Source organism: Haliotis asinina, chromosome 8 (genome assembly GCF_037392515.1).
Source record: "Haliotis asinina isolate JCU_RB_2024 chromosome 8, JCU_Hal_asi_v2, whole genome shotgun sequence".
Lineage (NCBI taxonomy): Eukaryota > Metazoa > Mollusca > Gastropoda > Lepetellida > Haliotidae > Haliotis > Haliotis asinina.
The window spans coordinates 31,418,700-31,562,878 of NC_090287.1; the positions used below are offsets into that span (position 1 = coordinate 31,418,700).

At 39.6% G+C, this 144,179-nt stretch overlaps 1 protein-coding gene across 1 annotated transcript; it reads left to right on the forward strand.

The window, feature by feature from the left end:
- The first annotated feature begins 18,687 nt into the window (after nucleotides 1-18,687).
- LOC137295084 (uncharacterized) lies at nucleotides 18,688-84,555 on the forward strand. The gene is made up of 3 exons (XM_067826367.1): nucleotides 18,688-20,101; nucleotides 68,909-69,134; nucleotides 81,206-84,555. Exons 1-3 carry the CDS (start codon nucleotides 19,857-19,859, stop codon nucleotides 81,335-81,337), a joined length of 603 nt encoding a protein of 200 aa, XP_067682468.1. The 5' UTR covers nucleotides 18,688-19,856; the 3' UTR covers nucleotides 81,338-84,555.
- Nucleotides 84,556-144,179: the final 59,624 nt, after the last annotated feature.

Genomic DNA, 144,179 nt, shown 5'->3' on the forward strand with positions numbered 1-144,179 from the left:
TAATTCAAAATATTAAACAATATTTTAGCTACAAATAAATATCTCTCTCAGATGAAATATACTGGATTAACCATTGTGTGCCTTTTTGTGCTAAGGCACCTGAAACTGTGTTACAACTATCCTTTTAATTTGTGATTATGAACATCTCAAAGGAATTTGAGAGAACATGACTGTTTGGCTCGATGTAATGGACAGTATAATTGTTTGATGTAGGGGGAAATAATAACCTTTAAATGCGTATATGCTTGATTGTAAAACAATCAGTTTACAGATGTTGCACAAAACAATCAAAACCAAATTTTCAGCGCATACATAGATAAATTGTAAATTATTCGGATGTGGTGAAGTTTCTTGACTTTTCAAAATGCCAATTTTTAGTATTTATAAATATTGGTCATCTTTCCATACTCTCCATGCAACTTTTGACAGGTAACATTTTACATTGAATGTTTGTGACGAATTCTTCAGTTTTGAATCACAAGTGTAATAACTGCTGCATTAGACTGCATACAAAAGTAATATTCTGCGATAAGAACGGTGCCATGTGATGTATTTCATACTGTGAGACCTGCGTACATTGCTATGCCATGGGATGCATTCCATACTGTAAGAACTGTGTACGTTGCTGTGCCATGTGTGTATTCCATACTGTGAGAACTGTGTACATTGCTGTGCCATGTGTGTATTCCATACTGTAAGAACTGCGTACATTGCTGTGCCACGTGATGTATTCCATACTCTAAGAAACGTTTTCATTGCTATGCCATGTGATGTATTCCATACTGTAAGAACTGCCTACATTGCTGTGCCATGTGATGTAATCAGTACTGTACACCTTACTTATGAGGAAATAAAAAAACATAAAAAGACTGTCCCAGAAACACTTGTTGTTTTGAATATTTACCAATCATATAGCTTTTTGCTTTCACATGTACCAAACGTATCACATTTATTCACTCATAAGCCACAGTTGCATAGGGTTTACGCTGATTCCGGTGTCGACTTCCCTTGTGTAATAAATGCAGGACTTCATGTCTGTCAACGTGTCTTTTTTTGTCTAACTGGCCATAAAGGATACATATCATTGTTTGAAATAATGCCGTTATCTTTACGTTTTCAAATTACCTATTGCCAGTTGCCATAATTGAAGTTTTATGAAAGTAGGCTAGTTATTCGCGAGAAAGGATTGCATCGTCAAGGTTATGTTTGGGGTGTCTTTCAGTATATTAAAGAGCTAGTAATATGCCTTAGCTTCAGCTGTGAAAATAGAGCTGTCATCCGGTAATCTGGAAGAGATTGTTTTGGACCCAATGGCTGTGGCACAAGCCAGTGCACCCCCATCCTCGGATCCATCTGTGAATAAGGATTTATATGTATTGTATTTACTATTTAATTCATTAAAATCTTGTTTATAGTGTAATTCATTAGTTTCTGATTTTTTACATGTTGTCAGTGTAAGGTCAACTCGTGGCCTAACCAATTGACAAGGAGGAGAAGAAAGCAAACGGGAAGGAGCTATATTTTCCAGCTCAATGCCAGCAGCAGAAAGGAAAGGTTTCACTCTTATGCCAAGAGGCGGAAGAAGAGAATACTTCTTGTTATATAAATCCTCATACAAAGGATTAAAGACACAATTATATGCAGGGTTTGATTTGTTGGAATATAATTTTGTTACATACTGTAAAGTTAATTTTATACGGCGTTGATTAAGAGATGGCTCATCAGCTTCGACATAGAGGCTGTCGACAGGTGATGTTCGGAAAAAGCCAAGGCAAAATCTGAGATGTTGGTGGTGAGCAGAATCTAAAAGCTTTAGGTTGCATTTGCAGGCTCCAAGATATTATGGAACCACAATCAAGTTTTGAACGGATCAATGCTCGATAAAGTTGTAGGAGGGTACTTGATCCCCTCTCCACTTAGAATTTGAAACAATTTTCAACGAGTCAAGTGCCTTCAGGCCTTCAGGTTTGCGGGATTTGATATGCGATAGAAACGTTAAATGTGAGTCAAACATTAAAGCCAAGAACTTGGCCTCTTTTACAACTTTGATGGTTCAGGGTCTTTATGCGGTTTTTATCTTCTACAAAAATGTATACAAATTAGTCTTGGTTTTAGACCGTTTTCAAGACACCATTTTTTTATTTTATTTGAACACAAATGCACTTGCCGGTCAATAGTATGCATATGTTTTGCACCACAAGAAATATTAAAGAGCTCCATCAATTGAATCATTTAAAACCTTTGACAAACTGTTGATCTTAACACTAAGCAATGTGACAGACATAATTCTGCCTTGTGGGACACCGTGATCCTGACTGTAATGATTAGACAGGGTAGACCCCACTTGAAATTGTCTGTCTTCTAAAAACTGTGATTTAGAAAGGGGTAAACGACCCATCAAATCAAAATCATGGGTTCTTTCAAAATGCCATGCAGAATGGCATGCAAAAATCGATACAGCATGTTGTTTATTTAGCATGGAATGTTTGATGAAAGACTCTAAGCGTACCAAATGATCAATGGTACTACGATATTTCCGGAAACTACATGTCAGTGATGAGGTTGTTGGTTTCCAGGTACCAAGCTAGACGATTACTAACCATACGTTCCATTGTCTTGCCAACACAGCTAGTTAAAGAAATTGATCTGTAATTAGATGGATCGGTATGATCCCGGCCAGGTTTAGGAATAGGAATGATTATGGTATTGCGCCATGATGGTGGGAAAATACCAGACGTCCAGATGCTGCCAAAGGTATTAAGTAATGTTACTTAACATGATTCAGGTAGATGTTTAAGAAGCTGATACCAAGATCGACGAGAGTTTGGAGAAACCAAGTGTTAGAATGATTGTCAGACTGCGCGTATTTTGGCCAATCATTTTAAAATCAATGTTAGGACAATCTATCAGCTGCCGGAGCAATATCAGGCCACTAACGGCATCCAAGACCATCCACGCCATCGCAGTGGACAACCTTCAGTAACATCACAACGACAGACACATTGTACTCAACCATCTGCAGGACGCTTCTCCAGAGCAACTGTAGGAGCACGTCAAACCACTTGGACTCATAGTAGACCAATCAGTGCCGATACATTGCGTCGACGTTTGCGCGGAAGAAACCTCTGTTGTCAGAGACCTTATAGTGGTGCTGTACTCACCGCTCGTCACCGCCCAATTCGACAGCAATAGACACATGGGGTGTTCATAGGTCAGTTGTATTCCAGAATCTCGGCCCATGATGAGAAAATGGGCTGACAACTGCTCGCTACAACGGCCAAGTCATAGGGCAGCACATTGTTCCATTTTTGAAGTTACGGAAATCACAAGAGCAGCATTGCACTTTCTTAGACTACATGGCATCCAAACTCTACAATGCCATCCACTCAGTTTGGATTCAAGTCGAAAAGAACACCTTTGGAACGAGATTCAGAGAAGAGTAACTGACCTCCAACCAAGGTCGACAACTGCAAATGAACTCCATAAGGCATTTGTCAGAGTATGCACCCAAGCGCCTAACCGGCTAATTCGGATGTACAGATGATGCAACGCCGTCATCGATGTCCATTGAGGCCACACACAGTACTGAAATTGAAGTATCTTAATGATACCGTTATTGGGGATTTTGTCTTTGTTAACTCCAAATGTGATTCCCGAAAATGTGTTAACATATTTGTCAATTTTGTAACTCAATCCTCCATTTTGATCGTTAATTAGAGGGAGTTAACGTGTGTGCTATAAGAAACCTCTATCGATGTGGCGTTTCGTATGGGTTTAGTATGTATAAAACTATAAGCCTTTACCGACTAATACTGAATCAACACGGGATTTTCAATCGTATCTGGAAATGAATATTAATGCATGTCACCTTTTCGGTATAGATGTTCATTGTAAGCGAACCATTCCATTGCAGTGAAGTACTTCTACAGTATTTTCCGGCGAAAATCTCCTCATGGTCTACACTTGTATCATCAAAGGTGCCTGTATAGATACAACAGCATCACATCTACTGAAGTACAATGGTATTGTTCTCCGACTTAAAAAAGACACATTACTCAATGTGAAGTTATTTTTCCACTACTCTCAGCATAACTTAAATTAAACTTACATTATAATTGTTCGAGTCCAGTTTGGCTCGGAAGGTTAAAAGCACCTGTAAAAATCACAGACGTATCACGATCTCGAGAACAGTAGCATAACTATGTATCATAATGTCTTATCTAAAACAAGGACATGACACAAAGTGAAACCTTTCTTCCGCTGAATTCTCCGATGCCTTCATCAGACGTTTTGACCTGCTTCCGGTTCTACTGACTGGTCTCCTGTGAGTCCAAGTGGTTTGACGTGCTCCTACAGTTGCTCTGGAGAAGCGTCCTACAGATGGTTGAGTACAATGTGTCTGTCTTGACGTTGTGGTGTTACTGAAAGTTGCCCACTGCGATGGTGTGGATGGTCTTGGATGCCGTTAGTGGCCTGATATTGCTCCTGGAGTTGGTAGATTGTCCTAACATTGAGTGATTGATATCAGTTGTCATATCATAAATTATCACTGACAGCAAATATATCTGCGGTAGTCATTGCAACTTCTTCCAGCTTACACGTCACAGAATTATAATGAAGTACAAATCTACGGTTTTATCATTACAAGTCGTTTCCATGAAATGTGTTTCGTCATTAAGTCTCCATGACACACGTCCGACTCAATGTTGTTCTATACCATGTGTTGGTTCATCCCCTACCTAGCAATTAATGATATTCATTGTATTCCTTTGTGAAAATGGATTTAGGTACGTTATTGACAAAACCATTTAAAAGAAATTATGCATGAAGATATTGATCTCTTTCGTCATGCTGATTATATATATCACTTTGCTGTAGTAGTTTATAGTGTTATAGAAATGATACACTTGATAAATAAACCCGTGAAGGTGCGGGCTAGAATATTGATTTTCAGTAATCCACGCTTAGTCGTAAGAGGCGACTAACGGGATCAGGTGGTCAGGCTCGCAGACTTGGTTAACAAATGTCATCGGTTCCCAGTTGCGCATAACGATACTCATGTTGTTGTCTAGTCCGCGCGAGTATTTACAGACCATATAGTTGGAATACTGTCGAGTAGAACGAAACTCACTCACTCACACCCTTACGTGATGGATAACTGATTAAAGCTGTCAAGGTGTTTACAATTTACCACATCTGTGACAGATATGATGCAACTAAAATTCTTCATTTTGGATGATGTCAGTGGTTGCCACATATGAACAGTTGCCATGCCCCTGCAGGTGTTTATGACGAGTTCAACAAATGGGGTAGGATACTCTAACCTCTTCGCGTAAATCACCTTCACTAGATGATAGTCAGTCATAACCACCTGCTCATAATGAGGTAAACATGGTTCATATGACTACGCCTTCACTTGATAGTCTCACAGATATGGAAAGTGTTGTTGCCATATATGTTTGATTAATCGTTTGTTAAGCGTCATACACACCTCATGATCCATACTTAAGATGGTCTGGGACGATGCGAGATAAAGCTGACTTCCAGAAAAAGGTTTTAGATATTGCTGACAGCCCATGTTTTAACTAACGTGTTTGCTATAAATACGACGAGCAGTGGCAGAACAACTTCACCTTAGCGCTCCGAAAACGGATCAAACACTTCTAACAGCGACTATTTTGGGAATGTAGAAGAAAATGGGCTTTACTTTAACTGGGTTGTTATCTTTAAATGCGATGTTCTGTGACATTATACAGTGGCATTTAGGTGGATATGACACATTTCATGAATCAGATATATTTCTGTCGAAGTTGATTTAATGCGCCTGATGTGCCTGATAGACACATTGATGATACAGAGCCACGTAGGGCATCCCTTGTGCGCACTGGTTATATTGTGATCAATGTCCTTTAACAAACCAAAGTAATCTTTGGTCTTAATTAGACATAATTCTGTTCTAAATATAGCCATGGTATATCTGAACCGTTTTAGGATTTAGAAAGTTCGAACCTAGAAAAATGGGATCCAGTCTTTGGACAACGTCATTGCATGAGCGCTGTGGGGCACTACGAAGCGTTATTTAAGTGGATGCAATGCTATTCTGTATAATCAGTAATTGGTTAGATGCTTGAAAGATAAAATTATAATCGAACACTTGTGATAGGTTAAGGAAAACAAATTGGCTTCACATCTGTCTCTCTTTGTTTTTTGTGAATGACAGAACGCTTGTGATATTGAGACCATTGTGAAAATATGGGAAAGAGTTTCACTTTGCATATCAGTATTAGTGATATCACGTATGGTTCCTAGACATAATTTTCATAGACATAACGTAAATGTCGTGAGTTGATTAATTGCACATGGATTGTAAAAGTCGATATGTCGTGAAATAGATCCAAGACAATTCCAAGAATAGAGCTAATTCAAAGGGCAGTACGTTATTATACATGTAATTTGTATATCAACAAAAGATTATTTGTTAACATGAAGAGAGAAATGGTGAACCGCAGAACAGAAATTTGCGTGGAGTTGTCACTTTCTTATGCTTGGTCTTGGATGCCTCACTGAATCTTATGAACACACTGAATATGATGCGATGGTGAGTTTATTTCTTTGCTTACATATATTCCAGCTCAGTGGGTTTATCAGTGGAAGGACAGCGAAACGTGTGAATTATTTGTTATACTCGTTTTAGGTGAATATTATAAAGTCCAGGTACATGCAATGATATAATGTTTCAAGTATAAACGATTGACAATTGATAAATATGCGTCTGATATCCTCTTGGTTGACATGTATACTAAAGCACATACCAATAATCCTGCACTTAACTGTGTCTTTCACCCTTTCACCCTGGTCAGCGAGGTCCACAGCACCCCTTTGCTGGTCGCAAAGCGACCTACTTGGGCAACCTGCATGATATCAATAAATTACGTGAAATAATATTATGAATTGGTTACACCTACTTGGGTAGTCAGTTCAGATTTGAAGAGGTCATCATGCGACGATGTTGTATTGGCTACATAAGGTATACTCATTGAAAGGTGAGGATCCTCCGGTATGCATCCCTTGTGATGAAAGAATCACAGTTAAGCATGTCTTGCTTGGCTGTGTTGAATACTCCATCATTTAAATTACGAACGATGAAGGGTTGTTTTAGTAATTTAATTATTGCATATTTAAAAGCATTAGATTTGCTGACTGATTTGTAAATAGATAAATACTTTATGATTGAAAGTTTAAATTAATAACTCAGAATTTGGTGTCGGTATCCTCAACGGAAGTTGAAGTACCGTAAAAGTATTGTCTTCCTGAGAGGATACGTAAGTCCCAAAATATTCGAAATCAAATTTAATCTTCCGCTTTCTTAGTTGTGGAGTTTTAATTTGTTGCTAAACCTGAATACAATCGCCAGCAGCTGAAGGGATGGTGTAAATCCAATTAAGACCCATGCAAGTAGCAATGGCACTGAAGGTCCCCATGATCCCTAGTATGGGTGATCTACCCTTAGTTGATAGCGATCTATAGTCCATTTTTACACTGTGGTGTCCAAAGATGCTTTTCTAGTTTTAAAAATACCTTTTAGCTAATTTAAACCCAACCTGTGATAATCTAGTAGTTTTACTGTCCTTCGTCGACAGGGTTTTATATATTAGATGTATGTAATATAAATTTAGAAACAGTTTTAGTCGCAATTCGGCTGAAATATTGCCGATGTGACTTAACTCAGGGTTAAGAGTTAAAGTTAAATCTCAGTCAAATCTTAACTCACTCACTCACCTTTGAGGACAATGGCGATCAGGAGGATGACGATCGTATGAATGTCAACTTCGTTATCATGAGGATCACAACGTTTGGAATATAATATTATACTTACTCCTTAGCATTCCTTCCTTATATGTATCACTTCTGAATGACATCCAAAGAACTCCTGGAGATGTGTTTGGCAATGGTCCTCAGCAACCTGTGACTGGTATGAGAGAAGGATGGTCAAGTTCGCTAAGTATACCCAACGCTCGCATCTATGCGAGTGATCTTGCCTAAGGAACAGTCATTACCATGAAACTCAAACCATTTTACTTTCAGATTTTTTTCTGAAAGACAGATGCAGATGCTAATATAAAGAGCATTGTTGTCAATGAAATAATAGTCTTGTAAGTGTTCACGGTGAAATCGGTGAGAACAATAGTAATCCCTGTTTAGGGAATTATCGAGGAACGTTGCCTCTTCGTATAAACAGTCACCCGTTTTTCAATGTACACGTGCTATATCAGCCCTGAAGAAATTCTGTTTGGTGGGGTTGCTGATAAACGGAACTGAAGTAGTAATGATCCGTTCCTGAGTGACTTTGTTTCGCACATTGCTTTTGTTATACAAAAGGAAGGTGTTAAAAAACAGCCAAATCAAATTAGTTACCCTATATACAACCAAACCCGGAAATGTTACAGAGGCATTATGCGGTGAACAACGACTGTTAAAATGGAATAACTTTTGCATCGTTTTCTCTTTGAATTTTGCGCAGATGAGAAAACTATTGGACCGTTGACATATAAATATCGGTGATGCGTAGAATGCACTCTTGCAATATTAAAGGACCGTTAACATTGAAACATCAAACATATATTGAATGCAAACTTGCAATATTATAGGACCGATGGCATGTGAACGTTAAAGACATGTAGAATGCAAACTGGGAAATATCATAGGACCGTCGGTATGTAAACAATAAACGTATGCATAGAATGCACACTTGTATAGGACCGTTCGCATGTACAAATTAATGATATGTAGAATACAAACTGGGAATATTATAGGTCCATTGGCATGTGGACAGTAAAGATACGTTGAATACAAACCGGGAGTATTACAGGACCGTAGGCAAGTAAACATTAAATATACATAAAATGCATAATGGGAAAATAAGACCGTCGGCATGTAAACATTAAAGGTGTGTAAAATACACAATTAGCAAGGATAGAATTCGTTGGGATTAAATATTCGTTTCGGTAAACTACGTACTGCGCTATCAATGGGAACTCTGGAAACTGATAAAAAATATGTAATTATCAAATCAGGGAATGTCAGGGCCGCCAAGAATTCATTTCTCGTATCATCCGATTTGACAGATCTTTACAATGGGAGTCGTAAATGACAAGCATGTTTCAAGGTTATACAGATACTAAGCTTTGCTGAACCGAGAGCGGAAGCTGTTATCCTACTTCAAGATATGACATCTCAAACATGACATTCATGGATTATGTCTCCTAGTATGTTTGTGTTGGTCAGGTGCGTTGCTCCATTTTTACACTGTCTTCTCCACTCCAGCTAATCCTCTGTCTCCAGGGACTGACGATAAGTTCTTTCAGGGAGGGAGCTTTAGGTACTCATTATGACTTAAACAATACAGATATACAGAAAATGATTTCACGTATGCATTTATTTTACTTCCCTAACAATACATTTTGACCGATATTAATATTAGTTCAGCAATTTTATTTATTTTGTTCCACTGAACATTGTGATGAAAGATGACCATTGTGATGACAGGCACAGTTGTATTGCTGTCTTCATCGCACTTTGAGAAAACGCATTAGAATGAAATAAAAATGAAAAATACATTAAAATGTGTTTCGAACAGAGGATCTACAACGAACGACAACTGCTACATATATGTAACAATTGTGCTCATTGTTATTGTTCAACCATCATTCATACTAGAACATACCATACGCCTTTACAAACAGCACACGCAGAAAACATTCAAACATTCAATCAGGGAAAATGACCATCAATGGATAATACACCCAGTCACCTTTTGAATAGTTGAAACTCAAGGTCTAGATACACTAACATTGAAATTACCATTAATGCGTTTATGTATTTATTCTCCATTATCCCGCACCGAAGAGCCTGCGTATAGATCATGTCATTTGATATTAAGATATGGATACGTCCTTGGAATGTCTGAAATAGATTATCGAGCACTGGGGCCATTATCCTGCCACGCACAATTCATACTTGGCAACCAGACTTAAGTTCAGTAATACGAGGTCGTTGCCTTAAAAGAATGAGCAGGGACATTTGATTGAAGTCTACATTTCCAGAATAACGTTTGGTAAGCTGACTAATCATGAGTATTGTGCCCAAGAAGGCTGAACAGTGTTGGAGTCAGTATATGTAATGAGATTCTTTACTGCTTATACGATATTTATCGCCGAAGAAAGGTTCTCCGCTTCCAAAGTAAATTTGATAAAACATCTAGGATGACATCAGATTAATATAGATGCCATTGGATTTGAGCACATATTTTCTTGCACTCTTAACATGCATCACTGTAACTTGACAATTTGGAACACGTTTACGTCATTACAAGATTATTTACAAATTTGGGCTGGTTTTATGTAAAGGAAGATGTTACTTATGTTTGTGTAAAAAAACATTGTTTAGAAAGATGCGGAACTAGGGTGAAATCACAGATTTTATAGGCATAGATTATTTTTAAATGAGTGTTCCAACCAAACACACCGTTTATGTATGCTGTGGTTATGGTACAACTTGTTTACCGTCTATATGTTGCTACTAGGTGATGGTTTCCGGAACCACTGCATTGACTTCCAGTGCTTTGCTGATGACACACAGAGCTGTATCGCCTCCAGGATTGTATGACTTCAGGACAAGATAACAAAGCGTTTTCCATTACTGTCTGTACGTTTTCGACTGAAACATGCGTATTGTGTATCACACTTTAATGCAGAAGCTTGTTTCGTGAAAATGCTAGTACATAAAAAGCATGCATGCCCAGACCTCCACTCTATGTTCGCAATTCATGTATCCAAAAGTACCTGCACTTATGAAGGCCTCAGTTTGAATGATGTTCGTAATAACTATTATCTTAAAGGCACACGTGAACGGCCACCTCCTTGTGGTGGATGGTGGGTAACGCTGAGAGCCGTTCACCCCCGTTGTGGACCCGGGGGGATATTTGGTCCACCAAACCGTTTGCCGTGGGTTACGACCCTGTGTCGGCGGAGACAGGGATCCTGGTGGATGAGGGCAATAGGGACCTGTAACCGTGTTCCTGTCGTTCAATACACCACTTTGGCCCTGACTTCACTTAGACGGGTGAATGAATGGGCCCGGTTCAACCAATCGGCTGGTCATGTCAAGCCCTGAGCATATGATTTTGAATTTGCACAAATCTATTTCTGAATGACTTGTCTTGGTCCTGTTTGTTAATCATAGAGATCTTGTTTTGGAATTATTGTTATTATACATTTGCCTAGAGTCTTTATTTGCCCAGAGGGCGATGGCTCATGTGCCAATCCGATAGACTATAAGTACATTTTATTCAAAGTATGGAGTATACTCTCTTGGTACCTTCTGCTGGAGACCCACATGCATATGGCATTGTCCTTGTTGACACTCCATGGTGGGTGGGGAGCCAGGAGAGTGAACTACAAACTATATAATCATGGCTTCACACACACACACACACACACACACACACACCCAAAAAAAACCCCAAAAAAACCAAAACGTTATCATGCTGATGATACTGATGAGGAGGAAGATGCAATTACCAGACCATGTTATTTAGAACGTGAAACCTGACCTCGATTCATTGTTGCCGAGTCGAGTGAGAAAAAGTGGTGACAATGATCATGATAGTGGTACTTGTACGTCAGAACCCAAATGTGTGAATTGTTCGGGTTCACACATATCTTCCTCTAAGGTGTGTATGTTTTGGAAATTTGAAATGGCCACCCAACGCATCAAAACAGAAAAGAATGTCACTTTTTCAGAAGCAAAGGAAGTTAACTGCTTCAGTTACACCATCTGGCAACACTCCACTACGGGGTAAGTCAACATATGCTGAAGCGTTGAAACCCTCTACACATTCCGTTGATTGTCAAACTGACTTAACCTGGGTGACTACACAGACACCTGTGTGTGTTCATGATCTCACTTCTGGTGCAATTGCTCAGTCATCATCACAAAAAGTATCAAAATAATTAAACATCTGCACCACTTGTTAAAAAGAAAAATGCAAACGTTGATTATTAAAAAAGGTCAAACAGAAGTGAACGTGTTGCAAAAGGACAAAGAGACCTTGTGCCAATTTTAAACTGGTTCGATCTTTTTGATGACATGGAAGTGTCATCCCAACTGAGCACCCGCTCCAAGAGCCACTCTCCAAAGAAGATAGGCCGGGAGCTTTCTCCAATATCAAACCCTAAATGAATGCTCAAAATATAATCGAGTGGAACTGTAGAGGAATGAGGAATAATTTGAGTGATTTACAGCTTTTAGTTCAAGTTGTTTCTCCCCTTCATGTCGTAAGGCGACTGGAGGATCTTCAATTATTGTACGGCAGGGTTTAATCCATAGCCCTGTCCCACTTAATACCCCACTTCAAGCCGTTGCTGTTAGGCTTGCATGTTATCTTCACTTTATGTTCTCTTTACTTTCCACCCTCATCCTGTTTCGGCAATCAGATCTGCAAGAGTTACATGATCAACTACCTAAACCTTGTGTTATCACCGTTGACTTGCACGGCAACAATCCACTTTGGGGTGGTACAGTTACAGACACGGAAGGACAAAATCCTTGAGGATTTCATCTCGAATAATGATTTATGTATATTCAGTGATAATTCTCCTACTTACCTCCATCCTGGAACTGGAAGTTATTCTTCAATAGATGTTTCGGTTACAGACTCAAACTTATTACATGAATTTGAATGGTCGGTTCATGATGACCTTTGTGGAAGTGATCATTTTCCTACTGTTATATCAACTGTACATCCAAGTGATGCTCCACCTTCCTCAAGATGGAATTTTACAAAAGCCAACTGGTCTCTATTCCATGCATTATGCACTGAAAGAATGCAACCTTATTTATTTCTTAGGGTTACCGATCCAATTCAAACATTTTCTGATGAACTTAATACTATTGCTGACGAATGTATTCCCAAATCCTTGACAGCCCCACACATTCGTAAACCATGGTTTGAGTGACCGCCAACAAGCTAGAAAGCAGAAAAGTCCATAATTTGAACCAGTTTAAAATATCAAATGCCAAGGCCGTTCGCACTTTTAAGCAACATAAACGACAGTCATGGCAAAATTATGTTTCTAAGATCAACTCACGAACACCAATTTCTAAGGTTTGGAATATGGTGAAGAAAATTAAAGGCAAAGGAACCAAATGTAGTGTTCACCATCTAAAGGAGGTTGACACTCTTCTAAACTTCTGTTATCGCCAATAAAATTGGTGAAACGTTTGCTAAGAATCGCATCCATAGGCCACGAAATGTAACCACACAAAAGACCAATCAAATATATGACATTTCCTTACTATTTGATTGCGATTCGTAAAGACATGGCGATAGATCGTTGGAATAGTAAGAGATTTCTTGAGGTCATGATTAAGGTTTTGTCCTTTACATTTTGTGCAGCAATAAACTAAAACTTTAATGTGGAATTTAGGATTCAAACCACGATGATACGATAATTTAATGATACATCGCAATGATCCACCATATGGACCAGATATAGCCTTCATTGCCTCGAACGGCACACATTAAACTGACGTAAATGACAGTTCTGTGTCAATTTTGAATTAAAGAGCTATAAAATGGACCAAATAGCATGGTAATAAAATGAACCAAGTGACGAGGACGTCACAGGCGAAAGCGTAGTGTTTGATATTCCTGTGACAAGATGCCCTCTATATTACTGGGCCCCGCGTTAGACAACAAAGCAAACAGCACAGATAGAACGATGTGACAAAAGTAAATTGTGTAATATTGTTATTTCAATAAGGACAAACTAGTGTAATCTGTTACGTGTGTCTGAAATAATTACGTGATAATCAAGAACTTCAGTGCAATGAATTACCTTTTTCTTTGTTTGTGTTTGTTCATCATGATGTGATCAAATTGACCTTCTCAAGCTGTAGCAGTTGACAATATCCATACAGAGACATGCTCTTAATTGCAGAAAGACCGAAAGAGGCTGTCAGCAGGACGTTAAGCCTCATCAATTATATTTCTGTCAGGGACTAAGAGAGGGAAGCTGTTGTATGTATACTCACTGTGCAACTAGTCTTGTGTGATGGAAGACACGAGCTCACTGTGCAACACGTCATGTTTGGTGGAAGACATGCACTCACTGTACAAATTGTGTTGGATGGAAGACACGTACTCACCGCACCGCACATGTTTGGTGGAAGACATGCACTCACTGTCCAACATGTTGTGTGTAATTGAAGACACGCGCTCACCGTCCAACACGTCATGTGTGACGAAAGACACGCACTCATCGCACAACACATCATGTTTGGTGGAAGACATGCACTCACTGTACAAATTGTGTTGGATGGAAGACACGTACTCACCGCACAACACTTCATGTTTGGTGGAAGACATGCACTCACTGTACAACATGTTGTGTGTAAAGGAAGACACGCACTCACCGCACAACACGTCATGTGTGGTGGAAGACATGCACTCACTGTACAACATGTTGTGTGTAAAGGAAGACATGTACTTACTGTACAACATGTTGTGTTTAAAGAGAGACACGCACTCATCGTCCAACACGTCATGTGTGGTGGAAGACATGCACTCACTGTACAACATGTTGTGTGTAAAGGAAGACACACACTTATCGTACAATACGTCATGTTTGGTGGAAGACATGCACTCACTGTACAACATGTTGTGTGTAAAGGAAGATACGCACTCATCGTACAGCACGTCATCTTTGATGGAAAATACGTATAACATGTCGTGTATGATGGAAAACTCGTTCCAGTAATGAGATGGCAGGTGTTATTGGATCATCGGATAAAACAAACCCATTAAATGAAGTAAAAGTTGATATTTCAATATTGGTATTCTGGAGGGTGTCACCACGTGCACTCCTCTAGGTTCTGTACTTTATTGAATATACTGCTTCCACACTGTAAACATCACCTGCACAGAAACCACAAGTTAACATTCTTAATTTATTCTCACAACGTCAAACAACTACCGACTTACCTACTTACCTGTCTACCTACCTACCTGTCTACGCTGCCTGTCTGCCTGCGAGCCTTCAAGCCCACAAGCCCACCCACTGTCCACCTAACCACCTGCTTGCCTACCTACCTACATACCTTCGTACCAACCTGCCTGCCTGCCTGCCTGGCTACTTGCCCCCAAGCCCACACACTGCCCACCTAACCACCTGTCTGCCTACACACCTGCGTGCTTACCTGCCTGCCCAACCCCCTACCCATCTAACTACCCACCCACTTGCCTACCTACCTAGCTGCCTACCTAGCTGTCCACCTACCCACCTACCAACCTTTACATGCAGTGATAAGGGGACAAATGTTTACTTGAAACAGATTTCCCCAGAGTGCACAGCACGAAGATTCCGAACGTACATGATAAAAAGTATTGCATTGTCCAAACCAAAACAACTACCAGCATGATTCATTTGGAAGTCCATTGTGACGTCTTGAGTTCATCAATCGGATGGGAAACAATGGGAGGATTTTACAGCCAACCTAATATCCGGTCGTTAAAATATCTGAATAAATATGGGATTGAAGTAGCTCGTGCATTAGATTGTATAAATACGCACGTGCCACTGTCCATGAAAAGTACGCGAATGTGATTACACCCGAAGTAGTTGATGAAAACATGCACATCACATTACCAACACCTCGCAAACACGTGCTTGTGTACAGTCAGGATCGTAAAACTGACTTTGCCTTTAGCGGAAATATCTTGCGATTATGGAAATCTATAGAGTGAAATGTGTCGCATTTATGAGAATGGATTCGAATTGCGTGGATGCGCAACCAAGACTATTCCGTAAAAGGTCATGGAGATGTTGCTACTTTTCCAGGTTTGTTTGTCAGCTTCCAACCTGCCGAATAGAGCCATGTATGCTGAAAACAATACTGACTAATCGTTGTGCCTATTCTCCTGAAATTTAACGGTATGGCCATTCTTCGAGCATTAGTTCCGAATGATACACATATTATTTCTGATCATTTGCTAGGAGTGCTTGTCGATGCAGTTCTGAGCTTGATTAAATAGAGGATTTGCCTATCTGGAAATGTCAGCAAGCTTTTCAATATGACAACGTTTCACTTTACAGCCTTAGGACGCCAGTTAGATGGTCGATCTGACACAGATTTTCAGTACAAATGTCAGTTTTATTTTTGAATAGTTGGCATAGGTTTCTTTAATAAATAGCGGTTAAACGTCATGTTTACAATCAAGACTGTACATGAACGCGTTCTTAGTGAGTGAATGGGCTCCATTTTACGCCGCATTCCGCAATATTCAAGCTATGTGACAGTGGCCTGTAAATAATAGGGCATGGGGAAGACAATTCAGTGATGAACAGCATGAACATCGTACTACTCAACTGGAACACGATGATATGCTAAAAACTAGACTCGTCTGACTACGCGATCCATTCAGTCGTGGCTTTCGACAAACTTGAGTTGCTGAAGATCAATTCTAACCCGGGTCTTCACGGGTCGAACACGTTCTAAGCTGACGTTGGGGCGTTGGACAATGTGCATGTTAGTTCATCTATAATAATAGCTTTTATCCCTAAAACAAATCATTTATGCAGATTTGAGCTGCAGCATCGGACTATTTGTAAGTTTACGTCTTCTTAGCGAATGTAGTTGGATCAGTCATTAGTCTCCTAAACGATTGATTATTCCGCCTGGGCGTAGGTCGGTATCGGAAACATCAGTGTAAGAAGATTAAAGTCCGTCCCATTTCAGTGGTTGAGGAGATGATTTGACACGTGTTATAGTATCTGGGTCAAGTGTGTCGAAATGATCCAATTATGTCTCTACGCGTTAACATGCAATCGAAATAATTCGACAAGAAGATATTAGACGTTTTTCCCACGAATATGTTGTTTTTCAGGAATGAAATAGTGGATTACATTTTTCACGGGGTTACTTACGCTATGATATGAGACATATACCTGCCAAAATGGCCCCAGTAATCTGAAGTGATGACGTGAGAGTAGGAGTGTAGCACTGTTCCAGCAAGATCACGGTGGAGGACACCAGATATCGGCTTCACACATTGTGCCCATGTAGGAAATCCAACTGTACTCTTTCCTCGTGCCCAGCGAACGCTTTAACCATAACACTACCAGTTGTCCCAATTTCAAATGTGTTCAGTGTATACTTTCTGCGACGTCGTGTCATATTGGAAATAAAACGAAACAAATAGAAAGAGGTCATAGATATTACCAATTTTGTGAAACTAAAGGAACGGTGGAAATGTTCACTAAGCCTTCTGGTCTAATTCATTTCCCAGTAGTCTGTCGTTTTTCAACAAAACAAAAACGTCACGGTAAACACATATTCCATTATAAATCCCTTGTCTCCATGTAGTCTTCACAGATAATTCTGTATTTGGGAACATTTCATTAAAGTCTATCTCAAAGACCGGACGTTAAGATGAATCAGTGAATCGTTCTCATAAAATTATTGTGATTTCTTTTAATGGTCAAAATAGGTTACCGATAATATCAGGTCACGTTCATAGTTCGTGATAGGCTCGAACAACTCCCGCTATGTAAGTGAGAAAGCTTTTGAATTCGTAATACTGCTAATTATCACGTTCACCTCCTACGTGAGGTTATGAATAATCAACAGTTTGATGGTGATAAGGTTTCGTGCGGAATTAACGGTGAAAAACACCCGAACCTATCTCTACAAAATCCCTACTCCAACGCTCTCCCGTCCTGTTTGGATTTCATGGCCTCATTCAGTCTCTTACATAATAACTATGTAGAGATTCCTCCTTTCCGGAACAAATAGAACAATGGTATCATACAGCGCAATTCGTTGAGCACCAAATTTCGTTGATTAGGATATCTGCATGGCTCTGATCAAGCCTTTGAGCACCAAACTCTGCGTCTGTTGGCTTCAAGATTCGAATGACGTACCCGTAACGCCTTCAAAAATGAAAGCATTAGGGGCTAATTTCAATACATCTATTCACGCATACTATCCGTCATGATGTTAAACGCAATTCCTTTAAAAAGTGCAGAAAATAGTATTGAAAGTCTAATGACTGAACAGAATCTGAACAGAATCACTGAACAGAGTGGATAGGAGTGTTAAAAATGACGGTGTGTACTAAACTTGTGACCGTTTACTGTTCCGTGTAAAGGTGACCCCAATGAATGTTTTGAAAGCTGTCCCTCTCAAATATAATGTAACGAATTTGAACGTGCGATGCTCAACTGCTCTTAGCTCTCAACGCTATTACATGTTTTTTTATATTCCATCATTCCTTAAGAGCAATATGTATGACCGCTTTGAGGGACGCCCAAACTCAATAATAAACCTGGGCATTAAACACAGTAGTTGTCCCTCAACCTCTAAATGTTGATATTGATCGAATGTAGAGGTGCCAGTACCGAGGACAAGCACCGAAGCCGCATTTGTCAATATCAGTAATATGTACAGAGGAAAGTAAGACTGTGTATTGAGATATGTTGATTCAACCGTTATGATATTCATAAATTTGCCACTATGTTTTCAGTCTGTACTCAGCACCAGAACCTACCAGAACACGACCACCATTGCTCCACACAGCTGGGATTGCAGAGACGTAAGTGGGTCTGTGGAAAGAAGCATCACGTGGACATGTAAAACCTTAGCTGGTTACCAGGGACACGTTTCGGATACTTTCTAAGGGTTCTTCCATCTTGAACATAATTGCGAGTAGCCATGTGGCGTGCGTCCTGTTGATTCCAGCCGTGCAGTAGACATGGGTGCTGCAGCGTTAACGCCACGCCTTGTGTAAATTGATTCACACTTTGGTTAAGTTTATCAATTTCCCTATCTTCGTTCAAAGTACGTCTAGAAGAATTTCAAGGCTTGGAACAGATCCGTACGTGCCTGCAACCACCGCCCAGGTTTATTACGAATGGGTCAGTGCATTAAATGATGGCCTTATCCACAGGTGGGATATGGACCTTGCGTGCACAGCAACAGGTAAACAAGTCGGTGTTGCCCAAGGCAATCTGAAGGCCGGGTGACCTGGCGGATGCCAGGACTGGGTATTAACAACAGCGGGCAGGCAGGGGCTGGTTTCCGCAACCACGTTCTTCAGCTGGAATTGCCGCGTGAAGTAAGAACGACATCATTTGATAGCGTTGCCAGAGTAATGGAACCGAGTCTCGTTCAGTGCCACAGGTATGCAACCAACCGCTAGGAGAAAGCCTTGCCTGGCACTTGAAGGATAGTGGTCTCCGTGGACCATGATGCTGCATGTGAACTTGAAACAAAAGAAGCTGTCGTTTTCTTTGAACATACCTCTCTGATCGCTGGATTTATATACCGGATGTTCAACTTTTCATGGAGAGTCTGTTTTGTTGAAAAACGGCTTAAGTTACCCAGCAACGGCAAACAGTAGGTCCGAGTTTATTATGTCGTGGTCGAGTTAATGCGGTAATGGGATGACGCTGAACATGTTTATTACTCTGCGAAGGTTTGAAGGACCAACGAAATAGCAAATCATATCGCATTGTGTTGGTGTCAAGTGTATCCATTTTACACATAACGTGGAGCCGGTAAGGGAGATCGCTTTATTATTGCCGTGAGAAGACAGCGACGACACAGTGTGTTTCTGTGCGAGCCTGACGTAGGAACCGCGTGCTTTGATCAATACCGGTGTTTGTTCAATGGTGGTGTTTGAAGATTAATTGTTACTATGATGTGACTGCGAACCTGACATCGGACGTTGTGGTGTACACCACGTGGATACACGTCACTGATACAGTATTCCGTCCAGCGGACAACCTGCCTTGAAAATGATGGGATGTTTTAATTCAAAGAAACTCAAATCTATGACAATACGTTCAGATAGCAAACGGTCAAGGGGGAGCGGTAAGAAATACCTCCCCCAGGATACTGGGGAGGGGCAGGCTGTGCCATCCCCTCGTGGTTTACCTGAAGAGCGACCCGAGTTCACAGAGAGACAGAAAGAGATTGTGCTTGACACTTGGCAGATCATTCAAAAAGACATTGCCAGGGTCGGTGTGGTAATGTTTATGAGGTGAGTTCAAAACGACGTATTTCATTGTGTGCTGTTGTTTGCATTACACACATGTCATGAGGAATCTTGGTCAAACGGCTAATTATCGGGATCGCTGAAAGCACGCGAACAGATGAGCTATATTTACCAAGCAGAATATCGACTGTTGCAATGAAGCTACTTCTGATAACAAGTACAGAAATAACACTGTTGCAAGGCACAAGTATCAACTCAACCAACTTTCATGTTTTCTTGATATTGCTTAATTCAGGTACGGTATCGAATTGTCCTGTTTCTAGGTCCTTTTAATCTTCACATTAATTAGACTCTGAGATATTGAAATGAAGCAATCCGGTTATCAAAGGCAGTCGTTAAGGAAGACATCATTTTCAATATGCTGCAGATAATAAAGGGGGTATTTGCAAACTCTGTGAAGAAGGGGACACACTGAGGTTTATGTTCATCATAGATGAATTGGTAAACGATTTTGTGTGACCCTAGTGTTTGGGAAACGATTATTCATGTTCCATCTCATGCAAGTTACATTTGTTAAACAGACAGACAAGCAGAATTTTATGTTACGAGTTCGTTATTAGGAATAAGTGTGTGGCTTTACACTTATGTGTCTTGTAAAAGTAAACCGTCATCATGAAAGTAAAAGGAAGGTCAAAAGAATGTGGGTCGTGATTAAAGAATTGTCCACACTGATTAAAGATTGAATTACATATCAAGTCATTCTATCGTTGAAGTTACTAACTGCTGGGCACCATCACGGATGTAACGTCAAACCATTAATTAATTTCAAATTTGCTATAGGTCGCGAGGTGCTAATTGTAAAATGATTAAATAGCACTGAACGCCTTTGAACGAAGACCTCTCTGCGTCATGACCTCGTTTCTGGAGGCTGTATTAGGTCATCGATGGGTTGTCAAGGCACGTAAGTGAGATGCGAGTGCCTAGCGTATCGGGGCATTATGATGGTGCCGGAGGTATGAACGTCTCCACCTGGATTGGTATTGCAAATGTTATATACGCTATTCTATTACTGTATTCTATACTTCTATTTAATGCAAATGTGAAAAAATAATGACTCATTACTGGAAACTTATTATTTGGCACTGGTGACAATACGTACAGACAGCTCAAGAGTATGCTCACGGATCCTATTCTCTTTTCTAACGGAAAGCTAATTAATGTTTGATTGTAAAACTACCTATCTCAGAATAAAATAATAAATAATATGCGCACAGGCCGGTGGTTATTCATAACCCAGAAGCTGTCACATCTGGAGTGGTAATTGGGAATCGGACAAAAAGAACCCATGGATACTGATGACTAAGGCAACAATTCTGTAGAGCAAGTCATGAGTGAACGATTCACCGGTTTATCATAACACAAGAGATACAGTTCCAGCGTGAGGACAATATGTAAAGAAGAAACACAATTCTTCAAGGTGTTTGATCTTTGCCTGTGAAAAACATAGCTAGCGCCTCCAGCACATGGTTGTTGTACCTGAACTGATGTTTCTTCGTCTCGGTATTGATTTGTAATACCTTTGCAAGACAGAGCAAAACAATATTTCTCATTCTTCACATAGTTGTATCATACACTGAATGGTATTTCACGTTGTCACCGCAGTCTATTTTTTCAATACCCCATTTATTCGTTTTGTGTCGTGTGTGATATACATATGACGTGTTTGGTTGAGCGTGTGTGTATGTGTGTGTGTGTGTGTGTGAGAGAGAGAGAGAGAGAGAGAGAGAGAGAGAGAGCGGGCGAAAGTGTGTGTTAGGTTGATTTGCTTGTTTCTTGTAAATTAGATCAGACTGTATAATCTTCCGTCCTCCGAACCATTCTGAATGCATCATTTGCGCTAGGAAGATACCATGTACACATATAAATATAAATAAATCCTGAGTATTTTTATGTAATTAACGGCTTATTCACCGGTCTTAAAATGTGCATAGGAACCTATTATGCCTCGTTCCCATATTTCAATATAGAGTCAGCTTTGCAGCGTATAAACCAACTGTTGAAAAATAACTTACTGCAGAAAAAAGACAAAAAGGAATCGATTTTTCAATAAAGTGTTTTGTAACTGCATCATAGAACCATTTCAGCCACAACCATTGCTTCCCTATACCACATACTCTGGCTGAGTACCTGCGGCCATCTCTATTTGATATGATTCATTGTTCTGGTAGAATTGTACTCCATGTATATGAAAATAGAATGGCAACGCTCATTTATGCCTTATCTCACGAAGTAATGTAGATAGACTACATATGTACAGGGAACGAGATTTAACTACATAAGGAAATGATCTGCCTAAGCCTTTTCTAAAGATACATAGCGAGGGTAGTCCAGTATAACAGTATAACGTCTCTTTGAATACATATGATTCAAAACATAGGTTACTTTGCAAGTAATGTATGACCTTTCAATGTGACATGGTGCCCGGACTCATTTATTCAAATTAATTGATTCTACGACTTCTGGTTCTTAAGGGGTAGAATAGGCCTTCAGCAACCATGCGTGCCATAAAAGGCGACTATACTTGACGTAAGAGGCAACGGGATCGGGTGGTCAGCCTGGCTGACTTGGTTGACACATGCCATTGGTTCCCAATTGCGTAGATCGATGTTCATGTTGTTGATCACTCTATTGTCTGGTCCAGACTCGATTATTTACAGACCGCCGCCATATAGCTGGAATATTGCTGACTGCGGCGTAAATCTAAACTCACTCACTCACTGGTTCTCATGGTCATTAAATAACCATGTAATATGTATTACGATACATGTGATCATTCAGTCGTAACTGTCTCAAAAAGAAAAGCAAAGATGCTGGCGATGACATTCAGAGGGCATACACATCTGAAGTCATACTTTCATGGTAAGGCGTAACCAATATTTGCTCATACATTATTGGTTGTAGGATATTGTAATAGCTTATGATGGAAAAGAGCCCGATTTGATGCACGTCCCGGGCCTTCACCACTTTCTTGAAACACGTGAAACCAGCTTGTTTGGTGCTAGCAGCTGTAGACGCATGGACCAGGGTGGGCCCAAATGTCACTGTATATGGCCCGCTCATGAAATTACACCTTCTGGTTCCTTGAACAGTAGATCACTGGCATTAGTGAATGAGTTGGTTTTTACATCGAATTGGGCAGTGTTTCACCAACGTGCTCCGTTATATAGTCTGTACTTAATCGATAACGTTGTAACGTGTTCAGTAGTACTCCCTCTGCACATCCGAATAAGCATCTTTACTTAATTGTTCACGTCACGATATGACTGAAATGTTGGCGATGTGACGTATATTTTAATTCAGTCACCCACTCCGAATACACACGATACGGTTGGAGATAGTTATATCGCACAAAGTGTGTTAAGGACCAAAAGGTTACAAGTTTTAGAGGTGATGAATCATCTTGCGCTGAGTCGTTTATGTCATTTTCCCATGAAAGTATGACTTAAGGTGCGTATGCATCTGATGACTGTCATCTCCAGCATCTTTGCTTTTCGTTTTGAGATAGTTACGATTGAGTCAAGGAATGATCACATGTTTCGTAATGCACATTACATGGCTATTTAATGATCATAAGAACCAATTAATGTGAATGAAATGAGTTCGGGTGCCATTTCACATTGAAAGCGGCATGCCTCTGAGTCATACATTGCTCGTAAAGTACTCTATGTTTTGAAGCATATGCATTTCATATTGTCGAACTCACTACCATGCTCAAATCATCTGGTCAGTGGTTGTAAAGGAAGCCACTACCGAGAAATCAGAAATGCTTCTGATTTTATTAGACACTTAGGTGATTATTAAGAACAATATCCATAATGACACTTGGATTATCTGTCCAATTCGATAACTCTTAAATACACGCATGTATTCATACGCAGAGCTTGCAAACATTCTTGCTGTTACGAGCAGTTGGTACTCATGGATTCAAACATGTCACGAACTTATCATGGGCGGTTTCCTACCCTAGAGAAGTGTGCATTGTAATCATTGTGTGCTCTCACTCATAAAATATAAGGTCTTGGCGTCGTATTCTTTGAACAGAACATCACTGCGGTTAGGGCTTGTGCGATTTAGCTTCCCTCTACTTGTCCATACACTTGATGCATTTATGCCCGAAGTGATGGGAAGGTTATCAATTTCCTATAACCAATATTGTATGAGCAAATATTGGTTGAGCCTCACAGTTGATTCTTCGCCCTGGCTGGTGGTACCTGCGGGGCAGTGTGGTGACGCAAGTGACAGTGTACGATTTAATTCCAGCTTGTACAATCAGTTTAGACACAAATGACATGTCTGAATAAGCCATGGAGGTGCATGTTCAGTAGTTTATTTAAGAATTAACTACAATGTGTCCTTAAGTTGTATTTATGGAGGTGTAAGCGTCAAAACTGGAGTGCATGCTGTGACAAATCGTATAGCTAATTTACGCAAGGTGTACACACATCAAACGTTCTAAACACGATAAATACAGACCGGTTCTTGTAACGATATACATCGTCATTTATCCGTAACGTCATTCGTTTACAGACTACTTGTTTAATCATTAAAACCGAAACAGCACATTGTTCCATACGTTTAACAGCACACAGTGCAACAATGCCTTGAAAGCCACAATCATTTCAATATCAGCCGTTCATGAACTAGTACTGTGTTATTGGTCAAAACCTACCTTTTTCTGTTTTTTTTTCAAGTCATTTGACTTGATTTGCAACGGTTTCAGAGCGAAAATATTTATATTAGTCATGAAGTACTATTGATAGCGCAATGTGATTAGCCTGTCAACATGAGGGGATTTCTATGTGACCATCAGTATATGTTCTGATCCAAATCTTATACAAAAAGAAAAATGTAGACGTGTCTATTATTCTGGCAAGTCCCGTTATCAATAGTATTTCTTTTAGGGAGAATGAAACGTTGCAACTTTAGGCGCAAACAGGATTAGTCATCAGTAGATCTGAAAGCACAGGGGAGGTACCTGGTAGATAATGTATATCTGGGCAATCAAAAGATCTGTAGGTATACTGGTTAAACAAATACAGTGATACACCGAATGACTGTCCATACGTGAGAAGACGGTGGGGTTAAAGGTTAAAGCGTTCGCTCGCTCCACCGAAGAACCGGATTGAATTCCTATATGAGCACAACGGGTGAAGCGGGATATCTCTAACATCGGCGTAAAGCTAAACACACACACTCACTCGTCATATGAGTGATCATGATGATGACGGTGAAGGAGGGGCAGAATAACGGTATACACCGTGCATACTATGTGCAGTTCCGTTGACGAGTAATGTTAGCGCTGACATTTACTCTTTGTACTGATATGTTCATTTTTCCCCCCAGGAATACCATCCGTATTCCCATTTCGGCTTTTAACAGAAAATTAAACCGATCACACACATGTCTTATCGTGTGAGGTTTCAACGCCGATGGCAATCCAGAGAGCTGATGTTGTAACGTGAAAATGCAGGAACTATTATGGAACTAACATTTCCTACTGTCCTAATGCGTGCCTGGGGGCCTAGGAAAGACGTTTCACGCCATGGCCACACAGGCGATATTCTTACCCAAACATCATCGGGTAATCAAGTTGCCACTCGTGTCTCATCTAAACCACTGCAAGGTGATACGTGTCTTAAGCCTATTTTCTTAACACGTCACGGCCGTGAGTATATGTCTTAATACACACGCCCTTGCTGTCACAGATAGCGCCATTGGCCACGGTCCTCTGTAATGTAGTGTCTGATCCTACTAACTAACGGGATAGACATGTTCCATACTTCGGCTTGGCTGTCTGGAATGAACCACCCTGTGGCTTGGCGAATGCTGAGAGGCAGCCAACCTGAAGAGTTCCTGAGATGCCAGGAAGGAGAAGCTGCATGCTGGTTAATCATCTTGTGAAATAAAAAAATATCAATAGTCTTGTTTAAGAGTATAGAGGATTTTTCTTAGAGTACTCATGGTGCAACGCCTGTTCAGGTCGGTTAATTAAATCCCAAATCGTTGCTTGCTTGCAACGCATGTCCGCCATGTTGAATCTATAGTGCGCGTACTGTGTAGAAATGACCTGCTTCACCTGAGGCTTACATGACAATTGTTTCCAAGCATAAAAACATAGACACGCTTTTAATAGCACGATGTCGTGTATAGCAAAAACAGTGACAGTTCCAACAACCCAAGAGGTTTGGGAATTTTTTCGTTGACTGTTCAACCTTGCTTTTTTATCACTTATATCTTGGATTAAACCACACCATAGTCTGGAGACGCAGACGCCTCATGGCTAAGGAAATTATTTCTCCAAAATAAGCTTAAACTTATAATTAGTTTGGGGAAAGTTAGATATTCGATGCCCTCCTTGCTAATGTGTGGGCTGTCTGTCTTATGGAGATAGTTAAAACACAGGTACAGATTACTGAGTTTGTGAAAGCCAAATCATCGACACATATGCAGCCAGAAAACATTTAGAAACTCTCAACATATCAATATCTGCGTCGTTCTAATACACATCAAATAGCTCACGCAGTCAAATTGAGAAGTAAGTCGAATGCACTAAACACAATAAAGTGCCTAAAATCATACATTCATATAGTCTATTCCTAAATATAGATACATATATCTTGGTTCGGTTGTGCTGCAATCTGCCTCAGACCTATGAATATCTGGAGAAGACTTCATCTTTGTCAAACCAATGATAATGACTGGTACATCATCAGACCACACGTTCCTGTCTATTTCGGAGTCATGACTATCTCATCCATCGACACATTTGCATCTAATGGTTATATTTATGCTGACGGCACGCTTTGGTATAGTTAACCGCTATTCTGGTGCTCCCAGAAGGACATGCATTGTTGGTCCGTCATGAAATGCAAGGTCATCACATGGGCACATTCGATATGATATTCGTTGATTTCAGATGAGGATTGAGAACAATGGGATATTTAAAATAAGTTTAATATGTGTTGTGTATTGTACGTTTACTGATGACACGTGTTTGTCTCACATTCACCATCTTATTGTCCATGTCATTCAGGAAAACGTTATTTCCGAAAAAGAAAATTGTGACAGATCGAGACCTCGTACAGCATATGTTATACTATGTGATCGAAATATGGACATTATGCCAAATGATTTCTGTGGGATTCTTTCAGTTACAATATCGTAAGAAAATCGGTTTAAATATCAGCACTGGTAACATCAATACGATTTATGTACTTTTCATTTACAAATACGGGTGAGTGTGCATCCTCTATCTTTTACTTTTACATTACCTTCAACGCGAAATAGTTTGAAGAATCATATCGTGAACACAAACTTATAGTTCAACTCAACATGGAATAACGTATTAGATATGGAAATCACTCCCAACAAACTGAATACATACTTTAGAGGAATGCAGTTTGTCACAGTAGCTTTGTCAGTAAAGTAGGAAAAATACGTCCAAAGTTAGAACTCTCATTGATGATTTCCCACCTGCATCCAGCTGCCTGTATGACATCTAAACACTTACACGACTAAGTTAGACGTTTGGAGTCTTGAATTAGATCAAACGTGAGAGAGTTTGTTAGGGCGATCTGAGTCGATTGGCCATCTAATGGTATTACGACACAGCGTGTCCTGGCTTTGTAACATTTTTGGTTGATGGTAGAGGCAGCATGAGTGCTCATCGTGACACCGAGAGTACTGCCCATCCCGTGTTCTTTCATATGCTGCAACTTTATTGTAAATCAAAGCTGAAATGAGTCACGCCAAGAACGATTAAAGTGACGGTTTTCTTCAAAAGAACTTTCAACATGCAGCACTTTATCTTAAGAACAAAGATAAACAGTCTTTCATCACTTTCGGTGATAAATTATGGCCAAAGACTTTTATTTGTACGTCTTTGTCACCACTTTCCGTTCCATTTACACTGTGATAATAAAACATGAATAAAACCTTTAGAACCAGCAGTTTATATTGATCTTCTAAAGGATGTATATTTAGGGCGGCGTACACAAGACTGCTAATACTGAAGTTAATAGAAATAGCCAAACTAAACACTGCAGTCGATCATCGGCTTATAAGATAAGGCGGAGACACCAAGAAACATCTGACATTTTCTACATCGCGGACAAGAAAGAAACCATGTTTGGATTAATCTGGCAAATAAACACTCTATTATCGACGTGAGCGAGCTATCATAAGTCTGGTTACGGCAGAATATTGTAATTCCTTTTGCATTGTAGACTTACCATAGTAACGCTCGGTTAATGAATGTCGTTCCCTGTCAACCACGATTCTTTCTCCCTCTGTTGATGTCACGCTAACTGCTTAGTGTAGATAATGTTTGCTTTCCCAAATTAGTATTGTCAAAAGACGGATGTGGTATGTTTGAGGTAGTGAATCAGACGGTTAATGTATATACATTCTGCTGTGTATAATGTTTGTGTACAAGGAAGACATTGGCATGTGTACTCATCGTCTACAAATGTGTTACCCTTTGCGTCACAGTCTTACCTGCACGCACGACGGGAATCGAACACTGGTCTAAGCGTAACGAGAGAACACTTTAGCAACTGAGCTACCATAATTCCTTCAAGTCCTGGCACTCAGCCTGCCTCCTCAATAAATATATATTTGTAAGCGATATTGCTGCACACGTGTTAACAACCTTATTGGTGTAATGAAGCAGGGTTATTACGCTTAATGGAGTAAACGAAGGGCACTAGATACTTAGACATGGAATAAGCATGAATAGAAAATACATTAGTGGAACATCCTAGTGATACTTGACCATACATCTCCGATATATTACTTTCTCAATGTATGGCGCAGCACGGCCATTGGTCATCGCCCGCCAATATCGCGATGTCCGCATATTTATTGCCTCTGTTTAGCTGATAATGTAATCAATCGTTATGGTAGTCGAATTAAAAACAAGCACAACCTCAGGGAATGTTCATTTCATCTTCAGCTCAGTGAGATGACACATAAAGTGTTTGCCACAGACACCTTATCGTCATTTTTCGGTCTCGCTGATATCCATGTCCGATTGCACACTTGGTTATTTTCATAAAAGGAGACAGAAAACATGTTTTGGAATCTTTCATCCTGCCACATCTTCGGAATGGCGTCGGACGCGCCTATCCACAGCCTCATATAATCTTGAAACAACTAGACAGGGCCAGGGAAGAGGGTCAAACGCTGCCACGATAATTCAAACCGTTATCAATATTCAGGAAAGAATTGTCTCTCTTATGTATAATTATGGCACATGTTTCCTGCCAGAATATTATCTTTGAAAGATACGTTACGTTTCTATTTATAATATTCACATGGGCAATGATCTATAAGTGAGATTTCATCTTCCCACGTTAATGCTTGTTTATGGGTTTAATGGGTAATTTACCTGCAAGCCAACGTTCAGTGTTCCTTAACGGTTCGATGACATGTATTGAACTAAGTACATTTACCTCGCCATTTATCATTGCCAATAAGGCAATAAGCTGTCCCACGCCAGCGATTTTTAAATCAAAGCGAAAAGTGAATTTAGTGTACCGACGTTCTGAACTAAATTTTTATAGTATCGGATGTTCTTGGGGAGGAAAGCCCGAAGTAATCCTTGTATTTGACGTTCACCTCTGTGATGAGTGAGTGAGTTAATAAAATCTCGTCGGCAATATTGCAGCCATATCGTGACGAGAACAATATCTCTGTGATTAAAAACCCGGATTCGAAGCCATGTTGCCAGAATGCATAAGTGTTATGCATTGCGGCCTGTCATCAATTAGTTTTCCGTAAGAGCTTTGCATCCATGTTAAATGTTTTCATGGGTATCTGGAATATTTCAACTTAAAGAATACATACGAAAAAGGGACGAACGAGCCGTTTTCCTCGGGAACATTTATAGAGCAGACTTAGCCCTTGGAAAACCCTTGGTCCCCAGCAGGCACATCCGAAATGTCTTGACACCAAGCAAGGGCATGTACAAAGAAACGCACGAGTGTTCAGTCATTAATTTAATCGTCAAAGGTCAAAGATTTATCTACCCATTGCATTCGAATTTCACAGTATCAGATGTTAGTTAACATGTGTAGGACTTAGCTGCGTTCTGGCCTATTTATCTGACAGTTCATCAAGCGTCAGGGCCAGCAGCTGACGTTCACGTACGCATCGGCCAGGTCATTCCGCAAATGTTAGGTGGGGTTGAAGTTTGGCGATTTGGAAGACATGGAAACGGTTTCGTCTCTGAACAGGCAGTTAAATTGCAGTGAAAGGTACACAAGATTAGATCACTGTGTGTATTCTTTGATTTAGCTAAAATTGACCATGGCCGTCTAAAAGCAAAATATTCATACGGGTAATCTCATTGTCAATGATTTCTGAGAACTGAATATAATAATAATGTTTTTCATAACATGTTCATGTAAAACTGATACTTTACAAAGGAAACATTAAAAAAAAATATATTTTTTAATATCCGTTTCCCCGATCTAATTTCATTTCAGGTACACTTAAGAGCACCATGAGGGCGAGGCTATATCACTCTAAGACTAATGGTATTTGAAATTCCGTATTCATGTTTCTTTTTCACATCATCACTTTAAGAGGGATGCCCGTCAGGAAAGTATTCCAGGTTGATAGTGACTCCTAACTCAAAGAAGCGATTTCAGAATATAAACTAACTCAAAGAGACGTCCAGAAATGGAAATGAACATATTATAGCTGTACAAAATATACATTCCGACATTATGTTGTTGTTTCGAAAACAATACAACTATTGAGACCCTCCAATGCCAAATAGTATAATGTTACACGCCAGCACAAAGAACACCAAGCCCTGACTGTCCTCAAGAACAGTTACCGGTCGGTGTGAAGGGCAAATTAGACACGTATATTATGGAACACTAAAAGCATTAATGACATCAGGTGTTCCATTAAAGTGTATATGAAAAATACCACACATTTTAATAGCTAACCAGGACAGGTAAACAAATGTAGCTTCGTGCTGCAGAATTTTTTTACTACTAGTAAGCTACAGGAATCGTATGAATGGAATGTCCGATAAGTTGTAATGTGGGATGTGTTTGTCATGCGTAAATCATTAATCGTTATTTTCAGTACAAGGCAGGTGATATTTTTCTCTTATTCTTCAGTGATCCGGATATGAAGTTTGTCATCGAGTCTTGTTTCAGGCAGCAAACCCATTAACGTAGATGTTCCCTTCCTTTCTGCCTCATACGCTTCACATATTACTCCCCCTCGCTGGGCCCGTCCCTCCCATCCCCTTTGGGTACAATCCCACCTTCGTGGAACCTTATCGATTAGGTATCAGATGCTCACCAAAACAGAATACACGCACCTTAGGCTGTCGATAAATAAACAATATCAAGGGCGTTTTTCATGCAAACTTCTAGGAGCCCAGGGGTAGGTTTGCGATAAAAGCAAACTACATCTAGCTCCTGCCGGACATTGACGACACAAGGGATGCATGAAATCTAATTAATTTCCAGCATTAAGCTGGATATTTTCTGACATTGAGGTTTCAATGTCTTTGTATTCAATGTATGCGGTTCAGTCATGAACAGTTTCATGGTGGGGGTGATCAGTATGGATATTTTGCCCAGTATAATGTGTTCGGAATAGAGAGCACCGTTAGTGTATAGAGATACAAATGAAATCAATTTAATCAATCCCTATGTCGATGTTCAGTACCAGGAACATATGCATTTCTTTCGTATGTTTCTTGATGACTGGGAAGTAGTGACATTAATGATTGATGCTCAATCAATACCTTACAGTTGTTAACGGACAATTTATATGAAAATGATCTGCATCGTCCATAGGCTGAAAACATAAATGCCACACTGCGTGGTTTAAATGCAATTTAAATTAGGTAGTTGTCAGATTTGTCAGCGAAACAAGCAAGTTGTAACGCGAGATAAAAGCGGGAATGACTGTTACCTCCAGGAGGAAAATGCAGAACCGTATAGTACTGACGGACCATGGTTCATAAAAGACTTTTCATATGAGTTGATATGTTAGAGCAATATCAACGAGGAGACAAATGCTGAACATCACGCATGTCTCGATCAGCACGAGTCCTTTCGGGTTGCCAGTCCAGTCCAAAGGTGCTCTGAGTACTGTTATGACACAAACATATTTTATTTTAGTCTCAATAGCAGAAAGTTGTCTCCTCTGGCACTTCAGTTCCCCTGACAGTGGTACAAAGCAAGGCCAGTGTCAGCCATTAACAGTGAACAATTCTTGTCGTCAGCTTCTTACCACAAGTACCAAGAAGCATACGCCAAGTGTGTCTCTAGTTCATGAGCCAAATCTCAGTTTTGTGGACACCGTTTTCATCATAGAAGAGGAAGGTACGGAAGCGGATTAGGACCACGGTGAAATTTTTTTTAACCTCATTATCTCCTACGTAGGACTTACTATCACCTACGTGAGAGTTACTATCTTCTACGTAGGACTTACTATCCCCTACGTGAGAGTTACTATCTTCTACGTAGGACTTATTATCTCCTACGTGAGAGTTACTTTCTTCTACGTAGGACTTTTTATCTCCTACGTGAGAGGTATTATCTCCTATGTAGGACTTACTATCTCCTACGTAGGACTTATTATCATCTACGTAAGAGTTATTATCACCTACGTAGGACTTTCTATCTCCCAGGTAGAACTTACTTTCACCTACGTAGGACTTATTATCTCCTACGTGAGAGTTACTATCTTCTACGTAGGACTTATTATCTCCTACGTGAGAGTTACTATCTTCTACGTAGGACTTATTATCTCCTACGTGAGAGGTATTATCTCCTATGTAGGACTTACTATCTCCTACGTGAGAGTTACTATCTTCTACGTAGGACTTACTATCCCCTACGTGAGAGTTACTATCTTCTACGTAGGACTTATTATCTCCTACGTGAGAGTTACTTTCTTCTACGTAGGACTTTTTATCTCCTACGTGAGAGTTACTATCTTCTACGTAGGACTTATTATCTCCTACGTGAGAGTTACTATCTTCTACGTAGGACTTATTATCTCCTACGTGAGAGGTATTATCTCCTATGTAGGACTTACTATCTCCTACGTGAGAGTTACTATCTTCTACGTAGGACTTTTTATCTCCTACGTGAGAGTTACTTTCTTCTACGTAGGACTTTTTATCTCCTACGTGAGAGTTACTTTCTTCTACGTAGGACTTATTATCTCCTACGTGAGAGTTACTATCTTCTACGTAGGACTTATTATCTCCTACGTGAGAGGTATTATCTCCTATGTAGGACTTACTATCTCCTACGTGAGAGTTACTATCTTCTACGTAGGACTTACTATCCCCTACGTGAGAGTTACTATCTTCTACGTAGGACTTATTATCTCCTACGTGAGAGTTACTATCTTCTACGTAGGACTTATTATCTCCTACGTGAGAGTTACTATCTTCTACGTAGGACTTATTATCTCCTACGTGAGAGGTATTATCTCCTATGTAGGACTTACTATCACCTACGTGAGAGTTACTATCTTCTACGTAGGACTTACTATCCCCTACGTGAGAGTTACTATCTTCTACGTAGGACTTATTATCTCCTACGTGAGAGTTACTTTCTTCTACGTAGGACTTTTTATCTCCTACGTGAGAGGTATTATCTCCTATGTAGGACTTACTATCTCCTACGTAGGACTTATTATCATCTACGTAAGAGTTATTATCACCTACGTAGGACTTTCTATCTCCCAGGTAGAACTTACTCTCACCTACGTAGGACTTACTATCCCCTACGTGAGAGTTACTATCTTCTACGTAGGACTTATTATCTCCTACGTGAGAGTTACTTTCTTCTACGTAGGACTTATTATCTCCTACGTGAGAGTTATTATCTCCTATGTAGGACTTACTATCTCCTACGTAGGACTTATTATCATCTACGTAAGAGTTATTATCACCTACGTAGGACTTTCTATCTCCCAGGTAGAACTTACTCTCACCTACGTAGGACTTATTATCATCTACGTAAGAGTTATTATCACCTACGTAGGACTTTCTATCTCCCAGGTAGAACTTACTCTCACCTACGTAGGACTTATTATCTCCTACGTGAGAGTTACTATCTTCTACGTAGGACTTACTATCCCCTACGTGAGAGTTACTACCTTCTACGTAGGACTTACTATCTCCTACGTGAGAGTTACTATCTTCTACGTAGGACTTACTATCTCCTACGTGAGAGTTACTATCTTCTACGTAGGACTTACTATCTCCTGCGTGAGAGTTACAATCTTCTACGTAGGACTTATTATCTCCTACGTGAGAGTTAGTATCTTCTACGTAGGACTTATTATCTCCTACGTGAGAGTTAGTATCTTCTACGTAGGACTTATTATCTCCTACGTGAGAGTTACTATCTTCTACGTAGGACTTACTATCTCCTACGTGAGAGTTACAATCTTCTACGTAGGACTTATTATCTCCTACGTGAGAGTTAGTATCTTCTACGTAGGACTTATTATCTCCTACGTGAGAGTTAGTATCTTCTACGTAGGACTTATTATCTCCTACGTGAGAGTTACTTTCTTCTACGTAGGACTTATTATCTCCTACGTGAGAGTTATTATCTCCTATGTAGGACTTACTATCTCCTACGTAGGAGTTATTATCACCTACGTAAGAGTTATTATCACCTACGTAGGACTTTCTATCTCCCAGGTAGAACTTACTCTCACCTACGTAGGACTTATTATCTCTTACGTGAGAGTTACTATCTTCTACGTAGGACTTACTATCTCCTACGTGAGAGTTACTATCTTCTACGTAGGACTTACTATCTCCTACGTGAGAGTTACTATCTTCTACGTAGGACTTACTATCCCCTACGTGAGAGTTACTATCTTCTACGTAGGACTTACTATCTCCTACGTGAGAGTTACTATCTTCTACGTAGGACTTATTATCTCTTACGTGAGAGTTAGTATCTTCTACGTAGGACTTATTATCTCCTACGTGAGAGTTACTATCTTCTACGTAGGACTTACTATCTCCTACGTGAGAGTTACAATCTTCTACGTAGGACTTATTATCATCTACGTGAGAGTTACTATCTTCTACGTAGGACTTACTATCTCCTACGTGAGAGTTACTATCTTCTACGTAGGACTTACTATCTCCTACGTGAGAGTTACTATCTTCTACGTAGGACTTACTATCCCCTACGTGAGAGTTACTATCTTCTACGTAGGACTTACTATCTCCTACGTGAGAGTTACTATCTTCTACGTAGGACTTATTATCTCCTACGTGAGAGTTAGTATCTTCTACGTAGGACTTATTATCTCCTACGTGAGAGTTACTATCTTCTACGTAGGACTTACTATCTCCTACGTGAGAGTTACAATCTTCTACGTAGGACTTATTATCTCCTACGTGAGAGTTAGTATCTTCTACGTAGGACTTATTATCTCCTACGTGAGAGTTAGTATCTTCTACGTAGGACTTATTATCTCCTACGTGAGAGTTACTTTCTTCTACGTAGGACTTATTATCTCCTACGTGAGAGTTATTATCTCCTATGTAGGACTTACTATCTCCTACGTAGGACTTATTATCACCTACGTAAGAGTTATTATCACCTACGTAGGACTTTCTATCTCCCAGGTAGAACTTACTCTCACCTACGTAGGACTTATTATCTCTTACGTGAGAGTTACTATCTTCTACGTAGGACTTACTATCTCCTACGTGAGAGTTACTATCTTCTACGTAGGACTTACTATCTCCTACGTGAGAGTTACTATCTTCTACGTAGGACTTACTATCCCCTACGTGAGAGTTACTATCTTCTACGTAGGACTTACTATCTCCTACGTGAGAGTTACTATCTTCTACGTAGGACTTACTATCTCCTACGTGAGAGTTATTATCTCCTATGTAGGACTTACTATCTCCTACGTAGGACTTATTTTCTCCTACGTGAGAGTTATTATCTCCTATGTAGGACTTACTCTCACCTACGTAGGACTTATTATCACATACGTAGGATCTCTTTTGTATCTCTTTTTGGAGATGCTCGATATTTGTTAATATATACACCTGGAAATTAATCAAGCAACACCCCAATTTTTTCTATTGGAGCAACTTTGAAGTGTTCTGACAATCAAAATATGCCGGGTTGATATAGTTTGACACTTTTTTATTCAACAGACGATCTCTGACAAACAACTTAAAGGGAAAAAGTATCAAGACTTTGCTTTATTGCAACGAAATCCAAATTCTTAAAACTGTCTTAAATTCATGAAAAAATGGACACAATTTACTATTCATCCACAGACGTTGTTGTCAGGTGTATTAACACAAATGTCACATGGAAAGAAAGAACAGTCATCTGAGAGTCTGCACACCGACTTTCATCAATATCTAGTGTGTCCTCCCTGCGCACGCACCACCGATTCCAGACGCCTCCTCATTCCTTGGATGAGTCTCCGGATCTGATTCTGGGGGATCCTGTTCCACTCCTCATGCAGGGCAGCCGTCAATTCGTTGAGATTATGGACTGGTGGGTCTCTCTGCCTCACACGACGGCCAATAAAGTCCCACAAATGTTCAATGGGGTTGAGGTCAGGGCTCATGGCAGGCCATGGAATTCTGTCAATTGCATTTTGCCGCAAAAAATCATTTACAGCATGCGCCCTGTGAGGTCTAGCATTGTCGTCCATAAATATGGGTCTCGTTGCCAGAGGATGGTTCTCAAAATGAGGTACCACAGCCCTGTCAAGAACCTCCTGTTGGTAACGAACACCGTTAAGGTTGCCACGGATGGTAATGATATCCAACTTGCAGTTCATGGAAATGCACCCCCATACCATAACGGAACCTCCCCCAAAGGCCACAGTCTCCTGGATGTTCCGTGGAGCCATTGCTGTGTTCCTCTGCCTCCAGACCCGAGTACGACCGTCCACCATGTGCAGCAAGAACCGGCTCTCATCTGAGAAATGGACCTTCCTCCAAGAGGCAATGTTCCAGTGCAAACGGTCATTACACCAGGCCAGTCGGGCTGCCTTATGGGCTGGAGACAGTCTGGGTCGCTTGATTGGCCTCCTTGCCCGGTATCCTGCAGCTTTCAGACGATTCCGAACAGTCCTGTTCGAGATGGGTCTCCCTGGAAGCCACTCCTGTCTCAACCGAGAGCTCGAGTCGAAGGACCTGCGCCGTACAAGTCTCAGTAAAGCTCTGTCCTCCCGGACTGTGGTCTTCCTGGGTCTTCCTGGTCTAGGCAGGTCTTTAACTTCATTAGTGGCCCGGTATTTTTTCAAAAGTTTTGAAATTATGGAATGATGTCGTCCGATTTGAGTCCCGATTTGTCTTAGAGACATACCAGCATTCCTCATGCCGATTATTTGCCAACGAGTGGCCTCTGATAATTTCCTACGTGCCATGACATTGAAATGAATGAAAAACCGAATGCAATCGACAACCTGCGCTTGTAAACACCCCAGGGAAAAAGTGCATTTTTCGAAAGTTGAGGTTAAAGCAATGCACGTGCGCTGTGCAAGCTTCACGCGCGTCATATCAACCCATGAAAAGCTCATGCTGTATGTCAATACATCAAAATTGAATAATCAATCATCAAAATTACTTCGTTAAACTTTGTTAAGTTTTTATGTGTCTTTGAATTTGGTGTTGCTTAATTAATTTCCATATGTATACATTAATCTGAAATGGTCAACTTAGTTCACCCAGACACGGAGACCATTTCCTTTTTGATTGTTTCAGTGACTGCTTTAGAGATTACAGCCATGTGTTTCATTTACGTTTAGGGTCTACAGTTATGTGTTATATTTACCATTAGAATCAATTGTTCCCTACACCATTAGACGTTTGTGTTCAAGTATACTACCCATCAAAAGTTTAGGCTCACTAGTGTAAATGTAGCCGCATGCTTCAATCAACTGTTCTAAACTAGATTTTGCCCTGTTGTTACGCGTTGCAGTTAGTTCACTGTTACATGTTGCACTTATTCTGCGTGCACAGACGTGTCTATCGGTAGCAATCTATGCGTACTTATATCCTTATACTTACGCAAACAACTATTATGACAATCTTTTGCCTTTTTAATTCCGTAGTTCTTTACGCCGCATTCAACACCTTACCTTCCGAGTCAAGTCAACTTGTAAACAATCACGCAAAAAAAACCCCGTAAACGAGCGTTATATCCAATCTAGCCTCATATGAAGACAAGCAAAACTTTCGGAGGACGTGTCATTACGACAATTTCATGTCATACACCCCCACCCCCACTCCTCTGTGTGTGCGTGCGTGAGTGTGTGAGTGCGTGTGTGTATCTGTGTGTATGAGAGAGAGTGAGAGAGAGAATACCCATAACTGCAATTAGATCATGGTCCACGTCACCCAAACGTAACACATCCGTAGGAAGGCGATTTTTATTTTGAAGTTTGATTTACAGAGTACTATACGACAATTAAACAGCTACATCTACTAGTTCTTCTGACTCTGTTTTCAGTTGACAAACGTCACCTGAAGTATAACACTTTGAAACAATAAGCATTTGGCCATGGTCTCTTCAGCGTCATATAGCCGTTGTTTCCTCCACACTGATGGCTTACACGCACCATCCAATAAAGTAGCCATTACCACTACGTGCTTTAGCCGCGAGGTTGAACCTCGCAGTCCTTACGAGTACGAGGGACACTAATGTCCACTTATAGTGGTCAGTGACGGACGCCCGTGGCATGATGCAGGTCGTTGGTACAACACTGAACCTGATGACCGCACGGTCCAGACACTCTGTAGTTCCCAAAGGTCTTTTTCGGAATCATTTAGGAGCCCTTATTCCAGAAAGCAACCTTATCATTCGAGGGCAAATTACATCAATCCAATTTACATCTGGAAGTAAATGCGGAATTATCCAGCTATAGTAGACTTTCAAGTATGTTACACTGCAACAAGAAGATCTAACACGGTTTAGTATTAAACTGTAATTTTTTATTACATTTTTTTCTCATCAGCTTCACTTTGAATCGAATCAGAGGAATGGCCGAAACGGTCTTTCGATGGTTATATAATGAACAATACGAAAAAACCTCAATAGATGTATCGATCCACACACCTTCAACCCGTGAAGATCCAGATTAGAACTGATCTGCAGCACCCGCTTCTATTCGTAAAAAGAGGCTGACAGGGATCTGGTGGTCAGACTCGATTGAATATATTATCATGTGTAGGTCGATGTTCATGATGTTTGTCACTGGAATTGTCATTATTTACATATCGCCTCCCTATACCTGGAATATTGCTGAATGCGGCCCTTAATACAACAAACAAGCAGAACGTGCCCATTCATCTGTGTATCCTTGATGTAGTCTTCATTGTTCCGAGCTCCTAGAGCTGAGACGATCGTAAGCCTATGCGGATGTGTGTAAGGTACAGTAACCACATCACTAACATCATTTGGAAGAACGGGGCCCTGACGTTACGGCGGTCATGAAGAGATACGTATGCAGTGAATCAAACATGCATTAAAATGCAATAAGAAAGATAATCTTTCTGCCGTTATTTGATTTTAATACATACTCCCAGTCTAAGTTCAAGCAAACCAGAACACACGCATCTCCCATTGTTGAGAATATATTATCATGAGCATTTGACCATTTGGTTTTTACCCATCTCCCATTGTTGACAATATATTATCATGGGCATTTGACCATTTGGTTTTTACCCATCTCCCATTGTTGACAATATATTATCATGGACATTTGACCACTTCGTTTTTACCCATCTCCCATTGTTGACAATATATCATCATGGACATTTGACCATTTCGTTTTTACCCATCTCCCATTGTTGTCAATATATCATCATGGACATTTGACCATTTGGTTTTTACCCTCAGGTGAGCCGTCATCATGACAATAAACCTCCCGATTTACCTGTACTAGATCATGTCAAACAATATGAAACATGAATAAACACTGTGGTTATAAGCCTGTCGGCAGAATTCGAATGAGTTCTTAAGCCAATGAGAATGCTGTATTTGGCCGTCAGCGTGTAATGACATACGGATGTTGTTCTCAGTTGATACACAGAAAGAGTAACAATGAACCTTTCTATACACTCTCTGGTATGAGTTCTAAATATACATGAAATGAGCCCCGTGTCAAATTATCGGCATCTGTGCAACACAACCCCGTTGTGGAAATCATCGCAGCAACAGATGAAGATGCTCTTTTAAACGTGCGTGTTCCAACCCCATCACAATAGGGAAGAGTTGCAACACACACACTCCATCACAACCCCATCGGAGTCGCTCAGTCGCAGTCATCTTCAAGACAGATACCATTAACGCATCTATTTTTGTCACAGATTAGCTAGTCATGATAGTATGTTCAAACGCAAGCTGTTGCAATGGCATACAACAGTAATGATCAGCAAAGATCGAAAATTAAATCAGCTCTTGTATACAGAAAACACGGTGCATTTCCCCAGATCTTGATCAGCATATAAAGTATCTTATTGATATCAATTTTAAGCGACATAATTTTGTGCCAAGCTACGACAACATCAAGACAAGACTATGGCGTTGTGTAAATAAGCATAGTCGACGTGGTGTTGCAAATAGTAATAACGAACTATGAAAAGGACATCGGAAATTGAATCCTAGATCGGCGTATCGTTCAAAGGAGTCCACTTAACATGGATCCCTATTAGTTTGGGCGTCCGTTCCCCCTCTGTCGGGACCACCATGGCAATTAAAGATGTGTTTTTTCAGACTGCAGCATATCCACAGTTTTATGAATGCTCTTACCACTATATCACATATCTGCTGGAACTGGAAGTATCCGCAAATAAAAACATGCCAAGGAATTTTTGTCAGATAGTTTTGGGCGTTTTTGTCAGTCAGCCGGAAATTACTTCGTACTTTTAAAAATGAGGCACTCGCAAAAAAGCGCTTCAATTGCGAGAGAAGACCTATATCTGGATTTCTACTTGTATACGTGACACATAGTTCTATAAATGGACGCAACATATTATCGATGAATATGGTATTAGATGTATTTCCCATGAAAATATCCATTGGGCAGATGATAATTGATTGGTTGCGAAGCTGGCAGAATGTTCGATTGCAAAGTAGACGCAAGTGTTTGAATCCACAAACATGTAGTATGATTGATCTTCATGTGGTTTACTCAAAGCTGTGCGTTAATTGCAACGTTGTTCCACATGACATTGTATCCTACTCATGTAAAAGTAACAGCACCTGAGAAAGACGTTAACGTCAACAACAAGAATAATTGAAACATTCCCCAGAAAACATTTCTTGACAGTACTCGTCATATTAAGATAGTTGATTGCATGTTTTAAGAAATCAATATGACTTTTTGGTGTAAGATGACTTTACAATTTACAGATGAACGTCCTTTATAATGAAGCACCTCTTTATGATGCCACAAGAATTGAGTAGTTGATCCATTTTCAGATATTTAACGGCAAAACAACACATTTAACATTAAAGAAAGGAAATCGTGGATATTTGTTGGTTATCATATTCGTATGGATTCATTGAAAGGCGAGGAACGATGAGGACGCTCGGATTATAGCATTTGCTGTTTTAGAAATGATCTGAGTTTATTTTGTTTACTATTTAAAGACACATGCACCAAGAAATATTCCAGATTCATAGTAGTCTATACATCATCGAGACCATCCAGTAATTGTCACCATGCCCATCGATCTGCGCAGTTGGGATATGCTGTCATGTATCAGCCAGATCAGTAAATATGACCAACTGATCCTGTAATGACAAGCTTGGGATGATGACGATCTCAGATGTTCAAGAGTTCCTGACTACAGACGCTGATGAACATGCTTAACATCTGATTAACCCCTCCATCCTATTTCAAAAGAAGATATACGTCTTAGAAATTATCTCGGGGAATACCAAGATGTATAATAGTCAAGTTATATATTGCAATGAGTACGACGTTTCGGTTTCGGCACTATCACCGTTATCTTCACAACTTTTAAAATGCCTCTCACAGAACTTAAATATTTAATCATAAAAATCAGTATTTACGTATTTAAATACATCCGATTTAAATCAACGAGCACTACTTGCATGAAGTTAGAACTTTACAACCAAGTTTATGCGAACAGGAACTAGTGGATCTTGACAGTATGGTACACGGGGTCCTCGTCTTTTCTGCATGCCCAGAAGCTACGATTGTTGGCTCGAATCCCTTATTACCTTTGTAAATTTGTCAGACACCTACCTGTTTTGGTGAGTTTCATCATGACCATAGTGATAATCATCTCAAGCCTGCATTGGAGTTTACTCCCACATTGATATATAAGGCAATTCACTTTGGCATAACTATTACAGAATATTCTTCTTAAAAGCGTGGTTGAACCAACTTCTTGCCAGCACCTGTCATAATTTGGGATGGTTTTGCCTTGTTACAGCCTAAAAACATTGACTTTGAAACAGGAATCCTATCTCTTGGAATCCAAATTACCATCACCTCAGTTGTCGCCAAACCGAAAACATCTTACAATTGTACATGTATCATCTTTAGCAAAAAACACCGGATTACAAAACGCCGGCTTTTATGATGGCGTCAGGAATCTTGTACGTTTATCTCTGAAGATTACGTACCGTAATTGATACTCCTGTGTCACTAGCTGATTGTTACGTTTGAAGTTGTTTGTGACAGTTTGGTCCACATTTAAATGTAACTGTGATCATTATGCATGTCTATTTACACTGTACTAAGTCATTACATTCCTGTAATTAAAGTCATAATACAGTATTATTAACTGTAATAATACTAGTCTTCTTAAGTAGTACGAGATAGTTATTGAACTGTTGGGAGGATTGTGCAACAAACACACTTTGTATTTTACTGTTTGCGTATTAGGTGATGTCGGTAAAGCAGTATGTGCTTACAGAAACGTTTGCCTCTGCAAACACATGGTGTCATTGCTGATTTGATATCTATGGCTGAAAATGGTTGTTACGACGAACGTTTTGAAATCCTTGTCTAATTAAACCGGGCATTTACATGGGCAGGATGGGCGTCCTCTAAATATCCAAGTTACTGTTAAATTTTTGAAATCCGTGTCTTATTGAACATGGCTATTACTACAAAAGGATATACAGGATGAACGATCGAGTTACCATAAAGTTTGTGAAGCCATTGTCCAATTGAACATGCATGGCTACTACTACAGATGGATGGACAGGATGGACAGAACGGACAGGATAGACGTTCTCTAAACCTTCTGGATTCCATTTACATTTTTTATTCCTTTCTTATAAATACTACAACACACCATCAATAAAACCCCGCGATAATTGTCCAGGAAAATGAGCATTGTGGTGCAGCGTTAATGCACAATGATAGATTGGAGTCTCGCATGCCGTGTGCCTTGAGTGTTGCCACTTTCAAATATTGTAATTCTGGCATAGCTCATCCCCAAATACTCAATCACAGCGTCACCTGAGAGACGGCAATGTTATCTTCAGTCCGTATCAGTCATATTTGTTGTATGAAGGGACGTGTTACCACCCCAATTACTGTAGTCGTTCCATCTGGTTTCTACACGTGATCAATAAACAAGGCTGGAGCGATCAACTTAATGGTGTTGAGGAGGCGCTGGACCTCGATGGATTTCTGTTGATCTACATTTCATTCCGTCATGTTCATCTTTAAAAATCTAGTTTAACAGGAAAACAAAAGATGGGAACTGAATCTGCGTATACATTCACACCAATACCTCTACCCTCACCCACACCCAACAAGTCCTACCCTGTCTACCCCTAACCTAGCTTAACCACCACCCCAAGGCCTCCCTGCTTCCTTCCAGACCTATCCCCTCGAAATATTGGCTGGTTAATCACACCACGTAATCTAACCAGCTATCAGCTGCTCCTAATAGGCAGAAATTTCTATGGATTTAGGAAACCACATTTTTCCCGGTACAATTTACATAAGTTGAACCATACGTAAAAACAAATGTACACTGTGCTACACTAACAATACAACTAAAGCAATATGTCATGATTTGAAAATGAGTATGTCGGTGAGAGTTTTCAACTGAAACACGTACGTACACTGATATTAATGAAGGTTTGCTGTATACCTTTTCCGTCCACATTACTTATCTCATATCACAAGGACCCAGTCGTGTCAGTTTTGATGCATCATTCGATGCCATGTAGATACGAATAACAAAGCCCTCCAAAATGACATTCTGCAAACATTTATATACTATCTCAGCGTACCTTAAGATAATGACGGGTCACTGGCCTACAGCGTGGACCCGGGCTATGGTCAAAGTAATCCTGTTAATTTGATGCCTACATCTACTGTTAGTGTTCTAGAAGGTGAAGCAGAAGCAGCTTAACCCAGCCTCAAAGAACGGTCTCTATGTCGACTTACGCGTAGACCGACTCACAACACGCACACATGGAACATTCGTAACTACAGAAAATCCCGGAAAGCTATGGCGATTGGAAGTAAATTTCTCCTGCCATCTGACACCTTTTATCTGGCATAGGAGTCCATATATAAATCTACAAAGGTTACATTGAGGATTAAGTGCCTGACTTCAAGGTTAAGATATTAAAGGTATTACCACCATATCACATCGCTGGGGTGCTTCCAGAAGGAGATGTACATGGCTTGACAAAAATGAAACATCTCTCATTCAGGGACAGGCATGACCATACAGCTTCAGGTTTGTGGCTCAGCTTGTCTGAAACTTGGCTGCTTTAATTCCCTTATTGTTTATCAGGTGAAGTGATACGACGCCGGAATGCTATTCACCCGTCATCGTTATGTGTCTGTTTACTGATAAACTACACTGTGAGGAGATGCAGTGCTGACAGTATGCTTTATCCCAGTCTACCCAAGAACAAATGTTTATACGTTCTAAACACTATGATCTCACAGTGCTCATGCGTATCTAAACTTGGCGTTCAACCAAATCAACGCACAGCGCCGCTGGAATTACTTTATAAAAACACCTTCTTGATAAGAATAAAACTCAAATTTCAAATCCAGAATTATTATGTCAGTCGGATATTTTGAAATAAAACACAGGCGCATTGTTACGGAAGAAAGCAGAACGAAATGAGAAGATAGAGGCTGTCAAGCATAAATGTATATAAACAAACAATGTATCATTTTCTGACTGTATAAAACCTTTCGTAGGCGCCTGATGACTAAAAACGCAGTCTTGTTCAGGGATCTGGAAGTTAATGGTTTATAACAGAGAGTCATTCTGTGAAAACAGAAGGATAAGGCTGTCGTTCATCGACTTGTCCCGCCCACGCAGGTTTCCTGGATTGTTTCCCAAACATGATGCATCTGAATGGCAAATGAATTGTGTATACAAGGATAGGAAATATAAATAATAGACAGAACATTTATACCCTTTCAAGCTCGTACTGAATATTCCGAATTTTATCGTAATTAGTTCCACTTGTGTGACAGTGGTATAGAATTGGGAACAAAAGCAAACAAGCACGTAGATCGATTTCTTGAATCAAGTCTTAATGTGAAAAGGATGTTTGTCTATGGAAATCACAAATACCGGAACATACTTTTATATTAATATGCCTATTTTAAAACTGACTTGTTTCATATCTGGACACACAGATTTAATACGACATCCAAGCCGTCAATAAAAAACAGATTACGTGCACAGGACGTATGGTTTATGATATAAACATGTCTGTTTCAAAATCGACTTAGATTCCTGTATGGACACGAAGGGATTATGTGTAACTTTAGTTCCAATATGTTTAGTAATATTTGAAATCATGAGACAATACGCAGTACATTTTCCGTGATCGACTCTTTGGCTAGATGTTAAATGAATGCAATATGAATGGCCTTGTCAATTCCAGAAGGGATCCACTGTCACGCGATACCATACCCCGTATTATTACATAAAACGTCATGTTGATTCAAGCAAAGGGAGCACCCGTGGTCTTGTGTGTCTTTTCTTGTTGACCGTTCTGCCCTGTACCTACATGAGGCGTGGTTGTATTTTCAGGACTGTGATTAAGAATATAGTGCATTTACCTTACATGTGAAAAGGCAACTGCTATGATACAAGACGTTCTGGTTCCAGAATGAATGCAATCGTTGCCTCTGTGTAAAAGATATCAACAATTGCATTTCCTTTAGGTTGGCATGGCACAACCATTGTCCTTGCCTCAGCCTTTGAAAACGCTAAAGCTGGTGTCAGTACACTATACGAAATGTTCACTATTACACAGTCAAATGCAACGGTACTTGTTTTCCTTGCCCACGTTTATATAACTGCAAGTTCAATGATTTTGGTCGATGAAATTATCCACGCTGTAATCCTCCTGGAACGCCCGTTCTCTATTTTGATAACCAGCTTCCGTTGCTACAAAGCTTTTCAAAGAAATTAACCAGGAAATCCACCTTGAACTGAGGCATTTCGGTTTGTGAGAGTCTGTTTGCGAGCTTGTGAGATGAAAGGGAGGTTAAAGAGAAGGTTGGCCCTTGTAATGGGGTATCAATACCAGTCATGCTGTAGTCCCCACTAATAAAAGCCTTGCCCGGGCCCCTTACCCCACAGGGAGTTCCATATGGCCGGGAGATGTAGTGTCCGCTTCTGGATCACTTCTGTCACTCACATGCTGACGACCGTGTAATAGTCATGCTTAATATGCAGTCTTGAATCAATTCAAATTTTCGGAAAAGGAAATAAGGGAAGGAGGAACCAAGCCTTTGTGCTTACATTTCCATCCATAATTTCAAAGCTATTATGAAGATCACGTATCGAGGTGGTCATGGAGTTACTATTAGATATCATTGTCTGTATCTCCCGCCTCTTGGAGGACAAGAATAGTAAGAATTGATTACAAACTGCTGACATTTCTAAGCTGTCAAGGCATGATATAAATACAGGAATGGATTTAACATTTAACTCGAATATAAAGTCCGAGTTCTGTTTTCAAACTGAGTTGCCAAATGTTACCATCAATATTGATTTTGCTCTTATGTTATTCTGCTTGATCATCGTGTTTGTATCCTTCAACTAAATAAGGAAGGTCATAGTTGTCAGAAATCCAGGAGGACAAGCTTTGAATGGGTACACACAACAAATCAAATCGCCCCGGACAAAATTACTCACTGGACAAGTAAGGTTTGCTCAGACGTGTTAAAACATCGACCGGCTGACGATCAGTGGTTAATAACATGCTCGAAAAATATCTATTCCTGGACAGCGTTTATAAGTTCATCAAACCAAGTCCAAAACAGGCTTTTTCCTCATGGTCAAATGAACCATTTGATAACATTCTACTAAATAGAGAGTCGCTGGAAGCAGTTTCCTGAGACAACAATTGATCGCGAAGACTGCAAAGATAGAGACAGAGGGTCTTGCCAGCTTCTTATTCCGCGTCAAAGAAGTAGTCATAATGACCTTCTGTAAGAAACATAGCATGCCATACCATGGACGGAATACCATGATCTCTCGTGCGAATTAGATACTCCAACTAACCGTCAAATCGAAATATTACCAATTCCTTTACTCTGCCTTTTCGCCAATACCACAACAAGCAATGGCCAAAAGCTAATATTAAAGCGGCTCCTCAGATTCAAACATCAAATTATGTTAAATTCGTGTTTTTCCAGTTTAAATGACATCTTCATAACGTTTCACACATAACCAAAATCAATTTCGCGAGATTCCAATTCCGCCTGTAAAGTACGTCATGTTTCCGTATAGGTGTTGACAGTGACATCAACGTGTTACGGTATTTTGTCTCTTCAGTGTCGGATGGTTTCCTTAAACACGTTCATGTGACGTCAGATGCAACAAAGATCCTTAATCCTAATTTTGGCGTATTTTTTTTCTGTGTTTTGTCAGATGCAGGCAAGCTAAAGATCAATGATCTTGTCGCTGTGCATTCCAATTCTAGGAAGTGGTTAAGGTGTTTTTTTTATCCGTAATGCATATCAGATGTACAGGAATAGAAACTCCCCCGACAATCGTCAACAGCCCTACTGAACCAATTCATTTGTCATCATCTTTTAGAGCAAAATACTCACCATTAAAAAGCAAACTTGGTTTGTCTCGGATTTACTGTAGGAAATATGTGACGCAATGTGGAATATTGCTGACGCTTTTATGTGTTATCAGTCATCAGAGCTGTAGATTTAATTGAAATACAGTCGTGTTATTGAAAGAGGATAGTTTATTGTGTCGTAGAATGTGCATCATTATCATATGATATCGATTGAATATTAAATTTAATTTATTATCATGCAATTTTCCTGATAGACTTAAATCCTTGGAAATAGCCATTTCAGTGCAAAATTCAACAAATAGCCTTCTCGATCGATTCTAAATTTAGAAATAAGCTAGTTCAATTTTATGTTTCAATCCAACTGACTGCACGTATCACAGCAGGACGGACATTTTTAACCTTGGATTACGAAATCAGTCTCCGAGTTTAGATCGAAATTTTCCGCAATCATACAATACGTCCAGTCAAAAAATCCTTCTAGTGTCAGTGCAAGCTATCAAAGACTGATTTGTATAAAGTCAGACACATGATTTGAAACCAATCTCTCTTTGGCAAGATGCATGATATAGTATGACATCGGCATAATATCATTTACAGACGTTTTTGTCTTGGAGTTGCACGTACCTTTGTCAAGTCGACTACTGAGATATATCCTGTGTAACACATAAATGACGCAAGTGCTCAAGAACCCAAAATAAAAAGTGTAACTTAGGTTTTATTTGCGGTAACACAACGGCAGATCTCCGTTGATTCATAATATGGAGGACTGGGTGGCTAAATGTCAAAGCTTTAATAATTTCTTATAAACAAAACAGAAAGTACTGCCTTAGTTGCATGGAAATGGAACTTCATTCGTATCAGGAGCACATAGAATCTGTTATGGCAGCAATATAGAGCAAGACGGTCAACGCCAGTACGTTTGGGGTTTTCCTATTTGCAGCTCTCTGACTAAACTCTGGCTAAACAAAGCTCGCAGATATAAGTCAGCAGCGTCAGATGTTTTTGTTAATTGCGTTCATGACTATCAACAGTTTGTCACGACAGTTACCCGAGCATAAATCTTTTCGAAATATCAATAGTGGTGCACAGATTTTAGAATATAGAGCATAAACTTACTCAATATACACATTAAGAGAGTCCGTTATTGTCCATGCTACCAACATTGTTTCACTTTTGACATAATGAAATCAAACGGTTTGTGGATGTGTCTTATTACATAACACCCAGCTGTTTATGGGTACCCGGAGGGATAGCCATGTGACAACTTCAAAACGTTTGCGGACGTGTTTTATTGCATAACACTTTCACACTGCCCCTAATGAATTAATCAAAAACGTGAGAACTGAAGTATAAATGAAACATGTTTGGAAAAAAGCGTCTTGTTTAACGAGGAACCATGTGTAAAACATATATACCTTAGCGTCAGTGTAACCAAGAACCGGGACACCATAAACTCGTAAGATATACGACTGGACCAGAACCATCCAAAAACGACCAGTACATTTGGTCGATCTTTGACTGACATTTGGAACAAAATCTTCAATGCAGTTTTCAGCTGTCTGTAGCGGAACTCTCTCATGATCAATTGCATTAGCGTGAGGGTCACATCCACTATTAACAACCATCACACTGCCAGGTTTGGCTTTGTCAATGTATTTGTTATAATAAAACATTGTTCACTCGAATAACTAAATATATTTCAGTAAACTAACATTTACACCGCTTTACGTGAACGACAATTTACATTTTACCGTTTGAGAGGCCTCAGTATGGAGCGATTCCACCGAACTGGTTCTTGCGTTTGTTATTATTATTTCTCCCACATGTGTCCGAATGTTATCCCAGAAGACACAGACTTGACGACAATAACGAAAATTAACTGGAATTGTTATATAGAATACTAAAACAAAACGTATTAAAACTAAATGCAAAATAACGAAAATTATAACAGACAAAATTTCCATCAATACCCATAGACGGTTACGATATACAGGAACAAAAAAAATCTATCTGCAGCTGACAAAGAAACATGTTCTATGTTTCTTTAATGAATGATTTAACTAGATAAAAATTAACCAAGAATTGTCAGTATATTATTTGAACAAGGGGGGCTATTTTTACACGGGTACTTTACGGCAGCTCATGGCTGTTCTCTCGGTCTACCTTAGTAAACCTACATACATAGACACTAACTTTGGACACATCGTCTTTGCATGATATCAGTGATAATCAATCAATATATATGTATTATCGGATGATTTTTTAAAAAATCTGCAGATGGTTCCTTGACCTGCCTCTTACACGACATGTCATGCATTAATTAACGTGGCGAGGCGTTTAATGGGAGATTATAAGGAAGGATAACCATATATCGGTCTCACTGAAATAAGAAGTTGTTCATCCGTAAATTGTTATCGTTCCATATTATGCATTAACACATCAAACCTGAATTAATGTTGCTGAGTAATTACCCCAAACAAGAGCAATTACAGGTGGGTTGCCAAGTAACCCGAGTGGTGTTACCATTGAACATACCCGTTATACACTGATTAATTTATCATCAAGGCCGGGACAACACACATGGATGGCAACAACGAAAGGGTAATGGCTACATTGGTAGGCCTAAAGCTGAAGGGTTATCGCAGTTTTGGGGATACGAATGAAACTTCTTTGTTACATAATAGTGAGTGAGTAAATCGTAGCTTCTATTTTAGCTACATTCTACAATATCACGACGTGGAAGATCAAGAATGGGCTTCACAAACTGAACCTATGTAGGAAATCAAACCCGGGTCTTCGTCATGAGGAGCAAACACTTTAACCACTGGACCACCTTATCGTTAATATACAATATACACATATTTGCCGTTTAACTAAAACATATTAGGAAACTTCACAGTATCGGACATTTAAGGTTGAAGAAATTAATTAACATCCTCCCTTTAAATTTGGAATACGTATATGCCTATAAACATTGTCTCGAAGATTGTGCACACTGTCATCACAGACAGTTGCCCAGTCTCTTGTCATACTACGCCAGAAAATCCTTTCGAGCCAACTAACGAGATTGTGATGGCAGTGTTACACTGCCAGGTTGAAGACATAGGTGAGTGCCCCTTTAAAATACATTGCAGTTCTCAAATACCCTTGAGCGGGCTTTAAGTCGTAATAGCAGTAGACAAGCCGTATTAAGACAGTAAGTTGTCGTCTCTTGGCGTGTGATCAGCCTATGTGTACAATGACGTTCGATTCGCTGTTGTAACCACCACATTTGGTCAAAACGTGTAACACAAGCAGTGAGCCTTGTCCTATCATAAGGGAAGGGAAGGACAGTGGTTGAATTCACAAGTATGGGAATCAACATGCAATGTACCCACGAGTGAGCGAGTGAGTGTGTGAGTGAGAGTGAGAGTGAGTGAGTTTTACTCAACATCCCAGCAAACTGTCCGGCGAGAGGCACCAGAAATTGGTTTCTCACAGTGTACACATTTTGGGAACTGAACTTCGGAGCGACGAGAGAAATCTTTAACCACTAGGCTTCCCAATCGCCTCATACCCAAGAAATACAAGAAGATCTAGTGTTTTGAATTCCAAAACATGGGAAACTTGCATTCCGTCGTGTAAACAATAAAGTAGAAGTTGACACCCATAACATTTGGTCTTATTCCTGGATACAAACTTCTACATGCTTCTCACGATCTTGAACTCAATCCTTAAAGAGAACAGAGATAATAGGTAAAAATTTACCAGGTGACTTTGAAAATGCATTAGTAAGTATGCTGGTACATAGAGGAATGGTGCCCCGAACAGGTTTTGTTATTTTGTGATTTCAAAATGAATGAATGAGTGAGTAAGATTTGGTTAACGCCACTTTAAAGGTCAGTACTTTGATTATGTCAGTTACAGGCGTCGGTCAAACTCATCTGTTGTGATGCCGTTTGATTGCTCATATGAACACATAGATGCAGGATTACATTTTTTCAGTAGAGATACCGATTCTCGTACTCTTGTAAGCTTGAGTTCAACCCCCTACTCTCAGAGGCAGGCACCTAAAATGTTGGGTGTGTGACCACTTTTAAATGGTATTGTGTATTGACAGTTTTCGGCTATGGGAGCCGTCCCAATGTACACTTGCCAGAGGAGTACAGAAAATACGTGATCTGAATTGGTGAGAATGGCTCATTGGGTTAAATCACAGACGTATGAGTTGGCGAGAAGGTGCCAGAGAGTGTGAGTTCGAATCCAGATGGGACTCAACAACAACTGTGCTACTTTATTTAGAAGGTGAAATCCCAGATATAACGTACAGTGTACCTTGGCTACAATGCCACCGTTTATCCTGGAGAAAAAATGGCATTGTATGCAGTTTGGCATTTAAACAAGATAGGACAGTTAGACGAACTATGCAATCATCAAGATTTTGCTTCCTGTAATGAACCGTGAATGGCTGGGCGGTTCCAGCAACAAGGGGCTGAAGGTGACTTGTTGTAGGTTGAAGGAAGTTTATTGTTACACGTATTATCCCATCAGGGTTTACAAGACCACTTAAAACATTTATAACTTTGTTCAATAAATTTTAGTCATGTCAGTTAACCTGTTAAGAGATGTATATTGTATGCACAAAGTGTAATTGGCTTCATAACTAGGGGAAAATGACTTTGAAAATAACAAATGGTACTATATCTAGTTTGGCAGTATAAGCGGGGTGTTAAATAAGCAGGAAATCCGTTCAGGCAAAAACATATCATTACATCCAGGATGGCATTTGGCATTATAACCCATATGTGATAACTACGATATATATCTGACAAACCTGGAATGACACATATAATAGAATAGATACATATTACAATTTTTGAATTTTGTTGTGAATATTATATTTACATTTTGTATTTTTTTGTAAATATCCATTTTTCTCTCGTGCTGGGCTGCAGTTCCAGCTTTCTGAACGCGTTGAGGATTTGCGCCACCTTTAACGTCTCTCCCTTCCCTTGTTAATTCTGGAATCAGGAAAGATTACAAAACAACCCTCACTGAATACCCTCACCGAGAAGACCTGATTGGCAGGTACTTGATAATAACAGAGTAAATTTTACTTTATTTACGTAAAATTATAATTGTGTCCGGGGAATGAAACAAGCACGGCGCTCAGTTGCATGTAAACTAACACGTCGTCCTCTAATTCATCTCTTGAGCATCAGATAAATAGCTCTTGCTGCTGAAACCTAGCATCCTTATCAGCTAAATCCACTCCTGACTCACTAAGCAAAATCAATACCCATCTAGTTAAAGTTCCATGAAACCGATCACTTGGCACTTGAAAGTTCAAGTATGTTATTTGTAACACTTTATTCGCTTCGAGTTACAACTGTCATTCTGTGTGTCAATCTGACCAGCTGTAAGCCATGTCTCTTGAAGTCCTTTTTTCGATCAATGTCGTTTCCAGGTATGTAAATCACTAAGCAGAAACCTAAATGGCATAACTGTATTGCGCAAACTGTACATGTTGTAAATATTTGAAACTTCATTTATGAAGGTTGGGTTCATATTCTGTTTATTTCAGGCAAAGGGTAGCACGTTACCAAATTGTTTGCTGGGGTTTGTTTGTTCGGACTTTTGGTCCTTTAGATCCTTTGTTTGTTTGTTTGTTTGTTTATTGTTTAACTAAGGAATATTATTTAAAGGTATATGGTGTCGGTTTGTAAATAATCGAGTTTATACCAGACAATCCAGTGATCAACAGCATGGGCATCGATTCGGTCTGTGCAACTGACGTGTGCCAACCAAGTCAGCGACCACTCGAACCTGTATGTCGCCTATTAGGTTATGCCTGGGCCACTGAAGATCTCAGACCTCCTGCCTTTCGCGAAAAATATAACCTCCAAATAATAAACGATGCTAATATGTACTTTCTACAAAAATAAAATATAATGATAACCAAACCCCTACGCCCCCCCCCCCCCCCACACACACACACACAAAACAAAAAAACAAACAAAACAAAAAATTATAGATACAGTAGGAAAACTAAATTGTGTTGCTGAAGGCCAATTCAAACCCGGATCTTCATGGATATGCTGTGATTTAAGAGAATGCATGAACAGCTGCAGACGAAAGGACACGGAAATACTCTTTGAATGTGTTTTCACCCGATTGCAGATCTGTTCCACGCAGACTGACAGTACTCTCGAACAGATGTTGTATTTATCAGCACGCGTCCTTGAACTGCTCGTAGGAAACATGCCGCAGGAAACATGGCGTGTCGTAACCAACGGGAGCTCAGATGCCATTTACTCCCAGGCAACAGAAATATTATGTCCATTTGCTTAAAAATGAGTAGACGAGACAGTTAGGAGAAAAGCCACTGTCACTTTTAAATGGCAAAATGAGTGAGTGCGCTCAGCCTTGCTTTGAATTGAATCAAACTACGTCGTGTCACATTTAAGTAGCATGACACCTAAACTGACGTTGCAATTGTCTGTAGACGTTGAACGCTTCCAGCAGATCTTCAGTTAAATGCATCTATCAGAAAGGGTAATCGGGGCAAATTTTAAATACAATCAGACTATGATTGGATTCAAATGTAAAAAGCAAATTCATATATGTACGAGCGTGAAACGGTATTGAGTAAGATGAACATTTTATCTTGAGAAGTGGAAGGGAGTGTTTTTCTTCTATGCATGTGTCGAATCTATCTTTCTCTCTTTCTCTCCCTGTCCCCCACCCCTCTCTCACAATTCAAATTATCATATTACATTTTAGATATAGATACATCCAATACATATATTAGAACTTAATAGATAGGTGCGTCGACAGGACATGATGTCAACATTAGCTACAAATGTTCATCGGGGTTTAGTTGAGATATCCGATCCGATTTCCAGTTCGTATATAGACGCGTAATTGTAACCTGTTGCTGTGGGCTACACAGAATGGAAAATAAACACCGAGGACATTTAGATCACAAAAATCATGTTCTCTGTAAGAAAGTCCCGCTCAGTTCACTTGTTTCAACCGCCATATTGGAACATATAGCGGCACTTGCTGCGATAAATATACATCGTTGCTGATCGATGTCCAAGATGACAGTTAGATATTAGTTGTCCTCCTTGGTCTTCTCGAAGTTTCTCACTCGTGCCAGTTAAACATAAACCTGTGATACTGACGATTGGGATCGGTGTTCATACCGAATGTCTTGACTCGAACATGATAATATATACATTTGACAATTATTCTGTAGTAAGCATTCGCGGAATTTAATTCTGTAACGCACATAAACATATGGACCCACATTCGCAAATATTTGCATGATCTCCTCCATTTGCTTTAATATATCTGCTTACAGTGTGACTCAAGGCACTTCTCATATCTAATGGTGCCGTGCCTACCTTTGATGTGATCTCTGCCTACGTTTGATGTGGTCTCTGCCTACGTTTGATGTGGTCTCTGCCTATCTACACATTGTAATTGTCAAGACTTGAAATTGACCTTCATGCGTGTAGGGGCCTTCAACCATAAATAGTTGCATCGACCTGCACATTTTAGTGGCCAAGACATGGGTGGAATAACGTTGAACACAATGCACGGTTTCTAACGTACGTCGCCTCACAACACATGTAGTGGCCTCGACATTTGTAGTGACCTCAACCTATGTTGTAACATTGACCTTATCAATGACATTGTCCCGATTAGTATCAGCGATGTCTGTAATGACCTCGACATAAGACAGCCATGTCCAGATGTAGTTGTCAAGTAAGTAGAAGAAGGATTGTAAATGTGTTCTTGACACTTCATTAGTGTCACCTTTGTGACTATTTGAACATAATTCAACTGCTGTTACACACACACACGCGCGCGCACACACACACACTAACACACAACACAATGACATTACAACATTACAATGATAAAGTATTATATGTTATATATGAAGAGAGCTATAATCGCCTTACAAATCCTTTTCTGTGACTTAATCCCGATTACATGGTGGAGTTTCAGTTTTTGTTCAAATACTTGCTGTGTCACCTTATTTCTAAAGGTTAAACAGAACTCGTGAACATAACAAAGCATACAGATCTTTTTCCTTAAGGACTGTAAATACGTTCTGCCTGGTAAACTCACAAAGGAGTGTATTATTTGAAATTTAACCTGTTCTTGGCATTTCGAAATACGCTATGAAGATCATGATTATCATCCACAGTTAACATTAAATGTTAATACACCATCTGTTCAGATCATATTTTATAAGGCGTTTATCAAGTATCATTAGCAATCAACCTTATACAGCATTCAATCATCAAAACCCAGCCACAGTATGTATTCTGACACAGGATGAAAGTACGATACCAATGCTTGCTCATCAAAATATAGATACGTGATCACAAAGCCATTGAAACATTATACGATATGTTTAGGACGTTCTAAGCAAGGGATTTTATGGCATTCAAATGGCTAAGCAAAGGGATCTAGCCACGTTCTCTTCTTAGAAGCTTGACAGACGGTTAGGTTTTTTTTTAGAATGATGCATTATTCAACCGATCAATGTAACTGATTTCGTATTGTTGCCAACGTTTTTTAGTTGTTTTGTTTTTGAAAATATGTGACATTATTATTGTGAACAATCTTTCTTATAATTTACCTTCGCATGAATTTGCGTTTTTGTGTAGCTGGCTTAGTTACATGGAGAGACCGTTTCTAAACGTTTCTAAAAAGTCCAAACACTGATACCGTATGTGAAGCACGTATAAGAATTCTTGAACGTGAAAAATGGGTAAACACTTGTCACTTTCAGGTCACAAGAATGATGATGTAATTCAAGTAATATGAGTTTGGACTCTGTGGCTAACATCACTGCCCAAATCGGATTCCATCACAATCTCATCTTTATGGTTATGGTGATTGACTAAGCGTACTGAGCGGACCTCAACTCTGTCGCTTAATGTTTAAGGAAAGTCCACACACAATTACAGACGATTTGGGGCAGTTATACATTCCTGTCTGTTTGTAACGAAATGTCAATAGGATCTTGACCTCATTGTGTTATACAGTGTGTGGCTGTTTGAACTTTGTCCTGCTTCTTTGGAAGCCGGTGCCGTGACAGACATAATATAAAACTAATAATGACACCGAAACATACCATCATTAAGGTCCTATTTCACTAAACCAAACTCATGGCGCAAACAAATTGGGAAACAATTCCGGCGATTATCATTTAAATATGTCTGAGGGAGTCCTTTTATCTCTAAGTCAATAGAGGCAGCCGTTTAGATGCCATCTGGCAAGGATCCTGTGTGTGGCTACCGTCACGCTAAGTTGATCAAAGGCTTGAGTTTCGATCGTTCTTATTGAAACCTTTCGCTTGCTTCCTAGTAAAAATCATCTGGGCAATTATCGAAACGGTCATAAACTAATACCCTAAGGTCGTGATCGTCCCTTGCGTGCAAAGGCAACTAACTAAAGGTCTTCAGCTGGGGATCGTGTTAAAGGAGATCGCATATTTGACATTGATGTACACCAAGAGGTTAGAGCCCTATTCTCGTTAGTTGGCATTATTGGGACAGTTTCATATTCATACCAGACGTAGGCCTTACTTTACGTTTCCTAATGCATACACACATAGGTGCTATAATGCGTTTAGCTAGCCGTTCCAACTCTGTGGCATGGATATTAGTATCGTTATCATACTGAGTGGCATCGTCAAGGAGCTGTGTTTGGGTGTCATGAAATATATACACAGTAGAAAATATAATAAAACGTCACAGTTTTATAAGCGGGTTATATCTAACTACACGCAGGAGATCTGAGGGTGCTCGTGTTGATCCGGGTTATGACTGGTCTTCAGTAGCCCATGATTGTCATAGGCGGATTTCTGACCGGATCGGGTTGTTTGGCTCGGGGACCTGCTTGGCAAACGTCATTGTATCCCACTTGCATACGAGTCCAGTATTTGCGAATGATACTGCTTGGTAGGAACTGGAAACTTATTTAAGACATTACTTTGGTACTTGACGTGAACATGGCAAACACTGGAAACGTGTACACCAAGAAATTACTGGATGTAAGCAGCATGAGGAATATCACTCTAGGCAATAAGTATAACTGAGTAACATCATAACTTAGTACAAGATCACAATTGCTCAGTAAATACTTACTAGATCACTTTGGCTTGACCACAGGCTTGACCATAGGGTAAAATTAAGACCTGTAAGCGATGCTTCGGTGATGGATGTGCTTGAAGGCGCAAGGGGTATAATATATGGAGCAATGGCCGTGCATGAATGCGCCAAGGTAATGACACAAGCGGGGACGTTAGCCGTGATGTGTCCCTGCTTACACGATGGTTGTTCTGGAAAGCGCCAAGGTAATGACACAAGCGGGGACGTTAGCCGTGATGTGTCCCTGCTTACACGATGGTTGTTCTGGAAAGCGCCAAGGTAATGACACAAGCGGGGACGTTAGCCGTGATGTGTCCCTGCTTACACGATGGTTGTTCTGGAAAGCGCCAAGGTAATGACACAAGCAGGGACGTTAGCCGTGATGTGTCCCTGCTTACACGATGGTTGTTCTGGAAAGCGCCAAGGTAATGACACAAGCGGGGACGTTAGCCGTGATGTGTCCCTGCTTACACGATGGTTGTTCTGGAAAGCGCCAAGGTAATGACACAAGCAGGGACGTTAGCCGTGATGTGTCCCTGCTTACACGATGGTTGTTCTGGAAAGCGCCAAGGTAATGACACGAGCGGGGACGTTAGCCGTGATGTGTCCCTGCTTACACGATGGTTGTTCTGGAAAGCGCCAAGGTAATGACACAAGCAGGGACGTTAGCCGTGATGTGTCCCTGCTTACACGATGGTTGTTCTGGAAAGCGCCAAGGTAATGACACGAGCGGGGACGTTAGCCGTGATGTGTCCCTGCGATGGTTGTTCTGGAAAGCGCCAAGGTTTACTGAGCAAGCAAGGGCGTTGTAGAAAGCGAAGCGCGTTATCCGAACTGTGCGATGAGTGGCCTATAGTTGTCCTTGAATACACTAAGGTTATAAACTACGGAGCAATGGTTGCGCTTGAATGCATCATGGTTAAGCAGGGACATTGTAGGAAGCAAACAGCGTAATCGCAAATGTGCCGTGAGGTATCTCCTGGACGTTAACTTCGTATTTCCGGTTGGTGCCATACGGTTATCAGTTTTGTGAGTGAGTTGGGCTTTACACCGTATTTAGCAATATTCCAGCAATATCACGGCCAAGGACACCAGGAATGGGCTTCACACATTGTGTCCTTGTAGGGTATCGAACCCGAGCCTTCGGCGTGACGAGTGAAGACTTTAACTGCTGGGAGAAGCCAAAGCCCCATCAGTTTAGCATTTATGCTAGACAACCTAACGGCGTCAGTTTGTACCTCCACTGTGGATACGGGATTACTTCACCACGTCTACTACTGTAAAAACAAACAAACAAAAAACAAACAAACAAAAAACAGAACAAAACAAACTCGCATAGAGGGTTAAGGATTAAAATTTACTATTCTTATCTGGTGAATAAGGATTATGTTTTCCTGTTCATGTTAGGTGATATTTTTGAGTACGTTGATTGTTCCAAGTTGATGACACACAGAGGTTAATTTTGTATGTCTTATGGGACTGAGTTTCTCTTCCCACTGGCTGGAGTTCGGGTTTTAGTCTGTTGCTTCTTGCCATGCGGTTATTAGTTTCCTGTTGTGTTACAGCCCGTGGTTTGGTTAGTCATATCCTCGGTATTCTTGGCTAGTGACACATTTCAATACATGTAATTGGAAATCAGTCATATTTTCCTCCTGGACGAAATCAATCCAATTGTTTAAACAGGAATAATCCATCTAATACTGTAGACAATCATTGCAGAAAATCATTCAGCAGAATGTCCTACCAGACTTGCTTAGCAGATGCATTGGAAGGTGGGATAGCAAAGTGGTTACAGCATTCTTTCTTCCCGCCGAAGACCCGGTTCGATTCCTCACATGGGTGCAATTCGTGAAGGCCAATTCTGGTGTCAGTCACCCTCGCTCACGATGGAACATTGCAAAAGCCAAAAGCAGCGAAACACGTACTTACTTACTTACATACATTGGCAGTAACGTGAGCCATTCATCAAATAAAGTCTTACGAGAAAACACGATCATCACATCTTTGAAGAGCGATGTCATACAAGCCGAGTACTCAAAGGGCCCATGGCGCCAGCGATAATTCTTGGCGTCATAACAATATTTTTCCTGCAAGCCATCCATCAACCCAGGAGAACCCACTGCATTCTCCGCTTACTAATTATGACAAAGTTCCAACTTCCTAATTGGAAGTAGGAACTTAACAGCTAGGAAAGATATTCTTTAAACTTGTGTCTGGTGAGTTTGCGTAACATGATACAATTTCCTATTTATGGCGAAATATCAGTGGGATACAGATATGAAATCAATGGCAGTTGCAGGTATTGTTACTGATCCATGTAGCATTGTGACACAAAGTGATTATGGATATTGATAAAAATATAGTTAGACAACTACGCAGTGTAGAGGCTTGTCATTAGGTGTAGTAATGAGGTGAATCAACAGATGGATAAATGATAGTGCTGTGGAGAGGGAATTCTCAAGTGGCAGCTTCTATACCATCCACGAGGGGTCAAGATTAGAGTACCCGGGCGATAAATCCAACCCTTGTCATACCATTACGCAGATTATATGCCATGAAGTCTACACAAGAAAATTAGAATCGATCCCAGGGCTTAAATTCGGGACAACTGGTCAATTAAAATCACTTGAACCAAAATGTTAGGAGCCGCTTCATTAGGAAGTACGCAAAAATTAACCATCCCCAGGCTCGTAGTTAGACGGTTGCTCCCGAATCACGTGAATCGCATTGGATCGTTGCAGTGCTATAGCTCTGGTTGACAGCTTAGATTATTGCTTCCGGCAGCCATTTCTAAATGTCACGATAAGGGCTAGCCAAAGACGAACGCTGGTAATTTTAGGAGAGTAAAACGACATTGGTGAAATTAACGGTATCGGTTTCTTTTTTCCAATAGTCATTAAGCTGGGATATGTAGGGAATAAGAGCTCACCCCTAAGGACCCTTCACTACGGTACATCTCCACAGGCGCCATCATCAGTGCTGAATCTGGCAGAACTCTTGGAAAGATTTATTCAGTACCGTTCACCTAGGTTAAAATTATACAACGAAGGTATTATAATAATAATAATAATGTATTCTACATAGTGATTCTATAATGTCACGTACATTCAAGTAGGAGTGAACCGGCTCAATAAAACTGGTGACCGATTAAGTCAAATGCAGACTTATTATAGAAAACAGTGGTAGTATAAGTCTGTACAATGTGGCAACGTTGTGTCCAGTGAATGCCCACACTCGAGCGTAATGACAATCGGAGGTCCCTACCGAGCGTGTATACAGTGAGGACCTCCTTATCAGAGCTATTATCTGCCTGATGACACTGCCATTCCCCAAGGCCTCACCTTTATACACGTGGCTTAGGGAATTCCTAGCTTGTGAATAGCGTGATGATTGATGGCCAAGAAAGTGTAAGCTCCTTCCAAGGCCAGTTATAATGACCTAGTCACCCTGTGTCCCTCCCAATTGCCTTCTTTGTTGCTGTGCTACCATGGGTGTGATGACCATGAAAAGAGGAATACCACGCTCCGAAATAATTTTACCCTCGCCGTCGTGAAAGAGTTCTTCAATTGCACGATGCATTGGCAGCATGTCGATGAATATACGTCAATTACCTCTGCACAATATTCGAGGTATTTGATTTAGGCCAAGACCTATACTTAATACCCTCCCTTTAATTATATATTCCTCCTGCAATAGATCCTCTGAGATATTGTTTCAGATTGTTTATAACTAGCATCAAGTGATATTGTGCTGCCGGCGTTAAATAGGCAAGTCATGTCCGTAAGCTATGGAGAGAATCAGTGGGACGGTTTTGTGGTGACGTTTTGTGTAAATCATGACCATGACATAACTCCCTTTCCCTCTGTCAAAGCACGTATACCTCCAGAGGAGTTAACTATATCTAACAAAGGAGTTGATATATATCGAGGAGAGTTAGCAATCCATAACCAGGAGAGTTCATTATAACATTATGTGCCAGGAGAGTTAAGCATATTTCACAGGGGAGTTTACAATATATAACAGATAGGTTAACACTATATAACCAGGATAGTTAATTATAACAGTATATGCCAGGGAAGTTAGGCATATATAACAGGGGAGTTTTCAATATAGAAAGGGGGAGTTGACAATATATAACAGGGGATTTAACAGTATGTAACTGGGAGATCCTGGAGTCTCCAGGCATGGACAGGAGAGTTAACAGTATATACTAAAATAGAGTACAATGTATGAAAGGAGATTTAACAATGTTGCGGGGCACCTGTCGGTAACTAGAAGAGTTGATATTATATAACCAGTTAACCGATTACAACCAGGACAGTTAACATTTAACCAGATTTATTAATTGAGTTAACAACCTGTGACAGTTATCAGTTTATAACCAGGAGAGTTAGTATTTTTATAATCAGGAGAATCAACAGTGTATAGGCAGGAGAGTTAACTTCATGTACCCACGAGTTTAAAAAGCTTTTAACATCACAGTATGGGCAATGGTCTTCGCGTACAACTTTGGAGTAACGACGATTGTTGCGAACACAAAGCACTAACTTAGATGCTCCACTCGTCGCTCTGTACTACCCAAAACCCCACTGGTCTTTGGATTATCCTCTCCAGTTCCATGTCTGATAGCAATAAGTGTTTTGATATTACCCAGCCTTGGGTCGAACCACCATACATTAGACCACGACCTGTGATGTCTACATGGGTGAGGTATAATGATAGATCTATACCGTCAGTTGAAACGGAATATGATTTAATGGTCCAATATGTGCATTTGACTGTGCAGGTGACTGTAACATGCCAGCTGTTACCATTCAACGTTTTAGAGAGTGCCGCCAACTGCTACGAGGATCCTGATATGGCACTTCTCGGAAATATGCAATGTTTGCTTTCAGTTTTATCATTAAGCAAATATCCGGACAAATTTATTCCCCTTAGCGGAAATTGAAACGTAGAAATCGATGAAATATGTTTAATATCACATCAATTATATGTGTCCCAGTACGTTCGTGTAACGAAATAGAATTCACCCGCAAATGGTACAAAGATGCTTTAAGAGAAAGGACGGAGTTGATATATGGTGTTAAATGAGTGAGTTTGTGCGTGAGTGAGTTGGGGAGTTACACTACAAAAGACTCGATGGTAGCAGGTATGGAATAAGGGCATTCGGCATGACTTGCAAATGCCTAAACCAGTTGTCTACCCTGTCATACCTCCAGTGTTTTTGCTGTTTTTTCTCTCTTTTCTATCAATAACAAAATGTATGATTACGAAAGAACCATCGACTCGGCTGCATATCTATAAATATTATTTCACAATATTTTTGGGCATATGTTGTTGTTTGTTTTCTATTATTCAGCATGTATGACCATATCAGGGAAAATATACTGCTGGTTGATCACTTGTCTCGATGTACGTCATTTTATCAGTGAGTGAGTTTAATTTCACACCCCTTTTACACAATATTCCAGAAATATCACGGCCGGGAACACCAGATATGGGCTTCACTCGTATACCCATGTGGGAAATCGAACCCAAGTCTTCGTCGCGACGAGCGAACGCTTTAACTATGAGGCTACCACACCACGTCTTAGTGTCAGTGTCTTTATCTACATTGTAATTATACATGCTGCTACTATTGTTCTTTGGCTCCGTGATCTCAACTGCAAGAACTGCTCCAATTTGCCGCTGATAATGATATCGTGAGATACAATAATTTGTGGACACAAATTAATCACCTGTCACATGGGAGGAGACGATAAACTGAATTTCAAAGTTTCGAGATTTGAAATATAATGCTCTTAGATGACAAAAATAATAACATAAAGAACTGTTAACGATCTTACAAAAGCAATTTTAAACTTCATTATTTTCCCTCTGTTTGACAATGTCCCCGAAAGCAGTTTCCAGTTGGATAATATACTGCTTGATGGGTTGTTTATTGATTGAACATTCAGTTGAGAATTATGTTAAAGTCGGCTTTTTTTTGCAATACGCGTTTCATTTTTCACCATGAAGAATCTTAAAACCATAGTTCAGTAGCAAACTGTAATTTTGCGCCAATCATTTGTAATAAAATTGACATAACTGAGAACTTAACTTAAGTACGGTTACCTGTTGTTCTTGCATCTGTGCTGCTTTGTGTAAGTCCATTCGCTCTTTCTCTGTCATCTGTCATCTTTATGGCATCGATATTATAGAAGCCCCAATTCGTCCCCAACCAGTGTATAAATGAACATTTTAGAAAGAAACCTAAAATTTATTTCTTGAACATTAACCTTCAGTTATAGTTATAATCATTTCTACATCTTGCCGTATTTTATCAGAATGCTCTTAATACTTGTGGCTATGAACTGACATTAGATATATATGCATATTATGTACAGAAACAACATTTTTTTCTCATCTCAGTAAATCAAAACAAATGTACTTGCGAAACCAGATTACAAATACGTATGAAAAAAATCAGAAGTCAGGCATGGGGACAATTAAGCAAGACTATGAGATATGGGATTAGTTTTGTAGCATTGCTTTTGTTCTTAAAGGTTGCACAAGTTACTGCATACCTCAGATGTTAAATCCCGTGAACATCCGGAATAGAACTGGTGATCAGCTTCGCTGGCCCTGTTGACACACGCCATCGTATCTGAACTGCGTAGACCGACGCTCGTGATGTAATCACAGGATTCATTCACGTTTATTTTCAGATCCCCACCATATAACTGGAATATTGTTGAGTGCCGAGTAAAACTAAACTCACTCACACCTTAAATGGAAAGTAGGTGTTTTAGAAGTTGACAGCAGTGGTTCACGTGTACACGTGGTGTATGAAAGAATGATAAGGAGATCTTCAGAACGATATTGCAAGCAAATAAAGTTTCAAATTTCTTAATATTATACTCAACAACGGAGCCTTTTTTTCAAAATGCGATAACAATGGTATAGTTAACAAAGGCCATGCGTGATAACGCCCCCGGTGGCTATAAGGATCTGAGTAGTTGAGTTATACGTAATACTTATAACAAAATAGTAGTCCGTAAATAATTTACATTTCCTGAGGGTGAGTCAGATTTATTTGAGCTTCATACCTTGTACCCATGTGGAGAGTCGAACCCGGCTTTTCGGCGTGACGAACGAAAGCTCTATCGACCAGGGTACCTCACCGCCTCCGCATATTCACATGAAGCCCAATGCATGTATTCATAAGACTGTTCTATCCGGCATCTGCAGCGACATCAAGTGTTCACGTTTACGGCTAAATGTGTCAATAAATTTGACTTGTTTGACTGTCTGTCGAGTTTTGCTGCATGAGCAAGACTATCTAAGTTAGCTGGTTGTTTAACGCTGAAATCAGCAATATTCCTGACCAGCTTTATGATGGTGGTGTGTAAACAATCGGACCAGACAATCCTGTCATTGAGTATCGAGCTACACATCGGGGACATGGTGACATGTGTCAGCCAAGTCAGCGAGTATGACCACCTGATCCCGTTATCCGCCTCTTACGACAAGCATTTGTTACTGAAGACCAATTCTAACCCGGAGCTCCACGGCTTCGTTCTAAGTAAATGCAGATATGCATGTGCTGAAAGTCAAGAAAAGAAACATAGTATTACCCTTTCACTTTTCCATAATCACAAGACATCTCCAGTAAAGGATTCCGACTAAACCATACGCACGTGTTTATGAATCACTACTGAGAAGTGATGGGGTGGGTATACACGAAAAAGTAAGAATATCCTGCTCTACAGGTAGCATCCGTCAAAACATTTGTTCACCTAAACAAAGAGAGGTCAAAATAAGGAATTGTATGAAAGTTTTCCTTAGGTCTTAACATGTTGTTATCTTGATTCAGTTTTTAAGGAGACTACAACAGGGGTCCATCAAACCAGTCAGATTATAATACTTGGCCTAAACGACCAAATCTCCAAATTTCTCTTCATCTTGCCTCGAAATAAATCCAGCAATTTACATGTTCTCGTCACAGTATACCTACGATGGTGTATTCTGTCATCTATGAAGTATATTTGGTCTACCTATCTTGACTACCCCTTTCCATTTTCACATGATGTTATCATAGTCAACGTCTGATGGCATTTTCTCTCCTTTATGAAGTATGTTTGAATTATCTAAGCTGCGTACAGCGTTTTAGTATCGCCTGTTTTTATCACAGTTTCCCTAAGATGCCATTTTCTGTCATTTATGAAGAATGTATTTAGTAGTCTACCTGAGTTGAGTACAACTTTCCATGTCTGGAAGCTAGATGTGAGATAACAACTTCTGTGTAAAGAGTTCATTGTGTTCCGCGGACACGATGGGTCATCTGAAAGCTGCATTTGCGGGATCGCAAAGAGTGATTAATTTCGGAATATTCGCAGCCGGTCCCGTACCATACATGCCTCTACCAATAGACAATTCTATAGACAGACACTATTCATCCTCGTGATGGAATCCTGATAGACACTCAACCACATATAACACAATCGTTATTATGTCTTGAGGATAACAATCATAGTAGGAAGCAACAGCACAGACTATTGGCATCGTCTTAAGCATATTGTTTATCTTAGAACCTGTTTCGCTTATTGTGATTCACCAATGCTTCGACTGCATAAATTGACAAGTAAGGTTCTTGGACGTCCATTGTGGGGTCCATGTATAAAGTGTATTGTTGCATTAACTATTCAAGACTCGAAATGGGACTTTGCAATGTGTTCTCACAGATGTATTACTTGTTATACAACCGTTGGGAGTTCCTTTTATAAGAATAATATCTCGTTAACCATTCTACTACGGCCAGTAGGAGATTTCAAGACGTGGTTTAACATGTGCATTAGTTTTCATACATTTACTGCTTGAGGTTGGAATTTCCCATCAGCGTGTTTGGGCCATGCTAATGATGTACGGTGGAAGAATCGTATTAAACCACCCTGTTTCGTATTTGAAAGCAAATACTGAGGTCTTTCCGTGTTGTTCTTTTCAAAACAGCCAATCCCATTGCAAGTATAAATGTTTAATAAACTAGTGTTTGGACGCTTTGAAAGTCGATTTCGCCGATTGTCAAAGTCTGTTTGCACATCCATTTCCAGACCATCGTGTTAGCGCTCCCCACAAAGATGAGTTTGTGTATCGTCACCGCGTGTGCAAAAGATATCTACGTACATTTTTCTTGATAGTAACAATTAAAGCACATTGCAGGATATGCTGACCTGACCGGTTGCATGGATAGAACATCTCTCTTTTAACTGAGAGGGAGGTCTTCACAGTCCGTCACATAATACATTACAAGGTGGCAGTCGTTACTAATACTTTGGTCTGGTTTAAGACTGAGGACCTTAAAGGCGCCTATTGCATTGCAAGCACTATACCAATAGCACTAATCCGACTTAGTGCAAACACGCACGCACAAAAACACACGTACACACAAATACACAAACAATCACAAACACGCATACATATAATCACACACCCACACGCGCACACACTGGATGAATAGGATTAAATGGTACGTAACCTGCCAATAGTAGCAACATTTCAAACACTGAATGTGCCATTAATAGCCTCAACATTGTTGCCATGACAACTAAATAGAATTCCGAAGGGCGATAACATCCGTGCAATATTTCGATTTCATTCATATTAGCTCCAGAATCTTATAAACGAATATATTGTTCCTGTGCAAGTGATTAATATCTAGGGTTTGTATACGGGCAATCAAATTGAATGCGTTCTATCTCATGAAACCATGTTATATCATCGAAGACAAATGACACGAGATTTAATATAAGTAAATGGGATCCATGTTAGAAACAAATGATTCAGTATAAGAACAATTCATCACATATCAGGACAAACGACTCAGTATCAGAACAAACGCTTCTGTTCCGCGGGAATTGTCATAAATTCACTGCAGTGGGTCGAAATGACACCGGATATGTTACGGGAAAGGTCTCTGTGTGTTGAAGCGAGAATCTTCATGTTTTCCTGAAATCAATCGAAACGACATTTAACGACATGGCGATCAATTTATATAACGATGGCGTTTTAATCACTACAAATAACCAAACCCGGGTTACGTTCCTTAAATGTGCCAGTGCACAAAAGCAGAGATAAAGGGTGACTGAACTTAAAACACGTCTTATGACAGATAAATTCTTTGACATTATCATCACAGATTTTCATAGTAAAAGGTTAATTTTGGCACGCACATTTAGCCACTGTTTACCAAAATTATGTGCTATTTTCCCAAAGGTTCTGAGTGGAACTAACGATGCACGACGTTATTTGTACAGCATTCGACTTATTTATATCACTGTGTGTCAGCTAATGTGGCTGGAAATCTCGAAATAATACACAGCGAATTCCGTCGCTATGACCATAAACACTTTAGTCAATTATAAGCCACAAGTCACCAAATCCACCAACTATCAACCAACATCTGATTACAACTAACAGGTTATTGAAATACGTTGATCTATTTTTGATACTTATTGAACTTTTTTATTCTATGTACAGGCTTTTCAAATACACGCGTTAACGTTTTAAATTTATTCTGTGCACAGGCTTTTCGAGACACACCCTGACGTCCAAGAGGTGTTCATGCCTTTCAAGGGGAAATCAAAAGAAGACCTCAGCCACAGCGCTCAGCTGAAGGCCCATGCTCTCCGTGTAATGGGGACCGTCGAGAAGTGCCTGGCCAGGATCAATGAGCCTAAAAAGATGGAAGAACTCCTGCATGACCTTGGCGCCAAACACGTCATGTATAATGCTAGGGTTGATTATATAGATGTGAGTATAACTGTTGTTGATTTATATTTGGGCATGACCCCTGGTGATCAGGGTTAGAATTGGTCTTGTGTCGTAAGACGCGATTAACTGAATCAGGTCTGGTGACTTGCTTGAACCATGTCATCGTTTCCCATTTGCATAGACCGACGATCAGTTACTGGATTGTCTTGTCCATACTCGATTATCAAAGGTGGCCGTCATAAAGCTGGAGCATTGCTGGACCTTAAATTCCAAATAAATAATATAAATTAATTAGATATGAGCTTCGATTGTTAGGTAGCATGCACTGAGGACTTTAAACTAGACGTGTTTCTTATATGGGATATATATCAGTATGCAGCGTCTCAATACTCGGAACATCTTCAGGATGCAAAGGATCTTATCGTATTTTGGAAATTGGTCGCCTCAACGTATATGGAGTGTCAAGGGTAAGGTTTTGGATGATGATTATGGTATCTGTATCTTACTGCTCATTGCACTTGGTGGATTTGGTACTTGCACTAAGGCAGACCTTTGCCAGGTACATAGAGCTGACAAAGTGAGCTCGACTGCTTGACAGTATCTGTATGTCATGACCGATACTTCTTGTCGTAGCATGGACCGGTAGCCTTATAGTTAAAACCTCCTTTCGTCACCCTGAAGACCCGGGTTCGATTCCCCACATGGGTACAATGCGTGAAGCCCATTTCTGGTGTCCCCGTCGTGAAATTGCTGGAATATTGCTAAAGTCTGTATAAAACCATACGAAATCAATGAATCCGGTGGCACTTGGCTTCCGTAGCCTTCTTGCAGAACTTTAAGGGTTGGTCGACACAACTTCCGATCTCTGTCCACCTGGTGTTAAAAGTGGTCATCTGGGCAGTGGAACTCTTGCATGTCCCTATGACCGGACGTTGTATTCACACCAACGTCGCGCAAAGGTTACAACGACTGGGCTGAAAACCCCATCCCTATTATGAATCCCTTTGAGTCGATTACGATGACGGATGAGATCTGTCCTGTGCTATGGCGTGATGCTATCCCACGCAATGGCTAAGTCATCTCAATATCGGTCGCTCTGTCCCGTGATACGCTCGTGATACTGGAGTAGAAAGTGTATTAGACCTAAAATGCACATGAGCACATTACATTAAGCAATCATAATGCCTGTTTGCCTTTGTGATTTTTACCTTTGTGACAGGTTCCTCGTAAGTGAACAAAAACATACGCGCACAGAAACAATAGTGAGTGAACTATATTCCAGTAATATCACGGCACGGGAAACCGGTTATGGGCATCACAAATATGAGGAATCAAACCGGAGTCTTCAGAGTGACAATATCGGCCGCCTTAATGAGGGGTCATTGCCCTTTGTCTACATGTGCAAATGCTACACAAACAAATAAAGTTGACTGGGTAAGCCGTCATATCCATCTATCCTGGACAACAATAATTAGGGATATATGTAAATTTTGAAAGTATGAATAATGATCTATTTATTCAGTGATAATCTGATGAAATATTAATAACATAAATACCAAAATCCCGAAATTATTTTGTTCAGTATATGATTTATAGCGCAAGCATTGATCTCATTAGTAAATATAGCTCAAACCAAATGACAAGCATTAATTCGTGTACAGACGTTATCATCATGTATCAACTACATTGTCACGCACGTTCTTTGTAATATTCCTATTTTGGGGACGTATGCTGCCATCAGTGCCTGTACCAGAACGTCCAGTATTCATTACCAAGACATTAGACATTATTTTGCAGTCAGCAGAAATTTATAATGTGTTTCACATTGCACCATACATAACCATATTGGTATGTATGAAATAATGTCCTACAATTCAGAAAGGACCTTCTACAAGCATTACGTTCGCACCATTATCAATTTTAAGCTTGATGAAAACGTTATTACCTTGAAACAATGTCATTTTAAGAAACTATAAATGTTTCTGGATTTGTCATATCTGCGCTCGTGATAAAGGTTCTTTATTATCTTTCCTCACAAATAAACAGGTAGGCTATAACATACATAAAATTCTGTTTGAAGTTGAATCTAAGTCACTCATTTACCCAAGCGTCTAACATGTAAGTCGCTGATTCTATTGAGAGTATTTTCAGCCACATAAACTGATTACTCCCCCTAATTATTACGACCATTGGACAGCACTAAATATGTTTTTCTGTTCGGTTGAAAGCGATTTGAAATGATTATTCCCATGCATCGTGTTTGTAACGTAAATACATTAGAAACATTGAAAAACATTGCAACAGAAATACAGATGTCCGTATCTGTACGTATGTGCGTGTGGTAGTAGTGGTGGCGGTGAGTTGGGGTTGAGAAGGAGAGAGAGAATGAAATAACATACACAGGGGAATAGAAGGAAGTGTGAAGGGAGTATAATAAGTGGATTAGTTTTATGAACTACGACCAGTGGCATCGAGTACGTTCACACACCATCAACCAATTGCACATCACCGAACCAGAACACCCCATTAAGTCGACTCTTACGACCCGTATATATTCTTGCTAATGGCCAAGTTGAAGTAAAATCCGTAAAGGTTTCCAATTCAGTCCTTGCAACGGCACGCTGGGGACACATTCTACCCATGTGCCCGTGTTGTACGACTGACAACGCAGCTAAACATAAAACAACTTCCTTCCTAGTCGATGTGAAATTACTGCAGGAAAACGACGTTGTGTCGAAGGTGACGGTACCTTTGTAACTAGTCGACTTATCCGAGTCCAGGCTTATGTTCACATACGTTCGTGCACATAATTTGAATAACAGTTCGATACAAATATAATTCACGTGAAAGTAGTCATTCCCCTAATGGTGGGGACTCCTTCTAATTCGAAGTTGTTATGTGATACAGAATATGCCTTTATATTGTTTTCATCTTTATTTCATCACAAAGCAATTAGATCTTGGTGGATAATAATCAAGGTCATTTAGCGTTTAGGTATTGAGTTGTGACGAAAAACTGATGATCACAGAGATTTGCGAAAAGATGAGCTTATCCGAACAGTCACAAACACATGTAGAAGCAAGTCAATCTGTCCTGCGACTCCTCGATTCTCCCGATGGTAACCATTGATGTGTCAGCATCATAACAGTGTCATTGTTCTTTGGTTTAACGGTATTTGTGGTTGTCTAAACCTGCGTTACTGCTTACCATATTAATCCCTTTCTGTGCAGTTTAAAACATGGCACTTTCAAACGTGTTGGGGTATACAGCCTATGAACACCACATCGTCAGTTTAAATGCCAAACTCTTATCGGTCTGGAATTACAGAGATTGTGCCGGTATAAGCCTCGAGTTGGCATTTGGTATCGAAGCGGCAAGGGACGTGATGTCAAGGTTGGAATGATGAGAATACTCTAACATAGTGTTCATCTCTAGGTTGATATTCCCAAATGATGCTCGCACCTGCAGCTACCGTAGAGTACTAAGCCTCAACAACAGTTCATCGCATCCCCGTGGAACGGCCAAAGGCGCTGGCGTTCAAAGTTAATTAGCGACAATTGTGTTTACTTCCGTTTCCAAAGATAAAACATAGCTCTTAGGGATTGTTTAAATAATATCTGAATCACAAGCTTTTATTACCGTATTTCTGATAACATTTATTAACGTATCTTTGCATTTACAAAGAGTTATTTGAAAAGCAAATGTCCTAAATTGATTATGTGCACGCTAGGAACAAAGACCCATGGCATATACAGCAATCAGCGTGATGCAATATCCATAAAGAAATACCCCAACTCTGCCGATATGGTTTCTGATGGCAAGTGATTGAGACAATAAGCTATATCGTCGACAGTAATTTTCTCAATGGCTCTACATGGGAAGTGGGCAAAGTGTCTCTCCCTTGAGGCTGGACTTTATGCCTGGAAACAGACATTATTATCCGAGTTCCGTCAAATGAAGATTAATAGCTCCGGGAAGACTTCGGGATAACGACTCAGCCCTTTTAGAGACAAGCCATCTATTCGCTATTAACAAACAGCCTTATTACGCGGAAGGTCCACTCACCACAGTTCACATCAGGTTGAGAATAGCACCAAGAATTCTTCAAATAGGAATGGCTCTAACGGTAATTATGAAGATGGTTCGGAAGCCATCATGTACAATTTCTTGTATTTGTAGCCGATGTCAATTCCTATTCAATGTTTTGCTGTTGAATTATTCCATTTCCTAATGTATCTTCACTCTTGTAGTTATTAATGTCTAAGGGAAGTGGAAAAATATTTAGACGACGCAGGGCAAAGAAGTGAAATGAAATGGAGGGCACAGACGTTTCGTATGCTGACAGGTGGTCTCTGTTATCAGAAGGACTTTACGACAATTATGTTTTAATTATCTTCCTATAATTGCACTTACTATTCCATTCCATGTTTTGAATGCTCTCAATCGTCAAATATTGGTACATCTGCACGTTGGTTCATCTTGATTTTATACAACAAGCAAACGAAGCCATGTTTCAAACTAACCTTGAGGTTTCGGTATTTTCATTGCATGAAGAATTGAGGCAAAGGCAGAATGTAACGGATGTCCCATTTCGGATTCACCATTTAAACTGCACCGTGTAAAAACGTTCTCATGTTTTGTTGATGTTTTTAACTCCGACTGAATTATTATCTTTAACGTGTATAGTTGCCAAGAGCTAAAAATACAAGATGAACCCAGCGAGAGGTACTGGGGTAGCTTGTTGCATCGATGATGCGACCTCGATTCCCAATATGAGCACATATATGTGCAACCAAGAACCCTGTGGCCACATAGTTCTGTAAAATCTTACTGTCTTCAATAAAGTGATGAGTGTATGTGTGATACAATCATCATGCATGACTTTAACTCTTCACGGTGTTTTCATTTTTGTATTGCATAACTAAGATATTGCCGATGACAGGTTACATATTAACTCACTTATTCTGATGCCAGATACGTCCTGAAGATTAGAACTAGTTTGTTCTCATACTTAATGGACACACGTCTGTCATATTTCCAGTATGTTGACAACGTCACAATTACGTATAATGCTGGGTTGATGGAATATGTCTGTAGTAAAAAATTATTGACTCATCACGCCAAATGTTCAGGTTCAATTTTCCCATAATGCATGAAACCCATCTGTGGTGGGGATATTAAAAAATAAAAGTATATGTGTGAAAGTGTAAATCATTCCCCCTTGTTCAAAACCAAACCAATTACTTCCAGACGTTTTGGGTCTCTTTAGACCCGAGGTTTCGGCGGACATCAGTGCACTTTAAAACCACTTCAATGTCATGTAGAAAATACATCGAATGAAAGAAGGTATGCATTTGCTCTTGTGTAACTTGGGAAGATGATAGACAAACGATACCTAATAGCTTTAGTATTGGCAATGTGATTTTCATTTGTAATGTACAGTTATTTCCGGATTCTCGTATCCGATTAAACTTCTTTAGACGTACATTGTTCATCAATATTACATTTATTCGCACGTATCGTACATTTATACCCAGCCAATTCTCAGTGGACTATCAATCAACCTTGTTCCTGGTGAACAGGTTAAAAAGGTTTGCATCGAACGTACATAATTCAGTTAACTGAAAGGCTGACAGTTTTGCACAAAATAATCGGGACACCACGTATCCTTAACAGTGGTATTGATTTCACGACTGCCATAACCCTTTGTTCATCAAGGGAGGACCAGTGTGAAAAAAAAACATATCCATTTGTAAATCTGTTTCCGATATGTGTTCGGTATGTTTGTTGTGGATTATTTCAGACTGACCCGTAGTAGGTGGTTCTGCAGCAGTTTTCTTTTCATACACTCGACTCTGTGAGGAACCTTCTCTATCTGCAGGCAAGGCTGTTAAAATTGTTCATATCATTCTGACCGATTTACTTTAGATTCACAAAAAAGAAAACAATGTGTTTAAACCCTTGTTCCTTTGGCTTTCTGTACATGTACAATCGGTAGCTGTCTTTATGCGATGTCTCTATCGTTTGTGTCACCGCCTGTGATCTTGCTGGGATGTTACCCAAAAGGGTATCATATAGCGTGCTTCTTGGAACGTCTTTCTATAATCCATGTGTACAATGTGTGAAGCCCATTTATGGTGTTCCCGCCGTGATAAGGCTGAAATATTCCTAAAAGTAAAACTACACTCACCCACAATTTCTCTAATATGTCAGTTTAATCGCTCGTCACATTTCGAAAACATCTTTCATGTTGAAAACATGGTATAACCACAAACGCCTCGGAATATTTGGTGGGCCATATGTACATTGAAGCAATCGCTATTTACAGGTGTCGGTTCTCCTTATTAGCAGGCTGTGAGATTTCTGCAGTTGGTTCTAAAGGGACGAAACCAAAAAGTTCCTGACGAAAGACAACACTTAATTTTCAGCGAGATTGTCAAATCAACTTGCTCTCTGAAATGAAAACTATTTTGTTTTTTAAGGGTACTGGCCTCTAAGAATGTCACTGACAGATTTCATTAGGAAAATTGTATGTCTGTATGAGCATCATTGTCTACAGCCCCAAAGGAACACAGACGTCCTAAAGATTCAATATTCTAAAGAAGACCACCAAACAAAGAACAAAGAGGATTTGGGTGATCCTGGCACAGTCAGACTGGTCGGGCTCATTGTCAACTCTGGGCTCTTTTCCCCCTCAACATGCAGCCCAGACAGGGAAACGGATACTGCTTGCGCGAAACCACCAAGAACTTTCCAGAGAATTTTGCAGACTTCTGCATTACCCTGAAGTGTTAGAAGGACAGTGCAGCGGATGGTGAACCCAGGGACCCTCCTGATCTGCGTCAAGAGATCAGGAGGTACTAAACCAAGGGCACCAAGAAACAAGAATCATAAAAAAATCAGCCTCAAATGTAAGATTCTGTCAAACAACTGTGGCACGTTTTTATTAGCTTTGGAATTCCTCTTTGTCACCAATCTTGACATGCATCACCACAGGATCATCTGATGACAAATATGTGAAAACGCGCACAGTAAAATTCTGTCATGAAGACTATCCACACTAATCAAACCTCGACCTCCTGAACTGAAAGGCATACACAAACTGTTAAGAGAGGAATGAGGGTGGTGGGATCTATTGTCAGACATGATCCTTCTGGTCATGCAGTCAAGACTTTCGTCTAGTCAACTGCTCAAAGGGAACATGAAAGGATTGGCACAACAAATGAATTGGTGTCTTTAACCTTGTTTCGAGCATTTAACTCTGAGCTCCAATCTTCTTTAAGCGCGATTTACGCTCGACCCGAAATATTTCTTCAATCTGGACATTCTGGAGATTGTCTTGAAGGTAGGTGAAGATAGGTGTAAGCCTGATCTTTCACAAGATGCTCAATAACTCCTCTCTCTTGTATCCTGACCGATCCATCATTAGTTACATTGGCAGGATTGAAATGAAACCTATTACATTTGTCGAGTGCAAATGTCATTCCAATGTCATTAGAAAAAGATTCGACAAGGGGCTCGACAAGGAGAACCTATTCTTTCAAACTGGTATCTCCCTTGGCATGGAGTTCAGTGTCATCCATGTAAAGGAGATGGGAGAGCGGTCTTAGGGATCTGTACTGAGGATGTCCGGGATGGCAACCCTCTTCTTTATTGGGCAGAACGCTCAAAGGACTTAAAGACAACAAAGGACTGAATGAGTCCTCTTGAAATGTTCCCCTTCTAATTGGAATAGATGTGATGGTCAGAAATTTCTGGGTCAGATGGTTCCGTGTTGGACATCTTTGCACCAGGAAGAGGAGAAAGGCTAACCCGAAAGTAGAAACTTGGGTCTGCTATCACTTGAGCAATCTGTTCATGTGAAGGTTCCTGGTAGGTACCAGTTTGCAAGTTGCAACTGGCCCACGACGGGTTCAACTAGCATAGCTAGTATTTTAGATGTTTGGACCAAGATATTCTTAGTCGGGTCCTGTGCCTTCCCCTGGGGCAAGTCCCATCTCTAGTACGGATGGCGTCATCACCTGCGCTGGGCTGGGGAAATGAAAGAATATGTTCCTCTTGGCTGTCTCTAACTCACTAATTTCCCCGCTTCTGGGGGTCAACGCTAACTGGGTGATGTACATTTAGCTCAGGGAATATAATTCTCCTACATTGGTCCACCATGGAGAGGTGTACATCATAAGACCCTTGTTCTTGTTATTATTATCCTTTTCAGAATTATAATTATTGCTTGCTTGGAGTCTAAACGGAATGCAGTTGTTTCAAAGGTTTTGGAACGGATAGCAGATTATATACTTTGCTGGCATTACCTTATAAATGCAATGATGGCACAAGGAAACAATTATTATGTTTTCACTTAAGATGAAACGAACCAGGAGAGTGCTTAATTGAGACACATTTCAAACCTTCATCGTTGACTGGAAAGCTTCTGACTTATGAGAAATTGTCCATATCTGGCAGGTAGATGGCTTATAAAAATGCACATTTCATTTCAGGTCACTGACTCATGATTGTAACGTCCTATCTTAAAACCGGCGTGATTCCCAGTAATGAAAATGCGATTATACATTCAGAATGGCAGCGGAATTCCATAAATACATTTCTATCTTTAGAAATACAAGATGTTTGTGTATACATTCATAATAATAAATGTCTAAAAACCATGCTGCCTGAAATAGTTTATACGTTTATAGATACTTGGTTGTGTAACCATGTGATTCACCTCCATAAAAACAATTATAATGTCATGGAATGTATATACAAACCAGTCCCCTTTATCGTCTTGTATCTGTCTGCTTTTTTAATATATGAGTGATCAGACTACGTTTTCAGCGTTTCTTCAACAAAATGGAAAGCCAGTTGTACGTGTGCTGGCAACATGTCCAAGGCAGTTTCAAGTAACGTGACTCCTCGTAGACGGATTTTCAATACTCCGGACGTTTCTTTTTTGACGTTATTTTATTATAATGGTTGATAATATCCATTCGTTAATGCAAGAATTGTTCATTTGCTTAATAATCAATGCAAGAGAAATAAATAATCGGAATAGTATTTTCATAAGATACATAGATATACATAGATATACATAGATATACATAGATATACATAGATATACACATTGCAATAGACACACATCTGAAGCCTTTAGAGGCGGTGGTATATAGCCCTGTGGTTAAAGCGAGGACTCGGGTTCGATTACCCCAAACGGTGCTATGTCTGAAACCCATTTCCAGGTGCCATGATATTGTAAGAATATTTGCTAAGCTAAACTCATACATACTGAAGCCTTCATCTGCAGTTATCAGAAAACCTATCATTTACAAAAAAAGCTGTCGTTCCAATCGACTGTCAATAAACACCGCTGAACAAAGTTCCCAGATATATTCACATCTCCATATCAGTCTTCGTATCAGTGTCTTGAATATGGCTCGGGCGACTTGCGTAAATGTCTGTCATTGTATCCCGACTTCCTGGGGCGTTCATTACGTCATCGATCATCTGTTTGTCGGCCTAGGCTCGATTATTACAGGTTCCCTCGATATATTACTGAGTGTGCTTAAAGAATGCTATAATACAACCCCCGCAGACCTTCCAACCCCACCCCACCCCTAGACATTCATAATTCCAGCATTTGACATGTATGAAAAAAGGTATCTACTGACATTAACTATGCTAACTAAATGTATAATGCATTTTCCATAAAGCTGAACCTGTGAAGTATTATAGTGCGGAAATAGTAAGCAGTTTCAAAGTTCACCATGTTCATTTGTCGGTCCAGACTCGATTTTTAAAAGCTCCCTTGACACATTACAGAGTGTGCAAAAAGAATGGCGCTATAATAAAGGCCACATTGTTTAAGAGCCCACGGCAGATCGTGACTTTCTAAACAATAAACCGAATCAAACGCTCTCAAACGTCGCACTACGTTGGAGGGAGATCACGTTATCGACAACCATTTCACAATAAGCAAACAAGTGCCGTGACTCACAAAGAGAAGTGAAGCACGTTAGATCTGTCTCTGTATCACAGTAAACTCAATTACACTGTCAGTAAACTCTTAACGAGTTGCATTCGGCTCCAGCTGCAGTTTATATAAAAACCATGTTGTTTTACCCGCGTGTCGTCATAAGGAGTGTAAGGCGTTTTGTTTGTTTGTTTGTTTGTTTGATGTTTAAGCAGTAACACAATATTCTTGCTTTATGATGGCGGTCTGTAACTAATCAAGTCTGGACCAGACAAACCAGGATTGTCATATTGTGATATAAGTGACTGGATCAAGATGTGAGTTCAGTTGTCTACAAATATTCGATAACAAATAGCTTCCGTTGAAATGAAGTATTGTCAAAGTTTGCTGTCTCTAATGCTTAGTAAAATAAATAATGCATAGCATGGATTGAAAGACACGTGCGAAAGAAGGTTTAATGCTGTTAATTTAAAAGTCAGTTACTGACGAAACATTTGTACATTAACTTATATGTAGAACAGATTTGCTCATTCGGGAGCAGATGGTTTTAAATTGCCTGTTTGGTATGGTTGTTAATGAACAACAAATTGACCCCGCGAGGATTCATTTTTCTTAAACAAAACATGCTGTTTTAGTTTCCATACAATTTCGGAAGTTTGAAAATGTTTATAATTCATTGCCAATACTAACAGATCTATTTGATGAACGAAAACGGATGCTTAATAAATGGTTGGTAATCCAGTCAAAGCACGTACACGAGCTTGCACAGAATCAGCTAATACGTTGATTTTTAACGATCATACCACATCAACAGAGCATGTTATGTGGTAGTCTTAACGGTTATATCCACTTTTGGATACGCAGGCCAGGAAGTCACTGGTTGCAAGCAATATTCATGGATATAATATTTTCGCTTTTGCGTTTCTAACCTCCAAAACCTAGAAAATAGATACCTCGAAATTTCCTTCGTATAATGTACAACGTTTGATGGACGCTACCTCTAATTACGAAAGACAGATCTCTTTGTCCAGATGCATATCCGTGATACTAACATACATCACCCTGGCCTGAAACTGATTTAATGGCCCCTCCATCAACCATACATCTAGTCGTCCGGGATACATAACTTTGCCAAATCGTTTCAGTTAAACAATATATCAGGCTCCTATTCCAATGGAATTTTACCCTGCTTTTACCCTGTCACCTAAATAGCTAGTGCGGTATTCTCGGATCTACGACACCATCACTGACTCAATGCAGGAATCTTTGTGCTTGCATCAAAACATTTTTGCTTCTTCAGATTTATTAACTTCTGAGGTGCTTGGCAGTCTTGCCGAAAGCGTGTTTAAGTTTGTTAACCAACGACTTTAGTGTCGTAATCAACCAATTCCAGATGCCTGTTGAAGTATCTTTGTATATTTATTTCCCTGTAAAATGTAACATGGTCTATCAGTAAAGGAGGGAATGAGTTTTATAGCCATCTAAGCTGATGTTACTACTATATGGAGGAAATTAATGTCAAGGAATAAGAAAAAAACAACAACAATGGCCTCGTTCGCAACACTTACCCTTGTATTAGTCAAGCGTTTTAATTAATATAATATATGACATGACAAGGATGATATCAGTTCAGAAACTATGAACCAGCAGATCTCCAAACGGCTCAGGGACCTGGTTTCAAGTTAAGGTTTGAGTTTAATGACTGGGCCAGGCAGTCAGGGTGGTCGACCACAACATGGCAGAGAAGGTGATATAATTTAGTCTCAGCGTCACATGGGTAAACGTAAAGTCAATTAAAGAATATACTAACTGACACACTGACGTTAGTGATTAATGAAAGAGTAAAATTATCACTGTTTACCTGCCTTCGAGTTCATATTCCATAGACGATACCAGCTTACAATTGATTTTCAACGACCATGAATGTCCTATGATGTGGCCATCGGGAACGGAAAGCAAAACTCGCAGACCGTGTCCCTACTGGTCAGGTCGATGTTTATGATAGCATTCATGTCACTGTCTGGATAAGACTGGATTAATATTACTCGATTACAGACCAGTGTCATGTAGTTGGAAACCTGCCGAGCGAATGTGAATGTGCTGATATATTATGAGCTTATGTTAATTTTGTAACTCATTTTTCCAGCTAATTGGCCCCCAGTTCCTGTGGGCAATACAACCTGCCATGAAGGAGAGTTGGACACCGGAGATTGAGCAAGCATGGTCAGACCTCTTCAAGCTCATTTCCCACATTATCAAGGAGGCTATGTTGCTGTGAAGGTTCACATGTACGAACGCTGTAAGGCACGGAGACAGGATATTTGTCATTTTACTGTACACAAAAACCCACATCACGACAGAAGTGTGCAGTGGAATTATGACGATAATTGCGATAATGACGGCAGAACCTTTCGAAAGATGCGGATGAGAAGATGTGCTGTTGAATATTGATCTAGTCATATCGTACTTTGGAGATACGTGATTCTTGTAAACAACCGTGCAGAGACAAGTGTACACATATGTTATTTTACTTTTAAGATGAAAATGTAAGGAAATGTTATTCTGCGGGTCTATATTTGACACATGTTTTACAGATGTATTTGATACCTTATATGTCAAGTATTATGACGACAATTTCAACATTTAAACATGTGATAAAGTCTGTGGTCTTTGGGGAAAACCGAGTATATACATGTATGTTTTCTTTTGCTCAAAAATAGTTTTAACGTTATTTACAAAATGCAGATACAGATGACACACTTTTGAAGTCGATTGGGTAAGACACACATCAGGATCTGCGTGGTAGGGAGAATACGTGGCCTATGTTGGGAGTTGTTTGTTTTGGGCCTATTTTGTCCCCATATATGAATCTTGCCATAGTGTGATTTATCAGGTACATTAAAGACATTGAAATATTACATCTACTCTCGTCACTATACTTCAGTTAAGCCATGTGATATAAAATAATATTGTAATGCCTTAAGTTACATAAACCTTTGTAAAAGTGTATTATTATGTAATGTATCTATATATCTATGTACCATGTATATATACGAAATCTATATTTCGTATGGCATAACTGCAGACACTGACACCGTTAGCACAAGATCCTTCAGATGAGCTTTATTTTGACTGGAGGACCCACACTCAAGCACCACTACGAAGCTCGGTGTTATGTTAAAAGCACATACTGACGCTGTTTGCACAAAAATGAAAAAAAATGTGTTTGAGGCTGCAGGGCATATAAATTCCGTTACGCTGTATGACACCAAACAACATATACCTTTATGCAGAAGAACACAATTCTTTCAAACATTTAATTAATTTTATACTTTTTGGTTTCCATTTTACATTGCTTGTTTCTTCGCAACTGAAACAAACGAATTGAGTGTAAATGACATCTACGTCCTGCGATAGAGATACGTGCATTTAAGCATATTTCTGCTGTTCTGCGAATATCATTCCCTAAAAATGAAATATATACATCAAATACGTTCACGTCAGATTTGAATTTTAGGGATTACGCCGATATGCTGTTTTTCTTGTGTTAGGGTAACAAAACCAAAAAGGGAGCTGAGACATTCTGTAATAAAACCACTCTGATATATGGCGCTGCTTGAGGGTGGGTACGGAAAGGAAAATTGTTGACAAACTCTCAAAACTCTCTGACATGTTGTGTGTTTGAGTATGGGTGTTATAAAACTCTCTGACGGGCTGTGTGTTTGTGTGTGGGTGACACAAAACTCTCTGACACGTTGCTTGTGATTCAGCAACAAGCTGTGCATCGCATTTCTGTGCAGACACACTTCTGATGGCCTCATATGCATATTTTAGGACATGCGGAGCGTTTCTCCAGGAATATTTTTGTATATGTTTCCTTATTTAAATAGTGCACAGTGTCTAAACCCTGGGTTAAGGATGGCTCCTTGTAGAGTTAGATGTCATGGTATCCAAATACAACATCTGAAACTGATGTTTTGACCTTGGAGCGTTACCGAGAGGTGCACATGTCAATAAGATGCACATCTTTCACCGACATCTATCGTACGAAAAGATAATATGCAGTTTCTGACATTCGTTAATAACAGCATAAAGAAAAGCAGATTCATGATGTAAGATTCGGTCCAGTGTAGGTGAAACTATCGACTCATCGGTACTATAAGTCATTTCATGCTGGCTATGCGATTCTATGCGACTAGAGCAGGTAGTTTTTATGTTAATACGAAATTGATTGCAATTACCATTACGCAATGCGCAAAAGATTCGCAGCAAAAAGCATCTTGTTGACATGAGAATGACAGTTACACTGACTGTCCATTTGGATATATAAGTGATAGCACACTCTCGCTTGCAAGAGGTTTAAGGTTGTACTTAGACGCGACTGGGAATAATTTGATGATGCTCCAATACAATTGTTCTCTTTGCGACGCTCCTGATCTCCACGACACCAAAGTTCTTGAAATACTGAAATGCTGTAAACAAAAGTGTGAACCTATATACCTGTTTTGCAAATGCATTGCTTGCATCTCTTGCAAAAGACCATTGGCAGGGACAAAAACAAAAACAAAAAATGCACTTTATGTCTCTGCGGGTCTCGGGTTTTGTGAAAATGTGTCATGTCAATCGGGGGTAGACTATTCTTCTAGGAGATGTGTACACTGTGCGACCCACACCATCTTCCGAAGGATCAGTGGATGACAAAAATACAAAAGACGATCTCGTCCACACGCGATACTATTACACATTGAGTAATAGGACTGCACGATCATCATAGGATTCGCTCGTATTTGCCGTCAACAAACAGCCATGATTGGAACTCGCTTTAACACACCAACATCCAGACAGTGTTACACTGATCCTTTTGAAAATGTGTAACAGACCAATGGCCAAGAGCAATTATCATATACACTTATAAATACACTGCAATTATATCCTATATGCACATGTCAAAAATTAAAATAACGCTTCACCGTATATCCATTTGTTGTAAACCATTTAAGTGGCGTTACTGAGTGCATACTGTCAAGACACAATGATTGAATGCCATAGAGTACTGACCATATACTTTTATGTACGGTTCAATTTTCATGTTGTCGCCTACACGATGTCATATGCCTAAGAGCTACTTAGCAAACCTATTATAAATATATCAGACCATTTAAGTTGTCCATGCGACCATGTTTTCGTGGTTTCGGGAACGAATAAAGACTGAGTTGACAGAGCAATGAATTAGAATTTCATATGCACAAAAGATCGTCGTGGCAACTGTACTGTATCGAATGGTGGTTCGTTTACTGGAGAGACATCAACTCTCAACTATGAGGTGTTGTGGTGGGAGAAAATTGTATGAGATATACCTGAAGGTGTTTCCGCTTGTTGTGAACTGGCTTTTGTATCACTGTGGTAGAATGCCTAGGTGAATATTGTCTATCTACAATGTTTATATATGTATATTACACATGGTCAACATTTGGAATAAAAATCATAAATTCTTCATTCATGCCTTCGTTTATATTTATGAAAATGAACTGGTGTCGTCGGATAGCTAAGAGGTGTGTTTAACTCCGCTCGCTAGTTAAACATTTTTCACTGGTAGACATTGGTAGATTGTGAACCCATTTCTGGTGTTCTCCGGTATTATTTTGCAAGAATATTGCAAAAAGTGATGTCAGACCAATAATCACTTAGGAACTATTGTGTGAACCAGGAACACATTTGTATTAAAAACTATGCTGTTTATATGTATTGTTTATTCGGAATTGTAGGCTTCGTGGCACAGGCTTCAACAGACTGTACAAAAATATCAATGTGTGGAGAACACACATCAAAGCGTAATAGACTATAATGACATGGAGATCGGTAGTGACATTAACGTAAGCATCTTTTTGAAAACATAATTATACATCCTTTTATAATAGCAAAACTTGTTTCATTTAGAAGAGAGTTGAACTGTTCTTTTGATGGGAATATGTAATATTTACTTTGTATACATTCTTGTCTAAACGATCTATAAAATGGACATATTAACAATAAATGATATTCTATGAGATTTAAGTTACATTTCTGACATACAAGCTAATTAAATTTCTATAACTGTCTTAGAAAAACGCTGCTTTGGGCCATTAAAATTGTGAGATTAACATCAGAATTTGGCTCATGAGATCTTTGCATAAAATGTTACTGGGAATGTACCATTCGTGCTCTAAAATGACTTATGTGATCTGTAATATGAGAGAAACTCTGAGTTAGATATGTTTTGTTGCCGGTGCTGACTATTTATATCTATGTATCTTCTTTTGAAATTAAAAATGAATTGCTCTAAATTACCACAATCCCGAGAAAACCAAAAATATGAAGATCTTGACCTAAAAAGCAATATTCGAACGTGGTAAACCAACTTTGTGACACCATTATCGTCATATTGTTTCCATAACATTTTGTGCACCAAGATTTTATGCATCTTTATGCATCTGGGCTCCACACACAACTCTTATGTTTGTGTCAACCATGAAATATGTAAAGCAACTATAATTACCAACAAATGAAACATGGTTCACGCCGGCAAACACCAGGAATGGACTTCACACATTGTACCCATGCGGGGAATCTAACCCGGATTTTGTTGGTCACAAGCGAACGCTTTAACCACTACGCTACCTCTCCGCCTCTCTAGAACGAACGGGTTACCTCGGAGACATGGGAAGTAAGGATATAATATATATAACAATATATTTGTCAGTATATTTATGCCACCCACTTCCTTTTTCAACCAGTGGCAGTACTAATCCGCTTGTCGGGAATGAGCTGACATTATATGAGAGTTGCAAATTCTTATTGTAATGACAATATATGTATCTCTGTAAAAAACACTCCTTCATTACCCACATGATCCGATTATCATTATGAAATTAATCAGTCCAGAAAAGACAGCGTACAGGAACGATGTGGAAATTTTCTGAAGTGAAGGGAGGGTCCTGCTATTGTTTAATCGAAGTACGTTCATTATCATGTTCTCGAGATATCAGTAAAATGAAAAGAATCCTCTAGGGAGTACTTATAATGGCCTGCACTTAGGACAAATCAATTTACAGAAGCAGACACATAACATCTGACATGACCAAAAGCTATAATATGTAATATACAATGACAGCCATAAGACGCACGCACTCAGCAATGATCCAGCTACATGCCAGTTTATAACATGAAAGTCGACATTCACCTGGTGATGGGACAACGATTCATTTCGAAGTTGTTATTCGTGAAGAATATCTCCCTTAATACTATTTTTATCTTGATTTCATCACGAGCCAATATGACTTTGGTGAACAAGAAATTAAGGTCACTTAGCGTTTACGTGTTGACGAACAGCAATATCGCCTTCATTGCAGGAACAGAAAACCGTAGTCTACCATGTGCGTGCGTGAGGGTACGCAAGAAGGAGAAAGACGTAGCGAGTCTGAGTGCCTAAAGTCAAATGGACAATAGTTCAGAAGAGACTAAAATAAGCGTCATCCAGTAAAACCATTTTCATGAAAAACGCTGACCGAAATATACAGATAGAGAACAGAATCAATAGATAACACATCTGAAAATAACTAGTTACGTCTAAAGATAGAGGCATATTACATTAAACAATACTATAGGCTATGTTTGTATGGAATGGACCCAGAAGTTCGCGAAAAGGTGTACGTTTTCCAACCTTCAGAGCCCATAACAAACACATGTAAAAACATGTCAGTCTTTCACCTGTCCTTCGATTGCCAGATTCTCCCGATGGTGACCTTTTGATTTTCAGTGTCATAGCAGTGTACTTGTTTGTTCATTAGTCTACATTTGTATATTTGACAATATTTATTTACCTATCTGTACGTTTACAAAGAGTCATTTGAAAAGCAGCTTCCTAACTTGATTACGTGCGCTAGGAACAAAGAAGCACAGCATATAAAGCAATCAGCGTAATATAATATAAACGAAGACATACGGACCCGTGAAGGTCCCGGGGTAGAATAGGCCTTCAGCAACTCATGCTTGCCATAAAAGGCGACTATGCATAAGAGGCGACTAACGGGATCGAGTTGTCAGGCTCGCTGGCTTGGTTGACACATTGCATCGGTTCCCAATTGCGCAGGTCGATACTCATGTTGTTGATCACTGGATTGTCTGGTCCAGAGTCGATTATTTACAGCCCGCCGCCATATAGCTGAAATATTGCTGAGTGCGGCGTAAAACAAAACTCACTCACTCACTCACAAAGACATACTCCAGGTCCGTCGATATGGTTTCTGATAGCAAGTGATTGAGACAATACGCTATATAGCCTACAATAATTTTCTCAATGGCTCTACATGGTAAGTGGGCAAAATGTCTCTTCCTTTAGGTAGGACTTTATGCCTGGAAACAGATATTTTTTTAAAAAATAATGAATATTTAGGGTTCTGGGAAGACTTCGGGATAACAACTCAGCCCTTTTAGAGACAAGCCATCTATTCGTTATTAACAAACAGCCTTATTACGCGGAAGGTCCACTCACCACAGTTCACATCAGGTTGAGAATTGCACCAAGAATTCTTCAAATAGGAATAAGTCTAAGGGTAATTATGGTTCAGAAGCCATCATGTGCAAATTTCATGAATTGTAGCTGACGTCAATTCCTATTCAATCTTTTGCCATTGAATTATTGTATTTGCTCATATAGCCTCAGTCGTGAAGTTATAATCGTCCAAGGAAATTGTAGAGGTATTTAGACGAAGCTAGGGTCAAGAAGTGAAAATAAATGGAGGTCGAAGATTTAGGTATCCCGACGGGTGGTCTCTGTTATCAGAAGGACCTGACACCAATTCCCTTTGATTTACCTTCATATAATTTGCATTTGCTATGCCATGAAATTTGTTGAATGTTCAGTCATCATTGGTACATGGAAAAACGTTGGTTGTTTTGTTATACGAAGCCATGGTTGAAACCAGTCGTGAAGGCTTCGGTATTTTCTATTGCTCTGACAAAAAGAGCCCAGGTTAAATTATTGTCTTCAGTGCAAACAGCTGGCAAGAGCAACAGCAGCAAGCTCCATCCGGCGAGAGGCAATGGGGTAGCCATGACGTTAAATCGTTCTGTCGTTACGCCGAAGATCCAGGTTCCATTCCCAATATGTCTACATATAAGTAAAGCAAATATCTTGTGTCCGCAGTGACATAGCTCTGGAATTGCTAAACGTGGCGTGAAATCTCAGTTACTGACTTCAATAAAGTGATTCAAGATACCTCTTATACATATATGATTCTTGATTAATAATGATGACACATACATTCTGTAGTATATGCTTACATAACATCACAATTCGATATAATGTTTGGTTGGTATGACAGCGCCGTCATTAAAGAATTGACTCGTCACGCCAAATGTTCAGGCTCGATTCTCCCACAAGGGTATGTGAACAAAGATTGTGGGAACCCATTCCTGACTTTACTGGTGTTGATATTAAACAGTTTTTAAAGTACTGGTACCCATTCAGTGCTGGTTAAACATAGGTATCTTCCCAATTCCCATGCATCATGTGGAACCTGGTTTACACGGTACTTGCATAGAAACACAGACGTCCAGATGAATCAACATGCTGAACAAGGCCACCCACCAACTTGTTCTCCGTGACTAATTTTCCTTTTTAAACCTGGCTTGCTGTGTGACCAAAAGCCTCCCTTTGGAACAACAGAACACCCAACCCTGCATACCATAGCAATTCCTCTTCTTCTTATTCTTATTATCTGCGGAAATACCCTTTGAGTTATGAGCTGACAACATGTTCAAGGCAGTTAGTAATACTGTGAAACCTTGTAAGAACGGATTTCCAATACTCCCTACGTTTCTGATATGACGTCATTTCATCATTATGGGTGATAATGTTGATTCGTTAATCCAAAACTTAGTCTATTGCGGACTGATTCATGATAAACGTTTTCAAATAAACAGAACGTCATACACAGATGCATAGATATACACCACGGAATAGACATAGTACATATCATATCTAAAGCCTTCAGAGGCGGTGGTGTAGGCCAATAGTAAAAAGCATTCGTCATACCGAAGATCCAGTTTCGACTCCGAGAATGGGTACTATGTGTGAAGCCCGTTTCTGGTGCGTGATATTGTTAGAATAATGCTAAACTAAAATCACAGACTCTGAAGCCTTCATTTGAAGTTATCAGAAAACCGAGTCTTTAAAACTGCAGTTGTTGCAGTCGACTGTCGATCAACCATGTTGAACAATGTTCCCAAATATACTCACATATTTATATCAACGTATTAAATGTTTATACGTTCTAAAGAAGTATGTCTGAATGTGGCGTAAACCATTTTCCCTCATGCAAAGCTTCATCTTAAATCTTTGTATCAGTGTATTTAATCTGCTTTTGCGCGACTTGACTAAATGTCTGCCACTGTATCCGGGCTTCATGGGACGTTCACCATGCTCATTTGTCGGTCCAGACTCGATTTTTGCGTGTTCTTATAACACATTACTGACTGTGCGAAAAGAATGTTATAATAAAGGCCTCATTGTTTGGCAGCCCACGGCAGATTGTGACTTCAAAACAATAAACAGTCATGCACTCTCAAACGTGCCATAACGTTGGAAGGAGATCACGTTCTCAACAACCATTTCAGAATAAACAAACAGGAGCCGTGATTCACAAGGAGAAGTGAAGCCCATTTCTGTAGCACAAATGAATGTGCATTAATATGCCCTCTTTAATTTGTATCAGTGATAAAACGCTCACTGAAGACATTTGAGTGACAGAGGTAAGCTAGTGTGAATTGCAGATGTCATTCCTGGAAGTTGGAAACTTGATACGCTCTAAAGTTGTGTCAGTAAACTCTAATGCAGCACGATCTGCATGCGGCTCTATGTGCAGTTTACATAAAAGCCTTGTTTATTCTGTACCCGTGTGTCGTCATTAAGAGTGTCATACTGTTTGTTTGTCTGATGATTAGCACTGCGAAAGCAATATACCTGTTATATAATGACGGTTTGTACATAATCAAATCTGAACCAAACATCCTAGGAGTTATAAACTGAAATGATTGGGTAAAGATGTGACATGCGAGATGTGACATGTAAAACAAATATGTGATAACGCAGTGGATTCCGTTAGAACGACACATTTTCAATTTTGCTACATCTTGTGCATAAAAGAAATAATACACAGGTTGATAGACCCGTGGGAAAGAAAACGTTTAAAGGTGTTGATTCAATATTTCTCCAGAAAGGTTAATCTGTTATCATGAAAAACTCAATTACTAAAGAAAGCTGTTGTATATTGACTTCTGTGTACACCAAACTTGCACATTTGCTTCTGCCATGAAGGAAAAATTGTTTAATATTATGTGTGATTTGGTGGTTAAGGAAGAACCAATTGACCCAGCGAGGATTAATTGCTGTTTTCCATATAATTTCGAATTTTTGAAAATGTTAATAATTCATCACCAATACTAACAGATCCAATTGGTGAACAAGCAAGGATTCTTTGTATTCCCATATGCCAATGTTCCTGCTGTTGACAACATGCTTAATAAAAGGTTTGTAATCCCGTCAAAGCCTGTAAACGAGCTTGCATAGATTAGCCAATACGTTGAGGTAAACGAACCGACCATGTGGACAGAGCATGTTATCTGGTAGTCTTAAGGTTTGTATCCACTTTTCATATAGCCGTTGATGGACGCCACCTCTAATTATGGGAGACAGATTACTTAAACCATATGCTGATCCATAATGGTAGCACACATCACTCTGGACTGAAAGTGGTGAAGGTGATTGAATGACCACTCAATCAATCACACATCCAGACATATTTCTCCGGGATACAAATCTTTGCAAGATCAAGATCTCTTCAGTTAAACAATTTATTAATCTTCTATTCCATTGGATCTTTTCCTGCTTTTAATCGATCCCCTCATCAGTCGGTTTTCTCGGATTTACAAGAGCATCACTGACACTTTGAAGAATCTTTGCAATGCAAGCATCAAAACATTTTGCGTTCTTTAGATTTCCTAATCTCCGAGGTGCTTGGCTGTCTTGCTGAGAGCGTGTTTATGTTTTTTTAACCAATGACTTCAAGATGCCTGCTGAGGTTTCAAATTCCTCAAATGAACCCGTCTTTGTGTGACAATTTGCATGTAGAATGTAGCATGGTCCATCAATGAGGATGATGAAGTTGGTTTGAACGCCAGCTAAACCTAAGTTACAGTTCCATGGAGGAAATTAATGTTCACGAAGGGAAATACAACCAAAGAAGACCTTGTTTGCAAACACTTATCCCTAAATCAAATGATCATATACATGTCAAGGACCACGAACTAGACTATTTTAGTTCACAAGGCATGATCCAGTGCACCTTCAAGTGGCCCAGGGACCTAGTTTGAAAGTTTGGTTTGATTTAAGCTTAATCACTGGGCAGTCAATAGAAGGTGGTACAAATTTTGTCTAAGCATCTGGTGGGTAAGCGTAAAGTCAACCCTAAAATCTGCTAAATGACACATTGACACTAGTGATGACTGAAAGAGTTATGTTACCATTGGTTACCTGTCTTCGCGTTCATATTTCATACACCGGGATGGTTTCCAAGAACCATGGATATCCTAAGAGGCGGCCATCGGGAACGGAAGGTCAAACTCATCGTGTCCATATTGTTCAGGTCGTTGCTTATGATATCATTCATTGGGCTGTCTGGACAAGACTTGAGTAATATTTTTCGATTACAGACCGCTGTCATGTCTTTGGAAATCTGCCGAGTGACTGTTATAATGGTTTTTGGTTAAGACTGTTTTCCTATTCAGTGTGCTGATATAATGAGTTTATGTTAATTATGTCACTCATTTCATCCAGCTGATTGGCCCCCCAGTTCCTGTGGGCAATACAACCTGCCATGAAGGAGAGTGTGACATCGGAGATTGAGCAAGCATGGTCAGACCTCTTCAAGCTCATTTCCCACATTATCAAGGAGGCTATGTTGCTGTGAAGGTTCACATATACGAACGCTGTAAGGCACGGAGACAGGATATTTGTCCTTTTACTGTACACAAAAACCCATATCATGACAGAAGTGCGCAGTGGAATTATGACGATAATTGCGATAATGACAGGAGAACCTTTCGAAAGATGCGGATGAGAAGATGTGCTGTTGAATATTGATCGAGTCATATGATAACATGGAGAGAAATGATTCTTGTAAACTACCGTGCAGGGACAAGTATACACATATGTTATTTTACTTATAAAACGAGAACGAAAGGAAATGTAGTGTTCAACAGTTGTCCATTTAATTCATATTTCACAGATATATATGAGACCTTAAATGTCAAGTATTTCGACGACACTTTCAACCTTCAAACACATGATAAAGTGTTGGGCAAATCGAGTTTAGACATGTATGTTTTCTTTAGCTCAACAATACTTTTAACGTTATTTACAAAATTCAGATTCAGATGACACACTTTTGAAGTCGATTGGGTAAGACACACATCAGGATCTGCGTGGTAGGGAGAATAACTGACCTGCCTCAATATGTGAATCTTCCCATAGTGTGATTTATCCGGTAGATTAAGGACATTGAACGAAATACGTCTACCCTCGCAAGTGCAGTCACTTTATTTAAGCCATGTGATATAAAAGATATTCGGTGTCATGTGTAAACATAGATAAATGTTTGTAAAAGTGTATCATTGTACAATGTATCTAAATGTCTATGTGCCATGAATACATACGATGTCAGTCTTTCGTAAGACATAGCTGCAGACAGTGACACCGTTAACACGAGGAGGACCCCCAAAGAAACATCGTCATGACACTCTATGACACGTTATGTGTTCAAGTGTTTGTGACACAAAACTCTCTGGCACGTTATGTGCTAGAGTTTGGGTGACACACACACAAAATAAACCCAATTTGACACGCTGCGTTTTGATCGCTTGTGCTATAAACCTCCCTGACAAAGGTGAAGGAACACGTTTTATGGACGATCAAGTTGCGTTGCTGACGTTTGGGTGACACAAAAGGTTCTGGGACGTACACATATAGCTTGAGATTCAGCACACTTCTGTCGTCGTCTCTGCACAGTTTAGGACATGCGGAGCGTTTCGCCTGGAATATTTTTTATATGTTTCCTTATTTCGATAGTGCACACTATCTAAACCTGTTTAAAATATCACTTCTTTCAGGGTTAGATGTCATGACATCCAAATACAACATCTGAAACTGACGTTTTGACCTTGGTATGTTACCGAAAGGGTGCACATGTCAATAAGGTGCACAGCTTTCACCGAGATCGATTGTAAGAAAAGATAACATGCAGATTCTGACATTCGCTAATAACATCATACGACAAAACCAACCAGAATCATAATGTAAAACTCGGTCCAGTGTAGGCGAGGGAAACCCTCGAGACTATCGACTTATCGGTACAATCAGTCATTTCATGTTGGCTATGCGATTCTATACGACTGGAACAGGTAGTTTTATGTTAATACGAAACTGATTGTAATTACCGTATAGCAACATCGATTACGTTGCACGAAAGATTCGCAGCAAGAAAGTATCTTGTTGACATGAGAATGACATTTTCACTGACTGTCCACTTCGACATGTAAGTGATAGTACACTCTCGCATGCAAAACGTTCAAAATTGTACTTAGAGGCGACTGTGAATAATTTGATCATGCTATAATACAATTGTTCTCTTCTTTGCTATACCCCGGATCTTCATGACGCCACGATTACTGAAATACTGTGAACAAAGGTGAGAACACATATACTTGTTATTTTCCCAAATGCATTGCTTGCATCCCTTCTAAGAAACCATTGGCAGATGCAAAAACAAAACTGAAAAAAAATGTCCCTAAAAACAACATTCATTAAGTAATTCAGCAAACATTCCTAAAAATGCACTTAATGTGTCACGTCAATCGGGGATAGACTATTCGTCTGTGAGATGAGTAAACTGTGCTACCCACACCATCATCCAAACGGTCAGTAGATGACAAAAACAGAAAAAAATATACAAAAGACGATCCGGTCCACACGCGATTACACATTGAGTAATAGGATTGCACGATCATTAAATGATTCGCTGGTATTTGCTGTCAACAAACAGCCATGATTGGAACTCGCTTTAACACACCAACATCCAGACAGTGTTACACTGATCCTTTTGGAAATGCGTAACAGACCGATGGCCAAGAGCAATTATCACATACACTTAAAAACACACTGCAATTATATCCGATATGCACATGTCAAAATTTAAAATAAAGCTTCACCGTATATCCATTTGTTGTAAACCATGTGCATGGCGTTATTGAGTAGAAAATGTCAATACATAATGATTGAATGCCATAGAGCACTGAGCATATAGTTTTATGAACGGTTCAATTTTCGCATTGTTGCCTACACGATGCCATACGTAGCACTCTTCTGATGGGAGTACGTTGTATGAGATATACCTGGAGATGTTTCTGCTTGTTGTGTATTGGCTTTTGTTTCACTGTGGTAGAATGCCTAGGTGAACAAAGTGTGTCCACAATGTTTATATACTGTATATTACACATGGACAACATTTGCAATAAAATCTCATAAATCCTCCATTCATGTCTTGGTGTATTATTTTAAAACAATGAACTGGTGTCGTCGGATAGCTAAGAGGTGTGTTTAACTCGCTAGTTAAATATTTTTCACTGGTAGACATTGGTAGAGTGTGAACCCATTTCTGGTATACTCCTGTATGATCTTGCCATGTGAAAAGCGATGTAAGAAATAACCTCTCATGGCCTATTTGTGTGAACCAGGAATACATCTGTATTAAAGAATATGCTAGCATGGTTATGTCAGCCATGAAGTGTGTAAAGCAACTATTACTACCATCAATTGATTCATTTTCAAGAACAAAAAGCCTCCACGCTGGCGAACACCACGAAATGGACTTCACACATTGTACCCATGTGGGAAATCTAACCCGGATTAGGCTACTTCTCTGCTCCCTAGAACAAGGCTCACCTCGGAGACGATGGAAGTAAGGAGATTTTAACCGCGCATATATCAGTGCATTTGTGCCTCCCCACCCACTTTCTTTTCATTCGTAGCCACTCATCGTACTCATGGGCTTTTCGGGAATGAACTGTTCCCTAGAAAGGACAGACAGATATTGTAATTAAGCCTCACCTCGTATAAAAGTGAAGATATATACATATTATATACATAAAATGAACATTTAAAAGTAACAATGTGGAATAAGCAGTATAAATGATGTTGACCTTTTTGAGAAATATATTTTAAATCAGATTTGGGCTGTACACTAAATCTGTTCTTTAAAAACAAAAAAAACCATCTTGTCATTGTCATATAAATCTAGGATGTTTGTATAGATGAAACACACGCGACCATATAAACTTACACGTATATCGTTGTACAGCGGACATTCCAACAGAACATAGGGTTCATCCTCAATCTTATCAATGCACTGGAAACACACCCTTCATTTATGTTCATATTTGCATATCTGTCTGTTTTCAGGCACAGTACCGGAAAGGAAACTTGGAAAGAGCAGATCAATAGGAGCGTGGCATTTGCGTCTTTACATAACTTTCGCAACCATACATACTTTCAAATATTCTGTATGTCCGCAACTTGTCGCTAACATTCTGCCTTCTTGTTTATACAACTGTTCATGCCACTCAGACACATACTTTCCCATACAAATATCCTGCACCCGTTCACATACATACTTTACACTCACACCCTCATTCATATTCAGGTCCCATTTATTAATTTTGGTTTTCCAATTTTTTACACGTCCACCCGCGTACTCATTCGCCCATACAAAAACATATCTATCTAGTCTACAGTGCATTTTGTTAAGACGGCACTATTGCCTGATAATACATACCCACTGGCTGACAAGCGAAGGAATCCAGCCCATATCTTAATTCGCCACCACATTTGGAGCGTATTTACTAACCCCTAAAAACCTCTCAAAAACCATGACGAATGGCATTTACACATGAAATGTCTCCATGACCCCAAATGGAAGCCCCATAACTGAAAACCGATCCGACCATCGTGCCGTACAATGGTGTATAAGTAGAATACTGCATACCTCCAACTGCCTCATATTTGCAAATAAGACATGCTATTGCTCTACTGGGAGACTAAGCCGCTCCCTTCCCCATTGTGTTATAATCTAAATGTGTAATTAGAGCTACAAGTTTTTATTGCAATGGCACTCAGCTTGCTACTGCGGGCAAACGCTGGACGACATTTTTTGCTACAATTCATTTAGCCCTTGAGACAACACAGATTACAGTTTCCGAGACTAATTGTCAAGGTGGCAGATGGTTGGATTTGACGGCACAGTCACCCACATGTAGTGGAATGTCGGATTCTTTCAACCTGAATAATACATATTTTCAATAATATAAGTACATGTAATCTAAAGACTGTTTCTAGTATTATAAAAAATGGAGTACTCTCTGTTGAAATTTCCAAGTTGAAAAAGAAATCTTAACGAATGTTTCTAATATAAAACTTAGTATGGTCATACTCAGTTCGTACTTACCTCGATACAATAATCTTAAAACACCTCATCAGATTATCCAAAGCAATGTGATATATATTTTTAACAACATCATATTAAGCTGAAATATGCTTTGCTGCATGCTTACACATCAAGCATGATATTTCTTGTAATTAAAACGTATATTCAACGCTTGTTCTCTGGTGGTATTGGAAAAGTCGCATTTTGATGAGGCCATCTCTCAAAATAGCCTCAAAACAACTAGTGCCACCAATATTAGTAGGATCGTGAACCAAAACACAATGCCAGTGTTGATTTTATTGATGATTGGTATATTGCTGGAAAGTGAAACAGAAGACTTCTTATTTGCAGAACCAGTCACTTCCCACTCGAAGCCATCAATGTCAAACTTGAGTATATGAAATTTACTTTTCTTCCATCGTATACAATTTTCAATTGGCATTGGAAGAAATACTAGTATGTAACATATAGAGAATGCAGAGTCATGGAGTATAGCTTTTTATCACGTGAGAGTGTCAGTTCCGAAATAGTTGCTTCTTTTATAAAATTATAAATAGCACGTGTGCTTCTTACAAGCACTGTATATTCGAATAGATGTGTATCTAAACACACTCCTTTGCGCACATCTCCCATTATCATTATGAAGTGATCAATCCAGGAAAGGTGACGTAAAGAAACGATGGGGAGATTTTGTGAAGCGTTATTACTTTTCTGTTGTCTGTCACACAAATAAACCTTAACGAGCCAAGACTACTGACATATCCCATGTCGCCAGAATATGAGGAGGAAAGACGGTGCTGAGACGAATTATGTAGTAACCGTAATGCACACTAGGCAGTCAAAGGAGTGTGTGATCGGATCGAATCGCATACCTGAGGATATAAGGACGCACTGTTCTGGGCATTTGGTGTTCTGAAAACATGACAAACATTTACTGGAAAGAATAATTTTCTGCCCAGCGGGCGAAGGATTGGTGGATTCAAATTCCAATCTACAAGGTTTTCATATAAACAGGTTTCGGTTAGTGGTACTTACTGTTACCCTGCCTGGTATCTGATATCAAAGGTACATGTATATACAATAAGAATTGGATTTATCGGAGGATGTGTTAACGAACAACAATATCGCCTTCATTGCAGATACAGAAAACCGTAGTCGACCGTGTGCATGCGTGAGGGTGCGCAAGAAGGAGAAAGACGTAGCGAGTATGAGTGCCTAAAGTGAAATGGACAATAGTTCAGAAGAGACTAAAATAAGCGTCATCCAGTAAAACCATTTTCATGAAAAATGCTGACCAAAAGTTTCATAGAACAGTTCAATAGACAACACATCTGAAAATAGACAACTACCTCTAAAGACAGAAATATATTACATTAAACCATACTATAAGCGCTATATTTGTAAGGAATGGACCCTTGAGCATTCCCCAACCTTCAGAGCCCATAACAAACACATGTAAAAACATGTCAATCTTTTACCTGTCCTTCGATTGTCAGATCCTCCCGATGGTGACATTTGGTTTGTCAACGTTATAATTTGTTCGTCCATTAGTCTACATTTGTGACTGTGTAAAATTCGCGTTAGTGTTTTCAGATTAATCGCTTCCTGGGCAGTTGTACTCATGGCATACTTAAATGTTATGGGGCATTCAGTATATGGACACCACCATCGTCAGTTGAAATACCAAACACTTATTAGTCTTTAATGAGGCAAAGACTGTCCCGATATAAGCCTCGGGTTGGCATTTAATGTCAACGTTACAAGGACCGTGGTGTCAAGGTTGAACTGGAAAGAATACTCTGACATAGTGTTCATCTCTGTGTTGATATTCCCAAAGGATGCACGCACCTGCATTACCGGGGAGTACTCGATTCTGAGCCTCAACAACAGTTCATCGCATCCTCGTGAAATGGCCAAAGGCGTTGGCTTTCAAAGTTCGTTAGCAACAATTGTGTTTACTTCCCTTTTCCCTTTCCATAGATAAAATTTTGCTCTTTAGGCTTGTTTAAATGATATTTGTATTACCGTATTTTGGAGAACATTTATTTACCTATCTTTACTTTCCAAATTACTCTTTGTCCTAAATTGATTACGTACACGCTGAGAAAGAAGATGCATGACGTATAAAGGAATCATCGTGATGTAATATATATATAAAACACCACACAACTGCCTACATGCTTGATATTAAGTGATTGAGACAATAAGCTATATCGTCGACAGTGATTTTCTCAATGGCTCTACATGGGAAGTGGGCAAAATGCCTCTCCCTTGAGACTGGACTTTATGCCTAGGAACAGACATTTTTATCCGTTGAATGAAGATTAATAGTTCCGGGAAGACGTCAGAATAACGACTCAATCCTTTTTGAGACAAGTTGTCTAATCGCTGTTAACAAACAGCCTTATTACGTAGAAGGTCCACTCCAAATAGTTCACATCAGGTTGAGACTGGCACCCAGAATTCTTCTAATAGTAATGGCTCTAATGGTAATTGTGAAGATCGTTCGGATGCCATGATGTACAATTTCATGTATTTGTAGCTGATGTCAATTCCTGTTCAGTGTTTTGCTATTGTATTTTTCCATTTCCTAATGTATCTTCATTCCTGTAGCTATTAATGTCTAAAGAAAGTGGAAAGGTATTTAGACGAAGCTAGAGCAAAGAAGAGTAAGGAAATGGAGGACAAAAACGTTTCGGATGCCGACAGGTGGTCTCTGTTATCAGAAGGACTTAACAACAATTTCATTTGAATTATGTTCATATGATTGTATTAGCTATGCCATGAATGTATTGAATGTTCAATCATCGTATATTGGTACATCCAAACGTTGGTTCATCTTGGTTTAAGCGACAAGCAAACGAAGACATGTTTCAAATCGGTCGTGAGAGCTCCGGTACTTTTATTGCATTCGTACGTAAAGCAAAGCCTGATTGTTACGGATGTCCCAGTTCACATTTACCGTATATGTACTGAGTAAAAGAATCCAGGTTAAATTATTGTCTATAACGTGCTCAACTGACAAGAGCAACACAATGAAGCACCACTCAGTGAGAGGCAATGGGGTAGCCATGACGTTAAAGCGTTCGCTCGTGACACAGAAGATCCAGGTTCGATTCCTCGTATGTCTGCAAGCATGTAAAGTAAATATCTGGTGTCCCCACAGTGCTCTGGTATTGCTAAAGTTAAAAGTGGCATGAGATCTCATTCACTCATTTCAATAAAGTGATTCAAGAGACCTCTTATACATTTATCATGCACGGGTTCTTATGCCACATATGCTCTGAAGAATATATTGACATAACATCACAATTTGATATGATACTGGGTTGGTGGGGAAGCACCGTCATTACAGCACTGACTATGTCAAACGTTCAGGCTCGATTCTCTCAAACAACCTTAGTTTCTGACAAAAGATAGTACCTCTTAAAACCGTTCCAATGTCTTTTCGAAAATTCACGATACTATATTGATTGTAAACGCCTTGATCTACTTTTATCCTCGCAAAAAACCCAAATATATTTAAATGTGTTTAAGCCCTATTTGCGTTAGGTGTCTGTACACGTACAGTTAATCGCTGCCTTTGCGGGATGTCTCTCTTCATTGTGTCACTGGCTGTGATCTTGCTGTGATTTTACTGTAAAAGGTACCATTACAATCGTATCCCAACCTATAGCATACAGATGACACTTTCTTTTTCGAACATTCTTTCTATTCTCCATTGGTACAGTTTGTGAAGCCCATTACTGTTGTTTCCCATCGAGATATTGTTGGAATAGTTCTCAAATCGGCGTAAAAACCATACTCCGTCTTTCTTTCTATAATCTGTCAGTTTCATCGCTTGTCACATTTCGAAAATGTCGGCATCAGCACTTTCGTGTTGAAGACATGGTGGAACCACAGCTGCCCTGGAACAGTTGGTGTTCTTGAAGCCAGGAATATTAACATCAAGATAGCCGCTACTTGCGGGTTCTGGATTTCGTTATTGACAGACTGTGAGATTGTGCAGATGGTTCTGTAGGGACGAAACTAGAAACCCAAAAACTGGACGTTGTAAGAAAGGAATTAATTGTCAGCGAGACCGTCAAATCACCTTACTCTTTGCAAGGAAAAATATCTATGTTCGGTTTCGGTCCTGAACAGAGATTTTCGCTTTGTTACATGGGTTATAATTACCAGCTCCGGAAAAACGTCGCTGACAGATTTCGTTAGGCTAATTGTATCTAGTATGTTTGAACATCATCGTCTACAGCCCCAAAGAGTAACCTGAATGTCATTAATTGCAATGTTTGTTATAGTAAACTTGACCAATTATCGGCGTTGTTAAATATTTGCAACCGAGTGTAAATGGACGGTTGACCGTCGTTCCATCTCTCTCTACCGGGTACCCATATAGAAACACAGACGTCCAGTTGAATGAGTATGATGAACAAGGCCACCCACCAAGCTGTTCTCTGACTGGTGTAATGTGTGACCAAATGCCTCTTTCGTTTTTAAACTGGCTTATTGTGGGACCAGACACCTCATTTCACAGCAACGTGTCACACGGTATCCAACTCTACTCTCCATAACAAGTCTTCTTCATACTGTTTTTATACCCTCTTTTAGAAATATTATGATTGCTTCAAATTGGTACATAAACGAAGTGTAGATGTTTCTGTGGTTCCAAACACTGAAACAGAGAGCACGTAATATACGTTGCTGGTATTATCATACAAGTTTAATGATGACATAAGGAAACAATGATTGTGTTTTAGATTAAGGTTAAACACAAATAAGTGAACTACAGGAATGCTTATTTGAGACATTTGCTTGTCACGGCTAAGACCCGGGTTCGACTCCCAAACCGGGTTCTGTGTGTGAAGCCCATTTCTGGTGTACCTCGCTGTGAAAATTGCTGAACTAAATCACTCACTCACTCTGAAACGTTCATTTGTAGTTGTCATGCATATACATATTTTTATTTATGTATAAATGTATCTGATGGCTTTAATAGTAACAATAGAATATATGACTTTTGATGTGTTAGCTATAAAGCCGAACATATGATCGATATTACGGCAAAAAAGTAAAACCGATATTACGGTTCGGAAATTGTAGGAGTGAGTGAGTAAGTTAAGTTTTACACGGCACTCAGCAATAATCCAGCTATTTGGCGTCGGTCTGTAAATAATCGAATCTGGACCAGACAAACCAGTGATCAACAACATGAGCATCGATCTGCGCAATTGGGAACCGATGACACGTGTCAACGAAGTCAGCGAGCCTGACCACCCGATCCCGTTAGTCGCCTCTTACGACAAGCATAATCACCTTTTATGGCAAGCATGGGTTGATGAAGGCCTATTCTACCCCGGGACGTTCACGGGACGGAAATTGTAGGACGTTTCAAAGTTATTTTAATTTTAAAAAACAAATTTGTAAAAAGTTCGAAGTTACTTTTAGATACGTTTTATTAAATTAAGTCAAGGATTCAAATGGATGATTATCAACCCAAAGCCATTTACAGTGCCTGAACCGACGCCATATTGTTGAAGAGCCCACGACAGATCGTGACTCCCTGAACGATAAACCGAGTCATACACTCTCAGACGTCGCACTACGTTGGAGGGAGATCACGTTCTCAACAACCATTTCACAATAAGCAATCAAGAGCCGTGATTCACAACGAGAACTTAAGCCTGTTATATCTGCCTCTGCAACACAAATAAACTTGTATTGATGTGCAGTGTTCATTACAGTGATAAGAGGCTCGTTGACGACATTTGAGTGACGGAGATAGCCATTGCGCTGTTGTGCATTGCAGATGTCATTACTGGAATATTCGAAACGCGATACACCAAAAAGTCGTACCAGTAAGGCCGTAAAGGAGTAAGATCTTCGTTGGGCTCCAGTTTATATCACGGGGCTGCTCAAGTATGGACCAAGAGTCATACAGGAGAGTCATACAGGAAGGGATTTGGTCAAGATGACACAAATATATATTTGATATCCAAAACGCTTCCGTAAGAAGGAAATTTCAGTTTGTCTGTTTAAGTAGTAATAACACACAAAATATGAGTAAAGAACAGTTACGAAACGACATTCAAAGCTGCTAATTCAGTATTCCTCCAGAAAGATAATCTGTTATCATAACGTATCAGTTACTGAAGGTAACTATTGCTTTTTGACTCTATCCACAACACATTTGCACTTTTGCTTCTGTAATGCAGGGTAAATGATTTTAAAAATATTGTATGTGATGTGGTTGTAAAGGAACAGCCAACTGACCCTGCGAAGGATAATTTTATAGTTTAGAGTTTCCACGTAATTTTTCGGAATTCTGAAAATGATAAAAACTCATTACCAACACTAACAGATCCTTTTGATGAACAAATAGGAATCCTTTCTATTCCCATATGCGAATGCCCGTGCTGTTGACAAGATGCTTAATAAAATTAATAGTTTGTACTCCTATCAAACCCCCAATACAAGCTTGCGTGGAATCAGCCAAAGAACGAAGCATGTGCACAGAGCATCTCATCTGGTAGTCGTAAGGTTTATATCCACTTTTTGATACAGCCGTTGATGGACGCTACCTCTAACTGTCATATATTGACTTCTCTGCACAACAAACGTGCACATTTGCTTCAGATCTGCTATTAAAGAAAACTTTTTTAATATTGTGTGTGATGTGGTAGGTAAGGAATAACCTACTGACCACGCGAGAATTAAGTGAATGTAGAATCTTAACGATGCATTCATGAAACTATTTTTCGTTCCATAGATTTATTAACCTCTGAGACGCTTATCTGTCTTGCTGAAAAAGTGATATATGTTTGTAGAACAATGACGTCAGTGTAGCAATCAACCCAATTCAACAGGTATCAAACTCAGCAAAAGGAACCATCTTTGTATAACAATATGCCTGTAAAATGTAATGTGGTCCATCTTAGTGATACAGAGGGTTTTAAAGCCATCTAAGCTAATGCTACAGTTATATGACGGAACATTACTATCAATTAAATAAAACATAACACATGACGTTGCGTTATTAATCAAGTGAGCCTATATATGATGACATGTACTAGATGATCTCAGTTCAGAATCTATGAGCCAGTTGAAACGGCCCAAGGCCTAGCTTCGCTGTTAGTTTTCAGTTAGGTTTAACGACTGGGCCAGGCTGCCAATCACAGCACGCCAGAGAAGGTGTCTAAGCGTCATTGGAGTAACTGTAAATTCAATTTACGAAACTAGTAATAAAATTATTGACAGATTGACGCTGGTGATGATTGAAAGAGGAATATTTACATTGATTACTGATGTTGGCGCTCATATTTCATGGAAGACGTCGGGTTAGATTTGACTTCCAACAAACATGAATGTCCTGGGGGCTCACGGGAACGAAAGGTCAAACTCCCTGATGCATGTGTCACCATTGCTGAGGTCGATGCTTATTATATCAACCATCTGATTATCTGGAGAAGGCTGGAATAATGTTACTCGATTACAGAACGCCTTCTTGTAGCCAGTCTGTTATGATGGTTTTGACAGTGACTGTCCTGTTCAGCATGCTGATATGTAATGAACTCATGTTAAATATGTAACATTATTTTTCGACCTGATTGGCCCTCAGGTCCTGTTGGCAATGTAGGCTGCCATAAAGGAGAGTTGGACACCGGAGATAGAGGAAGCATGTTCCGACTTTATTTCCAACATTATCAAGGAGGCCATGATGCTCTGAAGGTTCACATATGCAAACGGTGTGAGACACGGGTAAAGGATACTCGTCCCGAGACTACTCACAGACATCCCCAAACTGACCTATGAACATTGAGAAGGGGGTTAATTGTTTTGGGCCTATTTCGCATCTTTATATGGATGTTGCCTGTGAAATAGTGTGTTTCACTACATACATACGTGCGTGCGTGCGTGCGTGCGTGCGTGTAGAACACATTTCTGGCAAACATTCTATGTACATGTCTCGGTTTCATTTCACAGTAAATCATTTGTCCCTTTAAAACTGAACATAGTCGGTATATTATTAAAAGAGCAGTAAAATTAAACTTGTATCGGGAACAGGCCGAGTTGGTATATCATTTGCCTTCCCTGAAAGAGACACATGTATTTAAACATTTTTGTGATATCAGTTTCTGCAGTTTTACTATAATTTATAAATAACATTCCCTAAATATGACATAATGAAATAGAAAAATCAAATAACTTTACTTCAAATTCGAATTTTAAGACCTACATTGATCTTGATTTTGAAAAACGCGTTCTGAAACTTGGTACAAAAATCTTTCTGATAACGAAAAATAAAATGTTTCATTGATACGTTGACGAACTTGGGTGTTATTTACATGCGTAAATGTTGCGATTACTGTAAGCAAATGAATCAGTTTCAAGAACAAACATAGAATCTAGCATCATCACTGAACGGAACACCAGAAATGGGCTTCAAACGTTGTACCCCACGCTGTGCAGAATCGAACCCTGGTTTAGGGCGTGACGAGCGAACGCTTTAACCACAAAGCTACCCAACAGCCGGTCAAGAACAGAAGGCCCACCTTGGAGACATGAAGAATAAGGAGATTCTAACAACACATTTGCCTCGGCATTTTTGCCTGCCCACACACTTCCTTTTCATTTCCAACCACTCGCAGTACTCATCGGCTAATCGGGAATGAACTGAGTTCCACAGAAAAGACATTATATGTGTAATTAGAGTGATAACTTCTTATTGTAATGGCACTCAGCTTGTTACTGCCGGCAAACGCTGGACGACATTTTCTTTGCTACAATGCATTTACCCTTGGGATAACACGGTTAGATTACAGTTTTGGAGACTGGTTGTCAAGGTGGTGGATGTTTGGATATGACAGAAACTTCACCGAAAATAGGACAATATCGGATTTTTTCAAACTACATAACATATATTTTTCAAACCAATAGATTGCATGCATTCCTAACTTCAGAATAGTCCCCTAAATGAAGCGGAATATCGGATTTTTTTAAAAACTCTAACCAATAAACTGCTTTTAATGCAAAGACTGGTTGTAGTATTAAATACATTGCATTACTCTCCCGTGAAGTTTCTCTGTTGAAGAAGAAAATTAATATGCGTATCGAATATTTGTAATATTGAAGGTACGGTTATAATCAGACCGTTTACCTCTATATAATACCTCTTGAGATCATATAACACCTCATCAGAATATCCACAACACTGTGATATAATTTTGCATTATAATCTCTCCTATGGCATTCGTGAACGAGACACAGAAATTAAATATGCTTTGCTGAATGCGTAGACATCGGTGATATTTCGTGAAATTAGAAGATTTATCTGATGCCTTTTCTCTGGTGGTATCGGACAAAGTTTGTTCTAATGAGGCCATTCTATATCACAGTCTTCGGTTCAGAGATGCATGTCAACCAAACGTGTCATATCAAGTGTAACAGTGCGTCGAGCATATGTGCAGTGTGGAATTGAAGAACACCCCTGTAGTGCCCTTGGCTTAGGTGAAGTCTGTTGGACTGAACATTGGGAACAGAAGGCTTTCTATTTGCTGCCGAAGGGCTCCTTGTACGATGCAACCTAAGGTTAACCCTAAATTCCATTCTTTAACACTGCACTAAGGTTACCTTAGTGACTTACGATCACCTTAGTGCTTTGTGAGAGGAGCTCCGGGACAAGCAACTTCCCAACCGTAATTATCTATGAGTGATTATGCATCAAATTTGAATATTTGAATGTTAGGTTATGTACGATGTATGTTCAGCACCTTCCACAGTCGATGCCAATCATTGGGAAAACGTTTTATCTCAAACAACATGATGTCGTTGCTCCATTCTTTTGGTTTCTGGCCTTGTCCTTTTGGATTTAACGGATGAAATTGTCAATATCTGTGAATTTTCTATCGCCTTCAAGATTCCGGGAAAAAATATCATCGCATTTGTCATGTCTCGTTTGCATCCCCCAAATACTGTGGATTCTGATATCTTGACGCAGATCAGGGCTGTGGAGCGTTCTCTAAGGGCAGACTTCATATAAAGGCTTAAAGAAATCAGAGCTGAAGGAATCCAATAACGTCAACACTTGCATTTGCTGTCCCCGTCCTTTAATATTCGTTTGGTGCCGTTGATTAAACAAAACAAGAAAGAGTGTTGACACATTAACGTGAAGAATAATGTGATACAATAGATGCCACCGTTAGCGGCCTTTCTTCAACCGTATACATTTATCAATGATCATGGGAGGGCGGCATGGAAAATGACAACTGTATAATTATTTGCACTAGACCTGCATTGTTCGGTAATCATCCCAATATACCTGACTATATCCTTTTTGATAAAGCTGATGAGCTTTCATCGGATTCTATTCATGGTTGGATTATTCAGAGGGATTATGTTCATTCCGGATTACAGTAAACGACATCACTATATGACTTATGTCTATTCACTCATTATGTATTTTACTATGACTCACATGTATACACACATAGAAACCGTGTGCTTCAGACATACAGACATAGATACGTAGATTCATGGAGTAGGGGGTTTTATTATAAGAGAGAATCAATTCTGAAGTTTGGTGTAAAATGTTTCATTTCACACCAATTATTCCGTACTCGCTACATTTGTGTCATTAAAGGCGATAGCAGTGTGTATTCAATGTTTGCTTTTGTGTGTCTAGTTGCTTGCTGTGTTTAATATATTTTGCTACTAAACATTACAAAGGTGGACCCATTGTTGGCCGCATGATGAACGTTATCAGAGACCTATTGTAGTACTTAATTAACCACCTGAACAAGTGTGTGGCTTCGAAATTTCTTTTCCTATTAATTCGGTGTCTTTCTCAGTGCGAGTTTCCGGAGGAGAAAGCTAATGAATGACAGGTATCAATTAGGGTGGGGGGTACGTAAGTCCAAAAAACGTTCGTGTGTATGTGAACTTACCAGGCTTTTTAAAGTTAGAATTCTTGTTGTTTAATTTCGGCTAATTTTTCCAACAATCGCCAGCAGCTGAAGGGATGGTGTAGATCCAACTGGGGTCCATGTAGGTAGCAAAGGTACTGTAAGTCCCCATGGTCCCTAGTATGGTGATTTACCTTCTGTTGTTGGCGATCTATATCCTGATTTTATATTGCATTGTCTAAATAGTGAGATGACAAAGAATGGGGGATGAGGGAGGGAGATATCCGTGGCAAAATAGTCAAGGTGGTTCATTTAAATCGGCCTGTTAATGTGTCAAAGACGTTAGGTTGCTATATCAGTGACGCTTACGTGCATTGTGTATCCACAGAGGTAATACATACACTACAGCATTCTTTAGATATTCGCTGAGCTGCTATTTGTCTACTGCTCTATGAACGTCTTGCATAATTGCAAACACTGTCATACAATATGCTAAGTCAATGGCATTGAGTGGCCATATACAATTAACTTCACATCCATCATATCCAAGACAAATCCCTCAACAGTGGCATCGTACTGGTCTCTCCGTCGTTATATAACGACTGCGATCCTCCTCAAGAGCCCTCCACGCAGAACGATAATTATACCATGAATAAATGCACGTTTCCTACTTTCCCCAGTCATAAACTTACCCAAGAAATGTATGTACATAGACACATTGACGTTGGTCTGAAACATATCGGTTTGTCTTTGCATGACAGTCGTTATTACCGTAACAGTAACACTGTCAACCCTGTATCGACTGTGTTATTGTGCTTGTAATGACCGGCTGATCAAATAGCCTGCTTAAATTACAACGTGTTTATGTGTGAGCACCCCATGCCTCTACATCATCAGGAGCACGTAAAATTTAAAGATAACGGTAAAAAGGACATTAACCGCGGTGACTTAGCCCATTTGTCAATATAGATCTAATACAATCCACCGTTACACATAACAAGCATCCATTTGCTGAACGAAATAGTTTAATGTTTTCATTTAAAATAGGTGCCTTGTGCGCGTATATTTGTGTGGATGTGTGAGTCATTATGCCAGTGGGATGGTTTCCTCTCTCTTTCTGTTGGTATGGTTATTGGGAACTGGCAAGGTTATACCTCTTACGACAGCTATGCTCTCAGTCGATTGGCATCGATTCGAAATACATGTATACTCCCAGATACTCATTAACAGTGCATTACGGACACAGACAGGGGGCTAATTTGGCATTCATTGAACCTTAAAGCCAGATGCCGCACTGGGAAAACAGCAGGTTTTACGTGCTTCGTGTTTCACATGTTTTGGTGTTACAAACTATCTGCTTTATGTTTCGTTCTTTTACCCATGTGCTCCATCTTCAATATTTGATGATAAACTGCTTTGTTTCATGTTGAAATATACATTTCATATTACAAACTACGTACTGCGTGTTTTAGGTGAAATGACAAGGCTTCTTATTACATGTTAATTATTTTTATCTCTGCAGGATATATTTTATTTCAGTAATTTCAGATGTATGGTTCGATTATATGAACTTACATTTCCTTGTATATACCAATGTATGGACTATCGCAAAGGGACGTAACTCTGTATGTCGGCTAAAAGTCCGATCCCAGCTCGTGTTCCCTTTCAACAAAGGGAGATAAGCGCATATGACTTGGATGTCCCCTTTTTGAGTACGCCATTTAGGCAACACATAGATTTATAACGACCCTATTGGGAATGCAGAATGCATTCGTGTTTCATATTTAAGGTGCTTGTTTCATGTTAATATTATGCTTATATGCTTCATGTGTTACGGTTACGAATTTACCGTGACAAACAATGTAAGAAATGCCCTGTAAACCAGCGAAACAGAACAAAGACAAGTTTAAAATATTCAGATATTGTATTTAGTCAATGAGAGAGCAAGTTATACAAAGTCACAAGTCAGTTTCACAATATCGATTTCAAATACAATACAAGTGAGACAAAATCTATGGCAATGGGTCACAAAATGTAATATGGCAAACTCACCAAAGTCTTAGTGTGAGAGAGAAACAGTTGTGCAGAATGTAACACAGCGACCGGTCTGACAGCGGTTATGAAGTTGAAGCGTTGACAGAGGTAGAAAGATATAAATTCTAGCGAATGAATGTCTGTGTCCCCCACACAACACGGCAACTAGCCTTTATATATACTTTCAGTCATATCCCGAAAGTACGAGCACTTACTGCCATCGCCAACACCGTAGAATGCCCCAGAATAACCCCCCGGAAGTAAACAACCAGGAAGTCAAGGGTAGATAATTTCCTGGCAACCTGCAACCAGAATCCTAAAAAATGCGGATCATCCATTATACGAAATGCGACCCGTGACTATTATTCAAAACACTAAACATTGTGACCCAATAATAATTTTACATAATTAACAACAAAATATACAGAAAATACACACGTGAGCTCTATGTTTCCTGCTTTGACTTTGTGCTTCATGTTTTATATTAAATTATGTTTCCTTGTTTCATGTTAAAAAAAACGTATGTTTCACGTTTAATGCTTGATCATACTTTATGTTTCATGCAGGTTTCTGTACGTATTGCAGTCTTCATACGCGTTTATAGTCTCCGAACGCCGAACAGTTCCGACAAAGAAATTCCGCATGAACAGTTAGTGCTGTACAACTAAGGAAAAGCAGCGGGTTGTGTGAAGACGCACTTATGTCAATAGGGGGCCGGGTACAATGGAACTATTGATTGTCCTTTGTTCTCGTCTCCCAAATGCGTTTGTCAAACTGATGTATCAAAATTGCTCTAAATCTTTCTTGCCACAGGCAAGAACCACAGGATACACCCAACCACAGAATACACCCAGCGAATTTGGAGTTGCCCTGCAGGAAGAACGGGATGGAATGAACGAAGTTGACACTGGATATTTGATTAGTAAAAATGAATTCGGGACTTCCCCGATAGTGCAGGTGGATTCTCGCGATATTAATATGTTTCACTTTTCATGAAAGTAGGGCGTTTTGGCGTGAAATCTAACAAAATCCAAATTGTAGTCAGATGCTACCGCGACACTGTAAAACATTTGTTTCCATAACACATATAGCATAGCAATAGTCGTGACTATCCTGCGCTTGTTTTAATAGTAAGAAAATACTTCACTGACTGAAAGAAAAAAACAACATATCTTCATGCTCATACATAGCAGTTAATTTCATGTCATTTGTTTAAAGCCCAATATATTCAGAAGCATCACTTGCCTACTAGGATCTGCTGACCACCGATTGTGAACCTTTGTTTGTTAACACGTCATCATGGCTAGAATTGTCGGGCAAAATAATATCATCCTACGACCATTAGAATGTTTACACTTTGCCGAGATAACCTTGTACTACCGTCGAACGTGACAAGCAAACATGCACTGTCATTGTTGGCTCTGAGGATTCTCTCTGAGAGTGAACATCATTATGTCTTTTTTTTTGGAAAGGAAAATATGTTTTATCGGATTCAACTACTTGTTCATAGGGATCATTCACTCTATTTCCAAACATCACAGTTTCCCATTTGAAACAAACGTTGTGCATGTTTGTATGTTCTCAATTTTCAAAACAAAATTTATTTTAGAATTTAATCAAATGTTCAACTGGAGTTTTGTGATTAGAACCCATAGTGGCGAAAGGATTTGAAACTGGTGATGCAAGTTAACCTATTTTCAGGCAAAGTAATGATATTATTGGAGTTTTCCTTGGCTGGTCGTTTTTCAAGCGTTTAACGCGAGCGAAACATCAGCTTTTATTGACATATACGTCTTCCATTACGAGACATGGGCTGAAAGAAGTTTTCAACGGGTAATTAGTAAAGTTATTGAGCATGGTTTTTATTCATTTTTATATCATATTATATCGGTTCATCTCATCCTAGTTCAGTGATGCTTCACTGTATTTGAAGGCAGGGAACAGTTTCTTACACATTCATAGATCAATGGCTCCCTTGCGGTGCCCAAGGCGCTCATAACGGTGCATAAGATTGAAGACTACATGGTGTCTCCTTTTATCCGCACAATGTTGACCTGACCTAGGCTTTTGGGGTTTAATCTGGTTTTGTGAAAGTAGCATTAATTCAAAATCAGGTTATTGGGGAGAGAGACGTTTGGACAAAACAAGACATTTCAAGAGAAAAAGTCTTTCAAAGGGACACGAACATTTTATGAGACCATAAACTACTTTCCCTTGATCATCGTAAACAAAATATCAATGCAGTGATGTCTCAATATGCCAGTTGAAAAGAGAAATGTGAATGAGAAATGCCTACCTAACACAAACAGCAAATATAAATTATATTGAAAACATACAGGTTCACATAAATCCATGATGAAGGTAGCACCACTATACAGCAGCCTGCTATTAGAGCGAATACGATTTATGAGTTATAACGAACTCGCTATTATAACGAAGTGCCTATTGGGTCGCAGTTTTAATCGTAGAATATATGTCCTTTTAACGTTGGCTAAACTGTAATGCAACAATTGAAGGGTTAGTGTAAATCCACCAAGGGTTCATGCAGGTAGTAAAAGTAGCTGTATACTAGCTGTAAGTTCCTATGGTTCCTAGGATAGTGATCTGCTTGTAGTTCTTGGAGAGTTATGGCCCATATTTATATTGTACGGTTAGAAATAGCGATAGCGTTTTATGCTACTTTCAAGTATAAATCTGAGATAGTTCCGTTATTTCACTGTCGTTTACAGATAAGTTTGCATTTAGTTACAAACGTACACCTTATATAGTCACGATATGGCTGAAATATGAAATGTTACTTTCAGTTTTAACTCACTCACTGCCATTGGCTGTATAATTTTATTTAAATATACATTGTAACTGTAGTTTACTGTATTACGCTTAACACGACTTGAAACATTGACCTACAGCATCAGCAACAGTTACACCAAACTACAGCGGAGACCATCAGCGTGGTGTTGGTAATGCCCACGGGACTCTATATCAATATCGCCGGTAACAGAGAATAGTATAGGAGTGCACATGACATACTATGTTTACGACCCGGTGGTATTTTCTGCGAGATACGCTACTTAGGCACGAGTGTCTTAACCATAATAATATTCTATTTATTACCGAAGTCGTCAAATTGAGGAAAATAAACCCAAACTACTTTCAAAGTTGCTGGCTATCCGCCAGAACGCAATGCCAAAGAAGACACGTGACGCCATTGCACTATTAGTGCCGTCACGTCACCATAACAAGGAGATATCTTCTCCAGGGTATCGTATGAAAAATATGAACGAGCGACAATATGTTCGTCCTCGAAGGTAATAAATATGCATCTCTATATTTATTGGGCAATCACAAGTTTGTATACAATAGATGGTGTGGATAATAATGATCGGCATATTTTATCAGTAATATATATTATACACTATATAGCAATGGTAATTCACATCCATAATGTGGATGCAATGGGTGTGGTACTTATCGTGTTTACTCGTATGTCAACACTGCTGCAGTATACTCAAGGTCACATGCCAGTGACGTCAGGAGTCTTGGCGCAGATGCGCAATATTATTAACGATATCTGGAATCTTACATTAATGCACATAAACTTACAAGAGAATGGAATAGGCTCGGGCTAATTTTGCCAAGTGGGAAAAGTCTAAATTGTTACATTCAATTGTAACTAGTCAGAAACAACAAAGATACAAGACACAACACAGCTTTGACGTGTTAAACACAGCAACACGCCGGACAAGTTTAACACAACACCCTAATAGACACGACAACACTTTAGTCGGAAGGTATCCGCAACTAATTTTTACGAGATAGATTAACAATACGTTCGATATATTAGTGGTCACAGCAAGCTGGTATTTTGTAATCACACCATCTCTTTCGACCCATTTGTGACATCAAAAGTTTGTAGGAGATAGACACAGCAACATGTGCGATACATGTCAGTGTGTTACGAGAGTGTATTTTCTGTAATTTGTATTGTTATTGATTAAGTTACAACGTTTAGAGTTTTGAGCGATAGGTATTATGGGGCACATTTCGTATCGCGGTAATAATAGTTTAACGGCACGCTCTTTAAGGTGACACTTTAGAGTTGCCCCCCTTTAGGCACTCTTCCGTTTGATGTGTGCTTTGACTGTTGGTTAACACGAGACCGAGGTTCCATACTTTGCTGGAATGCTCAAGAATCAGTGACGTTGTCAGTTGTGTTGACGACAGACACACACGAACTTACAATGGGATTTATATAGGAGTTATGCCGTCATTCGGCCTGTCTACATCTGTCTGCCTCTTCGTCTGATTATCAACATCGACCTACATCCAAGACTGACCGCTGGCCGTGTAACATTCAAGATAACTGTTTCTCACTCTCAATAAGACTTTGGGGAGCTGATATGTGACCACTATTTTTTATTTGATTCTGTTGCAATGTACCAGAAACCTCTATTGTAACTCGTTGTATCTTGCTCTCGTTTGCTCACTACATAATGTTGAATATTTATTTGTCAGTATTATATTTGTGCTGGTTCTGAGGTGAATTCTTGTACCTTTTGTCACGCCAAATATTAACCGTAAAATATCGCCACGACATTCGTCACATCAACGGTTTGTACGAACCTGACATACCAACACTCTCCAGATATGTTAATCGCCAGGACACTCTGGTAGTTTTAGTCACAACATCTCTTTGGGCGGATTTGTAACATCAACAGTTTGTACGAGATAGACACAGCAACACGCTCGAGATATGTTAGCAGCCACAACGCTGTTAGTTTTAGCAACAACCTAGACGAGCTGGACACAATAACATTTTGGGCCTGTTCATCACACGGACAATTTGTCCGAGAGATAGACACAACACAGCGGAGAAAATGCACAGACTCAGAAACATATTCCTGTATTCAGGTAATTTCGGTCACACTAGTATTTAATTAAGGTCTTTGTCTCTCTTTTCGGGATTGGTTGGAAGGTAATCCTATCACTTGCAATATTGTGGAAGTTTACAGCTCTTGAACACGGCATGGAACAATTAACTGGCATTGATTAGACATTGTCTTTGATTATTTAAAACCAATTAAATAACATTCTTTATTTAGGGTTTAATCATTCATGTGACTATGTGACCACACGCAGTATATCCATGTGAGGGTGTCATTGCATTATTTTTCAATATTTTCATATTCAAACATATCGCAGGGTAGACGTTCTTATGTACATTTTTCTTGTTCTAAAGGACAGGATTAGAAGGAACATAGTACGTAGTCAAATGTCATAGGACCATCACAGTGAAAATGTTACTTTATAATTATGATAAGAAACTGTCATAATAGAATACATCCCACTATCGCTGCCTGGGACAGAGGGTGTTTAGTTTCACCCAGCGTTCGCAGCTGTCCAGCAATATCACGACGTGACATTAAAAGTGGTCATCGCCATTATACCATTGTTGGAAACAGAAACCCGGGTCTTCGGCGTGACGAGCGAACGCTTTCACCACTAAGCTACCCTAACGTCCCTTCACAACCTGGGAACATGATATGTCAACTAAATTTAGGAGCAATATCTGTCGAAATGAAACATATAAAGTATAAAATGGACAAAACTCCAGTCCCGTTCTTTCGAATATACATCACCACCAGCGCCACCACAACCACCATAGACATATAAATTGCCAATAACGTAAAATCACTTTGGAGAAACGGGACAGCTTGGGTATGTATGATATATATATATATTGTATTGACTTAGATCGTTGGGATCTCCGCTCAATAAGCAGCAAGCTTTCACTAGTATGCATTGCATTTACTGCTTGATTAATGGGCTTGTAATGGCTTCTTGACAACGGTTCATGATCAAATCAAATATTCCACCGGAAGATGGTAATGCAGAAATTGATTCCAGTGCGTTACGTGCACGCCACCACTGGACGTGCCATTATAAAGTATCCATTCTATCACCTCTATGCTAGTAACTGACACAGAAAGATCAACCATCACACATGAACCATGAATGCTATTTCACCTCGATCAGTATGTACCATTTTATGTAGTTATTCAAGCAGATGTATATGTTCTTTTATTTATATTGCACTTTGTGCCATCGATAATCATGAAGTCACTAATTCAATTGCCAGTAGCGCTTTTTATACGCGTCGGTCATTTTCGTTCCGATAACCTATATGTTGACCGGAACAATTCGATTTGTCAAAACAGGTTGAAAAGATCTGATAATGAAATTCCATTGAATATGTTGTAGGAACACTCTTGGGGTATCATCAGCTACTTCAATGCTTTCTGCAGTAACCGTCATGTTCGTCAGTGAGGACCCGTGTATTCTCCTTATTCAAACTTGTCATAAAACGTGCTCATCTCTCTAATTCCGTTCGCGACACATCAAATATGTATGCTCTTTCTTCAGTTACGAGTACCGCTGCAATCACATTTGTAAATATGCAACTAAGCATTGGCATATTTGCTCACTTTCCGTGCATACACTGGGGCACGAGTTCGTTGATGGAATGAAAACTTGCATAGTATCCTAAAGTGTATTGATTCAGTTCATGAATATGCCAGTGTTTTGATCTTTGGTAACGGAGATCGGGCTTCTGTATAGTTTAAATATCAAACTCTACTATGCTATCATCCGTATGCTTGTTCCTGTTTTTTGTTCAGATTTTTTTAGCTGAATCACAAAATTGAGCCATTTATTAATTTATCATATGAAGATATATATGTTTTTTTTTCAGGTAAAATGGGTTGTGAGTATGTGCATAGCACAGCATCCACTTCGCTGGGTACCTAGGACATCTTGTACCATATGAGCTACAGACGTTGTTTAAGTAGATTAGTCATACCCGACAACCGACTCCTTCCTTCGTGAACGAAGATCTAAGAAAGGAGTGATTCACGTCGATCACAAGTATGCTCGTACCTGACGACGCCAATGGGTCACAGTCAGGTCTGAAGAACATGTTAATAAACTGTAATGTCTAAGCCCCCACACATTTACCAAACCAATCGCCAAACGCACGAAAATGAGTTGAAATCCTTCCCTTTGCATGGAAAAATCTCATATGAATATGTCAGTTCCGACCATGGTTAGCATACGTTAACATTTGTCCTCTACACATGCCTTTATGGTTAAGGTGAGATATGTATAACATGCATTAAGATGAGATAAGATATGTCTCCTTACCCAACTCCGTTACATCTGCACCTTACTAATCTTGAACTAGTAGTATTGAAAATTTTAGTCACACTAACGGGCACGAAACTATTACTATTAAGACAACTACTACTTCTGTTACTTCTATTACTATTACTGCTACTACTACTGCTGCTGCTGCTGCTGTCGCACTGAAATAACATCCATCTACTACACATGAGTGAGTTTAGTTTTACGCCGCACTCTACTAGTTATGGAAGTTAAGGAAAACAGATTCTTTCTTATCACCATTTCATATCAGCATTACCTAATCCGATACACATATTGGATATTCACTTTTACGACTGATTTAACATCGATTAAATGCTATACTACTGTCTACCACTAGTATAACGTACAAAGCTGTGTGAAAAAACTCTTTATTTTTGAGAATCTCTACAAAGTCGTTAAACTGAAGGAAAATGAATGAACCGGAGTAATAAGAAAGAGGATTGGTCCGTAGCGTCTTTTGAGCAGCATATGAATGAATTTCTACACGGTAATTGGGAGAACAATTTTGAAAGCGAGAGCATTTTACTTGCGCTTCCAGAGCCTGAATATCACCATGCCCACCGAGCTGTGTACAACCCAGTCTGCATCTGGAGCGGTATTCAGATGAAGACGTTCCGGAACAAACAAACAGACGAATGAGCGATGTTACGGAACAAACCAACGTGCAACTATAAACATCCAGATGTTCTTGATGTGGGCGTGATCATTGTCTTCTTACTCTTAACCTACCCGCACGAGCAAATTCTCAAACGTAGTATAGTCTCCAAACTTGCGCAATCGTGATAAATACATCATGTATCTATAACCTTTCTCTAACCTGATCTATTCGTTTCAGTGTTTTTGTTTTGTTTAAAGGACACGCATCCTTTTGGTCTGTGTTCGTTGTTGAATATTACATGATGCAGAGAGGCGAATAATGCTCATGTTCGAAACGGTATTCCGTGAGGATACTTCCAGCTGAGACCATATGACCCTTCAGAAGCCGGGAATAACTGACAATTCAGCTTATCACTGAAATAACACACACAAACATCGTCTGCTTTAAAGGAAAGTAGAATCTTTCATATTGTCATTGTGTATCTGTCACTGCAAATTACATGTATCTGTAAGAAAGCAAAAGATCCTGTTGATATTCTTATGAATATACATGATGCATATTTCATTCCAGTCAGTATTTAGCGCATCGTATCGTCCATCGTATCCCATTCACAATTATAAATAATCCTATCTTAAATTATATGCAACGGATACTTGGTAAATGTACGAAATTTATACAGATATATATTTTGATTTTTAGAATATACATTTTACTCGTCCCCGCTTTGTTTTGATAGATGCTATCTGATTTATGTTTTCATTAGAGATGTGCACAATGTTTCAGCAATGGGAGTGAGCACGTTTCAAGCCGCACACAGCAATGCACCAGCTATGCTAGTCGAGGATGAACCAGACAATTCACTGGTCGATCTGCGCAGATGGGATACGATGACGTGTGACAATCAGCTCAACCTGGCCTCGATCCCGTCAGTCGCCTCTTACAACAAGCATGGGTTACTGATGATCAATTCTAACCTGGATCTTCAAGCATTGCAGTAATCGGAAGCTAATGGCATCTGCGCAGCTTTTTCCGCTATTGTCCAGATGTGATAACATTAATTTGTCATTGTTGCTATCCGGGGCAGTGTGGTAGCCTAATGGTTAAAGCGTTCGCTCGTCACGCCGAAAACCCGGGTTCGATTCCCCATATGGGTACAATATGTGAAGCCCATTTTCTGGTGTCCCCCGCCGTGATATTGCTGGAATAATGATATTGCTAAAAAGCGACGTAAGACTAAACTCACTAACTCACTCATTGTTGCTATCCCGTTTAAATAAACAACCCCGTGCAGGAAATTTGAATCTTTGAGAAATGATTTATCAGAATTCTACACATTGCATTACTTTGCTCAATGCATCTAAACTTATGCATTTACCATTTATTTACAGTGTCAGTAAGGATTATCACACCTACATGGCTTTCTCTTTGTAATGGACAAAGGAATCTCTCATACAGCTGGTATATTGTATTGTGTGGTAGTTGTTTAACGCCGCGGTCTGAAAATAATTGACCTGTAAATGTAGACCAGATAATCCAGTCATTAAACTGGATTGAAATTAGATTCACGCAATTTGGAAACGATGACATGAGTCAGCTATGTCGACGTTCCTGACTAGTCGATCTCGTGAGTCGTCTCTTACGGATATTGTAGAGTACCTCGGATCTTCCATGATCAGTGTTCGGTGAGATATCGTCTAAAGCGTCCATAAAATGTACAGAGCTACATCGTCTGCACATTAGTTATGCGTTTGGCTCAAATGCAGACTGACGGATTGCAATCTAAGTAGAAAACTAATAGGCATAAAATACGTATTGAAACGCTGACCATAATAAAAACTTCATATCAACTCTATGAGACTTTTGCAAACGTTGTGTCAGCAAAATGTAAAGGTTGTTTAACAATCTCTGATTAAAATATTGAGACAGATCACTGTTTGTTACGAGGGAGACGTGCAGAGAAAAAGGGCAGCCAGAGTTGGTATGATGTTTTGATCGTGATCAGCGTTTCATTGAGTATCTTATATTCATTAGTTTTAGTTGCCATTCACCGGCCCGCTTTTGAACCCAACGGGGCTATACATGGAAACGTCCCAGTGACGCTACTGGACCTTTTCGTGACCTCATCATAAATAGTGCAGATAGTATAGCTGTGGCAATCAATGGAATTCAGATGTGCAAAGCCTAAACCTGTAGTTTCTCAAATCCAAATTCCATAACAGCATTTTGTTTCATTAAAAATTCATCTCCGGTACAAGATACTTTGAACATAGAAACTGATATTCTAAAAGTTAATTATGATATCTGATATCCTTAACCACAGTGATTTCTTTAAACCAGTATGTCATTGACATTTCATTTAGGTACATTTTGTATAGAAATAAATGTTAGTGATATCAAATGAAAAGCATCATCATTTGGCATTTCGATACAGAATGAAAGATAAACATAGAATTCAGTTTTGAAACCATGTTTCCACGACATGAATATCATCACGTGTATTTAGTTAAATGCTGGCACATCGCTACTGAAGCTTTACATATTGGTGCTGACGAACAGATTCATTGCTAAGTTCTTATGGATTGACACTCTTTACATCAAGACGTTTCCAGATATATGATATCGAACCTGATGATTGGACCTCGACAGACACTGGTATTTGGAAACCAATCATTCCATGGTCTCTACCTGGGGACTTTTAAAATGTAACCATTGTAAATTCGTGTCCATTGTTTAAGAAAGTGTTTCGGCCACTTAAACATAATTGATCAAATTCCAGTTAGTTAGTACATGTTTGTTTATAGCAGTTCTAAGTTTGTTTGTTTTTTTTCATTTGTTTTTTTTTAATTATTTTCTGTGTTTTTGTTTTGTTTTTCAAATAACTGCGGAAAGTGAATGACAGATTAGGACACGATGGTATATCATCAAGCCTACTTGACCATCCGAGCCTCACCACCTGATCCTGTTAGTCGCATCATTTCTAACCCGGTGTAAATTGATAACAAGCAGTGATAAACGCAAGGAAAGGGGGGAAAAATCACATACAGCCATATAGACCACTCAATCCCAGTACTACATCCATTAATGACTGCATTATAAATGGTGTTGACGCATTGGATTGGTACTCAACGGATGACATTTTCAACGCGTCGATTAACGTCGGTATTTACGGGCACGCAGCTTGTACTCTCAATAATCTCAATACGGACAGTTGTGATTGTTTACATTAGAGTTCCATATACATATATGACCAACTGGAACAGCGTGTGGGTGTTAAATGACTATGTGTTTCCAGTGCATACGTGCTGACAGTATCTGTGAATTAAGTAATTCAGCCATGACCACTTATATGCTACCATGTGCCAATGATATTTGCGTGTGTGAGTGCATGTGTAGGCGTTTTCACTATCTCAGCCACGACCCATGTGTCAGCTACATCTGAGTGTATTGTATGCTTACCAGTTCAGCTAGTACCACGTGTGTGAGAGAAGTCTGAGTTTATATGTGCTTTCCAAACATAGCGACTACAGTTTATAACCGATTGTGGATGATATTGTGTGTGTTTACCAATTCAGTGATATGCGAAGGTGTTTGTGTTTATTTACTAAATAGGCCAACGTTTACATTCATCAGTCAATAATATAGGGATACATGTATATGTGTTTATGTGTGTGTGTGTGTGTGTGTGTGTGATTTATTAGTGAGTGTTAATAATATATGAGTACATGTGGGTGTTTACGTATTCTCTTACGACAGTGTATAACCATGTGTTAATAATATTTAGGAAATACCGTTCTCCTGCTTTAATTACAATAGTTCAGAGCAAAACTATGCTTCATTACAAAACACACTGGGGTAGAACGAACCTTACATGGCTAACTGACGTGTCTCTGTTCCGGTAAGACGAACGTAACCAGACAAAATGTTACCGTGTCGTTGGGAAATTGGGAGTCAAACAATGACGTGTTTTATCCGTCGGAAAACACAAACGTAATGTTTCCATCAGTGATGTTAGTTGTGTGACACACCTGCAACACAGTCCCCCTCCCGCTCCCGCTCCAAAACGGGATGCAACGGGGTATTTCACTGTAGCAGGCTGGACGTGGTGATGGCAACTGACATGCACCGTGACATCGGTTTCATTGTGACGTAATGCAAAAGTGTTCGGTTACAAGGGAGCAGACAGGAATAGCACAGTGACGCCAGGGCATTTTGACGCAATGCAAAAAAAGCATGTTAATATCTGATAAAGTACTGTCGGCGCCTTTGATCTTTCAACGAAGCATCTTAGAAATCAATATAAATATTTGTATGCGTGTTATGTTTCCTTTGCGACCGTTTACTATATGTGTAAGCGATGTGGACATGCATGGGTGATTCACTGATTAATCTATGGCTGTTTATTAGTACGTGTCTGTGATATGTGATTACATGCAGTTTTTGTTTTCTGATTACTCCGATCGTTTGTTTGTATCAGTGAAGTTCGAGTATATATAAATGTGTGTTTACTGACTCATCTGCGGCCATTTAATATCGTCTACCAATAATCTATGGGTGCGTCAGTGTGTTTGTCATTTCAGCTGCGTTCGAAATGTGTGTCAGTGATATATGAGTGTGTTTGTGTGTTTACTAATTCACGTACGGCTGTTTATTCCTATTTGCCACTTATGTGTGTGTTTACCAATTCAGCTACAACCACTTACTGTCATGTGTGTGTGTGCGTGTGTGCGTGAGGGCGTGTGTGTATGTACCCGGTCATATGTAACGGATGTATGTGTATACTCAAAGCTCCAGAAGTTGACATTACGACCATATGTCAATGATGCTTGTACATGTTTACAGCGCCAGACTTTGACCAAATTACGTCACGTTTGTGTGTCAGTGATATATATAACGTCGTTGCTGTACATCCGTGACTCGTGTACGCCTTCACAGCTCCAGATGTCAACGTCACTACCGTGTGTCAAAGATGCATGTACACCTTCACAGCTCCAGATGTCAACGTCACTACCGTGTGTCAAAGATGCATGTATGCCTTCACAGCTCCAGATGTCAACGTCACTACCGTGTGTCAATGATGCATGTACACCTTCACAGCTCCAGATGTCAACGTCACTACCGTGTGTCAAAGATGCATGTACACCTTCACAGCTCCAGATGTCAACGTCACTACCGTGTGTCAAAGATGCATGTACACCTTCACAGCTCCAGATGTCAACGTCACTACCGTGTGTCAAAGATGCATGTACACCTTCACAGCTCCAGATGTCAACGTCACTACGTATACCGTGTGTCAAACATGCATGTACACCTTCACAGCTCCAGATGTCAACGTCACTACCGTGTGTCAAAGATGCATGTATGCCTTCACAGCTCCAGATGTCAACGTCACTACCGTGTGTCAAAGATGCATGTACACCTTCACAGCTCCAGATGTCAACGTCACTACCGTGTGTCAAAGATGCATGTACACCTTCACAGCTCCAGATGTCAACGTCACTACCGTGTGTCAAAGATGCATGTATGCCTTCACAGCTCCAGATGTCAACGTCACTACCGTGTGTCAATGATGCATGTACACCTTCACAGCTCCAGATGTCAACGTCACTACCGTGTGTCAAAGATGCATGTACACCTTCACAGCTCCAGATGTCAACGTCACTACCGTGTGTCAAAGATGCATGTACACCTTCACAGCTCCAGATGTCAACGTCACTACCGTGTGTCAAAGATGCATGTACACCTTCACAGCTCCAGATGTCAACGTCACTACGTATACCGTGTGTCAAACATGCATGTACACCTTCACAGCTCCAGATGTCAACGTCACTACCGTGTGTCAAAGATGCATGTATGCCTTCACAGCTCCAGATGTCAACGTCACTACCGTGTGTCAAAGATGCATGTATGCCTTCACAGCTCCAGATGTCTACGTCACTACCGTGTGTCAAAGATGCATGTATGCATTCACAGCTCTAGATCTGGACGTCACTATCATATCAATGATACATACATATATGTCTGTATGTGTTACACCAGCTATGGTTATCGTTGTGTTTGTTAATTATGCACATATATATCAAGATGTTGCATGGGTGCACAGAGTTTTCTTTCAATAAAAATAACAAATGTGGTTAATAAGTGATATTTTTTTGTAAACTGATGCTGAGAAGGTAATCTGTGAAACTGCCCAGTGATTTAGCTGAGACAATGGTGAACAGTATACCCTAACACATTGCTGTTCCAGTAGTAGGACCGATTTGGACAAACAATTATTCACAAGATGAAACTGTTGAGAGAAGGGATATATTCATAGTCGATCCACTGAAAAGTTATAGTTTACGCCACGCTACTGTAACTTGACAATGTTATTATGAAACATTAATCAATAGCACTGCATACGTTGCTCAAAAGAACACGGCGATTATTGACAGCATACATCAAACGTGTATCAAGCGTAAACGACGCATATAAACAGAATTATCGATTTCAGGCACTGATATGTTTTAAAAGATAATTTTACAACACAAACAGTACCTATGCCACTCAAGTCTTTCTCAGGTGAGGAAGATACTTTGGGCTATGAAGAAGACAAAAAAGTGGCTGAGAAACCACAAGCAGATCATTGAGCTAACAGCCCCCCAGAATCTACAACTAGCGACCCTACTTTAATGATCCAATTTCTTCGCTTCTGTAATGGTGGGGTCAATAATTGTAATAGCTCAGCCAAAGTTCATTTGGAGGACAGATTTCTGTAGTAGTCATCAATACGTTGTAAAAGAGAATGGTAGCACAAATGAATTAGTCCATATGTGTACACACTAGCCTGCAAGATTCAGTAAACATGGTATAAACAAGTCATTACAAGTTACAGTTATATTCTAATGTCATGGAACTCAGAATACAATATGGTCATTGAACCTCAGACAGGACGTTGAAATTGGCGCTCTGGTTTCGATCGAAACACCGGATCACCATGAATACTAAACAACCAAGACATGACTGAGAGTCTGTAATTCACTGTATCAGTGAACAAGCTTTCTCTAACCTTTCAGGAGAATGTATACATTCTAATTTCCGCATTTGACAATGATAGGCATTTTGATTCAGAATCTCCTTCATGGTCGATGTTCTTGCAACAATGTTGAATGATGCATCCTTTATCGTAACATACACAGTCAATTTGAGATAAGCTTACAGAAGTCATAGCCCTTCACAAACATGATAGTGCTGATACTTGCACACGTGCGTATTATCTTGAATTGTTCTGTTGTGATCGTTTGTGAATCTCTAATCTACGCTACAGCTCTGTTTGCGGAACCGTTCTTTTACATCATCATACTCGACTCCGGGTGATTTTGTTTACACTTGGTTTATTTTAGTTGCACACAAATATACAATTTCGCGATATATTGCATGGAATCAGAATGAAGCCTCACGATATTTGCAAAAACACCAACTTGGAACCTCTCTTCTGTGTCAATAATAACCTTTGTGCCACCGAAGCCTGCTGTTCTCTGATTTCGTGTCTCAACGATATTGTTGTACAATTGCATTGTACAATAATATCGTTGAGACACAAAATTGTAATTGTAATGTAATTATAGTCTTCATTACACGGAAATCTTCGACTACGTCCAAATATTTTTTTCTGTCAAAACATTCTTTACGGCTCGTATCTGTTTTCAAACATATTAGACTGACAGATGACTTCTGTATCAGAACTATACATCCGCACTGAACGGGCATCTTACACAGCTTTGAAATCCCCTGATATATTGAGACAGATACATTGACAAATCGGCGGTAGAAAAAGAAACACCATACGGCACAAAGTAGTAAGTTATTATAGAAACTATTTCTTGTTTTAAACAGACACCAATGTTTTGGGTTTTGAGACAGCAAACTGCAAAATATTAGAAGGTATGATGACGTTCAGCAAGTGCTCAACGTAATGAAACGGTCATTCTGACTGATGAGCCGCTAACGGTACTTGATCATGGCGCGGAGTCAGCGAGGGCACAAAGCATAGATCTCAGTCTCAGAAAACGTACAAAAGTCATTACAGACTCTGATCAATAACGTTTTTTTTATCATTTTGAAACCTCCCAATCAATAAATTGAATTAGATATGAATATAATTTTTACCACGAGGACGCCAATTCCGGGATCTGATACGGGTTCTGACATTTACCTCTAAATGCTGCGCGTACTGGGACATAGTTAACCAATGAGCGACATGGAATCTCAAGACTGAAGTGGTTTGATATAACATCGTGGCTGGCTTCTGTATCTTTCATCAGTTCAAAGGTTGCTATAATTATTTGGGATTTCCTTACGGGGTTGGAATCAATGAAGAAACCAAAATAGAATGGTATCGCCACTTCCTGATAGGATGCTTCAATCACAGAGAATCTCATGTACTGAAGACGCATGGAACATGTAACACAGAAAAAGCGTTGGCTAAACACCTCCTATTTGCGGTGAAGATTCGATTATACCAAAAGAATGCTTCATGGAACAGAACCACAAAAACGAGTAATGAGATTTTACCGCCACAATATTGATTTCGTCAAAAACCCGCTGTGTTAAAGAAACGTATCTACAATACGTAACCCCATGCGACTCGTTCAGGCTGTGGGGTGGTGCCTCTGGTGTTACACCCACACGCATACCTTCATATATACGCAGGTGTATAACATCACCCAACAGAAGAGGAAGCCATTCGTCTGGATGTGGGCGCTGAGTGTTTTTCTTCCTCATCCTTGATTATGGCTGTTATGGAAAGATTAGATGACATCTGGGCTTCTTGTTTCCGGGTTACTGGTCGCATGTCATTCCATGCGCAGTTATATTCCCAAGACTTCGATTATTACCCAGAGTTTGGATCCCAGATTCGCATCGTTTGCAGTGGCAAAGGGGTAATTATGTTATGTCAAATCACTGCCACATCACGTTTTGTCGTATTACTGTGAAATTGTTAGAGGCGAGCTGAAGGTTCGTTCATTTACTGTTTTACACGACACTGTTTCATGTCTGCATCGTCTACCATCGTCCAACTAGAACTACGCAGAGAATGCAAATCGTCAATTATATTCCACTCAAAACTTATTTCGCAACCATCATTATCGAAAGGTGGTTCTTTAAAAGAAATTTCACACCGTTTCACATAAGGTCCCTTCAAATAAAAGTTGTAACACTCATAGTTAATAGTTTCCTTAAGGTATTGCTGTCGACTTGTTGTGTGTTGCTTGCAAATCGTATAGAGGTCTACCGTGTTGTGCATACAACTTTAACGCTAAGCTTGATGAGAACACCTAACCAACAGGCCATCTAGCATCTTCCATTGAACAATATATTGAAGACCTGTAATCTGCACACTGGCTGGATATTTAATTTCCATTCAGATCTTTGGGAATATATGTCTAAGTTTCAGATTCACGTAATTCAATTTGGAGACTGGAAACACGTCAGCATTAAGATCCGAGTCTAGCCCCCAGCCGAACACCTTCCAGGCTTAATCTTATTTATTTAGTGTTGATGTGATCAATGCTCCCCGTATCAATCTTGATTCGATCGGATGTTTCCCAAATACACATTAGCTACCTAATGTGTTCTGCACGACAATGTTTGCGGGATCACTCTGTAGTTAGCGCCAAGGGTGTCAAAAGTGGGGTATATTTGTCCTCGCAGTAGTCGTGAGCCTAATGAGTAAGTATTAAGGATTTTCAGTGTTCGCAGGGTTATTAAGAACGCGATTCCTCCGGGGAGTCACAGTTGTCAAACACTTGTTGAATATTTCACGGAAAATGGCAACTTTTGAATGCTTGCTATGATCCTCATTCATACACAGAAGAGTCGCAGGTATTCACACAGTTGTTGAATCTATCAGATATGAAGAGCAATTTTTAAGTGCTTGTCGTGATCTTCATTCAATTGTCACACAATTGTTGAATATTTCATATACGAAGAGCAACTTTTAAATGCTTGTTATGATCTTCATCATCTACAGAAGAGTCGCAGTTGTCACACATTTGTTGAGTATTTCAGATATGAAGAGCAACTTTTAAATGCTTGTTATGATCTTCATCATCTACAGAAGAGTCGCAGTTGTCACACATTTGTTGAGTATTTCAGATATGAAGAGCAACTTTTAAATGCTTGACTTGGTAGTTATACCTAGAAGAGTTACGCTTTTTGCACGTACGTTCATTATACCTTATGTACAGATTAACGTTTCTGCAGACTTATAATGATAATGTTTTTCGGTGGCAGAGTTGCAGTTACTAAACAGGCATTAAATAATTCGTATATGGAGAGTGACGTTTGCAGGATTATCATGATCTTCATTTATTACCAGAAGTGTCATAGTTCTTGCACATGCGTGTGTTGAATATTGCTTGTATACAGATTAACTGTTTTGCAGCCTTATAGCGATCTTTCTTCTCGTCTGACAGAGCTGCAGCTATCAAACAGCCATTAAATAATTTGGGATATGAAGAGCAACCTTATGTATTGTAATGCTTGTTATTCCTCCGCAGGAGAGTTATGTACAGTTATTGCAGAGACGTTGAATATTTCACAAATGAAGACTATTTGCAGGGCTGTTATGATCTTTGATTCCCCGCATGAATAGCTGCTGTTTCGCAGAATTAATGTGAGCTTAATTCATTCATCGATACACTAGATACACAGGTGTTGACTAATAAAAACGATATGTCTCTTCGTATTGTGCCAGACACCGGATGTTAAATCGTGCATACAATTGAGCTATCCTTATGGGCGGTATTCAAAACAGTAGGGGAATATCCAGTTCACCCACCTCGCACAGTGTAGCTTGACACTCACTTGTTTTCGGCCTTAAGCTAGGATATACAGTACCTGTGTCTGAAACCACTGAGAAATGGTCTCGGTTCTAGGTTTCCCACACAAATGATCTTGTTGGTTTCGGAAACTTTATACACGCCTTGGGTCTGGCAAGTGACCTAATGACCTTCCATGAACTGAAAGGATGGACAATTGGTTTACAAGTAGTCACTCACTGCTCTAAGGAATTGACTGTCAGGGGATTAGAACGGATCATGCAGCAAAATATGTAAAATGTTATGTAGTTATATAAATGTGCAAAGATGACAGACATGTCATTGCTAAATGTAGTGCCGAGGATACAATGTGCTTCGAAAGAATATTTTGGTCCCTGTGTGATTAATGTTTGAAATGCCATTGAAAACCAAATTGTTTGACACTTCATCGCATACCTGAAGATGGGATTTGAATGAAAGCTTTGAAAGTTTGCTAAGTCGACTCAAGCATCTCTTTCGTGAACTGCCCATTAGGACAGGAAACAAATGTTCTCCACATCAAGCAAATAGGTTGATAAATCAATTCCAGGATGCATCGCATATCCTCAACTTACAGATTGATTAGAAACTTGGATTAGCTGGTACCAACTATTTGCCCGACTCTTAAATGGATTATCACATTTTCTCTCTTGCACAGAACCGACTTTTAAATGGTAAACGCCACATCAAAGACAACTACATGCAACAAATATACCACGCAGCCGCTATGAATCATTCATTGTATGTCGACGTGCGTGAATCTGACGGTTAAGAGATTAAATGGTGTGGTTCAACATCTGGTACAATAGAGGTATAATTAACATCACTTTTGGTATCTCGTTACTCTAATAGTTGTGCTGTGAATATGTTTATAAACAGCGTTATCACTGTTGGTCACCAGGCAGGCGCGATAGTAGCTATGGTACTTTTAATTTCGTTCGTTTGTATGGTGGCAGCGTGGCTTTTGATGGCTGCACAATCCTCATTTGTCCTCCTATTGATTAAATGACAAAGGCAGGAAAACCCGTGGTCGGACATATCACCAATGTCTTCATCAACAGCTGCTAGCTCACGTCATGACTCTGACAAACTGGCCTTGAATGATCAAAGATCCATATGAGACTGAGACCTAAATATCTGAGAAGAGTTCGCATAATATAAGGCCATTTTGCCCATTACAAAGACAAATTGAAATATTACAGGAACCAGTTACAAGACAAGTACCCATACCAATGAAAGCGGACATGTTAAAATACTTTCCATTGTTAATTTCGATCCTGTGGTTATGTTTTGACTAACACAAGAGTGGTGACAACGGGAAAAGTATCCATGAAGTTATTTTAAAGGTCTCGAGGTGTTACATATCAGATTGACCTTGGTTTCGCCTGGCGATTAGTCTGTGTTAACCAACACCTCATGTACCTCAAGGTATAACAGTTGTGTTTGGGCGTTTGAATCAAACATAGGTGTAGGTATGTTTCAGCACACTTGTTTTTCGCTGTTCTTGACAATCTTTCATTTCACTCAAACTCAAATAATATTGAATCAATTGCCTCATTTTCAGTCGTAACCCTTTGTTGAACGTGCCATTAAGCACACAAAAAGCTTTCACCTAACAGGATAAATAACCACACCATGTGAAAGTTTATATTTGACTATCAAAGTATAGTCTGTTCCCATACTTCTTGTTTGTAGTTCATATAGTCACACACACACACACACGCACACACACACACGCACACACACACAGACAGACAGACACACACACACACTCACTCACACACACACATTTCTGTCTCACTCTATGGTGTGTGTGTGCCCTTTCACCATAGAAGCGTTCGAAGTATTGCGCGCTCTTGATCTTTTCTTTACTTTCTTTACAATACAGATTAGTTCAAAGTAATTACATTACGCAGTATGTAACTGATAGCGGAAGTTATGAATTTAAGAGGAGCATGAAATACAATAGCAGATAATGTGGTAATAGCTATGATCCATGTCAACAACATCTACCTATCAGTGACCAATCTTCCGGTTAAATTGCATTCTGTATTAATCTATACGAGTGTGTACTAAAATATTTCCATTTACACGCCATTCTATTGCTTACTTGCATTAGCTATTAATCACTGGCAACTAATTATCCTTAAAACTATTTCATGACCTTGTAATCTTGTGAATCAATACAGGAGCAATATAATGCTAATAAAACACGATAGAACTCTGACATGCTGCAGATGCAAGTTTGCAATTACAAAGAAATGACTTACCGATAATATGCATAATACATAATCATGAAGATATCTGGTTTCGTCAGTTTGGTTGAATAAGTCTATTAATATTCCATCAAAACTAGTCTTACAATTCCAAGCAGTGACCAGCATGTTGGCGGCATCAATGATTATTCATTCTGTCGATTTACACGTGATGATTGATCTTGATGATGCTGAAGATGTTTCTCATTCTTCGTATAAAATAACACTCCATGAATGAAACATGAAAATCATGATACATTATTGTATCGGAATTGGTAAATATGAAGATTAAATTCTGCGTGACAAACGCTAGCATTTAAAATCGATTTTAATAGTATTGTCAAAGAGAGTTGGCATTGATATTTCAAGAGACCTTGTGGGTGGAAAAGCAATATTTTCTTTAAAAGTACTACTCACTGTTTGATGCATTAATGAATTGGAGAAGTATAGGAGTATTAATCACAGAAGCAGATCATCATTGCAAAAGTACCAGATTGACGTTGTCAAGTATACTCTAGATACTCAAGTTATGATAATGATAAAATCGTACTGTATAAATACATATCACAAACAATCGAGCAAATTAGCACTTCAAATGTCATGACACGTCTGGTGAACATACAGAGTGTAGGCTGACAACGAATGCCTTAACGATCTGAACACATGAGGCATAAACTGTATCAGTAACTGTGGACCAGAAAACAGAAACAGCCCTTATAACATCGTGACTGTACTAACCAATCCCTCTGTAGCACGGGTTTACTCCACCTCAACAACATGCAGTTGATTGAATAGATACTCTATGGAAAATATTATCACTGAGAGCTTTGAATATTCATTCGACCAGTAATGGACATTTCCTCTGAAACCATATGCGAAATGAGGATGTCAGGACAATCAACAAATGTTAGACAAGTACACAGAGGTATGTAAAAAACAGTCAATAAATATTTTCGTACTTTCCGGGTGGACTTTGTAAACTCTTGAGCGGTCCGTTTTACGTCCAGTAATATTCTAGCGCCTCTCGATTTTGAGATACAGTTGAGCATGGTAATTCTTCGAAGGTCTGAAGGAATGTGATTCGGTTCATGATCAAGCTCTGGGAAAGCGGCACATGCATGATCATGAATTTGTTGTATCCATACAGAGAAAAGGTTTGTTGGATTTTTTTCCCATTCAAGTCATTACAACGCAACACACATATACTCATGAAACCAAATAAGGATTTCAGTACAAATGTTCCTTTATTTATTTACAGAATTTCAACCGCATAGCAATACATATCTTGTGAAGATACATGGAAAAGAGTAAAGAAACATTTGTACTTTCAATGTTCCTTTGTTTGTTTCCATGAGTATATATAATGTATATGGACCTACATTTTGAATGCATTCTGAACAATGCTAACAGATCACAACTACACATTCATTTGGACTTGGAGGATCGAGTTTACTATGATTGATGTGAGTGTTCTTTTTTCTGGGCCCAAGGTCATTTGAACTTGAAGACAGGTGAAGACCTCTTTGTCAGATTCTGGGATGAGATGACATTAAACATTCATGTAACTTTCAATTATAATCCATATGGCATGGAAACAAATGGTGGTATGCAGAAATTTAACTAACTTTTTTATTGACCAAAACCAACTTTCATGAAATGTGCCTGAGTACTTATATATTTGAGGCATGGAATTATGATTATTATAATAATATCATTTCGGATAAGGAACCGCCCATCGCAGGTACAGGGTTCGGCCAGGTAAACGTCATCTATCTGGCAGCTAACAGAGATGATTCCACACCTTGGAGACTTACGTTAAATGACCATCATTTTCCGTTTATTATTATGTTCATGATATAAAGGGTGATAGACAAGGGACTTATATGCTGATATACTCAAAGTACAGGTTTCCGACAAAAAGCGCGAAGACAGCTTAACAAAGTAACAATGGAACCTGTTTATCTGTCGGCATTCATTTTTAGCATTATCTGCTATTTCTGTACATGCCGAATGATGGACAGCTGATTTACAGAACAGAGATCCGAATGGAGTCACCTACGCAGCACGCACATTTACTGAATCGGTGTCTCATGAGTGAGTGAGTGAGTGAGTTTGGCTTTACGCCGCTTTTAGCAATATTCCAGCGATATCACGGCGGGGGACACCTGAAAATGGGCCTCACACATTGTACCCATGTGGGGAATCGAACCCGGGTCTTCGGCGTGACGAGCGAACGCTTTAACCACTAGGCTACCCCACCGCCCCCGGTGTCTCATGAGGCTTGTGAAACCAAACCCATTGCTGGCCACTAGCCTGGGAATATTCGGGGGGTCATCATACTGACTGTGCCATTCGTTTTGGCATTTATTAACCTTTAACGTGTGTCATGATGTCATAATACTTAGGTTCATCAGAATAGCACTAGTTGTATGGATAGCTGAACTTACTTTTTGCACTGTACTTTCTACAAATCAGCCTACATCCCACATGCCCCCGGGCAGACTGAGGATCACTCTGGTATGCAGAGCCCATGAGTGAGTGAGTGAGGTTTGGGTTTAAGCCTCTAGCAATATTCCAGCAAAATCACCACTGAGGACACAAGAAATGGGCTAATTGATTGATTGATCGACAGTACAATCGACGGACGCTAACCTGCTATTTATAGTAATTAGAAAATGTCTCCTTAGAAATTTGAGCAAGTCTGCCTTTCAGCCACACCCTCTGAATCTGCTTCGTTGCGTGTTGCAAGACCACATGTGCGACAGTTTCACTTTATGCATTTCATGCATCTAACTGATACGTGACACGGAATTTCTGTTTACATTATTGTACCGTAGAACAAGCCAGGCGCTGCACGCCTGGAAACAGTGACACAGTGCAGCTGATTGTGTGTATAACCTCACCTTGACAACATGAACTCGCACTTGATACCGTCATAGCGTTGGCAGTCTTCCAGCTGTATGGCCTGAGAGAAGAAAATGTGTTCGGACGAATCATAAGAGAACAGCCAGGCTCTGGAATATACATATCGCAATTAACAGAAAAAAAGTTTTAAAACTACAATAAAACGCTATAAAAAGGAGCCCAGAGACTTTATTAATTTTTTGACAAACTGTGGTAATCTAGACTTGTCGCACATTCTAGACTTGCATTGGGTGACACTGGGTATATTTGTGTCAGAGTCTGTATGACAGATTATGCGTACATGTATCACTGCTGGCGGTGGTATCATTGTTTCCACACAAGATAATACTCTTTCTAACATTAAAAAATGTAATGTAATTAAAGTAATGGACACAAAATAAATTCAATGTTACTTCTATTGTCAATGAAATCTGTATCTCTCGAAAATCTCCGCCAAACTCATGTCGATCCCGATAGAAACTGCATCTTATCAGAGCTCATGTAAACTAGAGTACAACTCCTTGCATAAATAGCAATTTTCAGCATCAAATTTGCCCAACGGAAGACCCGAAATGAACTTATAGCTTCTATCAGCTAACACATCATATGATTATACACTCAGACTGACTGAACCGTCTGAACCATCACCTCAGCAACTGTTCACCAAAGGCTCTGACGATTACCTGAACCTTAAAGGCACACGAGCTCATCAATGGTTATGACTACTGACTACATCTAAACTTCAAGTGTACACCTTTGACTAACTGCGCCTATATCGTAACAAAAGCTAACGAAAGTTTCCGACTCAACATGAACGTTTAACTTCTATCGGTGAACGCATCGTATAGTTATACACTCTGACTGACAGAACTGACTGATACTACTGAATCGTCACATCAACAAGCTAGAGTTCAGCAAAGACTCTGACAACTGCCTGAACCTTAATGGCACAAGAGGTCATCAAAGGTTATGACTACTGACTGAATCTAAACGTCAAGAATATACCCTTGACTAATTGTGCCTATACCGTACCCATAACTAACCACAGTTACCGAGTGCGACATGAGATCACCAACGGTTCACCATCGACTCATAACGTTTCTGACTACTGACTGTACTTGTTCATCTCACCCAGATTCTGTTCAAGCCAGTCGGAGAGCGCCACAGAAGTTGCTATTCCTGAGAACTGCACATACATTCAGATCATGACATAAAGGTATATACTGTCTAGACGCTATGACGTGAAAATGACGGTTATTGATCGCATCTAAAATCAGCCATAGTTAGAACTGTTATAAAAATAGATTGTACATTCGATTCACATTGTGTCTTCATCACCAGCAAAATAATTGAAAATATTTCCTTTGATGGGTATCAACCTCTGAGGCTCAGACATGTAACACTGCTTACCATTAATGACCTTGTCCTCTAAACTGATGCATAATCGTCTCTTTTCTAGTGGTTATGGAACAATATAAACACAACTCAAAAACAGTTTCTGATTGGTCAATACTTCCTCCATCACTAAGAACGCCAAACACACTCAAAATATTTCTAGAAATATTGATTTGTTGAAGTTATATAACAAAAAATTACATCGTTAATTTGGTTTATTGGATTTTATGGAGGGCTAGGGACATTAGGCGGCTCTATCCACTTTTCCTTGACTTCTGCAAATGAATTATGTTACTCGTGAGCACATGGATTTAAAAACCTATTTATTAAAAACGTAAATGGAGACGTGCTATTTTCAAAGAAGGGTAAATAATCAATTCATTCTGTCAGCAGATTGATATCGGAGGGAAGCTGTGGCTTGGAGGAACGGGGAGGTGATCGATGCGTGTCGGACCGAACAACTGCTATAGGTCTGTCACGACTGTAGTGCCGAGACACAGACTCGGTTGCATTCCTCAGTCACTTACTTTCAAAGGTTTTCGTGAATCAAAGCCCCATGCAGTAATCGCAGCAATGACAAATTATCGCAGTTTTATTGATTTATCTGCATCATTGCACAAAAAAGCGTGGAAATGAATCCCATGTGCTCCCCAGCCGTGTGAAGTGGTCTGTGTCCCATGACTGACTGGGACATCAATACGACGGGGCATTACACAAACCGAAGGCTGGGAACCTATTTGGCAGAAGGTCGATAGTCTCTTTAGATGTCCTAGTATTCTGCACTCAGAGGCACTTATGAAGCAAATGAAAATCTGATATTTCTAAATACATTTAAAAAAGTGGTTTCCGAGTGATTGTTTTGTTGTACAAGAAAACAAAACGGCCATATATTTCGTTGCCATTGATTTTTATAATTATTAATCACATAAAATGAATATGTTGCAGGTTTGTAGCTGCCTGTGAATATGGTTGAATGTGTTCAGTTAATGAGTCACTTCCATTATTAACTGACTTCCTCTCTGTTAGACTATGTCCTGTGTCTAAGTAACGAGACTTGGAGAATATATGTCTCATGCCAAAGGTAGGCATCACTCTATGAATGCCCTCTTCAACCCCTATTCTGCATTTAGCCTCGTCTCTAACGTTTTCCATTTATGACAGATGTTCAAACTGACCGAGATATTATAAGGTATTAATTTGCCTACCTTGAGATGACTGATAAGGCAAACATGGCCAGGTGTGAATGAATAATTAATCTTTTCAGAGATACAGTAATATAGTAATATAGTATTTGTGACAGGCAAGGAGTATGTGTTTGAACAGTTCACCTTTCAGATAAGTCATCTCCGGCTTGGTGAACACTTCACCGAAGAGGAGATGCTAAAGTATCTGTACAGTTCACCTTCTCACACCATCTGTGGCTGGGTGTATACTCGTGGGTATTTCACCTACTAGGCGATAATAAAGTATTTCTGACATGACGGATGCATGTGAACAGTTCACATATTCAGAGATGCATCATTATCTGTGTCGAGATGTATAAGCGTGAACAGTTTAATTATAAGGGAATAATGAAGTATTTGTGAAGGATTCATGTGAACAGTTCACATTCCTGGCGATAAGCAGGCTCATGTTGCCAGATGTATGTAAACTGTCCGCCGGTGATTATTTAGTATTTGTGTCGTGAAGAACAGATGTTGACATTTCACCTTCCTGGAGATAAGAAAGTGTATATGGCCAGGTGGCTTCCAACAGTTCACCTTCTTGTCATTAATATGGAATATATTGACTGCGCGCAGTAGTGATGGTAACTGCTTGTCTCACTATTAGTGACGTAATTGCTCAGTTGCAGACATCAGTCTCACAGATGTAATTGTTCACATGGTTTCTCGTTGTTGACAATATGGTCCTGCTGATAATGACTGATGTGGTACGGTAACTGCCTCTGATGCCGTCGACTTTGTTACATAATTAATGTTGCAGGGGCCATATAAAATCTAGTTTGGTAACGATTGTTTGTTTTTGTACCATTTGATTACTGCATTGTCATTAATGCGGTTACTGTAACAGTAACAAGTCATGAATGCCACAATGAGCATATTTTATCTGTTCTGATCGAATGTGACATCAGGGTTACTGTAAGTAAGCATAGAGCTTGGTATTCTATATTTGCTTCATTATAATAGCTGTTCAAGACACTCATGGTGCAGTTATTGTGACTATTAATGATGTACATTACGATGCATTTACTTCAAACATGTATGATGTGTGACTTGCTGTGTTCATTCTGCAATTATAACATGTCTTTATGGATTGTCTTATTATGTATTATGTTACAGACACTGTTGTTGTTGTGAATACATTGATTCTGACAGTAACTGCTGTAAGTAATTACAATGGTAGTGTTGCTGTAACTACATAGTCATATGGTGTCTCGCGCCTGTTAACTATTGTGCAGCATAAGGTTATTGCTACTCTTACTGTGAACAGTAATGCGGAAACTGCCACTCCCTATTGTATTGTCTTGAGGTATAATAACAATGTGGAACTGCCACTTCCTATTGTATTGTCTTGAGGTATAATAACAATGTGGAACTGCTACTTCCTATTGTATTGTCTTGAGGTATAATAACAATGTGGAACTGCCACTTCCTATTGTATTGTCTTGAGGTATAATAACAATGTTGTATTGTTTTGAGGTATAATAACAATGTGTAACTGCAACTTCCTATTGCATAGTCTTGGGGCACAGTCACAATGTAGGAACAACAAGCTCCAATTCTATTTTCGTCACTAATATTCCTAAAACTAATGGTTATTGTATTGCCGTGACGTACAGTAGCAACGTAAGAACTATAACATATTCTTTTGTCTTGAGTTACAGCAACCATTCAGGAACTGCAACTTCCTCTTATATGGTTTTGAGGTACAGCAGCAATGCAGGACCCGCAACGTCTTATTACATTGTTTTGTGGTATGTAACAGTTTGGATCCACTGCTCTGTTTCACTGCACATTGACTGAACATCCTCGCATTGCAGAGCCTTGTTTCCGGCACACATGTTAGACATGTTTCAGTTTTCTTACTATAACTATTCCTTTCCAAAACTGTAAAAAGTCCCACAACCCATTTATCAAACAGAGATGATGTAGGGCCACAGTAGGCTGCACATTCGTTTAAAATCCGACATTTAAAACTAGTCGTGCCCATGAAGTTAATGTTTTTAAACGCCAAAAATCCGGGATCGATTCCCACATTGGCGTACATTTGGAGTCCATTTTTCATTGCCTGGAATGCTGCAACAACATAGACAAAACCTAATACCTACGTGAATGATAAAATTGCACTGAAAGATTTATGTTACTGACACAGTTCAGTTCAGCAAGGCTACAAATAGTCATGTAAAATGGCTACCTCTAATGCAACTGATTGATCCGGCAGCATATGTAATATGCCAGACTGTGATAAGGTTAATGTACTTCTAGGACACATTAACGTGCTCCCTTAAGTAATCGGTAATTCTAGAAATATAGGAGCTAAATTACAAATCGAAATGTAGCACGTTGCTAAGGAAACTACCGTGGAGTAGACATGACGCATATGGCCTCAAAACTCTACAGCACAAGCAATACTCACGTAAATTCTCACACTCGTTTATCGACGGATGTGGAGCAAATTGTGACCCATTTGTTGGAAGAGGATCATGGAGTCAATTTAAAAATTTCGGAGTTTATTTTTCTGTATATAATAGGAACAATGACAGTAAAAAGATTTTTTATGGAAAAATATATTTCGAAACGATGGGTCAGTTGAACGATTCCACTATATCATGAACATGTGAGTGTTAGTAGTGAGGATAGTAGATATGTGGTTGCGAGAAAATGAGCTTATCCCCCAATACCGGTGATGCCGAGCACAAACACATGCAAAGTCAAGTCAATTATCCTGAGGGAAAATGTGATTGTTTCAAACACATTTTTCATGCGTTGAGCAAGCAAAGGTCTTCCACGAATCTTCTCATACAGTTTGAAAAGTTTTTCGGGGATCATGAATTGTGTAGTCTCGTATTGTAAAGACGCCATTGTAAATGCTCCAATGTGTTTATAAGACCCAAAGTAATCTTTATAAAAATAATTTAGGGTTGTCATCTCCACGTCGATAGTCAGTTTTATTTAGCTGTTCATTCATACTGAAAAGAGTTATCGTAAACTTATAAGTATATATTAATTACATGTTTTCTGCAAAATCATTTTCGTTGTTCAAACTGTGGAAGGACAGATCGCTTAGCCAGCTCAAGAATGCGTCTTCATGCCATCTCGACGTGACTGATTAATATCAAATTATCCAAGATGATATTTTGCACAATATTAGAAACGGTCTCCATTAACCCATGCATGCCGTAAGATGATCAGGTTGTCACGCTCGCTGACTTGGTTCATCGTTGACAAGTAATCGAATCCCATTTGCGTATATTAATGCTGCTCATCACTGGATCGTCTGGTTTTGACTTGATCATTTAGATATTGCCGCCATTTAGCTGGAATGTTGTTGCCGGAGGCGTTAAACAACATGTTGTTTGATGGTGCAAGCTGCACATAGCAGCTGTTAACCAGAACTTCATGTCAGAACGAAATGACATGTGTGTTTTGTTGTTTATCAGTAGATCTGTACGACGTTGGTCTGTTTATTTGGTCCGGGAGAGACTGATGTTGCAAGGCGAAGGACGTTCTGAATCACGTTACCGACCCTGACCCTCGGATCCATTTTGTTGCTTTGTGAAACAACAGAGGTCGCTGGAGATCGGTTGTAGCCAGGAATCCCACAGGGATGCTCGCTGGATTAAGCTCTAACCGATATAAACATTGCACTGGGGACAAAGGACAAAGGATAGTAATGAGTAACGGTAAAGAGTGCGAGAAAAGTCGATGGCGGGGTCATGACCACTTTCAGTTCGTCTCTGACGAAATGTTAATGTATGACCTGCATATCGCAGCAACGATCCAGGCTGGTGACTTTAGAACACCGACGTTTATTGAGTGGGTCTTCTTGGAATAGTTATTGTAATCCGCCTGAAGTGGAAGCTGTGGCTTTTCTATCAACACAGGTAGCATGCACTATCATGAAGAAGATTATTATTATAATTATTTGCCTGATGTCTCCGTGTGAAACGGAGCGGTTGGGTAGCACTGTGTCTGTCATGCACACACTGAAGCAAATATGTCCAAGACTTTGAACACAAGTCGAGAAAATGTGGCAAGTCGAGATTACCATAGCTTCAATGATGGTTCCTTTTGATTATAGGTACTTTTAAAACAAAATCACGATGATTTATTCAATGTAAAATATGTTAGTGTAGGTAGCTCTCTCCGCAATCCAGTAACAAAATGACCCAAATATACGCCAGATGGTTTCCTAAACTATCTATCTAAACATGCATCAACCAAAAACCCTGCCATAATAAATCTAGTGCATGTTTTCAGCACATCGTTCCTAAAGTCTCACACACAAACTGTCTCAAACCCATTACCCTTACAACCTAATGGTTTGACAAAAGCATTGTATCTTAGCCTTCATGTAACCTTAATTGTTTCTTAATTTGTTGTAAATTTTGAAAAATCGCACGATGAAACACCTAGGCCACCTATTGTCAACTCATATTAAAGTCTAAATTCAGATCCTGAACTCTGAGGTATTACCATGCCCCTTTTGGTACGATGTTTTCTGTGTGACAAGATCCAGAAATATGATAGGAATGTGCCCCTCCGGTTGGAGATAAAACGCCTTTATCCTGCCTGATTCTGAAGTAAAGCTAGCTGAATGTCGAGGTCCAAAAGATCTTGATATGAATAAAGAAACCTTACATCTTCCTACAAACTGCCTGAACCAGAGCTCGACGCATGGGTGTGGACACACAAATGATAACACATACAATAAGCCTAATATACTTGCTCAGCAAAATAATCATTCCAGGGCACCCTTTTTGCTTCAAACGGTACTGATCAGCTGTACATGTTGCGAATTACATTTACGCTTTGTGTGAAGGTTTTCAAAACAAATCGGAAGAATATTTTCAACAGTTTCTATCTTTTATGTTCTCTGTATATTTATCCAGTATCAGCGAGTAGCCCCAGAACGCTGTATGCTCACATCACGTCCACACTTAGAAGCACGTGCACATTGGCACACATACACGAATGCACACTCTAGCTGCATCCACAACAGCCATCCTCAGTCCAAAACTTAATCCTCATCCCAGTCACTGTACGCAATCCAAATCTTAGTCTTGATTTAGACACATCTACCTCCTGCTGTTATATGTGTAATCCCAAATTGCCATTCCTTGCGAATATGTCAGTACACAATCTCAAAATTACCCTAAACCTACCTATACGAACATACTGCTACACTCACGTCTCCGTGCATGCAGGCAAACACCACACACACTCACACTCGGACAGTTTAAGCAACATAATAATGTTGAGAGGTTCCTATACGTGTCAACACCCCCCCCCCCACACACACACACACACATCCATCCATCCATCCATCCATCCATCCATCCATCCATCAATCCATCCATCCATCCATCCATCCATCCATCCATACATACATACATACATACATACATACATACATACATACATACATACATACATACATACATACATACATCACTATGGATACATGCATACATCACTGTGTGGAACCGTGCCATCCGTTCTGTGTTCTAACACACGCAGATGATGCAATGTTTGACAACTTACTACCGAGCTCACGCTGTGTTTGGATATCATGAGTAAATATGTGGAACATACGCCTCACAATAATGTCAGTGTTTGGATGCAGATGGCATTACGCACATGGAGTTTTATATCGTGCCTATATAAACATCATCTCTACTGGGCATGTGCGTCAACGTGGAATACAGAAGTAATTTGTCTGCGTTGAACCCGTTCAAATCTCACCGACCTGAGATACATCAAAAACAAGCAAGATGTGAATCGTTCCCACTCATACTATCAGCTGGGTCACGGCTCCAGACATATCTGGTTCAAACACGGAAGGAAACACTTGTTCCAATGTGAATTAAGAACTATATGTCATCATTTACACAAACTGCACTATCGCACGTCCGCAGCTAGGAACCAACGGCAATTAGAAAACATTCTGAGGCTTCAGGTCTGGCAATGATCAAAGACAGAACCGCTTTTTGTCCAGTGATACACACCACTGCTATAAGAATGCTAACGACGGGGAAAATGGGTGTCATAATCAAAGGGTTCAAATGGAATAATGGCAATTCATCATGCAGTAACGAGCAGCTTAATTCTAGAACAGATTGTGAGGGGTGGAGTCACGCCACAATCAGAACTATAGAAGACTATATTTGTCTTATCCATTACTGACCTAGATAGTTTTTGTTCAATTTGCGTCCAAATAATGTATTCCGACCGTATTCACTGATACGAACCACTATTCGAGAAGACGTAGGTTTTATAAGTTCAAGCTTCACACACCGATGTTCAGTTTTGTTTTATAGAGAGGGTAACGAGTTTACCGAAACCTACAAGGAGAGCAGCTCCATATAGTCTGAGTCTGCTGATATTTGCTTTGCGTCACGTTTATGAGGAATATACCAGCAATATCTTTAAATACGTTTTTTTCCACTTTGCCCCCAAGGCAGTATATACGTTTTACCAGTTCTACTTTATCATATTCCCATATGATCGAGTATTAGGAAAAAATAGAAATTCAATCTTCTGCTTTCCAGAAGCTTGAGTGCCTTAACCTTTATATGGGCCCTTATAGATGAAGTATGTTACAATATTCGATCATTCCGGGTTTCCAGCTTAATGTTAGTTCTCAAAAATCTGTCTGGGAGACGCGGAGAGAACAATAGACCACTACACGTCAGTCATCGGTCACGACTAATGTGTCCAGAGCTTCTTAATACTCCCCCACAAACATCCCTGTGGGACATTGACTACCGAGGCCAATTCATTCGATTCCTTCAGCAGCACTGGCTAGGGAATCTCAATATTTCTTCGTGGGTCGTGGTCAGTTTACCGCAAATTAATCAATCCCATGGAAATTTTGGTCAAATTACTCGTTGAGGCGCCGGTGCACGGCAATCTCTTTCAGGTACGTTTGCAAGCACGGTTCACTCAAGGTTTATGATTCTAATAAAAGACAGTCTTGTCTTCGTGTTTAGAAGACATTTATGAAGATAAGGATTTCGAAATGTAATGTCATTTTAAATTGATACGGAAACGCAAAGACGAAACTATCGATATTTCCACTTGAACATGTTGTAGAGTTGCTGGGATTACATAAGTGTGTATTATTTAGATAGAGGTATTAAAGGCCCTTTAAATTAGGTGATAAACATCACGTGTTGGCCAATTTCCGGGTGTTATTGAGTATTTGAAGCACGGCAACGCATTTGGAACCGACGGCGTCAGCCGGAGGTTTCAAATGAAACATTCCCGTGCTTCAAATACTCAATAACACCCGGAAATTGGCCAACACATGATGTTTATCGACATTGTAAACACAGAAGTAAACCAAAGGGTTTTACTGTCTGCACTCGTTTACATCGAGTACGGGTACAGCAGTGAAGTGTCATCAGCAGGCCGTTTCAGCTGGTTCCCATGGTGGCGTCTGGAGTTGCTCATTTGTGACGTCATTCCGACTTTACGTCTAAATATGATTTGAATGACGTCACCACTGTTGATGACTCAACAAAACAATTGTTTGCGAGGTCAATACGCAGTGAATAGTCTTGCAGTTTCCGGGAATCTAATACCATTTGATCATGTTTTTCAACCAATCAGATTACAGAACACAGTGACTTTTGGTTTACAATAAAGAATACATTTCATCCTTTAAACGGGGTCAATATATACTTCATGACATCATTCCTAGTCACAATCTTATTCCTTTTATAACAGTAAGTTCCACAGGGAATTTGATCTGCTGATTTGACTTATGGTAAATATGATAATGAAGTCTATTTTGAGCCAAACGGCTTTGATCTAGCATCATACAAGAGGATGTTTCATAGGTGTCGTCACTACGTTAATCATGAGGAAATCACTGTGTGAACCCCACAAACATGGAGTAAAGATGGCAAAGATGTCATCGGTGTGTTGACCGCCTTAGAAAATTCGGCTTCAAAATGAACTATTTGCAGTCAATTCATCTGAGAGACCTTGAGTGTGTAAACCAAATGGGGAAAACACAAAGTGTTTCGAAGTGTTACCGCTAGGGAAATACAAAACTTAGTTGTAAGACTGATCCATTTGGCATAAAAGACAAAATAACCCTTACGGTCACATCAATGGATCAATGAAAATTATGGTCTGACACCGGGTGTTCATCAGAAGGTTAGCTTGTCCTGCCCT

Bases quoted from the DNA above. Each gene is read 5' to 3' on its own strand.
- LOC137295084 (XM_067826367.1), top strand. From the start codon at position 19,857: ATGATGGGATGTTTTAATTCAAAGAAACTCAAATCTATGACAATACGT. The intron at 20,102-68,908 runs GTGAGTTCAAAA...TTCTGTGCACAG, and splicing joins GGTGTGGTAATGTTTATGAG to GCTTTTCGAGACACACCCTG. The intron at 69,135-81,205 runs GTGAGTATAACT...TCATTTTTCCAG, and splicing joins CTAGGGTTGATTATATAGAT to CTAATTGGCCCCCAGTTCCT.